At 40.1% G+C, this 144,179-nt stretch overlaps 3 protein-coding genes, 1 long non-coding RNA gene and 1 other non-coding gene across 7 annotated transcripts in view; 2 read left to right on the forward strand and 3 right to left on the reverse strand.

Moving 5' to 3' along the window:
- Positions 1-1,822: 1,822 nt before the first annotated feature.
- LOC115629389 lies at positions 1,823-2,495 on the reverse strand. Its single transcript, XR_003995896.1, has 3 exons — positions 2,467-2,495; positions 2,044-2,123; positions 1,823-1,970 (listed from the first exon to the last, which is right to left on the reverse strand). It is a non-coding gene; the product is annotated as an uncharacterized LOC115629389 (long non-coding RNA).
- Positions 2,496-6,304: 3,809 nt separating this feature from the next.
- On the forward strand, positions 6,305-118,549 carry LOC115629329 (homeobox protein cut). Its single transcript, XM_030525778.1, has 10 exons — positions 6,305-6,535; positions 73,239-74,498; positions 99,260-99,753; positions 99,853-100,043; positions 102,114-102,223; positions 102,356-103,151; positions 114,727-115,195; positions 115,315-115,655; positions 115,698-116,663; positions 116,709-118,549. Exons 1-10 carry the CDS (start codon positions 6,413-6,415, stop codon positions 118,547-118,549), a joined length of 6,591 nt encoding a protein of 2,196 aa, XP_030381638.1. The 5' UTR covers positions 6,305-6,412.
- Trnag-ucc lies at positions 78,640-78,711 on the reverse strand. Its single transcript has one exon. It is a non-coding gene; the product is annotated as a tRNA-Gly (tRNA).
- A 6,003-nt stretch (positions 118,550-124,552) lies between the features above and the next one.
- LOC115629365 lies at positions 124,553-128,027 on the forward strand. 2 transcript variants are annotated; one of them, XM_030525821.1, is made up of 4 exons: positions 124,553-124,692; positions 124,760-125,736; positions 126,657-126,761; positions 126,883-128,027. In XM_030525821.1, the coding sequence occupies exons 2-4, from the start codon at positions 124,792-124,794 to the stop codon at positions 127,708-127,710; spliced, it is 1,878 nt and encodes a 625-aa protein (XP_030381681.1). In that variant the 5' UTR covers positions 124,553-124,692; positions 124,760-124,791; the 3' UTR covers positions 127,711-128,027. The 2 variants fall into 2 exon arrangements, with proteins under 2 accessions (XP_030381681.1, XP_030381682.1); XM_030525822.1 differs by having other exon boundaries at positions 124,600-124,692; positions 124,764-125,736.
- A 6,305-nt stretch (positions 128,028-134,332) lies between these two features.
- LOC115629338 (putative uncharacterized protein DDB_G0277255) overlaps positions 134,333-144,179 on the reverse strand; it is a 26,821-nt gene continuing 16,974 nt past the window's right edge. For both annotated transcript variants that reach the window (XM_030525784.1, XM_030525786.1), the window contains exons 2-7: positions 138,944-140,602; positions 138,051-138,536; positions 137,222-137,399; positions 136,398-137,152; positions 135,329-135,625; positions 134,333-135,260 (exon numbers count right to left, since the gene is read on the reverse strand). In XM_030525784.1, coding sequence (XP_030381644.1) covers positions 134,639-135,260; positions 135,329-135,625; positions 136,398-137,152; positions 137,222-137,399; positions 138,051-138,536; positions 138,944-140,601 — 3,996 coding nt within the window. In that variant the 5' untranslated portion in view covers position 140,602 and the 3' untranslated portion in view covers positions 134,333-134,638. The remainder of the gene's footprint in view (positions 135,261-135,328; positions 135,626-136,397; positions 137,153-137,221; positions 137,400-138,050; positions 138,537-138,943; positions 140,603-144,179) is intronic.

Here is a 144,179-nt window from a genome sequence, read left to right on the forward strand (position 1 = left end):
CCACTCTCTGGCTGTCCTGGCAACCCATTGCGCTCTTCATTGGACTCCATGGCGCCGTTATCCAAGCCATCAGAAACAGCTGCTGCTGATGTGGAGGGCTCCTCGGCACTGTTCTCTGGGCTCTCCGGGCTCTCAGTTTCCGGCGTTAAGAAGCTGCTCCTCCTCCTGAGAATTGCACAGTTCCGACTACAGCAGGGCTGCTGGTCCGCATCGGAGGAGCTAGAAGTCTCCTCTGTAGCCACCAATGGAGCTGCAAGCGGCTGCGGAACAGCACAGTTACGGCTCACTTGAGTGCCGCCAGAGTTGCCATCGTTGCCAGCGGCGGAACGGGACACGTTTATCACAGTCATGGAAGAGGAGGCGGAGGCCACCAGCAGCGGTTCAGCGCCTCCCAGGCGGCGATGGCGCCACTCATGAGTTTGCACAGGATCTACTGTAGAGGATCGGGGTCTAACAATAGCCACGGGGCTACGTGGACGCTCCATGTCCGTAAATAGCGGCATTTCTGTCTCTTCGCGCTTCGATTGCGAGAATTTTGGTTTCCCCCAAAAATTTGAATGCAAAAAAAAGAGCTCGTATTGTAATTATTGAAAATTTTCGCTTAGAAAGGACCCGCAGAAATTTTGTTGCAATTTGGAAAAATCGAATTTTATTTTCTAATATTTTACGAGCTCTTCACTTTTCGACAACCGAAATGAATTGACAAGAAAATAGCTGACAGCGGAGACAAAGCTTAGCTTATTGCCATCGGAAGTGCATTAAGGGGAACAGAAATCCAAATAGTTAACAAATTCAATTGAAAATCGTCCTTTTTTTGCGCTCAATCAAGTTCGAAAACATTTCGAGCCCCTCCGCTCGATTGCAACTGCAACTCAAACTTCTCCAACATGCGGATACGCACAGACGCACACACACATATGTATAACAGCAAGCAGCGAGAGAGGCCAGCGCAAGAGAGCGAACGCTTGCGAGTGGCGGAATGAGTGAGTGAATTGTAAGTAAAACCGGCTTCTCTCTCGCTCTCTTGAGTGCCTGTGCTATTCTTATTTGATTTCAATGCTGCAGCTCATCCGCATACATAGTTCTTGTTGTTGTAGTTGTTATTACAAACACTTGTTCGTTTTGTTTATTGCACTCGCCCCAGCTTAGGACCAACAATTTCCCCATCTTGCAATCCATTGCCAATTGGATGGATGGGCTGCTCAGTTAGTTGTTCTTGTTGGGGGTGGGGGTTGGAGGTGGCACAACTTTGTCAGCACACAGAATTCACATTTTCACTCGTTACGGAAATATTCATGGTCGCGGGTCGTGCGCCAATTTCTTGGTATTTACTTGCGCATTTCTTAAGAGCAGTTCGCACCGAACGGGCGGAGGAGTGCTTTCCCAATTGGTAATATGTGGTGGGGTGTGGCGGGGTCGTGGGGCTAGTGGCACTCAGACTGTCATAGAAAACAGTTTTCTGTTTACATGCAATTCTTGAAAAGTGAGTAGCTAAAGAGAGAGGGAGGGGGAATTGTGATTGTTTCTATTTAATCATTTAAATCAATTCGCAAATCGTGATTTTGTTTAAATTTTAAAAGATTACAAATTTCCAAGAAACTTACCGATCAACGATTTAAGTTGCTGTATTGATTTATATTTTGTGTTGAGTTCAATTTTTCAAAGAATAAAGGAATTTTGATTTGGAAAACTGTAGATGCTTACGAATGTGTGACAAGACTAATAAATGCGTTCCAAGTTCTGCTCTAAAGGAATTTAATAAAGCATCTATTTAAAAATCATGCTTATCGTTTTTTAAATACTTTATTTATTGCAAGTCCTTTTCATGTATCAACGAGACATAAATCAATGCCAATCAATGTCTCAATCAAATAAAAATGTGCACATGAGTGCTGTCTCTCTTTTTTTGTTTGATGAGCCCTTTCGTTGCATCCATTGATTGGCGTCAATTATGTTTGGCGCTCATGTGTCTAAATGAGAAAGAAAGTACGAAAAAATGAAAGAAAGCGTTTGCCTTTTACACACTCACACACACACACTCACACATGCCAAACTGTACAAGAAATGGTTGGTTGAAAAGCAAGAAAAACAAAACAGCAACAAAAACAACAACAACAATAGCGCTGAGGAAAAAATCTAACAGCAATGAAATGAAATGAGTTTCGGCAGCAGCGGCAGCAGCCCGAACGTCGCGTCGCCTCGCCGAGTAGGTGGCTGCACCACCCACTCCCTCCGCCCGCCCTGCATTCACTGCTCTGCGTGCCCAGCCTGCCTAGCCTAGACCAACCAACTCCCACTCCCGCTCCCACTCTCTGTCTTGCCATTCCTCTCCCATGAAGTTTTGGTCCCCCATCTCTCTTTTCCCACAGTTGGTTCTGCCGCGTCGGCTGCTGCGTTGGCGATGGCGATGGCGGCGACGGCGGCGGCTACTGCTGCTGCTGCTGCTGTTGTTGTTGTTGTTTGTACCTCTGCCAGCGACTCCGACGACTCTCCTGCTGCAACGCATTATTACTGCTCTTGGCTTGGCTTAACTTGGCTCTCTCTGTGTGCGGTAGGCGCCCTCCGGTTAGTGGGTAGTGGGTGTCATTCTTGCTGTTACTCGCTGGTGTGTGGGTTAAGGTTGCTGGCCCCTCTCTCCCCCGCGGCTGCTGCAATGCACTTGGCGCTCGCCGCTCACCGCTTGCCGCTTTGAGTTCGCCTTCTCGATACAATTTGAACTTTTCTTTGCACAAAAAGAGTAGAAAGAGAGTAGAAGAGCGAGCTATTTAGATTTGTTTTATGTGTGTGATTTTTTTTTCTTTGCTTATTTTTTATGAAATATTTAATATTCCGTGTACATTTTGGGAGAGAGCAGGAGGAATTGATCTGATTTGGCAATTTACAGAAAAAACTGCCGAGGAAGCTCTAATTGGTAGCCAAATAGATAGTTTTTTTTTTTAACAATTTTTAGAAGGCGCTGTGAGCGTTCCTGAAATAGATGATTTTCCTTCGGTTAAGATGTCAAATTTATTGTGAATGTGTAGACCCCCTGGTTTTACATATCAGAGAGATGGTTGCCTTCACATTGAAAAATAAAAACAAGAATGACAGCCAACCTTTTCCCATCTAGCATTTATTAATTTTCAAAGTGAAAATTCTATCCTCTATGCTATGGAAAGGTTATGAAAATTCGCTCAGCATTGGGGTAAAAGGGTTCCATGAACTTCGAACTTGTTTATATTTAAGCCAAATCAGAACTGAGAGCTGTTCTAAGAATTAACTGTGAAACATAAGACGCTTAAACGTTTTTACACAAAACATTCATTTGAATGAATGTACATAAAACTTGTAGAAAAATCAATCCGGATCAATGGAGTCCCAGAATTTCACTTACCATTCCGATAAAGCCACATTTCTTCAGTGTCTTCGCAAGCGTTGACCTTTGAGAATGCCTGCCTGCCTGGCTGCCTGCCTGGCTGCCTGCCTGCCTGTTTTCCTTTCAGGCCATGTGACCTTTGGCAGCTAGTCAAAGAAGCCCCAACAAAGCCTTGCCTACAATTGCATTGCCTTCCCCAACTCCAAACCCAACCTCCTCCCAAATCCCAAATCCCAAATCCACACTCACACAGAGAAAGAGAGAAGCTCAGATTTAGCGAGACGCCAGCTTGAAACACGACAACTAGCAAACCAGACACAATAATAATTTGAACTACCCACGGCCATTGGACCGGACCGACAAGCCAAAGAGCTGCAACAACAAAGAAGCGAACGAGTGCAAAGCTGGCGCTGCTCTGACCATATGTTTGCCCCCCAACACCAAGGCAAAAACTTAATTCATAAGCAACAAAAACAACAATAGAAAGCAGCAGGAGCGACAGCAGGAACAAACAGCAAGACTCCTCCACTTCCCCTTAACTAAAAGAAAAAAGATGAAAACTACCAAACACTCAGCAGTAGTCGGTAGTCGGTAGTCGGAAGTCAGCACTCACAATCACAATCACTCGCCCAGCCACCCACCTCTATGGCCATTGCCATTCTCACTACTACATACATATGTACTACATATGTGTGTATATGCACTCCACTCAATCTGCGGCTCAATAAACAAAACTATAGGGGGCAGAAAAATGAGCGCATTGCAATCTCCTGACGAGCATTTTCCTATAAGTTTTTCCCAATAAGAAAAAAGGCGCAACTCACACACACATCGAGAGGAGTGAAGACAGACGTTGGCAGCAATGGCATTAGCGGCGCCTCGTTATGCGTGCAAGCGAGACAGACAACAAGGTTTGAATGAATGAATTTCAATACACATGCAACTGACAACAGTTATCAAGCACCAGCAGCAGCAGCAGCAGCGGCACCAACAACAACAACAGTTGAACACGAATAAAAAAAAAACAACACATATAAACAAAAACAAAAAGTAAAGCAAAACCTTTTAGCATGTGGACTAGAGAGGAGAGAGAGCGCCAACAACGACGGCGACGACGCCAATGATTGAGTGACTGTGACTCTCTCTCTCACAACGCAGCGCGTTGTTGGTTCGTTTGTTCGGCCTGCGTCGTCATCGTTGTTGTCGTCGTCGTCGCCGTCGTCGTATTTGTTGGTTGGTACGTTCGGTTTGGTTCGTTTGCTGCTGTCGCAGTCGCCGCTGCCCAAACTGTGTGTTCGAGTGTGCGTCTGTGCGCCTGTATGGGTGCGTTGTTTGTGTGCGAGGGTTGTCCGCGCTTCGTTAAGGTTCGATTTGTTCAGTCATCAACTGAATTCGTGACTGGCAACGTCGCTTGTGCCCTCTGTTACTCAGAGCTCTGCGTGTGTGTTGGGACGTTTTCACAGTCGTCGTCGACGACCAGCGACAACAACGTCAACGACAAACGACAGACCAAAAGAACAAGCATAACAATAATAATAACAACAACAAAAAGAAGAAGCGAAAAAAAAAACAAGTAGCATCTGTGGAAGCGGCACGCAGCATTATAAACAAAATCATAAAAACCAAAACATAAATTAATTATCAACAACAGCAACAGCAACAACAAATGCAAAAGGCTGCGACTAAAAGATTTAACATTAATTTTTTTTTCACCCACCTTGTCGCTTCTTTTGTCGCCAGCAATGATTTCAAGAAATTTTTTGTTTAGCGCAAAGTAATAATAATAACAACAACAACAACAACAGAAGCAGCAGCAGCATCAAGAAAATTAAAAAATCTATTTGAGAGAAACGCGTGTGAGTGTGTGTGTGCGAATGCAAAACAATTGCAACAGCCGACGCGGCATGTAAGAGAAGATCGAATCAAAAAAAAAAAAGTATTAATAAAATTCAATTCAAATCCATAGAGCAGTGCAGATTTTTTTTTATTGTGCGATCCGATGATGGCTGGAACGTGTGTTAAGAAAGCGGCCACAACAACAGCAACACCAACAAAGGCAACAGTAACAACAACGTGAACAACAAACGCTGCAAAAAATTATTAAACAACAAATATACACACACATTCTAGCTATATATGTGTATATATAATCTGTTGGTCATGGCAAATCGGTGCAGCGCTTTGTTTAACAACGCGGCGCACGCGGCAGCTGACAAACCGATTTAGCGGCCACAACAACAACAGCAACATCAACTAAAAGCGCACAACAGAGAATTCTCGGGAGAATTCTGAATAACATAAAAATTTGTACAAACAAGTGTGTGTGCGTGTGTGTGCCTCCGCCTCCGGCTCCTGTCTCTGTGCCTGTGTGTGCGTGTGTGTGTGTGTCTTTGTGTGCCTCTCTGTGTGCGTGTGTGTGCAACAACAACAACAACAACAGCAACAACTTCCAAAACAAATTTGTGCAAAATTTTCTCGGCACAAATGAATTTTTTTAGCACGAAAGCAACACAAAGTTTGTAAAACCAAAAAGATTCAAAAAAAAATCGAAATTCGAAAAAATTCAAGCAAAACAAAGTGCAGTTGACAGTGACTTGAAAGCCACAGAAGAGATCGAGGGCTACAGAGCAAGAGATAGAGAGAGAGAGAAAGAGCGAGTGTGTGTGTGTGGGAAGAAGAAAGCACAACAACAACAACATCAAGCAACAACAGCAACAAGCGTCGCAAATTCTCAATATAAATAATTAATAAATAACTCGGCATAAATGTTGCAAAAATTTGATCACCACGCTTCATATTATTCATCAACAATACCAGCAACAGCAGTAACAACAAATGTATTAACTGCAATTGCAACAACAACAGCAACAACAACGCCAATAATAATAACAGCAACAACAACAACAACAACAAGTGCAGCTTGGGCGGCCAAACAACAACAAGCAGAAGACGAAATACTAGAGCAGTATTAGAAAGAAAAGTAGAAACAACAACAACAACAACAACAAATCACAACATCAACAACAACAACAAACAAAACACACACACAGCCCACGAATGCAGCCAACATTGCCACAAGCCGCTGGGACAGCCGATATGGATCTGACGGCTGTTCAATCAATCAACGATTGGTTTTTCAAAAAGGAGCAAATTTATTTATTGGCACAATTTTGGCAACAGGTAAGCACAAGAAACCGAAACCGAAACCCCAGTGTTACCCGAAAACCTACATAGAACGCCTCTCCCCCACTACCGCCTTCCCAGCCCCATCAACCAGACTAGTGAGTGCAAAAAATAAAAATATAGATCTATTGTGCGTGTTGAGTGAAAAGTGTTACAAAGTACCTAGAAAGTTAAAAAAATTTTAAGAAATGTGGAGAAATTCTTTCTTTGAATACGAATTGAAATTGGAGAATTCAGAAATACTCGTATGTCCAAGCAATGTTTATAACTCAACTTTATTTGGCATTTAAAGAAAGAGTGAGAGTTTAGTTTATTTATCCCAAAAAACACAATCTCTGCAGAGGACAAAAAATTTTAAAAATAGAAATGAAGCTCCCGTTTCGAATGAACCACAACAATGCCTGAGCGATTATAGTGTTTGAGCTTCAATCAAGCAGCAGCATATTGAACAAAACGTATACTAATAGTTTTTGGGAATGTTTTTAATAATAATTGTTGAAATGAATAAAATTCCTAATGGCGGATCTACTTGAAAATTGAAGAAAATTGAAGAATCAATTAGTTTGTAGGCATCTTTCAAGTAGTACAGAAATTCTGCAGGAATGTTATGATTACACATTTTGATTGATGTGCAGAAAATTCATAATTTAATATCAAAAAGTATCCATAACATTAACCTAAACATTGAAACAAAAGCAAAACTAAATTAGAAGTTGACTGAAAATTACAAAAAGCGTACCAGAAATAGGATTTGAAGATAAAAATATGTTTAACTACAAGTATGTGCCATTTATATCAATCAAAATTTCATTCGGAAACAGAGGAAAATAGTTGGGCTATAATATATATATATATATATATATATATATAGATATAGTATATATATATATATATATATATATATAATATAGATTATATATATATATATATATATTATATATATATATATATATATATCTATATATATATATATCTATATATCTAATATATATATATATTTTATATTGGACTATAATCAAAAATATTTATTGTTCTTCTGCAAACAATTATTTCAAAGTTTCCCTTTTTAGAGTCAATGCCAAGCTGTGTGCAAATTATTTGCATGTCTGGCCATAACTTGGCAGGCAAACAAATACAAATCGATAAGCCAGCCAACAGTTGAAAATGTTGTTCACTCACTGATCAGCCAATACAGATATAATAATTTGGTTGCATCTATCAGTCATTAGTTCGGATTCCCTATAGCCTCCAATTTGAATTCGTGACGTTCCACTATTCAACTGAAGTTAATACAAATACATAATAACAACAGCAACAAAAACAAAAACAAACAATTGCAACTGCAATATCTAAAGATTATAAACTATTTCTTTACACTGCATGCTTCGTCTCCCCCGCCCCTTCCCCGTGTGCCGTCATTTCAACAATTGTGTGGCCAACTAATTGAGTTTGCGTGTCTGCGCCAATTGTTTTATTGATTTCTGAAAATTTGTTTACAAAATGTAAAATGCAATATACAACAACAACAACAAGCAACACAAATATGCATAGCTAATAACTGAACAATTTCTTGGCTGAATAAATTGCAAATTGTTTGTATAAATGAGCGCCCAATGTGGGGCCATTAAATTCCCAAGCGACACTCTATTTATTTGTGTTGTAAGACCCATGTGGCATTACGATCCGACCAGATCGAAGCCTCTCTCATATCAAATGGCCACCCAATGTGGGGTTTGTTTGGCAAAAGTTTCCAATATAGTATTGCAATCATTTTCTTGTTTCGTGGAAACAACATTTAATGGCACTCAAGATCAGCAATGACAACAACAACAACAACAGACCAAGACGAAGCAGAAGAAGAAGAAGAGACGCACTCAAGTCAAAATTATTTGTGCAAAACAGCAGTCGTTGTCATCATCACCAGCAACAGCAACGGCAACAGCAACAGAAGCATTGGCAGCCACATCATCGTCAGCGGCTTCGTCTAAGGACCAGACAACAAATTTGGCCGACAGCCAAACTTTAAACAAATAAGGCGGCAATAACAACAGGCTGGTCCCAGACTCTGCCCCCTTCTAGCCGCCGCCTCCGCACGACCCCTCCACTACCCCGACAGACAGCGGAGGAGTGAAAAAACTATCCATAGAAGACAAATATGATTCGTTTCTTGCAACAGAGTGTATGGACGAGTATATATGTCTGCAAGTATTTTTGCCAAGTTAATTAGGTTGCCTAGACATAGGGACACACACACACACACACACATATATATATATGTATGTATGTATATGTATAGATATATGTGTGCTAAGGTGCGGACTTGCCACTCAATGGGATGGATCTGATCTTAGGATCGGGGGCCAGGCGTCGACAGCTGTTTGCCGCACATTTTTGTGCTTCTTGCCATATTTTAATTGACATTTGTTGTTGTTGTTGGTGTTGTTGGTGTTGCTAGTTCTGGGGGTGCACAGCAGCTGGCTTGATTGCGGCTTATCAGTAAAAGGTAGAAACATTTGTGCATCAATGCCGCACTGATTGATTGAACGAGCGAGCGAGCGAACGAATTGTAAGGAAAGATCGTTGGCAGCAAGCAAGAAATTGCTGCGAAAACAACAACATTCTGCACTCTCGCCACTCTATTCTGTATATTTTGTTAAGTAATTTCCTGAAAATCCACACATTCCCACACACACGTCCATTTAGTCTAGCTAAGCGACAAGTTCCTAGAAATTGGCAACTAGCGAGTCAGTCAGTCGATTGATTCGGCTTGTTGTTCTGCCGCCGGCAATATTTGCATGCTTGCATGAAATTCAATACAAATGAAAATATTTGTGCACACAACACACACACAGACATACACATATGTATATATACTTATGTACATTTGTATAGATGTGGCATATCTGTAGAATCGTCAGCTCTCTGCCTGATTTCTGGTCCATGGGTGCGCGCAAAAATGTATTTCTTTTTTGGTTTCTTTTTTTTTTTTTTTGCAATCGCAATTAGTGCAAAATGCAGTCTGCCTTAATCAATAAAAGTTAAATAAGCAAAACGGCCATACGCCCCAAAGACACCCACACACCCGCAACCGCACCTCCCCCTTCCCAGCCAGCCAGCCAGCCAGTCAGCCAGCCACGCCCCTGAGAGCAGCATTGGAATATTCTTGCACTTTTTTTTACGAGTAGTATTTAGCAAAAATTCGTAGAAATTTATTATATACGAGCACCTCTCAATACAAAACTGAATAATACATACGAGTATATATATATATATATATATACATACATATATATAAATCTGTATATATGCTTGGAGTGAGTTCCATGGAGCTTAGGAAGCGGCAGCAGCCTTGCTCGGACGCTTAACGAGCATTTGATTTGTTATTAATGGGCAGTGAGGCGCGTTGGCTGATGAACTGTTGGCTTAAAGACTAAACAGAAATCTTGAGCACACACACACACACACACACGTGTGTATACCTACATACATCAATTGCTGATAAATGGCCAAGTTGAGCTTTCGGCGCGCCCAGCTAATAGTTTCATTCGAACAAAAGCTATTGACTGGCTGACTGACAGAATGACTGACTGACTGACTGACTAACCGATGGACTTCAGCAGCAAGCCAAGCATCTGTGGAACTACTTATTATTAGTTAAGAAGCTGAAAATAAATATCTAGCGACTTGAAAAATAAGTGCAAGAAAACGCTCCCAAGAACTAACTGAATGAACAAAATCTATAGCCAGTTCCAAAGTTTAATTGCAATTAAAAAAACAAAAAAAAAAATGCATTTCAGATTATGCGTTTTTCTTTTAAAAAAGTTAACTGAATTAATTAATAAAAACATTTATGTAGTCTGAGAGTTCCTTACAAATCAAAATAAACGAACTAGAAACATTTAAGTAAAGATATATACGATTATATTTATATAACTGTACTATAGTGGACAAAATTAATTGATAAAGAAATTTAATTCATAATTTAAAGTGTATATATAAAATATATTGTATATGTAACACATTAGATTATTTTAAAACTCTTCTGGTTTAACCAAATGAACCATTGGATGGAGATTGGAGGCGATGTCTGTACAGTTCTTTAGAATTTTGAATGCCAGATGATGATGATATATGTTCCACTTACCTTGAAATTTAAATCAATGTAGTGTCCGATCAAAAAACAGCAAATTTTCTGGAACTGAGAAATTGTCTCGACAAGTGGTTGCACTGCAAATAGAAATAGTTGGAAATGTTTAGCATATAACTTTTCTTTTTGAAATCTCCGACTTGCTCTGAAGAGCGATCAAATAGTTAAGCAGCTCTAGACTAATATTTTGAAGAACTGAGCAAATTTTCCCTCAAAAGCATGCATTTTTATAGAAGAAGCATAAAATAAACATATACAAGTCATAAAGAAATTCTAAAGTTCAGGACTAGTAATATTAATAGATAGAGAGTAATAGTAAAAGAATTCATTAACCTTAAAACCAATTTTTATTGCATAACAATCGAACATTTGCGGGCCATATTTCTAAAGATTCCAGCAGATTAGCAGAAAATTCAACAAAAGCTTGCGCGTGATTCTACAGATATACTATGTTACTATATTGTATATGAGATATGTACATTCTTGCATATACCTCTATATATGGATGTCTGTGTGTATATGTTATCACAAGTGCCGTTAGGCTGATTGGAAAATACTTAAAATTGTCGATGCCGTGTGGCGTGACACTCGATGAGTCACGGCTATTGGGAAAATAGTGCGGGTATTCGCAAGAAATGTGTATCGATTGTTTATAGAAATGTCTGTTTAGCTAATTACTATATACTATAGTATATGTATGTGTAAGCAGAAAATCATTTTAGATTAAGACTCTCAATCAGTTGTCAGTCAAAATTGATTTCGACGACCATATAATGCCATAAATATAGCTATATATGTATGTATGGCTAATGATACAGTTTTTGGCAGCATCAACAACAACAACAAGAAGAATCAAACTAAACATATTAATTTGTTAACCAAAAATAGAAGTTCATTAAATAATTAAATACAGACAAGTGGACAGACAGACAGACAGACAGACAGATATTTGTGCCATACATACAAACAAATAGAGGGCAGACATACAGCTGTTCAAATTTCATGACTTCATTTCGCTTGATTTGAGTTGTTGTTGTTAGAGTTTGGCTTTCAAGTACATATAAAATTGGCACAGAATTAAGACCAGAAGTCCGATGAAAAAAAAACCAAACCAAAAAACTACAGCACAGCAAACGCGAAGAAGGAGAAGAAAAAAAAAAAAGAAAAACTGAACCGATTCGAAAGACATCGAAACGTAAACAAAACTGAAACCAAAATCGTAAGCTGCAAATTGCTTGATTAACAAAAATTACAATAGTATTAAGAATATAGTAGCCAGCAACAACAACAACAACAACAGCACAACAACAACAATGACATAAGTAGCACACTGGCAACCAAAACCCAAATTTCATTTCCGTGTTGTTTATAATAATAATTGTTGCTGGTGTTCTTGCTATGTACACTATATAGAGTATATATATATATATATTGGCCGATTACTCGATGTTGTTTCGCTGACTGAAAAATGGAAAACCCGGTCGCCCTACACTTATATGTGTATATATACATATATAAACTTGACCCATAAACATGGCATAGTATCGTAAGTTTTCAACTCACCATATAGATATATATATATATATATATATATATATATATATATATATATATATATATATATATATATATATATGTATATGTAAAAAAAGCTATATATGTCGCATTTGACTAAGCAAAACAGTCATTGATTTTATTGCTGAGCCATTGAATTAATAAGTAGAGTTCAGAAAGCAAACAAAAACAATATTAATTGCCAAATGCAGGGCCCAAGAATGAAAAACAAATTGAAAGAGAGTCGAGATGTGTTTGATGCATAGGCCCAATTTTTTATAATCTAAGGTTGTGTGTGTGTGTGTATGAGTGTGAGTGTGCGGCGTTAATCAAATTGGAAACCGGTTCAACGTCTGTCTATGCTCTGTTTCTACCACCGAAATCGGTGCCTCCTGCCTCCTGGCTGCTGCCTTCTTGTTTCCTGTTCCTGTCCTGCCTTGCCGCGCTCGTCCCTTGTGATAGTTTCAAAGTTTTATTTCAAATATGGCGCATTTTACACAGCCTGATAACTTCACGTTTTTCCACACACACACACCCATACACACACACACACACACACACACACACATATGTATATCTCTACATAACTGGCCATTTGCATATGTCGAAATGAGCAGCAGCAGAGGCAGCCTTGAAGGGTTGCCCGCTAAGCTGTTAGATACACACAGCTCGACAGATACAGATACAGATGCAGATATACAGCAGATATATCGCTACAGCCATAGATATAGCCCTAGCCATGCTAGTGGGCGAGAGAGGGAGAGGGAGAGTGCGAGGGAAAGATACAATCGTGGCCTGCCGGCGTGTGTCATATATACACCATGAGTACTATGAATATAATTTTTAGCGTTTTAAGTACAATTTACAATTGACTATTTGCGCTGTGAGGCAGCATCCTGCAACCCTCTCGATGAGTCGACTTGAGCCTGCCACTAATTATGCGAACGATTCAGGCCTGACGATAAGGCGCAGCTAATGAGTCATGGATTGTCAGGATGGCGGGGCGGCGGACGGCATGGTGGCCAGTTGGGCTCTCAAGGGTTAAAAATCATCAAAACCGAACGAAATTGAAAACGCACGTAGAACAGCGTCAAAAGTTCACCCACACATGCAGGCAGCAGATGACAAAAAACAGAAACAAGACGCAAAAGCTACTAAAATGTAGCATGTAGACTATATTATGCGCTCGACTTTATTCCATTCCAATTCAGCCCCATTCATATCTTTTACAGCTCTAGAATATTTTTAAAACGTCACTCTTTTATAGTCCTTCTTAAAATCGTCAGATAATTTGCGTCAGATTACAGGTACAAGCTGGCGAAAACTTCAGTCGTCAACAGCATCTCAAGAAACGAACAAAAACATTGCTTTTTCAATTCAAAATTCCAGTGCTGATTATATATTTTATTTCCCAATTCGTCATTTGGCTACAGAGAAGAGTTTTACAGCAAAAATTCACTTCTGCTCCCATGCCAGTTTCTTGTTATCATACTTTGATGGCTTTGGAAACAATTCTGACTACGCTCTGGAATATTTCTTTATATTTTTTCGCTTCAAAAAAACAGCTTGTCTAAGCAGCATAGCGTAGCTCCAGCGCTATTTGTTATATCGATTACACCAACATGGCCTTACACATAATTTGAACTAAACTTAATATGCATATGGCCGAGAGTATTCTGCATGCCAAATTTTCTGGCGCTAGCGCATGTGGTTCCACAGAACTGGCCGTTCATACAGTCAAACTTTGATGAAAGGCCACGTCTTCTGCTGACTGTCACATACTTTGCATACTATATATGGGCAACTGGCATTATACGCCGGCTCTCAATACAAATAAGGGGCATACGAGTGCGGCGCGCGCTAGCTTAAATATTCTTTTTGAATGTTCCAGTCAATCGCTCGATCGTTGCCAGCAGATATGTTAATATAATTAAATTAATTTGTCAGCACGGAAATTAAAACCACACAGCAGCGCAGCAGTGGCAGCAGTGGCAGCAGAAACAAAAACAACAGAATGTATCTATAACATGCGCTCGCAGCATTGGCGACTCGTCCGTCGATGATGCCGATGCCGATGCCATGTCGACGACACAAAAATGAAAATCGAACAATTAAATGCTAGGCGTGGGCGGCTGAAAGGGTAGGGTAGATCGACAGAGATCGGGGGTCCAGCGCGCTGCGCCACTAATAATGTGAAATAAAAAATCATTTGAAAATTATTATTAAAAATTGAGTTCATGAACCGAGTATAACTCTGTCTCTGTATTGTATGTGTGTGTCTGTTGCGATAACGTGCCTTGACTGACTGTTGATCAATTTTTATTATGATTGCTATAGTTGTTGCCTTTACGGTTAGCTGCATATATATTCATACTATGTGTATAGTATACTATATGAATAGTACAAGTATGTGTATGCGTTTGCCATTAATTATTAATAGCTCTACAGTGGTGCTCTGTTGTGTTGTGGTGTGCTGTGCGGTCAGCTACTTAATTGAAGCGTTTTATGCAGCAACTGAACTGAAATGCGTCAACCGACCCATTATAACTCGGCTCCCCATGCAGCTGGCAAGCCAAACTTTGCTTATCATCATAAGCTATAGCTTTGTGCTTATAACTGTACATGTTGAAGCGAAACGAAACGAAATCGCTGCAATGCTAGTGTTTTTTGTTTTTTTTTTTCTTCTGTTTTTTCTATGCCATCAAAATGGTTAATCTTTCGCCATTTCTTGCATGCCATTGCTGCTGCGCCTCTAAATTGCCAGGGGAGATCAAAATAAATAGAAAAATGTGTATTTCATTGTAATAACCATTAATTGTTCATCTATTGCAAGCAAAAGGAAGGTTTTTTTTTTTTTTTTTGGGGGGGGGGAGGGGAAGAGGTAGAAGAAAGCTCCAAAAATATGACGCATTGTCGCTTTGTGCGACAAAAATATACATATACCGCCTTATAGTGTATATCTGATGGCTTTTGTGCGTACAACTTAATAACAACTAATTGTCTTTTTATATGCAGCCAGTCGGCCAGCCAGTCAGTCAGTTAGTCATTCAGCCAGTCAGCCAGTCAGTCAGTCGGTCAGTTCGCTCGTTTCCCCCCCTCTGGAAACCTGTCTTGAAAATCTCTTTAACGGACAACGCTTGATTTCATTGCACGAAACGTCGTCTTCATCGTCGTCGTCGTCGTCGTCGTCGTCGTCTTTCATCTTCAGTTGTCAGTAATTTGTGCAGCTCAATATATCAGTCGATATCTTATGAGTTTTTAATTTCAGGTTAGGTTAGGTCTCTGTCTCTGGCTGTGTATATATGTGTGTGTGTGTTTGTGTGTGTGTGTGTGGATTGCCCATCAATTTGATTTCCTACAGTGAGTTTTCCGCAGCTCTGAAAAGGACAAATCGTTCGACTGTTCTTGGCCACAGAGGATATTGAATAAAATATCATTTTGTGCACGCCCCTGAACAACAACATCAACAACAACAACCACAACAACTACAACAGAAATAAAACTGAAGGCAACAAAAAAGGAGAAGAAGAGCCATCAGACTGAAGTTCATCACTGCTCGGGTGATGATGATGAGTTTTAAGTTGTCTGCGCAGTCTCCTCTGTCTTGGCCTCAGCCTCAGCCGCAGTCTCAGTCTTAGCCGCAGTCGTCATCGTATTGGCAACTTTTGTGATCGATACGCTGCAATGCAAAAGCCTGCCTTGCCATGCCATACCAGTTCAACCCCTAACCCCCTACCTCCCCCCTCCCCCCCATCATGCCAGATGCCATGCAGCCGTGCAGGCTTGTGCAACTTTTGAATAATGACCAACGCCTGAGGAGCGCACATTAAAAAGGAATCATCATTATTGGCAGCTTTCGGTGGGGGGATAAAGGATTATTATATGCAGCCATTAAGGCAACACGTCTGCCATGCCATTGCCATGTCTTCTGCATTTACTTCTGCATATTTGTATACACCTAATTCTGTTTTTACACGGTCTTTTTTACACGACTTTCATTTAACGCGGTCTGAAAATTAAAAATTTTATATTTTTTATTCGACTGTATTTTATTTGGCAGGGTTGAAAATAACAATATAAATAAATAAAAGCTAATAAAAAGGGAAACCTTTAGCGAAAGGAAAAAAATAAGAAAAAGAACCAATCTTATAAGTATATGTGTTTTAACAAAAAAAATATAAATACTTAATTGTTCATTGATTTTAATATATTTTAGAGATAACTACCAATCACCTAAAAATTTTTTTTTCTGGAACCATTCAGCCGTGTGTAAATAGAATAAGGTGTATATATATATGTACTTGTATATCCATATATGTTTTTTCTGGAACTAATCTATATAATAATATAATCTATATATTCTGTATATATATATGTATATCCATATATGTATGTGTTTTAATAAAATATATATAAATACTTATTTTTTCATTGATTTTAATTGGTTTTAGCGGTAACTTACCAATTACATATTATCATTGTCTTTTTTTTTACACGTTTTTTTCTGGAACTAATCTATATAATAATATAATCTATATAATCTAAGTATATGTATATCCATATATGTATATATGTATGTGTTTTAATAAAATAAACCTAAATCCCTATTTTTCACTGATTTTAATATGTTTTAGAGATAAGTTACCAATCGCGAATTTTTACATATTATCAATGTCTTTTTTGCACTGTATTTTCTGGAACTAATCTATATAAAAATAGAATCTATATAATCTATATGTATATCCATATACTTGTATGTGTATATGTGTGTACATTGACTTTTGACTTTTTCTTCCTTTCTTAAGTTTATTTGGTCGTCGGCTATTTTCAGTTTTCAATTTTCAATGCAATCACATTTTTGCAAACCGCCTCCAACAACCTCCCCCCTCCTCCGCCTCCTCCGGCTCCTGTCTATAGCGATGCGTCGCATGTTTTTACAATTTTTTATTGATGTTTTAATTAAGTTGTTGGCTTTAATATACCGGCATCTACTTGAAGGCATCTACTATATGTACAGACTACTACGACTGCGACCCGGCACGCCTACATACAAGTACGACTACCACAACCGATTTGCACTGCACAATATCTTTCAATATCTAGTTCCATCTCTCTCCCTCGCACTCTCTCCCTCTCTCTCTCTCTCTCTCTCTACATACAAGTATGTATGTCTGTTGGTCTTTGCTGATTTTTGTACCAAGTGTGTTGATGATTTTATGTCGATGTCTGTGCGTCTGTTGTTGTTTTTATTATTTTTGGCACGACATGAAAATTAGTTTAGAAAATAATTCGCTTTGACTTTGAGTGCTTGTTACGATTTGCAATAGTTTTTGAGGTTTATTTGGTTGTTGTTGTTATTCCTATTTGTATTTGTATTCGTATTTGTATTCGTATTTGTATTTGTGTTCCGTTTGTTCGTGCGCTTTGTTTGATTTGGTTATTTGTTGCTGTTGTTATTTTTATTATTATTATAAGTTTTTTTTTTTTGTTGATTCTGTTCTACCACTACCACACAATTTAAGCTGAACATTTTTATGTATAATTTAATTTTATTGAAACATTTTATATGCCGCTCATAAATTGGCGCATCTGTGCTATAAAGTACCAGATCTATTTGTACATAAATCCGTGTTGTTTGTTTGTCTGGCTGGCTGGCTGGCTGGCTGGCTGCAGTTAAGCTAAGGCAGCAGCAGTATTCAGTGCCAAAAAAAAAAGAATAGTCAGGAAAGAAGACGAAATTTCATTGATATACTCACTCATACCATGTCATTAGCATATTGCGCCATTTGGGCTCTATGGGGCAAAACATTTGGTTATTTGCATGACTAGCGGTAGCAAACAGTTCAGATCGTTCAGTTTGAAATGCATACTCTAATTACACAAAATTTTGGTGAAATTGCATGTCGCTTACATAATGTTCTTTGGCGATTTTAAGGTTGTTCCCATTTAAATTTAGCTTTTATGCATACCTAACTGCAGTAAACACATTTTCCATTCAAAAGCGTGGAACTGAACAAATTTCAACAATATTCTATATCGCTTTCATAAAGCAGGATTGATTTCTAGAGGTTTTCGCGTAGGCACTTTCTTCAAAAACAACAGCAATGTATTATTTATGTATTAAACAAATATTTTTGTTACGTTCCGAACATTTTGTCGTTTATTGTTTTCATTGTACTTTTATTTTACTTTTATTTTTATTTTTAAGCCAAATCAAGTACAAACTGTACAAAATGTTTTCAGTTTTTCAGAGGTTGTCTCTGATTTCTATATACAGTTAACTGTGTTAATATGCAATACATAAGGGAAACTACAACTCTACCAAATTCCGTCAATATTGCATGTCGTTTATATAATGTTCATTAGCTTGCTGGAGGCTAATGTTTGCCAGAAACTTGTTTTGTCGCTTCTGCTTCTTCTTTGTTTTTTTGTAATTTCTTAAACATGAGATTGTCAGCTTGCCACTGCTGTCCCAATCTCTATTAATTTACTGCGCCATAAGTCGCCTTGCACACGTTCTTGTCTTTGTTCTCATCATTGACCAAAAAGGCAAGCTGCTTTGGTGGTTGCTGGACTACGAGGACGAGAACGAGGACGAGGACGTGGACGAGCACGAGGACTTGGCTGTCGTTCATCAAAAGGGTTCGCATGCCCGATGCTCGATGCCCGGGGCTTTGGCTTGGGGTTGTATTGGTTTTGGTTACGGCTTAGCGTATTGTCTCATTGCCCGGTTCGGTACGGCCAGTTGTTGTGTTTTTTTTTTTTGGTTTTTCATTTTTTTTTTTTTCATTTTTTTGTTAATGTCAATTGTCAGGCGGCGCGTTGCGTTATAATTTATCAGTTGGTATGCAAATGAGTTTGATTTATTCAATGAGCTGAGCATAAATTTTTGTGCCACTTTTTGTACTAATTTTTGATTTTTTTTTTTTTTGGAAATTGAAAAAAAAAATGCATATCGTGCGACCCTTTTATTCCCCCCTCTCGATTATGTAGACAGCTGTGCGACGAGCGGCTCGGGACGTGCTTTTAGATACATACATACATATGTATGTGTATGTATGTATAGATCTCTATGTGTTTGTGTGTGTGTGTGCAGTCGATAGTGCGCGATTTTTTAGTTCCTAGTCATGGCGAATTAGTGCGTCGGTCGTCGCAGTCGCAGTCGCTGCCGCGGCTGCTGCATGCTGCATGCTACAAAGCAAATCATCGCTGCGGCTCATTGCAAGGCAACAGACGTAAAAAAATGAAGAAGAAAACAAAAAATGAAAAAAGCAAAAGAATAAATAAAACTAAAATATATCTGTGGCATATGCAACCAACGACGATGACGACGATGACGACGACGGAGACGATCGACAGTGCGACGCGCGAAATAAGCAGTGGCTGGGGTAGGTGGAGTGGCAAGGGCAGGGGGGTGTGGCAGACACTGTTTTCTAAGAGACGGGCATGTAAAATAAAAACATATTTATGCGCACTGATGTGCGTATCTGTGTGTGCGCCCCACTCAATCATAAAGCATTGGCAGGCGTAAATCAAATCAAGTAGCAACAGCCAACAGCCTCACAGTTGCAGTTGCAGTTGCAGCAACAGACAACAACAACAGCAGCAGCAGCAACAGCAGCAGCAACAGTTGCTGCATGTTGCACGAACATAGGAACGGAACAGGCACAAAAGATGCCACGAACGACAAACGCTGTCTTTTGTGGATGACGGGGGCTGCGGCGCTCAGACAATGATTAAGTAGGCAAAATGTGCCTCACTCGCCCTGCCCCTGCCCCTGCCTCTGCCTCTGCCCCTACCCCTACTCACTAGTACCAGTCCCAGCCCCTACATTTCCGTTGTTGCTGGCTGCATTTTTCCCCCTTTTTTAATGTTTTTAATTATTACCGTACGGCTTGACTAAAATTTATTAAAAACCAACAAAAAAAACCTAGCATATCACTTATGAAGCCTCTTCTGGGCAGGCGCTGCAAACATTTCAGTTCCATTCTATTAGTTAATGCCATATTAAACCAGATCTATCAGTATTAAGTAAAACTGCGTACAACTCTAAGCCTCAGCTTGAAGATTTCAAAAAGTTTTCAGCACATTTTCCTAAAGTTCCCTAAACTGCGAGCTTCTGAGAAAAAGGCAGCTTTTAAACATCCCAATTAGGAGAATGAGAAATTTTGGAAATTTTGTCTCTTCGTCGATATCATTATCTGGGAACTTTATTTATAATTCCTAATACCTCTTACTCGAAAACATTTTTTTCTAAATCATATGTTTTGCAATTATATTTTGGTTTTTGTGAAAATTAGGAATCCATATTGTAGCTATTTCTATATATTTTTTGCTCAAAAATGTTTGTAAAATTTTGATTTTATTTTTTAATATTATATAGAAACAGTTTTAGTTTTAAAATGAGTTCAGTTTATTCTATTTATAGTTCTCAGTTCTCAGAAAAATATTTGTCTAAGGAAAAAACAATTTTTTTTTCCAATCGGTTTTTCGTTTTGCAAATTAGGAATCCATAATATAGCTATTTCTATATATCTGTTAGTCAGAAATGTTTTTAATTTTCAATATTATTTTCATATAAAAACAGTTCTATATTTAAACTGAGTTCAGTTTATTCTCTTTATAGTTCTTAGTACTTCAATGCTTTTTACTCGAAAATATTTGTCAATTGGTTTTTTTTTGTGCAAATTAGGAATCCATATTGTAGCTATTTCTATATATAGGTTAGACAAAAATGTTTTTAATTTGTAATATTATTTTTATAAAGAAACAAATCTAGTTCTAAAATGAGTTAAGCTTATTCTATTTAAAGTTCTTAGTACTTCAATACTTTTTGCTCAAAAATATTTGTCTGAAGGAAAATATTTTTTTTGAAATTGATTTTTTTTGTGCAAATTAGAAGTCAATACTGTAGCCATATATCTGTTAGTCAGAAATGTATTAAATTTTCAATATTATTTTCCATTTAGTGCCTCTGTTGCAGACTTGCTCGACTAGTTCCAACAAATAAAATGGTCTTCACATAATAATTGCAGCTTTCCAAAAATTTACATAAATTATGAAAATCATGTTTAGATGTGTATTGTATCTGTGTAGTCGATAGTCCAAGTATCATACTTGTAGACCTTAACTCGCTTAGTCACTTCTCAACTGAGCTGAGCTGGAAAGTCGTTTTCTCATTTTCAGAAATGTGGTAACAGATTTATATATGATCTATAGCTACTTGAACTATATTATATCTTGATCGATCTCAAGTCCCCCTGCTCCCCCCACCCAACAATACACTCCCTCTCCACCATGGGCTTGGGGACTTTTCAAGTGGAATCGCAACCCACAAAATGTTTGGAGTGTTCGATCGATGCAGACAGAACTACAACAACAACAACAACAACAACAACACTCGATTCTGTCAGTACTGTAGATGAAATCAGACAGTTCAGATATTAAAGCAACGCCTACATGCAGATATACTCGTACATACAAGTATGTATGTATGCTTATTTGTATGTATGTATGTATGTATGTATGTACAAACAAGAGAATTCTCACACAATGCCCATTGCCCTCGAACTCGATTCGAAGCATTTTGCTTTCCACAGATTTTTCTTCATGTTGGGATTCTCTGCTGACGCGGCTTTTTGAAGTATGGACGACAAGTTCTTTGACGTGCCTGCTGCTGTTCTTCTGTTGTTGTTGTTGTTGTTGTTTTCAATGGTATTTTGTACCAAATAATGCTTAAACATATGAATTATTATATAGATCAGCTGCAGAAGACGACAAGATCTGAGTGGCGAGGAAAGACAGTCGTTGCCAGAGAAAGAATGAGGAATATACAAACATAGATACATATGTATAGTATGTATGTATGTATGTTTGTCTGAAGAGCAAGTAGTAGTAGCAGCTACTTGAGAGCTTGTAGTTGTTGTAGTTGTTGTTGTTGTTGTTGCTCTACTAAATACTTTGCTGTTATATTTCAAGCAACAGCAACAACTGCCAGGCGATCAATTTGATCAATCGCGCTTCAATTTTTCTTCTCGGCTGCCCAAAAAAAGATTCTCCCATACGGTTGCTGTTGTTCTTGTTGTTGTTCGTGTTGTTGTTGCTGCTGTTTTTGTCGTTTCTCATTTTTGTTGTCTACTGCTGTTTTTGTCAGCGGAAATCTTTTGTGTGTGTGGTGCTCTGTAGAGGAACTCAAGTGCTGCCTGCCTGTCACTACTGCTTGTTGTTGTTCTTGTTGTTGTTGTTGTTATATTATTAGCTAGTTCAATTCATTGTTGTTGTTGTTGTTGTTTCCTATTTGGTTCGGTTGCGGGTGTGTGCGGGCGTCGGCAGCCAACAAGTGGCAGTGTTCAGCGCCGTTAAGTAGCTCATAGCTCAGATAATGGCACAACAACAGCGACAGCGCGTAATGCCACAAAGCCCCCTAAAATAATTGAGTGTCAATTACACACTCACTCACACACACACACACACACACTCATACACATGTGTGTGTTTATTTGTATGGGTTTTTGGTGTTACTCGATGTCAGCTGTTGAAAATATTAGAAAAAATTATAGGCGTAAATATTATGCATTTTTTGTTCTCATTTCTTTCCCGTGCTTGCCGCCTCGATCTCTGCAGTATTTGTTGTGTGTGTGTGTCTGTGTGTGTGTGTGTGTGTGGGTGAGGGGGGATGTGGAGGGGAAGGAGGCACACAACAAGAACATTTTTAATGTGTTGTGTGCGACAGGCGGTGGCTCTAACGCCTTCATTATTAATTTATGAGCTTCGACAGAAGAATGAAAAAAAAAAAAAAAATAAAAACTAAAAAACCAAGAAGCAATTCCCAGAGAGACAAGAAATCGAATCGAATGGCAAATGGGGGAGGAAGCAACAAATTCCATGCTGATTTGAATTCATGCTAGAAAACTGCAATTTCAACAATTTCTTAAAGTCTACAAAAACTAACTCTACACCTCATTGCATCCTTCGGCAACTTCTGCAAAAGTTGCGAGGCAATAAAAAGAAATTCCAAAACTCCTGTCTGTCTTTAAAAAAGCGAAACTTACATTTCAGTTTGGAAAACTGTATTTGTTCTCGCAATTCTTTGAAAGTTTTGCGAAACCAAAAAGAATTATGCACTTACTGAATTGTTGATATTTCAAAATATTTCGACACAGCGAATTTCTTTTGAAATCTATTCTCCTCATTTATAACGACTTTGTATAACGACTTATGCATTCCCACCTCCTTCCACTCTATTCATCCAATTATCGTTTTTGTACATACAAAAATTGTTCTTTAGTTTTCAGAAACTCTACTTCTATAGAGATCTATATCAATTCTTATAGCAAACTGCAATGATTCCCACTAAGTCTAGGAAGTTTTGAATCTCTACACTGCTTTTTAATTATCGTCTTAGTGCAGCAATAATCGATTCTGAAACTCTACACTTACTCTTTTTAATCGTTGTTTGACGCATAGTTGAATTGAGCAAAAACAAAAAAGGTAGACCTATGAAATGCTGATGATATTAGATATCAAAAATGGACTCTACAAAACTTAACACATACTCTTTTTAATCGTTATATCAAGTTTGTTTTCTCCTTACAATTTGAAGCGAAGACTGTAGAGTTTTAAAATTCTACACAGAACTCTAGACTCTACGAATATCTAATTTAAGAAATCTAAGAAGTTTTGAAACTCTACACTTATTCGAAGTCGTTCTGATCTTTGAGCATTCGGTGCCTTTGCTGAAATGATGCTTCAAATTCTTAGAATCATAATCGTATACTCGTAGTACAAGTAAGTATGTGCTGATACTTTGTATCTGCATAGATGTACATATATATGTACATACATACATATGTATGTACGTATCGAAACGAATTGCACTTGTTGGCTGACTGCAACAACAACAACAACAACAACGAGGAGGAGGAAGAAGCAGATGAACTGGCACTGAAGCATTGTGGAACAGGCTAATAAAAATTTGTGCTGCTGGCAGTGCACGAACGCTTCTCTATATATCGAACGACATAAAAACTGATCGACAACGACAAATATAACTCGCGTTGTGGTCGAGATGGTGATGGTGATGGGTGGATGGGTGGATGGTGGAGGAGAAGAGGAAGACAAAGGCAGACGATATATACATAATGTCCACAACTTGCCTCTGGTGTTGTTGTAAATTTTAATGATCTGTCATTTCGATTTATTTTATTTTCGAAACAAACACATACACACTAAGATACAGAGATACAGAGACAGACGGACAGACAGACAGGCAGACAGACAGACAGACAGCCACAGACACAACCCCAAAGAGGCAGAGACAAAAGAAGCACAGGCAGAAAATGCTGGGATCGAGCGATTCAAGCAATCGAGCGATCGAGCCATCGAGCTGCCACTTCATAGAGCGCACGTCAGCTGCATATTAAATTAAAAGGTATTATATTGTACTAAATATATACAAACACGTACAAACATACATACATACATACATACATACATACATATGTACATGCGTGTCGTCTCGTCTCGTGTCTGGTGGCAGCAGCGGGGAAAGAGTGCTCCAAGGGGGCAGAGGACTGGCAGACAGCCTACAAACATACTCGTAGATACATTCTGTTCATACACACATACATACAGATGTCAGGGCGGCAGCAGCGGCACATGACGAACTCAAAAACGTCGACAGCAACAACAACAACAACGACTGTTCGATAAAAATACCACACATCGATAGAATTTGAATTTCGAATTTTTTTCTGCTTCGGTTCTGTTTCGGAATCGGCTCTTCAGCTCTTCAGCCGCTGCTGCTGCTGCTGTTGCTGCTGGGCCTTTCAATTTTGGCATAGTTTCATAGTCGCTGCTGGCCTATTGTTCTAGTTGTTGTTGTTGTTGCTGCTGCTGCTGCTGCCACTAATGTCATGCGGCTGAGAACTAGAGCGCATTGCATGCCCCCGCGTCGGCCTTTTGTTGTCTATTTTCATTTCATTTATTTATTTTTGCCTTTTCACACACACAGTGCGACACAATCATATGCATATATATATTTTGGCCTTTTAATTTATTTGTTTTTGTTTTTGTTTTTTTTTCTCTCTCTTTGATTTCACAATTTTTCGATCGACCGAAAAATAAATTTCAATTTTTTTTTCTTTTGGTATCGCAGCTAGAGAATGAAATTTATTGAAAATTCGCTGCGATTTCAGTTCATTATGTTTGTTGTTGTTGTTCTTGTCTTTATTTTTATTTCCAACTCAGAAATACAACAAAAGAAGGCAAAGTTGTCATAAAATTTTAGTTGTTTGTGAACAAATTGGTTCAACATATAGTATACATATATATATTTAGTATCATTTGAGTTATAAGATCGCCTGCGTGGAAATTTTGTGTTGCTCTCAAGCCAGAGTTTTTGACGAAGAGTTTTTGACTAGAAAGGGCTAGGAAGGTATAAATGTTTATTTAGAAATTGCCTTGAAATAGGTTCGATATCATAGCGATGAGAAAGGATTGCCATTTAAGGGTCTTTGTTGACAAATTCTTTCAACTGAATGGAAATTAATTCTAAATTTTAAAAACCATCCTCTCGGATTCAGAAATTGTTGCAATTATTCATAATTGTTTACCAATTGTGTTTTATAGAGTTCCTATTAATTACATTTCTAAACACTGCATTTACTGGTCTTTTAAAAACATAAAATGGTAGTTACTTCTTCTTCTCACTAGTTGCCAATGGTAAATTTTTCGGGTCTCTTAGATACAATTCGAGAGTTCTAGTTGCAGCGTTTATAAGTGGCTTAATGCCAAAAGCTCTGAGTTGTTAAAATTTTTTATTTCGAGTCAAATTTGTTCAGCCTTGCTGGCGACTTTTCATTGGTTCTTAAATTACTTTTGGTACCAGCACTCGCAGCTATGAATATAATTATAGGTATGCTATATCCATCGTGCCTATTCCTGCCACTCATTCTAAACTGTTTGCTAGGCTTGTGCCTTTTCATAAACATTGCCAATCACGGTCACATCTTGCGCCTCTAAACGCCCCAAATGGTTTAGTGGGTCGTAAAAGACATTCCGCCATTTATCAGACACTAACACACACATGTAATAAGCCTCAATCATAATTGCCAAACACTGATAATGCTGCTCCTTACCCGTGCGCCCTTCCCCGCACCTGCTCCTTCCCTTTACGCATCGTTTTAATTATGAAATAATGTCGAAAGCGTTTGCGCCCCGATCGGCGCCCCTCCCCCCCACCGGAAAACTTTGCGCACTTTTAATTGCCAACAATTTGGGGCATGTGTGTGTGTGCGTGTGTGTGTGTGGGAGGGGAGGGGAGGGGAGGTTGGGTATGCTTCTGATTTCTATTGAATTTAGTCAGTCGTTGTTGTTGTTGCTGCTGCTGTTTACGAGCATCGGCCTGGGTTGGAAACTATTATGAAGTCATAATTTTTGTCATATCATGCGACCGCACTACAAAATATGCGCTCATAATGCTCTGATCGGTGTGCGTTGATAACACACGCATGCTGGTTTTTACTAGGAAACAAAAACAATAACAACAACAACTACAACAACAACAACAGTAGTTGACTTTAAGTGGCTGCCACTAGAAAGAAAGCGGCAGAGGTCGAAGGAGAGGGCTCAAGTGTTTAATTTGGCAAGCGGCGGTTTGTTTACTCAAACATGCGATAATATCAATTGGATAGGATATCGACTGAACAGCTGCATTCGATTATATAGAAGATGGGATTACTTGTATATAGAAGAGAGAAGTGAACAGAGACGAATTGAAGCCACAACTGCTGCGGCTGCTGCTGCTGCTGCTGCTGGTGGGTGTCTGAAAGTTCTCTGAAAATTCTGCTTGCAGACTCAAGAGCATATTCTGAAGTACCAGGCGCTAGGGTTTCTCATTGCTTCAGACTCTAAGATCAAGGAATATTCAGTATTTTTTTATTTAGTTATATGTACAAGTATGTTTGTGCATTGTAATTAAAAGTGTAATCAACAATTATAGTTCTTTTTCTTGCATTTGTGTGACTGTATGAACGCCTAGTTCTTGGCAAGTTCTAGAACTAGAGCCATCAAGCTTGTTGTGTGGATTCATTTAATAAATATATATTTGTTAATTATAGAAAATAAATTAGACAGAAATGATTGTCTAATTCGACGTACAAAATGTGATCTTATATGTAAATAGCTACTCTGGCATTGCCAAGGACTCTTTGAAATACTGTCGATATCAGAGCAGCCACAACTATTTTTAGAATTGTAAGTAGATATGCCACATACTCGAGATCTAAGCACGTTTATACATTGCAAAAATATCTGTTTTCTCTCTCTCTCTCTCGCTCTCTCTCTCTCTCTCTCTAACTAACTGCTCTGCGTGTGTCTGTTTTGTCGTTTGTCGTTTGGCTTTGTCTTTGTGTGTCATTAACCCTTTGGCGACAAGTTCAAAGACAGCAGCCAAAAGCAAGCCAGCAAGCAAGAAACAATGGAAACGTGTAAAAGACGACAGACATAGACAAAAAACACACACATACACACACAGAGATCCATCCGTATGTGTATGTACATGGATATTTACAAGGCAAGTGCCTGGCATATAGGCACATTATCATGACATTTTGCATTGGATGTTGTTGCTGTTTGGCGCAAACAGCCAAAACTATGCCAAAAACTTTCAAGGACATGTACACGCACAAAAACAACAACACAAGCAGCAGCCACAACAGCAGCCACGGCAACAGCAGCAACAACAACAACAAACAGGCCAGCACGCACACACAAATACACACATATGTACATACATACAATTGCGGCTTTTTTGAGACACTTGAAATGCGCAAAACACACCACGCACACACACACACACACACACACACACATAGACACATAGCCACGCACTGTTTGTCTAAGTTGTTGTGATTTTTGTTTCACTTGCGCCGCAGCAGCAACAACAACAACAACAAGAAATGCCTGTTTGCCAGCCGCAAAACGTGCGTAATTAAAAGTGAGTGTCTGTGTGTTGGTGTAATTGTGTGTGTTTGTCAGCTGTTGTTTAAGTCTTTAAAACTATGCGCAAGGCAACGCCCCCAAAATGTATGCTACGAAAATTTTAGGCCGCCATTTAAACTGTTGCTCCTCGTCTTTTTGGCAAGACAAACAGGCTGGCAAATTAAAGCGACGCCCTTCATCTACAACAACAGCAACATCTAAGCTTTGCAGTTGCTGCGCTTCCTCTTGTTGTGGTTGTTGTTGTCATACACACATACACACGCACACACACACCGACACAGTCGCATTTCTATTTGCAATCATAGTTAGTTTTGCCGACGCTATTTTGAAGCTCAAGGACGCTAACACACACACACACACACACGCACACACACAATGACAATGACAACAATAAGAACAAGCAGGGACTCGTTTTTCTACTACGATGTACATATTGCACTCAAAAAATAGAAAAGCACTATTAACCGTTATGCTATCAATTGCAAAAAAAATATAAGTACTTGCATTGAAAATAAATAGCATTGAAAATCTTTCTGCATTCTAAAAAGCCTTTTTTGTTAGCCCAGCTAGTCTTCAGTAAGCTTAACAAATGCCTCAGCTTACAGTTAGTTCAAGAAAATATATACCATATAGTACTTGTACATACATACATACAAGTATGTGAAAGTCCTGCTTGATTCAAATAGATCTTCTTTTTGTTTCAAGTCACAAAACCCGCTGTTCACAGTTGATGTCAGAAAACTAAATTGATTCGAATACATTATCTATTTAATAAAATTATTGTTTCAAAATTCCAAAAAGTTTAGTTTTTCCATTTCAACTTTAATATTTTCATTGATACGAATACATTATTCATTAAATAAAACTGTTGCTGTTTAGGCAAAGTTTAAATTTTTCGAAATGCATAGTTTTTAAACTTAAATTAAATTAATTATTTAATTCAACTCTTAATTAATGCAATTTAATATTGGAAGTTAATAGTTCTTTAATGGAGTTAGAAGTTAGAAAGTTTCTGATATAATTTTTGAAGCCCCTGTCGATCAACAATTGATTTATTTTTTTGAAATTCTAAAATGCATTCGATTTATAGCTTATTTGAACAATCACCTGAAGGTGCAGTTCTTAAAATTTCTTTGTCAGTTTTTGATTTTATTTGTAGCCAACAAATATTAATAGAAGTTAATACCAGGCACTATAATGCTTTTATTTACATTTACCAGGACAATAGAAAGGAAAAGCCAAATGTTGAATGTCATATTTTTGTATTCATAGCACTATTTGTTGATTTACAAAATAAATAAATATTCAAATAATTTCTTAGAGCTATATTTTTCGAAATAATTTCTGCTTTCAACATATTTGGCTTATGGCTTTAAATAATTATTGGAATTTTGTATAAAACCTTTGAGAAATCCTGAAGTGAAGGCTAATTTGGAGAGCGCGTTCTCTATATGCATATTTTCTTTGAGTGTAAGTTTAAGACAGCCGGCAATGTTTAAAATGTACCGCAAACAGCACAAACACACTCACACACACTAAGCTCTCTCTTCTCATTTATGTGTGTGTGTGCTTTTTACTGCCGCCAAATGCCTTTTTTGGCTGCTGCTGCTGTTGTTGTTGTTGTTGCTGCTGTAGTTGGCAGTCGGCAGTTTTTGCTACTAATTTTCCTAGTTGGCACAGACACCCGCACTTCCACACACACACACACACACACACACACACACACACACACACACACACACACAGTTATACAGGCGCGCCATTGCCCCCTTTTGGTGCTTAATTTACTTTTGGCTGTGCGCCTTTGCCTGTGCTACACAAACTTTTGCTTTGCTCCTTCTTTAAATTTAATTTCTTTGGTAGTTTCTTATTTTTTGTACACTCACTGTATGTGTGTGTGTGCGTGTGTATGAGTGTTGTTTTTGTTTTCATTTTATGTATATTCGTCGCATCGTCGTCGTAGTCGCTCGCTCGCTGGCTGGCTGGCTGCTTAGAATTTTCGTTATTGTTTGTTGTCTGAGGTTAGTTTTCACTGTCGACGCTGGCGTCGCTGCCACTGTCGCTGCCGACGTCGCCTCTTGGCACAATTTTGTGCGCCTTTTTACTGTTGTTGGCTTTAATTAGAACATTTCACTCTTGCCTGTCTCTTAGACGTCGCTCACTCTCTCTCTCTCTCTGTCTCTAGCTCTGTATGGTCGTGTGTGTTGGTGTGTGTGTGTGTGTGGCAACAGTTGGGCGGCAACTTAAAGTTAAAGCTGTCTACTACTCTTAACCCACCAACGCCCCAGGTTGCGTCAAACTCAAGGCCTCCTTTAATCGCATTGACATTTAAAGTCTGCGTGTTCTGGCAAACAGCAAATAAGAAGAAGCAGCAGGAGAGGACGAAAAACAGGAACAAAAGGACAACAACAACAAGAAAAAACACAGAAAACATGCCGCCTGCCACTCACGGCGCGCCACACGACGGGTTATCAAAAGGCGAGTGTGTCCGCATATTAACCCTTCTTTCCATGAGGGTTAACTTCTGTCTATGTATTTGCGGGTGTATGTGTGTTTGCATGTGTGTGTGCGTGCTCGGCCAGTTGTGCCTTTAGTTATCCCTTTAGTCACAGCTCGCAAAATGCCGTCACACACGCGTCAGACGCGCGTCCAACAACATAGCTCGGCATGCCAAAAATTTCCCACAAAATATGCAAACATGGCAACAACAACAACAACAACAACAAATCATATTAATACAAGTACTTAGCATAAAAAAAAAGTGTGCAAACAGCGGAGAGTAGCTTTAAGGATTTCCCTTTAAACTGTCTACAAAGAATGCCTTTTGCGCTACTCCTTGTGCCATTTAACTAATCAACCAAATTTCTCTTCTTCTCTCTTTACAGGTACGTGAAAAATGAAAGCTTTCTCTCGTTTATCATCTAAGTAAGTAGAGGAATTTAATGGATATTTAAATATATATTTCATATTTGCGAGCTTACTTCATCTAGAGCTTAAGGGGATTTTAAGTATTTGTAGCAAGTCGATTATTTTTGTGACTACTGTTTATTTCTACTGAGATCAAATGGATGTTTTAAGTTAGAGAATTATTGCTAAAAAAAAAAAAAAACACATATTAGATGTATGTATATAAATATATCTTGTATGTCTGTGAGCTTTTATTTATTTATTTAGTACATCATTATTTTTCAATAATAAAGATATATATCTGGGATATTATGGCGAAATTTTAATGACTTATAGAACAGTAATGTTGAGATTTTTTAAAGCCCTCAACAAATAGTTCCAACTAACTAGAAGGCAGCATATTTAATATCCTGAAAACTGTTTTTGTGTTAATACAACATAACGGTGTTTCAAAATGTTTACATTCGTCAATAGCGAGATATTTCTGGGATATTGTGGCAGAAGTTTAATACTTAACGTACAGTAATATTGAGATTTTTTAAAGCTCTCAACAAATCGTTTCAACCAGGAGTAGGCAGCATATTTTATATCCTTTACACATTTAAAATGCAAGCTTTTTAAAGGCAAACATATGTTTTGAAAGTGTAGCTAAGTCTTAAAACCCATTTCAGGATTTACTTGTATGTTTAAACAATCTTTAACCAATTTTATAAATTTATTTAATGTTTTTGAATGTACTTTGAACCTAAATTTGATTTACTCATACAAATGCGATCTCGTACTCGTTTACTTGCACATTCATTTACTTACTACTCTACTTACAAGTAGTTGCCTCATTTTATGAGTTTACTTCACTTACTTGATATTATATGCCTGTAAGTAATCGATACTTGATACAATATTTTCTTTTGCTTAGCTATTCCTTTTGTTGCTTACTTAATTGCTTATTTCTTTTCCTACTCAACTACTCGCTACTCACTGAGTCCCTGTCTCTGCTAGTTTTCTCACTTGCTGGCTGCAAAGTTCCTCGATTCCTCAACACTTCAATGTCAATGGGACAGATCTGAAACAGCATTACGAGTGATATACGAGTGTGTTCGCACACCTTTCCTACACATGTGTAGGACTCCTGGGGCCAAAAATAGACTCCCACACTTCGGTGGCTCGGCCTGAGGAGTAGCTGCTGCCTGATGATCATGTCACAAACAAAGCGCGGCCTAAGTGCCTACCTATGTGTGTACTATAGATGTGTGTATATGTATTTAGACTGTCAGTTTGCTGCCTCTAATTAGGCTGTGCACGCACCCCTCTACAGCAGATACAACAACAGCAACAACAACAAAAAAGGAAGTCGTCAAATATATCTGCTGATGCCGCGGCTGTTGTCTCTCCATATAGAGGAGAGGAGAGGAGGCATAAGTCCACATTTTGATTTATATGCACGCCCGCGCCTTTTTATGCGACCCAGCAGCAACAGCACCAACAACAACAACAACAAACAGCAGCATTTGCTTCGATTTTTTACAGTTCATTCTCAGATTCAGATTCAATTTCTTCTGCTTCTTCTTCTTCTTCGTCTTCATAAAGATGATCTTCCTCTGCGTGGCTTCACACGAGACTGAAACTGAAAGGTCTCTTCATATGCAAATAAAATGCGAAAGAACTGAACTGAACTGAACAGAACTGAATTGAAATGAAATGAAGGGCTGAAAATCAAATTAAAAGCGAGTAAACGCATCATTTGCGCTTAAACTTTGCAACGTTCTCTCATTGTCAGCTGGCGTATCCATAAGATACCATTTTTTTTTTTTTTTGCTTTCGTTTTTGTTTTTGTTTAACCGCGCGCCCTTATTATTGCGGTGCTCGCTTCGCTTCTCGTCTCTGTGTGCCTGTGGCGCTCATAGTTGCACTCACAACAGTAGCGCATTCGATTTTAATTTGAATTTCCGTTCAACATAAAAATGTACACACACACACACACTCATACACACTCGTATTGAACGCATCCCGCGAGTCTGTAGGCCTCCGTTTAGTGCCCGCTACTGCTGTGCCTAATAAATCTATAAAGTGGCAAACGCAAGTACACGCATTATTACTTTGATTTTTTATGATGAAGACAGGAAGCGAAGCGGCATTTGTGCTACCCACACGCACACACACACACACACACGCATAGCCTCTCTGCACTGCAGCAGCACAACAATAAAAAGCATCTGTATCTTTTGGCTGAGCTCGCCGCTATGGTTTGCTTGCTTTTGCTTTTGCTTTACTTGATTTGTATTATTTAGTTGGATTTGGTTTGTTTCTGTTTCTATTTTTTTTTTTTTTGTTTTTTTTTTCGTCGCGTTGATTGCTTTGATTTGGTTTGGTTTGGGCTTTCAATTTATTTTAGACTTCCGTTTGTTCTACATTGACATGCCAAAGTCGCGCTCAAATCTCTGAAGTCGTTGAGAGCTGGGCCGTCATCATCATATCTACGAGCGCACTATACTATATGTATGTATGTATGTATGTTTGTATGTATGTTTATAGTCGTGGTGTGTAGCTCTTCATACAAATCGAATTCAATTAAGTTGCCTTCCGCCAGCACGTCCGCTAAGCCAAACAGTCCGACAGACAGACAGACAGACAGACTACGACTACGACTATACTATATATGTATGAGAGCTAACTACACAACTGATTTACCAGTTAAACGCAACACTTTTTCTGCTTTGTCTCTGCTTCGTTTTGGCTAGGCAATTGATCATACTAATGATTATTATCTGACCGACGACCGTATGAACGAGCGAACAAACGTCTCCGACAATTTATGTATGTGTGTGTGTGTGTGTGTGTGTTTCTTGCCTCTGCTCTCGAGTCGTTTTGGTTTTAGTTTCGGTTTCGGTTTTGGTTTCGGTTTTGATCTTAGACTCGAGCTTGAGTCATCATACTCGTGCTAGGTATGATGCGAGTACGAGAGTAGAAAGACGGTCTTGATTTAAGTCAACTATAGTAAGTGTATTGCCTAGCTTGGAGCTTACAATTGTAAAATTGTGAGCCACCGGATGTTTAGCTGCGATTGTCTGCGTGCACCACAGATAGATAGATAGATAGATATGGCATGTTATTCCTAATGTATTTATTTACTTCGCCGACTGCTAATGAAGAGCATGGCGATCAAAACACATTCTCCACCAGATAATAAACAGGTTTCTAACTTAAATGCCGCCAGCCTGCTGCTGTATTGCAAGTCTTCGCCCAATATATACTCCAGACCTTTTAGTGCCAAGTTCTTGATTTCATTTCGCTACTAAAATGCTCACTAAATGGCAAATTTTTATGTTATGTTGCGATAAAGATATAGGTCGAAAGCATATTACAAGCTGTATCAACATTTATAATTGATATCTTGAGGGGAAAAGTTCTTGAGCGCTATATAGGTACTCCAAGTTCTAACCATATCGTAGTCTTAACATAAATAAATAGTGCCAAGTTCTTGATTTCATTTCGCTAATAAATGCTCAGTAAATGGCAAATTTTAATGTTATGTTGCAATATAGATCGAGAGAGCTATGTGCATGCAGTACAAGCCGTATCAACATTTATGATATCTTGAGCGCTATAAAAATACTCCAAGTTCTACCCATATCGTAGTCTTAACATAAATAGTGCTAAGTTCTAAAAATCTAGAGAGCTGCGTGTTTTACAAGCTGTATCATCATTTATAGAGGTTATGTTGAGAGATGTACATATGAATGATGAAATAATTCATCACTTCATTCTGCTCACACATAAAAATGTATGTATCACAGTTTTTAGCTGATTGAATTGCCAGTTTTTAGGTTATGTGTCAAAATAAGTCCCAGAAAATGGGTGTACCAAGCTGCAATCGTTTCGCTGTGCTAGAAGCTGAGTTACTTGAGTTAGTTGCAACAATGTTGCCGTACAATAAGAAATCAAACAATTACTTAGATTTCTGTTGTTTTATAATAATTGTTGCATATTTGATATACTATATGTTTTCGCATCCGATCTAAGAGTGTGAGCTGCCTGACTGGTCGTCGCTCCAGCACTCGATTTACTTGAGGTTATGCGGAACGAGTTAAACCAAGCAAATAACTTAAAAGAGCTTAAGCATCAATTTGGATAGCTTCCTATATCGCGTTTGAGAGCATAAAAAGTTCATTATATTAGCGTGGTGGCCGCAATCTAATGCGCATGAGAAATGCTTGCTTGAGCCAGAGAAGTACGGGTGTAGAACAAGATTTCATACCGAGGAGCCAGAGAGCATGAAAATGAAGCAAAACGAATTTATAGCTAGCTATATAGTAATACGTACACAGAGCGTACATATGTATGTATGTATTACTTAATGTTGGTACATATAGTATTATCATCGTATGTATTGGTCCACTCTCTATATACACACATATATATATATACATATATATATATATATATATATGTGTGTGTGTGTGTGTGTGTGTGCATATAAAAATGGCAAAAATTCAGCTCGCGAACGCGCTCTTACAGTCGAAAAGAAATAAATTTGTTCTTATGTGCCGCAATTTTGTTTTTGCTTCGGCTTCAGTTGCCTTTTGCTTCCTTTTATTATATTTTGTCTTCTGCTGTCGCTGCCGCTGTTGCTGATTCTGCTTCTTCTTCTTCTTTTTCATCGTTTCGCTTGATTTTTATTTCTGCTAACGCGCGCAATCAAGAACAGGAGTCCCCACACACACATACACAGCTATATACACATATACAGCCCCCTAACCATCGCCTACAATCTCTAACAAGCAGCGACCGCCTCCTCTATAGTACATCTACGTCTACAGCACAATTTTTCCTGTCTTTTCTTTCGCTTCTTCATTTCGCATTTTCCTTTTGCTTTTTACACATATCGGGAAATATCCTTGAATTGAAATATACGACGGCTACGGCTGCGGCTGCGGCTCCTCCTCAATGCAACCAACGAACCCCCACAGGACCCTCCCTACAGACCCAACAGAAATCTATACACATTCGACGAACGTCAGAAAGAAACAGCATCCAGTCATAAAATAAAAAAATATCTATACATATATACACACACACATACATACATATATACAACAAAAACAACAACAACAAAAAAAAAAAAGAATAACAAACCCCAAAGTGAAGATGAAATAAAATAAAGCAGCAGAGGCAGCAGCGACGGCAGCAGCAGCGGCTGAGCGCGTTAGGCGGCATGTGTGGGGTTGGGTGTAGGGGGGCGTTGGGCGGTTGGAGGGGGACCAGAAGAAAAAAGTCAGATAAAAATAGGGAGCGCATAAAAATTGGCAGCAGTTTGGGTTTGGGTTGCCAGGCTGCCAGGCAGTCAGGCAGCCAGGAGGCCGCACATCGGGTAGACAGCGCCGCAGACAAGTAAACTTTTAGCATCGAATCGTTGTCCCTCGTCGCTCTTCGCGCCCAGCGTTTAGCGCTCTTTTACACATAGACACACACACACACACACAAACTTACACACACAAAGACAGACAGATAGACAGACAGACGAGCCGACGAACAGACAGACAGTGCGAGGAGCTCTGACTGCTGCTTCTGCTTCTGCTCCTGCTGCTGACGTCGTCGTCGTCTCGGCTAAAACGACAAATGTGAAAGGACATTGTCGTCGTAGTAGTAGTCGTCGTCGTCGTAATAACGAGCAAGGCTGCAGGACGACGACGACGACGTTGGCTATGCTGTTACAATCATTCCCATGGCCCCCCTTTTTCAATGTGTGTCTGTCTCTGTGTGTGTGTGTGTGTGTGTGTGTGTGTGTGTGTGTGTGTTAGGTTTGGCGCTGTTGTCCGACGCTGCGAGTGCGTCGACACTACACCGCATCATGGCCCTGACTCCTACCCATGTCCTGTGCCCGCCTCCCCGCCTTTCCCTACACTTGCCCCATCGCTTGTCGGCGACGACGCCTTGTATTGGCAGCTTTTCCACCCTACGCCACCTAAAAGGACTGTAGGGATACTACTATATATTTTCAGAAACCAAAATAGCGCAGCAACAGCAATTCCAATTACAGATCACTCCTCCAGCTCTTTATTACAAAACCAAAACAGATTTATAAACAGATCTCAAGTAGTGATATCGAATTTTGTCAGCGGGAAGACTTTTCTATATAGCCCCGAAATAGTTTTATCTTCTTAGAACTAATAAGCTGTAGTATTAAAAGCTGAAATAGTGCTATAGCCTTTTTTTAGTTAACAATTCGGTTTGGTTCTACAAATATAAAAAATAAAGCTCCCAACTACTCTAGAACTTGCGTTACTTGAGGTAAGATTGGCTTAAGATTGTCTTTAGTAAAAAAAAAAAACTCTATAGTTTCTAAGTTTTCATCTCAAATTAAAGCTAGATTTTGGAATTTTTTTTTTGGTATTGGAGAATAGTTTTTCTTTTTTTTTTCAATACTGCTTTCACTATTTGTTGCTAATCGTTATCTACGGCGTAAATGGCTCCCTATAAATACAAGTATGTTTGGATATATTTACATATATCGACTATATATGTATATATAGTTATACAAATTCCATACACTCACAAGCACATGTTTTGGAACCCAAGCTCCCATAGCAAGACGATTTTTTTGATTATTTTTGCTCTTTGATTTGCTGCTGGGAACCAATTTGGTTATTTTTTTGCTTTTTGTTTTTGCGCAACACCCAAAACTTACACACACACACACACACAAGCTTGAAACTTCTCGTATTCAGTTGTTAGTTACATGCATGTGGGCGCACATACGCCCAACTACAACAACAACAGCAACAACAACGACAACATAAGCATTTATATAGCAGCCAACGACGACGACGGCTACGACTAGGACGAGCTAACTTGGTTCCTTCTTTTTTTGCTGTTGTTGCTTTTGGCTTTGGCTTTGGCGCGCCCCAATGTCCTTGTCTATGTGTGTGAGTGTATGTGAGTGCGAGTGTGTGTGCATGCGTGTGCATGTATGTGTGTATAGGAGTTTATATGCTGCTGCTGTGCTGCCACTGCCACTGCCATTTCGTACGTTTCGTTTCGATTCGTTTGCTCCAAGTATTTATCGACCAATGATATTGGAAATATGTCAGAGATGCGCAAAAGGCGCCTCAGCAGCGTTGCGCTCGCCTCGTTCGGTTCATGCAGTATATATGTGTGTGTGTGCGTTTGTGTGTGCTGGGGGTCCTGTGAGGCCGGGGGGTGGTGCTTGATAGGGTGGTAGGGTTGCTTCACTGGAGCGTACAAATTGAGGGCCGGGCCGTGTGGTCGGTCGGTCGGTGCGCATCGATTCGTTTTTGAGTGTCGGGGCAAAGGCAAAGTTGGAGTTTCTTTTTTTTCCCCATATGTACGAGTATGTGTGTGTGTGTGTGTGTATGAGTAACGGCCAAGCATCCCTCGCACAAACACAAACGACGATGTCGTCTCATACGCCCCTTTGCACACACACACACACACACATGAATGGCTTTTGGCGCGCTGCTGCTGCCGACGTTCGCTGCTTGTGTGCTTCAGCTGCTTGTGTGCTGCTTTTTTTGCTGTGCCATTTTGATTGGAAAATCGTACGCAATTGGAAATTTTTGCTATTGGCTGTGCGTTCGATACACTGGCACGCACACACACACACATACACACAGACGCTGTAGGCGACTTTTTGGGGTTGGCGCTCGTGCTGGCTCGCTCGCGTATTATGGAAAATCAATCAGCGCGTATTGAAAAAAAAAACCAACAGCAACAACAACAACGACAACGACAATAATAATAACAACAGCAACAACTTCGCATATTAAGCTCTCGCTCGCTCTCACACTCTGTCAGCGTTGGCATGCTCTCCCCATACTCTCTCACCGGCGCCTCGTTGCAAATGGCTTGCAATTTACAGGCAGGCCAGACAGCAGCCATAAAGCACGCGCAAGTGAGAGAGCGCAGCAGCATTAACAACAACAACCAGAAGACGTACTAAAACAAAAAAAAAAATTGTAGAAGAAAAAAGGCACTCCAAATAAAGCTCAATACAAACGGGCCATTGAGTGAAATGAAGCAAACGAGCAAGAGCGAGAGTAGTCAAATGTCGGAGCGGGTGAGTGTGGGTGCAAGCGAGCGAGCAGGCGGTGCGCTCTCAATGCGTGCCATGTGAGTGGAAGCCTGTGTGTATGTGCGAGAGAGTGAGAGCGGGCAAACAGGCTGCTGCTGCTGCAGCTGATAAGATACGGGAATGTATGTATGTGTGTGTGTGTTCAATGTATGTTCGATACCCACAGAGCAAATGAATGAAAGAGGCGCACAGCCGGCCTTTTTAGGTTGTTGCGGGGGGCGGAGCGACGTGGCAGGGTGGCGGCTTGTGTGCAGCAGCAACAGCAGTAGTAGCAGCAGAAGCAGCAGCGACTGAAGCAGCGTCAGCAGCAGGTTCGACAACTCTGGCCTGCAACAGACAGAGTCGTCCGTTCAGCGAGGGTCGTCGTCGACGTCGTGCCTCTCTGCACGTGTGTGCCCATTTGTATATATATGAGTGTGTGTGTGTGTATGTGTGCGGACATCGGCTGCGTCGCGTCGCTGTCGACATCATGAACATCATATATAGATAGATTTTTAACAAACCTGATTGGATGTTATTGACTGTCGCACACACACACACGCACACACATGCACACGGCTCAGTGCTGGCTGATTCGTTCGCCTGCCTGACTGGTTTACACATACATACACACATATATACATGCACACACGCACGTACGTACACACATTGGCAGCTTGGCTGTTTGGATTATTGACAAGCAGAGCGGCAGGAGAAAAGGCGGGCGGTGCAAATGGACACCACACACACATTAATACTTATGTTATATTGCTTGATGGCCGTGGAGTAAGCGCGTGCGTTCTGATTTTGAATATTGGAAATCTAGGCATAGAGGTATTAACCAAAGCGTTTAGGTAAGAAATATTATCCACGGTATTAGACCATGTCTTGTGACATTTTGTTTCTTATCACAAATTGTGAGTCCTTCTTTGAATTTTATTCGAAATATATTAATACGATATACAATATTAAATCATATTAAACTAAAGTTTGACTTCTTAAGAGTAGGGGAATTAGTTTTAGCCGTGCTTATCATACCTTATAGGTCTATTTTTTTAACCAGCCGACTTACTTAAGCTTAATATGATGAATGCTGTTTAAGATATAGTTCGAATGTTAATTATAAAGTACACAAAAAATATCCTTCCTAGTTAGAGGCTGGCGAACATGCACAACTAAGAACCATTTAAGCACTTCTATATTCATAATAAATAAAGTAAGAAGGAATAAATACAAAAAAAAATTGACTTACTGCGTCACATTACAAATGTTTAATCAAATTAAATGTGTTAATATGTTGCATTCTTATTAAAGAAATATAAACATTTCATTCTTGCTGACTAATTTTCAATTTGTTACATTCAAAACTATATAACACCCTTGATAAAAGTTTCGTTATTTGAAAGTTCTACTGTGTTGATTCATATGTTTCTATCCCAAAGCAAAGATAGTATTTGAAACTATATTTGTAAAGAAGTAGGATGAATCAACTCATAGACAAGTCGAGTTATGTGAGGCTAGCCGGCCAAAAAATGCACTTCAAGTGAATAATTAAACAAATTGCTGTTAAATAGCTGCCAAAACATTTAGACACATATCAAATGGACCAGCTAGAGCCATATTCAAGGCAAGTTTCAAAACTTTCATTCCTGAACAAGTCGAGTTGCGTAAGACGAGCGCTTTAAGCCAATAAAAAGCGACGGCCTCATGCTCGCAGCAGGATATGCGAACGCACACACGCCATTTCCTGCTTGCACACACACACACACACACGTACACGTATATATGTATATGTATAGGGCTATACATATGTACATATATACTTATAAGCTACGCTGCGCGCATTTACAATTGAAAACCAATCGCAAGTCGTTGTTGTGATTGCCGCTGCTTCGATTTTCGCTCACACGAACCTTTCGATTGCCTGCTGCGCCACTTTTATGTACAACACCAACACACACCAACAGACACACACACGCACACACACCCAGAAAGGCGTTGCCAATAATATTGAAAACAATCCATATATAACACACACACACACACACACACTCTTATTTATATACATGTGCCTGGGTGTGTGTATTTTTTTTACTTTTATTTCCAACAATTCCAGCTCCCTGCGTTCTGATTTCCACTGCACATACCCACGTGTACATATGTATATGTATGTATATATTTATGTGTGTGTGTGTGTGTGTGTATTTATGTGCCATGCCTGCTCATTCGTGCGGCATTCGTTCGCACATCGTTTCGTCCAATCGAATTCAATTGACGCTCAATTTTTATGTGCCTGCACGCCTTACCTCGCCACCCTCTCCAACCAGCCCCTTCCACCCCCACCACCCCTCCACCCACTCACCCGCCGCGCCCTCGTGCACAGTTTTTGGTAAGGCCCGGTGCTATGTGCAGAAAAAGCAGAAAAATGTTAATTGAATTGTATTACATAGCGGCAGAGACGCCAGCTTCGACATCGTCGTTATATGGCTGCGCACCGAAATCCACTTGAGCGCCAAAAGAAATACTATACTATACATATATACGTACATACTCGTATATATTATTTTTTTTTTTTCTTCTTCTTATAATTTCGACGCCAACCCCCAAAGCTGCTGCCAATATGTGATAGAGCCAAGGCAAAGAAAAAGGAGGAGGAAAAAAATTGCATACACACACACACATACATACATACATACATACATATAATAAAGAAGACCACCCAACCAGCCCATAAATACGACGAGGACGACGACGCCGACGACGACGATGACGACGACGAGTCGGCGACACCCAATCACCAAAACCACCCAATAATCATCGACGCCTGCAGACGGCAGACGGCAGACGCCCGAGCGATGGCTATATAAATTCTTGCTATACCCCCCTCCCCACACAGAGAACCTCATCCCCAATTTCGAAGCCAAAACCACCCGAATGTGCGCCCATAACCGAAACCAAAACCAAACCAATCCAATTTTATTTTTTGCCTTTTTGCTCGCATTTTTATTTCTTTTGCCCCAGCGCGCTGCTCAACGTTGTCGTCCTTTTCTGCGTATGTGTGTGTGTATGTGTATGTGTGTGTGTGTGCTGGCATATGCCATGCCCTTTTTGCCATGCCGAACGACAGCAGCCGAGCACCATGTATTGAATTTTTATAAAAATGAGTGGAAAAATCAGGCCACCCAACAGCAAGCCACCCAAAAAAAAAACCAAAAAAATCCCTCCGAAAAGAAAGGAAAGAAAGCAAGAAGAAAGCGCACAAAAAGCAACGTAAAAATTGTCGATGCCACTTTCACTCACTCGGCTCAATGGTGATGCAGCCTGGCATGGCCCGGTCTGAGCGATTGTGTTCATGAATGTAAGTCTGAGTCTGAGTGTGAGTGCGAGTGCGAGAGCGACAACAAGGGAGCTGGAGAGCGGAGAGCAAGGCAGCAAGCCAGCGAGCTAGCGAGCGTGCCAAGCTTTGAGTTCTGAGCAAATCGTCAAGCTGTCAATGCAAGCTCCACTCCTTAGTGGACTCCTAAGTAGCTCGAGTCGACACTAAACAGACTTTCAAGACCAACACGATAACCATGGATATACAGATATATGGGTTTATCAAATCCAGCCCGACTGAAATGTTAACTCAATCTCTAATTATATTTATATTGAATTCAAATAATCAGCACAACATTTTTCAACGCTCGAAGCTTTGATATGACAGACAGATCAGCAATTATTTTTTGTAATTATAATGAGTCAGAATATTTATAAATTGTAATTGGATTAGATTCCTTTTTTTTTCAAAATTGTCATTCAAAACAATATTTGAATATTGCATTTTATTTTGTTGTAAATCTTTAATATTTATTTAAGATCATTACAATTATAATGAGTCAGAATATTTTTATATAATTAGTTTAGATTCCTATTTTCAAAATTGTTATTCAAAACAATATTTGAATATTGCATTTTATTTTTTTGTTGTTAATCTTTAGTCTTTATTGGACAATTATTAAATTATATGTTAACTTTTAGCTTATTTTTAATCATTTCTGCCTCAACAAACACGACTTATGCCCATCTCTTCTGCTCCACAAATATGATATTAGAGCTGATGGCGATGGCAATAAAACAGCTGATTCGTAGTGTTCAAGCTTAGGTTGGGCTCTGTCTAAGTTGCTTAGGAATGGGATGGCCCTTTAAGCTCTACTTGTGGACAAGAACAACAATAACAACAACAACAACAAAACGTTGGCACACTTCATTAGCCGAACAAAAAAGCGGCCACAAAGTATTTGCTGCTTGGCTTAATGTCATTTCATTTCTTAATGTTACCGTTAACTTCTTTTTATTGTAGTTGTTGTTGTTGTTGCTCAATTACGCCCAACTTCAAAGCCACAGCACAGAACTGAGCATAAAAGCGCTGGCACTAGCTAGCACTAGCGAGAGAAAAAAAAACCGTGAGAGAGCGAGTGAGTGAGTGCAAATATTTCGGGTGGTTGCTGCAGACACGCACACACACACACACACCCCCATGCATGTGTGTGTATATATATATATCGAGAGGTTGGCTTTGAAAAAAAAAAAAAGTAATACATACCAACATCGATTTCGATTGGGAAGCCATCAACAGCAGCAACAACAACAACGACAGCTTGGAGCTTCGTGCCGCTCCTCGTCATCGTCATCGTTGGCGCTCTCACAGCACATTCGGCTCCAGCAATAGCAGCAGCAGCAGCAGCAGCAACGACAAAGAGACTCCCCCCACCCGCACCCCCCTTCGACACTTGCCCACCTTCAGTTCAAACGACTCACTAAACGACAGAATTTGCCGCCCTTAGCTTCGGTTTTTTCGGTTCGGGCGTTTTGGGCATTGAATTGTAGATTGTGTATGTGTGTGTGTGTGAGGAGGGGGGGCTTGTGGTGTAGGGGGTGCTGGTGGGTTGGTGGGTAGTCGCCACAGCTCCTGCCTGGGTAAGGTTGACAAGTTTTGCGCCAAAGGCGCCCAACCAGCGACGACGGCAGCGTCAATATATTATATACATGTGTAGGGAGCAAAGGAAAAAAAACACAAGAACAAAAAAATCGAGAAAAGCAAAAAGAAATGTAATCAAGTGCACACACACATACACAGAGACACACACACACAGACAGACATACACATACACAGGGGCACACTGAGAGCGTAAAAAGCAACTACGTGGCGCATAAAAGTTGTTTTTGTATTGCTGAGTGCGCTTCATGGAGCGCCCCTAGAGCTGAGCTGAATGATGATGATAGGGGCGGTGCGGCGGGCAGGGGTTTGGGGTATTTGCTTGGTTCAACAGACGCTTGAAAAGCAAAGGGCTGGCCTAGGGGGTGGTATAGGGGCTGGCTGGCAGGTTAGGGATGCAAAAGAATCGCTCGACTGTATAAAAATAGTAGCATGCTTTTAGGTGCTAAGCAGCGCACTCGACACGATGACAACAACAACAACAGCAGCAGCAGCAGCAGCAACAACAAGGATGTGTCGGTCTTTATACGTGCGTGTGTGCGTGTGTGTGTGTGTGTGTGTGTTGGTGTGTGTGCGTGTTATTTATGTCATTATTGAATATGCGTTCGAGGCAACCAACCCAAATCCAGCGCTCTGTGCGCCCCCAGAAGCTGTAGCTAAAGCTAAAGCTGAATCTGTAGCTTGCCTGGTTAGACATGTGTATCTGTATCTTATGGATATATACATATATATACACACACACACACACACATATGCAGCTTATGTACAGCCAAAGAAATAAAGAAAGAAGAAAAAAGAAGAAGCGTAGCAAAAGTTGCAGTAAGTCTTCAAATACACACACACACACAGACAAACACTTATAGATATACATACATATATAAAGAGCGATGAGCTCACACACACACTCACCCAGACATGTGGGCTTTAACACCTCCCTACCGTCCCGCTCCACACCAATACATATCCTATGCCATGCGTTTTTATGCTTATTCGATTTTATTTGAGTGCTCACACACACACACACACACACACACACGCACACGTAGACACATACACGTATGTAGCGAGGCAGGATTTGCTGCCTGCTGCCTGCTTCTTCTTATTCTTCTTGCTTTCACTCTGTTTCCGTTTTTCGACTCCGATTTCTTTTCAGTTGGCAGATTTTTCTTTTGCTTTTCATTTCGCTTTGCTCGTATTTATATATAATTTTCTTCTTTTCCTTCTTTTTTCCCATTTTGTTGCCGCTTGTTTTCTTTTTTTTTCGTTTTTTTTTTTTTTTTTGCTTGCTTCTTCTGCTCTGTGCTGTTCGGTTCGGTTTGGTTTTTGCCACTTGTGCTCCGCCCCATTTTATTGTAGGGATTTTGCTTTATACATATGTATGTGTATCATCAATGTATATATGTGTATTGTATATAGGTACGTGCGCTTCGATATATATTGTATAGTATATAGATAGATAGATAGATAGATACATGTATATTATTACTTTTTTTAACATTTCATTCGTTTTATTTTGCGTTTTGGTATTGGTTGCAAGGCACTGGCCACCCAGCCGGATGGGGAGTTGGAGGGAGGTTGGCTGGCAAATGATGTGGCCACAGAGTCGATGTTAACTGTACGACATGAACTGTCTATACATGCATGAACAGCTATCTATCTAGTATGTGTCTGTTGATGTGTTTGTGCGGACCGGACTGTCGGAATTGCAAGTGCATGATAGAACCTGCATTGAAGCCATTAGTCATTGACTGATAATACATATATGTATGTACTCGTATGCTCGTTATACAAACTTTGACAGCTCTCCAATAATGTTCTGTACGTACTGCACTCGTTATTCTGCAACTCTCCAAAGCTAAGTTTCCAATTGCACTCGGTTCTTCTTGTTTAATTTATTAGTCTGTCTTTATACGAAAGTATGAAGTTTATCCATTTTCTTTTCTATATATATATAATATATATATATCTATATATAATATAATATATTGCATTTTGGTTGATGGCTACAGTGCTAGCTCTACATTAAATATTTTGGATCGACAATAAAGTCTCCAAAATCTCGAAAACTCTAGTCTATTCATCTTATTTATATTTAATATCTACACTCTGAGCTTGTGTAACATGCATTCCAACTCAACACTCCAAACATTATTTCACTTCACTAGCCAATACAAGATTTTCCATCACAACAACTGAACACAACTCTCCACTTAGCTCTACACTTGTCAATCTCTTTAATCTTTATAACAAGTTGCATGCTTATATTCCATTTGCTCGAAAATTCTTTTAAATAAATCACAACTCTACACATTCAACTCTCCACTTTAAACAGTTATGTACTATTTTGATTTTATGCCTCTTAAAACATTTATTTCCCCATTCTGCATTGCCAGCTCATCACTTGCAATTCTCCACACCCAACTCTCCACTCTGTTATCCTAAATTTAATTTGATTATATCTCATCTCTGCTCTGGCAGTGTCCCTTTAAGAATTTTGCATTGCCAACATGTTTTTTGCAAGTCTCCACTCGCAAATCTCCACTTCCTGTTAATCGCTAAAATAGGCGTCGTGCAGCACGGCACGCTAATCAGACATTTTTTGTGTAGAATACATTTGTGTGTGCCTTCCGCTTTATTCTATAATATAAATATCATGCCATAAGCCACAAATCTCCACACAAATCATACACAAATTACGCATTACTGTCATTAGCGATAGCCACTAAGTAGCTCAAGGCTTTCACACCCGCCCCAGAGTCGGAAAGCAGCTTAACTAGATAGGTTAACTGTATTTGTAGCTGTATCTGTATCTGTATCTGACGCCATTGCCTAACCGTATCTAGAAGATACCTCATATTATCTATATAAATATATATACATATGTACATATGTGTGCATATATCTAGCCGATTTCTTACAAATCATTATATGATCACACACACACACCAACACCAAATGGGGGGAGAAAATAAAAATTAAAATGCCCTCGTCTCATAAATCTTTCAACATGTTTAGCCAACAACTAAACAATTTATGACAATTCCATATGGAGCCTGTGCCTGTGTCTGTCTCTGGGCAGATGTGTGAGTGCGTATGACGACTAAATAGTTATAATTATATAGCAACTGATAACTCAAGTAGCGCTGCGTGTGTGTGTGTGTGTATGACTTCTACTTCTTGAATTTGGCGCTTATCTAGACCGTTTATTTATACACCTATTTGTTTGCTTACTAAGCGCTCTGCATGTGTGTGTAGCTACAGTACTTAGATAAGATGAAATAAAATCTTATCGCACACTCTTGAATGCACATATATATACATATATAAGTGTGTATGTGTGTGTGTGTGTGTGCTTAATGGGGCCTGCAACTTCGACCAATAGACAGTAATCAGTTGCTTTCGACTGTTTGGTTGGTCGCCCATTTGCTCGTGTGTCGTGCTCTGCCCGGGCTGTGTTGATTACGTCTCTATATAAATATGGCAGCTATATGTCGCGATATCTTAAGCACACAATTCGGCTGTATCCGCGTGGCCCAAAGTATCTGTAGTATCTATCTGTATATCTGTAGCAATATTTACGCCACACTGATTGCCACACACAATCCACTGAAGTCATCTGAGTCCGTCCGTCGAGTCAGTCGAGTGAGTGAGTCGGTGAGCGACTGAGTGGACTGGCTTCGAAATTTATGGTGTTTATAACACCTGCTTTGTCGCATACGTACACCCAACACAGCCCCACCTCCTCCTCCTCCTCCTCCTACTACTCCCTATCCCCACACGCATCACTTCTGAGCTATCGTAGCTGCCGCTGCTGCCGTTTTTGTCGAGCAAATAAAATTGATAAAAAAAATTTAACAAAAACAAAAACGAAGAAGAAAATAATAAGCACAAGCATTTAATTTTATAATTATGATGATGATGATGTATTTGTTTAAAATTGTTCTACTATGTACACGCTGTATTTTAATAATTTCTCAGTAAATCTCCCTCTCACACACACACGCACATACGTGTAAAGCTTGCAGTAGCTGCTGCCTTTAATTTCTGTTTCTGTATTTTATTTTTTTTTTCTTTTTTTGGGTTATGAGCTATGGGGATTTTGATTTGATTTCATTTCGTCGTTTATCACTAATGCTGCTGCTGTTGCTGCTGCTGCCTCCCTGCCAGCCCTCCAGTGACGTACATATACGTATATTTATTTGTATACATATATATATATATGTATATACATATAGTCTTTGTGGCTTTGCACAAGTTTTCGCGCTCACAATTTTTGTGCACTGATTATCTGCATCAGTTGTTAATTGCTATTTGACGCGTTATATCGGTTACCGACGTGCCCGTTCCCATTCCCATTCCCGTTTAGTCGCGCGCACTCACGATAAAAACCGGGAATGAAGTAAGTAGTATTATATGTACATACTACTACTATATATCAGATAGAATTCAATTCGACATAAAGTACATAATCGCATGCGAATGCTTCAAATCAGCAACTTGTGACTTCTAGTTTACACAGAAATGAACATTTCTTAAATATTTTTCGATTGATTTTCAAAGCTGAAATAAGTTCCATAAAGCCGAGAATTGAGAATTTAAGAAACATATGTATGGTTGAAGAGTATTATTGAAGAAGAATACGGTCAACAAATTTCTCTAAACTTTAGCTCTAAGAAGAACTAGAGCTCTATAAGATATTTTCAAAACTGTATTAACTTAACTGAAGTAAGTTCCATGAAGCCGCTCTAACGAATTTGATAAACACATGTAAGTTTGAAGAGCATTATTGAACATTCTTTTTCAACATATTTGTCTAAACTAGCTCTCTTTAAGAAGCATGCCTTTATTAAAATGTTTAATACAAAGGTTTTGTGTGATTAATAATTAGTTATACAATAGCTGGGAACTATGTGTACTATCTATAGCAGCGATGGGCACGTAGTGGCTCTTTGGGCTCCCAGGGCTCTTTCCGTTATGTTTTGGTAACTGGCGACAGCCAGACGCACAAGCAAAGTACCGATCTCGAGCAAACTTACAATAACAAAATACACGCAGTGTTGTCGCCAGCCAGACGCACAAGTAGATCGATGCAATAACAAAATACACACAGTGTGTGTACTGATGGTCGATTTGCAATACCCGCTGACGGTCACTTATGCACTGACATTCAAAGTGTATTGACAAATTATAAATTATAGTGTTTCAGTATCCATTATTAACATCTTCAATGCTTCAATTAGAAGCAAGTTTTGCCAGCACTTATGTGTGCGAAGCTGCATTTTCAAACATTAAATATATTTAAAAATGTTTATAGGAATAAATTAAGTGACATCAATTTATCAGATTTATTACGAATTGGTTTAAGTGAAGAGGAAATAGACTTAGAAAAATTAATAAATGAATGTTCATAAATGTGAACAAAATTTTTTTCGGTGTACTTTTTTTTCCTAATTTTTTGCTCGCATTTTATGATGTTCTCATAACCCAAACGGTAGTTTTTGTTGTAGATGTTGTTGTAGGACTCCCAAACTAAAATTTCGTGCCCACCGCTGATCTATAGGCATTAAATGGGAATGGCAAGTGAAATAGTAATCTAAACAAAGCTGAATTCGATCGATATATTATTAACGAACAATAGTATACGTAACAGAATATATTTTAAGAACTGGTAAACCAATTAAAATTGCTATAAACATTATATTAAATGGAATGGCAAATAGCACTACTATCAGGATATTATATGTTTTCATTTCCAAAATAAATTCTACTCTGAAATTTAGACAGTTCTCCAATCAGAAGTTAATTTATTTGAAGAACTATAGTTATATTGGAAATATCTTGCCCTCAAATCAATATAAAGATGATACTTTTAGTAGGGAAGGATTAATTAGTGTCAAAAATCACATTATAGCGATCAGTTGTTTAAAAAAGCGAGCTCAAAATTATAGCAATATTTGCACTTATTATTGATGCCAAGTTAGTTTTAAAACCAAACACACTTACAAACACTCATTAATTATTATTATTTCTCCCTTCTCTTGCAGGTAATTTGAACACTTTGATCCAGCCATGTATATGCATATGTACAAGTATATATACTAGGTGTGTATATACATATATTTTGTCTAGAGACTAGACTCAGCGCGTAAGTTACAGACTTAAAGTTTTATTCGATTATTCGCGTTTTGCTCCATATTTAAGGCCTCACTAATGATGCGTCGAGCCACACATACTTGTACTTGTACTCTATACTATATATGGGCAACTATAGCATATAGATAGCTGCATGCTATGTGCGATGTTGTTGATGATTTTGTTGTTGTTGCTGTTGCTGTGCCTGGCATGCCCGCCTCATTCATTCATTTGCGTTTCATTCATGTGCGATGTCGACGGCGTCGTGCCTGTCGTTGTCCTCTCATCAATGCAGAAAAAAAAGGCACGCAAACAAAAAAAAAAAAAAACAAAAATAATAATGTCAAAACTTGTCTCGTCTGCCTGCCATTAGGAACAGCAACAACAACAACAACAACAGCAGCAGCAGCAGCCCTTTACAGACAACAACCAAAAACGCCCACGACAAAGTAGGCGCGCGCTGCCTGCCGTCATCTCCACAGCATCATCATCATCATCATCATGGTTGTTACGATTATGATTATCATTCAGCATCGGCTTCATTATCAGCATATGCTCATACTTATTGTTGCGACCGCCTATTTAAGTTTTTTGTTGTTGTTGCATTTTTTAAAGCTTGCACATTTTCAAGGCTGCTGCAACTTTTTCTCAATGAATTAAAAGCTGGCAAGTCTCTGCATCTGAATCGGAATCTGCTTCTTCGTCTGCGTCTGCGTCTGCTTCTTCCTTTTCTTACCTGGCGACAATTGTCGCGCGTCTCGCGTCGCCTTAAATGTAATTTATGTGGCAAGCCACAATAGAGCGACGGCAGGGCGAGCACGGGGGGCACGAAGATGATGCAGAAGTAGATGAAGAAGAAGAGGAAGACCGGCTGCAGCTATAGAGCCTGGCTTGATTACAGCTACTGTGCTGTCTACAGAGAGACAGACCCCGGACTCAAAGCTTCATTCACAATTTGCTTTTACTCTCCGGCCATTTAACGCCCGCGACAATTGTCGCTCTCCCCACTCCTCCAGCTCCCCCAGCTCCTCCAGCTCATCCTCCAGTTGGCCAACTCAGTCTGCGGCTGCGTCTCCGCCTGTTGACTGTTGCTGCTGACTGCCTCTTTCATTATATGCAAATTTCAATTATTTGCACAAATCAGTCGCTTAAGATCTGCGACGACAACTGCACGATGATGTCCAAGGAGCTGGATATAGAGATGGAGGTGGTGATGGTGATGGAGAAGGAGAAGGAGGCGATGTCGTTGTCGTCGACGAAGTTTATTATTATTATTACTATATACGATCATGATCATGATCATGCACACATGAACATCATCGACTTCATTATGCCCCGGGCCCAAACATACATAAATGTCTGTCTGTCTGTCTGTCTGCCGAACCGAACTTGAAGCCCTTAACCCAACCAACGTTCAATTCAATTTTGTTGCTCTGCTCCTCGCCTTTTGTCGCATTGTTGTTGTTGTCGTTGTTGCTATTGTTGTTGTATTTATCAGGCAAACAGGAAGAGCCATAATATAATTTATTGTATTAATGCGAACGCGCGCCCCGCATATTATTGTCGATCTCGATCCGAAATGTCGAACTCAGTCGACCAACCGACCGCAATCTCAATCACCAGCATCACTTGCTCTGCTCAGCTCTGCTCTGCTCATTGCTTGAACGCTTTACATTTCAATTCCATTTCACTTCATTTCATTGATACGCCAAATACGAGAAATAAAACCACAGCCGGAGAAACCAACCAACCAACAAAAAAAAAAAAAACAATAAAAACCCCAAACTAAAAATTGCCAAGCGCTCTCGAACTTGTATTTGTATATCCACATACGAGTATGTATGTATGTGTTTTATTTTTATTATTATTAATTTAACATAAACATGGATTTCCTGTCGTCGGCCGATATGCAAAGCACAGAATCAAAAGCAAATCAAAGTTACATCGAACCCATTATGCCCTTCCCCATACTGTAGAATATAGTGTACGAAGCTCTTGAACACAAAAGACATCAATTTGCACATTTTTTCAACCAAAAAAATAGGAAATTTACTAAAACAGCCATTTAAACAATTTGTGAAGAATTGTTCATTTTTACTTTTTCTTCTATCAAACATTGCGATCTATATCCAATAAACATAAATCTTTACAAAATGGATATCTTATTAATGATGAGGCTACGTGTAATGCGTATTAAACTTGACCTGCATTTGGACAAGACAAGTCTATATACCAAGTTTTGTATCTCTAACTATTATTGTTGAACAGCTATCGAGGTTCATACAGACAAACAAATGCGTAAGCGAAGGAAGAAAGCAACGAAACTGGCAAGTCTGAAGCGATTTATCAGGATATTCTTTGTGTTCATATTTAAAAATCGCAAATCGCGAGAATTAGAAATGTGAAATAGTGTGAATTGTTGTCTTTAAACACTTTTCGATTTTCATTTTTTCCTTTTTGCAAACACAAGTAAATGTGTGTCCGCTGAGAAAACTTATATAACTCTGCTAGGCAGTGTATGGCAGCAGAAATAATTTTCGATGTGAGTGACTGACTGGGTTGTGGCTTTGACTGATTCGTTGTCTTTATTGTTGTTGCTGTTGTTGCTGTTGGCGTTGTTTCTCGTTTCGACATAATTCTTTTGATCGAATTTCATGAAGCGGCCTTTGTATGTGAGTACAAGTATATGTGTTTGGGAGGAAATTAAATTAAGCGCTCGTTTTTCGATCGCAGTCTTCCAATGCGTGGGAGCATCGATTTGAAGGTCGCATGCATGCCATTAAGGTCTCAAAAAAGAAGAAGAAGAAGAAGAAGAAATGCCCAAAGCACGAGCAGACAAGTTTCATAAAAATCCAAAAAAATTAAAAGAAAGAGTGCCGGAAGCAGCAGCAACAGAACAAAACTGAAGCTCTCAGACAACAGTAGTTGGCAAAGTGTTCATCAGATGCAGTGGCAGTGGCAGTGGCTGGACAAGGGGCAGGGGAAGAGTGGGGGGGAGGGGCGAAAAAACCGCAAATGTCCTAACAATCGTCACTCATTCACTGACAGCCAGATGCGCTGCATGTTACAATAACAATAGATGGTCTAACCCCCAACAAAAGTCAACAACAACATGGGGTTCAAAAGCGCCTGTTGTGGGGGAACGAAGCAGTTTGGCTCGAGACTGCAACTGACGACAGTTCCAGTCAGTCTGTTGGAGGGCGAGACACGTTACGAAATGGGTGCGACAGCCAGTAGGGAACGGAGGAGCGAGATAAGTCCGTTCTATAGGCCTGTGCTTCATAAATCTTTACACTTAGAATGTTTTATTAGCTAAAGTTATATATCGTTAACTAAGGATAGCCGAAGCATCTCAGCAGTTAGCAGCAATGGGCTGGCATTAGATCATCCCACTTTTAAGCTACAGATAGATATATATTTTTTTTAAATTAGCCTAGCATATATTTTGCTTAAAATAAACAAAAATTCTCAACAGTTTGCAATAGTTTTCCGCTTCTACAGACAGCAGTAATTCTCTTAAGCATTAGACTAGTTAAGAGTTCAGTCGAACACTGTATTTTAGTTGAAAAATAACCCAAGTAACTCAGCAACTAAAAGCAATAGAACGGGTCCTTCAACAGCATTACATCACCTAAGCATATAGCTAGTGATGTATAAAAATAAAATATCTACAAGTTATAGTTTGGTTTGGATATATGTAACTAAGCAAAGAGGAATAACTTGTAACATGGCTGGGGATAAGTGGGTAGTGGCGAGTGCAACATGTGGTTTGTAGCTTTTGTGGCTTGCTGTACTTTCGCTTTTTCCACACCTACACACACACGCACACACACCCACCACATTGTAGAACCTTTCCCACTCTGACCACATTTCGAGCATATTTCCCTTGGACTCTCAAGTTAATGTCTGGTTGGGCGCAGCAAATGTTGTGACAAATCAAATGCAGCTGCGACAACCTCAACGTGCAGAATGTACGAGTATGAGGACGGGACCGAACTGGACCTGACCGGACTAGCCATTGGCCATGACTATACCCATTTGGCATGGGGGGTGCGAATGGAAGTGCCATGAGTAGCAGAGTTAACCAACAAAAACAACAACAACAACCGTCGCCATCTCGTCATCGCGTCGTCGTCGTTGTGTGACATTGAAAATCAAGTGCAGTCAAAGCCGCATGGCTAAAACAGAGACAACAACAACAACAACAAAAACAAGAAGGAGCACGAAGCAGAAGGAGGAGGAGAGTAGGGAGGGAGAGAGAGAGAGAGAGCGCCCAGTCTATAGTTTGAAGCCTAGAGCAACATTTTTGGGTGCGAGCGCGTAAATGCGTTGCAAATTTTTCTGCGCGACCTGCACATGTTGTTGACATTGGGGCAGTAGGCAAGAGGCGAGTGGAGAGTGGATGGAGGATCAGGGGCAGGGGCAGGGAGCCCAGACAGCGAATGACCAGCCAGCCAGGCAGGCAGGCTGGCTGGCACTGCAATTGACACAATTTCAACAGACAAGGCCGCCGAATGTGAAGGCGCAGGACGACAACCGTGGGAGGGTGTGTGGGATGTGAGTATTCGGGAATAATAGCGAGCGAAGTATGATGGACGTGGGGGCAGGCAAAGATGGAACGGGGCAGGGGGGAGGGAAGAAAGGGGTTAGGTGTTTTTGGGAATGGCCACGCCATGTGCGTGCACAATGATGTGCGTGTGTGTGTGTGTTGACCGCATACACATGCAATTGATTTGTACTTTGGGGTCAGCCGCGAACAGCAACAACGACGACAACAACATCAACAACAAGAACAACAGCAATAACAACGATGCCAGCAAACAAAATGCCAAACATGCCAACACAAATGCCATCCAAGGCTTGAAATTGTGCAAGCGAGCAGCCGCTAGCTGATGATTCTGACGATGATGAAGATAATCGTGATGATGCTGATGATGATGATGATGGCTAGTAGCGCGGGTACGCAACAGGGGGCTGCTGGGTTCAGGGTGCTGGGCGTGGTGCGTGGGAGGCAGAGCATAGCTATATACGAGTATAGTATATACATATATATAGCATGTATGTGTGTGTGTATGAGTAGCAGCAACAGGCAGTCCAGTCCACACACACACACACACACACACGCACGGCAGTGAAACCGCAACATTTACAGTTAAAGCGCCGCACACAGACACATGCCAGCACACCACCCCTTCCCACCCACCCAACAAAATGCCGCAACGTATGAATGAACCTGAACGCGAAAACAACAGCAAAAAAAAACAAACCAGACTCGCAAATTGTTGTTATTTTTGTTGGTCTCTCTTTTTTTTAAACGCATTCTTACAGTATTTGTGCGCTAAAGTGAATAATTAAGGTGTTTAATGAAAGTCTTCAGACTGCACAAAACACTTTACAACGATTTGTGATCGAGAGAGTTAATCGAATTCGATTCTTAAACTATTAATGATATTTTCTGATGATTCCCTCCTACCCTACCATTATCAACTAACTCTTCTCTTTCTATTTGTTTTCCAAAAAAACGCGTACCTTACATTCTAGTAATATACATATAATATTATATTCTATTCTTTTGGACCCAGATCTGTTGCACAATTATTAACACTACTACTAGTTTAAATGGAAACATTAGCACGAAATAGTATTTACAGTTAGCTGCGCTTTTCTGAGCCAATATTTGACTTCAATGTCTTCCAGTTGTTCTCAAAATAATATATAAAAGTTGTGCCATTTTTTAAAATTAGTTACAGAAAGTGAGGAGAAAATTCGCTTGAAACATATCGAGCTATAAAATGTGAGCGTTTTTTTCGTTACTCTAATATTTAAATATAAATATTTTAGTTTTGAAACAAGTGATTGGGGTATAGCGTTTTTAATCTTAATTAATTAATTAATTATCTGTCTCATTAGCTGCCAGTGCTTTTCGTCTGATTACTGAATTTTGTATTTATTTTCTTGTAGCATAAAAGCTGTTCGTTGGCGTGGCGTTATATTTTTGTGGCTGTATCTTTCTGCTCTGTTTTAGTATTTCATCGGATTGCCAGCACAAAAAGCCGCGTTGTATGCAACAAAAAAAAACAAGCACAGCATCACCAACAGCAACAGCCATAACTGTGAGCTTGTATTATGACAAATGTTTGGCTTAGCCTAGACGACAATGTGTGGGTGTGTGTGTGTGTCTATGCTATATTTTTGTGTAAATATGCAGAGCGCTTTAAGGCGCTTAAGGCGGCTTAATATACAGCCATATGTAGGCCATGCTGCTACTGCTGATGATGATGTTGTTACTGCTGCTATTCCTGCTCTTGTTGCAAATCAAATAAGGTCAACTACATGAGCTTAAAGCCAACTTAAAGTTAACTGTGCAACAACAACAACAACAAGAAGAACAACAGCAAGAATTGTTATTGTTGTCGGCCTGCCTGCCCACACGTGCCTGACAAAGAAATTATGCGATGTCGTCGCATTGATGACAAATGTCAGCAACAACAACAACAGCCAGCCACAAAAATGAGGAACTCATGAGGCGAGGAGGCCACAAGATTGCGTCCAAAGACAAAAGCTGATTTTTGTCTCTACTATTTTTTTCGTCGTTTCCAACAGACAGCGCACAAGACTTGTAAAACGGCAGACAAAGTGAAGCTGCGCTGCTTCTTCATCATCATCGTCATCATCATCATCTACTTCTTGTTCTTCCTCTTCTTCTTGTCAATTAGTGAAAATCGAATTAATATTGTAATACTTTAATGAAATAATGCATGCATATGCAGACAAACAGACTGACAGACAGACAGACAGAGCGACAGTGAAAGAGACGAAAGGAACAGACAGGCTAGCAGGCAGGCAGCGAGGCAGAGACGTTGAAATGAGGATTGGGGAACGGTGAATGGGGAACGGGGAACGGGGAATGGACTAACGTACAGAGTTTGGCAGCGGCATAGGGCGACAGTTATTTATGCAGAACGAGAAACAGTGCGCTAGAGAGAGGCAGAGAGAAAGGCGCATCAAAGGCGGAGAGGGGTGCGAGATGAATCTGTGACTGTGACTGTGCCTGTGCCTGCGCCTTTGGCTACATTTTTGCGTGTGTGTCGCATAATAAGCGCAAAAAGCCAAAACTAAAGTTGATAAAAATAAATGAATACACACACTCACACGCACACAAATAGTCAAGCCTTTTGTATGCTGCATTGTCAATTGTTCAAGGCGGCACTTGCTGGTTCTGGTCTGGTCGGCGGCGACGGGCTTGAGGGAAGGTGGCAACACGCGAGAACGTTGCCAAGGTGTGGAATGTATGACAAGAATTGATATAAAATATGCTAATTGGTGCATAGAACGAGAGGTGACTGACTGTCAGAATAAATAGACGCTGAAGACAAAGAGATGATGGAGGAAACTGCAGACAATTCGAACGAGTCTGGAATTAATAGCAAATATGATTTAACATATTCCTTTCAAACAAACACATGTTTATTAGAAAACATTAACTATGTCCAATGAAAAGGTTGTGATGGAAAAAGGCAAGCAATAAAGCAGGCAATGCATTTATAGTTTATAATCAATGGGAATTTCGATTTATAATATGCCTAACAAATTGATTTTTTATTTAACATTTTACATATTCTCCATAATTAACATTTTCGTTGCATAAATGTTTCTCATATATAGTATTATTAGCTTTAGTAGTAGAACATTTAATTGACAATTCACACATTTAGTTTTATTCACATTTATGCCAAAAACAAAATGATCCTTCGAGGGCTCCAGAAAATTAAGCCAAACCTCGCTCTCTAAACTGCTTGCCAGCTGTACTGATAACATTCTAAACTGCATTGTTAACAGAGCGCTGTTAAGCCAAACTCTGTTAACTTCATTTACAAAGCCAGCAAATGTGATTTTCTCTCAACACTACTACTAAGTAGTATGTACTTCTTAGTTGTTCCCATTGTTTTGTCATTAACACAAACATACTACTCGTACAAAATGCTTGTCTGCCAGTTGCGGCCATTTACGTAAATTATTGGCAAAAATGCAGAACGGCAAACAATTGAAAATGCAATGAAGTGTTGGCCAACAGCTTCGAGTGCCAGACACAGAGGGAGAGCGAGTGAGCGAGCAAGCGAGAGAGAGAGAGAGAGAGAGAAGGAGCAATCTGCATGCCCCACGAGGCGCACCAAAGCCAACAGAAGCAATAGTGACGATGTCGACGATGTTGGCGAGGTTCGCGACGGCAGCGATGGGTGCAACACTGCCAATTAATCAAGAAATTCTTAAATAATTATTTGCCTATTTTTATGGCGGGCAAAAAAATGAAAAAAAAAAGGAAAAGAAATGGAAAGGGAGGGCAGGCGACTGGTACGCGCAAATTCTGACTGACTGGCACGACGATATGGCGATGGCGACATCGTCGTCTGTTGGAGTGTAAATTTTTGTTGCCATAAGCCAAATCATACAAACATACATACATATATAATTTATATATATATATATATATATATGTGCATAGACTTTTCGATTTTCATTTTGTGATTTGCAGTTTGTCTATCTATGCGTCTGTCTCTCTATCTATGAGCGTGTGTGTGTCTGTGTGTGTGTTCATTGTTGTTGCAAAAATAAGTTGCAAACCGCAGCCAGCCATTCAGCTCAGCCCCTGCTGCCCAAACCGCCCAACGAAATTTCTATGAAGCATTGCAGTTAGATGAGCCATTTAGTGACAGTCAAGTCGTTCACCATCATAGTCTGTGAAGTGGGCTGTGTGGGGAGGATGGTGGATGGTGGTGCGGAGAGGGAGGGGGGGCGAGGTGTTTGGCTGACGGAGCATGCGATTTATATATCGAGTGTCTGCCCAGTTCGATGCAATGTGGCACGGTCGACGATGTCGTTGCCGTCGCCGCCGTCGTCGTCTCTGTCGCTTGCCGCCTAATAATAATAAATATTTTTACAGAAATTAATTAACAACAACAACAACATCATCATCAGCAGCAGCAATGACAACAAAGTGTAAACTAAAATGAAGTAGCAGAATATCAGAAATTGTAATTATTATTATAGTGCGTGTGTGTGTGTGTGTGTGTGTGGGGGTTTTAATGGCTTTCGACTACTGTTTAGCTTATAAATATGTTTTTGTGTTCGCACAATGGAAATATTGCGTATGCGACATGTGGGCCGACTACAGACCGATTTATTGGAATGTGGAGCGGCGTCACTTTATTAGGAAATGCGCTCATATTATCAATAACAATTGCAAGCCATTGTATACAATTATTAGGAAATGTATAATATAACACCCAATAATGACTAAACAAATTTCGAAATACCAAGCCGACATTCCGGAAATTGATAGCTGGCTGGAGAGTTATGCAAAAGCACTTCATTTGCTTTGGTAAAAAGCAATATAATCCATTTCATATTTTGATATCGATATTAAAATATTTTGAGGGTTAGCTCGTTAAAGTTTTCATCAAAAACAACAAGTCGATATTGTGTTGGTTGAACATTTCCATATGTTAATATTTTGATAATAATTTTAAGAATATATTTGAAGCTGTATTCAAATGTTGAATATTTTTTATATATATTTATTATATTTTAAGTTCAATATTAATCAACTGGGATTGCTATTGGGTTAATGGATTAATTCAATTGAAATTGAAATGCCACTTTCATTTTTATTCGGAATAACAAGTCTAAGCCACTTGCTCAGCAGATTGGCAAGCCATCACTATTAGTCGTGCTTCAAGTCAATCACACACACACACCCCCTCTTCCCCCCCTTCCGCCTTCTTCCACATACACACACACATGCTTGCATATAGATGTATAGAGCGTAGGCCTTACTGTTATTTGGCCGTTAAATCAGTTGTACTGTTAGCTATATATCAAATCAAGTGCGACGTTTGCCAGCGCTTGCCAATTACTCAAATTCAAATTAAGTGGCGGCACCCACACAACCACATACTGTCACATACACACTCATATCTAAGCCACTAGCACCACCCCCGAAATGAAAGGCAGCCAGGCAGTCAGCCATCCTGCCATCCAGCCAGCCCATACACAACTTGTCTCGTTTTGTAAATAACAAATCAGGCATTTATAAATGATGTGAGCATAAAATTTGCGCTATTACACATCCAAGAAGAGGAAGAATACGAAGAAGAGGAAGAAGCAGCAGCAGCAGCAGCAGCAGTACAACCCCAGGCAACCCAACCCCCTCAAAAACCCAAAACCAGCCTAAGCAAAGCCCTCGATAGTCGAACAACCAAACTTGAGGCAACACTTGAAACAAAAGCGAGGCACAACTCTTTGCTTGCCTATTGTGATTGTTGTTGTTGTTGCTACAATTTGGCAACAAAACTGTCTTTCATTTGAGGCAAGAAGCAACCTCCACCCCACCTCCACCCCCCATCGAAGTCGCACACTCAAAACGTCTTGTCTTGTCGTGTCTTGCCATCTGAGGGCTCAGCATCATCGCGTCGCCTTCATACGTTCGCCTCGTCTCTAATAAGACATGATTGTAATTAATTAAATTAATTCGTTTCGGTTTTAATACACGAAATGTTTTTCGATTTCGACTCTCTATACCCGATTCTCTATACCCAGGAAAAACCTTCCCCCACAAATACTAGGGCACAAAAGGATTGCCAAATGAAAGCGAAAGATTTCTGATTTACGTTCTCAAATATTTGTTTGTCACACACTCGCGCTGCCAACAAGAACACCCACACCCACATACTTCATTCCACCCGCCAATGGGCCCCGCCTCCCCCGATTTCCCCCATTCCATCCCAATATATGGTGAAGGTGAAGCGTTGTCTCTCTGCCAGCCACACCAAACTATAAAATGTTGTCGATTTTGATTAGGCAAACTTGACAAGCAACTTTGTGCGTTGCTTTCATTAAAAATGCCAGAGTTGAGTTTCGCCTTTGGCTTCGCCAGGGTTGTTGCTTGCTTTCAAGTTGATGTCCCACCTCATCCCGTCCTGTCCTGTCCCATCAGGAGCAGCGGCACACAGCACACAGATTGCGTTTGCGTTGCCTAGGTTGCTTTTTTGGGTTGCTTTGTGGCTGTGGCTGTGACTCAGTCCCAACCTCAGTCTCTATCTCTGGCTCTGGCTCTGCCTCTGTCTCTGTCTCGACTCTCGCATAATGAATTGACATTGATTGGAAATTTTGATTGAAATTGTAAAATGTTCAACGTTGGCAACGTCTACCACTTAGCTCCTCTTGCCGTTATTCTTGTTGTTGTTGCTGTTGTACTATCTGGGCATCGTTACAAGCAAAATAATAAATTGCTTAATTTTCGGCTTAATTAAAGATTTGACTGTTGGTGTGGCAAGGCACCGAATTAGAGAAGTGCTGGCGCTAGCGCTGGGGGATGGATGTTGGATCCTAAGCGGTTGGGGGTTTTGGGATTGTACTGTTCTTTATTGATTTGTGGGCGTAAGTGTGTCCTGTAAACGGGTTGCCTAAAAATTAATACATAATTAATATTAATGCAAAAACTAATTAAAAATGGTAGAGAAACATAAAAATTAACCAAAACCAACTTGCCAAAGGGTTGAACAAAGGACCCATAATGGATCATACGCCAGGCCTCTACACGTACATATACAAGTATGTATGTAGCTATGTATATGTATATTTAATTAGGCCTAATTAGGCTTCAGCTTAGCACACATCATTTTTCAAACACACAAAAAACAAAAAACATACATACATTTGTACGAGCATATAGAAGACGCCCTAGGTTATGCAATGAAATATTTGCATTGTGCCTTTCGGTCAGCACTGTTGTAAGCTTTTGTGTTGGACATGGGCGGCCCACAGTAAATATTTTGACAGCCCTTCAACTGGGCTTTTGAACAAGAAAACGGCAACGAGACATTAGCTGGGAGTGCCTGCGTGCTCAACGATTTAGTTAGTTCGATATACATATATCTAGCAACAAATAGATTTTGGTTAGAGCTGCCAAATTTTTGAAGCTATTGACCAAAAAAAAAAAAAAGACAAACTTAATCTGTAGAATGAACAGCAGATTTTATACAGCAGAGCTTGATAGCTGAAGTGGCCATAGTCTACAAAGCACAGGCGTTCAGACATGCAGATACGTACGGCTTAGCACTATATACGAGTATATGTTTATCAATTTAGCTTTTTCCGGAAATTATTTGCACCCATCTAGAAACATAACGAAAGAAAACATAAACTTGATGAGCACTATGATAAGAAGAGCCTATTTACCAAGACTGATAACAATATTTGCAATAGTTGTTTAAATACGGGCGTTCAGACGTGCGAACAAATTGTACTATGTATACTGTTAGACAGAGTTTTTTGTGTAATTAGGATGGCCAACTGTCTGTATGCTTAGTGCCAATCAGAAATAGCTGCACATACTTTTTGTGCTCAACTGTACGTTATTTCATAGCGTTGCCTTTGTGTTGTGTGCCCTCAGTCTAAATACAAATCATTAATTTCGGTTAGATTTTAAAATGTCAAATTTATGTAACTCACACACACTCACACATGCAACCCTTGCTTTTAACTTATCCTCACCCTCACCGGCCCCAAACCTCCCCCCAACCCACGCCCCTTCCGGCAAAGCAGCCACCCACCTTTTTGCAGCTGCCCGCTAGAGTTTGATAACACATGGAGCTTGAATTTTTTGTATGCCTTATTTTGAGGCCCGCATAAAAATGTCAAAAATTAAACACACACACATGCACACAAAGCGTAGAAAACAAAGTGAAAGCCACAAACACACACACACACACAATCGCGTGAGCGAGAGAAAAGGGACATCTAATCATTATTTGTATGGCCTGACCAGGCATCCCCTGCCCACTGCCTCTACAAACAGCCCATATGAGTTATATTTATTTGGATTTGTCTGCGACGAGTTGCCTTGACTTGTACATGTATGTAGAATCAAGCTGGCCGAACCCAAAACCACCCACATGTGCTATTTGGTCAGTGTAATGCTTAATTATTTACTTAAAAAAGAAAAAAAAAAACATACACACATACTCGCTCGTACACAGAAATGAAAAACCAAAAAATGTTGCCGAAAAAGGCCTACCAACAAAAAAGTGACCAAAAGGCGTGCGCTGCAAGGCCAGTGAGGGGGTGGGGGAGCAAGAGGAGTGGGGAGGGGGGGGGGGGGTGCAGGAGCTTGTGATGGTTATGGTGGTGCTTATAACAATGGCGCACAATGCGGCTGCACAAAAAAGGGTCACACACCACCCCCTACTCCTTAAAATAAAATGAACGAGTGTGTGTGTGTGCACATTAATTTTTGATGTACGATTGGTCAGATGGTGAGGCATTATACTACATATAAATATATATATATATATATGTACACTGACAAAAGGTATGCATACGTTATGTAATAATAAGGATAAGCCAAAAAATTATTATTACTTTTGGGCGAACGAGCAACAGCATGACAAATCCATAGAACGAACTGGAGGTGGAGGTGGGGTGGAGGTGGGTGGACGAGGATAAGCCTCAAAAGAACCAACAAAAAGGGTCAGTATTGATAATGACTGAGGGCAGCTGGACAGCAGTGCGGCGTTGGACTAACAGCAATGCCAGAGTGAGCTGAAAATTGAATTGAATCAAGTGGACAGCAATTTAGAAAACCAAGCACCAAACGTATATTTTAAGTGAAAGCTAGTTCTGTTTTTACACGGTCTTTTTTCACACAATTTTTTACACAGTTTGAAAATTAAAAATTGCATATTTATTTTTTTAGAGATAAGAAACCAATCAGCTATTTCTGCATATGATCAATGTTTGTTTCTGAGACCAATCTGACGTGTAAACACAGTTAGGTGTACACTATTGGCCAAGTAGATATCAAATAAAACGCATATTGATCAGAAGACAAAGAGGAATATTTCTTGTTTACTTATGTTTGCCTTCAAAAACTACATACTTAGTCGTTAACAAATTTGATTTAAACATAAATATTGGCGCCATCTTCATTCAAGTTTTGTGTTTTCTAATTCCCATATTGTTTGGCATCAAAACGTTCATAGATGCAGACAAAAGAAAATACCTCAGCTAGATAGTAAAATTATTTAAAGCTACACACTATTGCTGTGCAATTGATTATGCATACAAGTATAATGCGATCCCTAGCACCTGCAGTGAAATTATTTATCTAGAATCTGACAAACCTATAAGCTCATATACTATATATGTATATGTGAGCTATTCAAACATATCGTTACACTGCATTGTTCGGCCAATGCTTTTTTACGATTTTGTCAGCTTCGGCAAACCTTTAGTCCCATTTCATTGCCTGCCCCCTTCCCCTGCTGCCTCACACCACACAAAATTTGTTGTCAGTCAGCAATTAGGCAAAGTCTAATGCTATGCACAGCTGTGTCTATATGTCTGTCTGTGTGTGTGCGTGTGTGTGTTTGTGTGTAACTGTATCTTTGAGTTATAAAACGCCACACATTTTTCTTTGACACTTCGGCAGTCTCGCCAGCGCCCCAAGCGCACTGACTACCCCCAACCCCCCTATTCGTGCCCACACCACTGTGCTACCCTTTAAGCGAGCAGCTCACAATTACCCATCCACACATGCACACAAACATGCAGAGGCATGCATAGATATGTATATGCAAATACTTGCTTACCAACAACTGGCTGCTTGTCATATGACGCATTAAAAATCGAAGCATATAGTCAGGCAGAAAACAACAACAAGAGCAGTGGCAAAAGCCCCCCACTGCTCTCACGCTGGTTGGTTGTCTCTTGTTCGTTGGCTTCTTCTTTGGCGCGCGCATTAATCCTTTTTTCAGCATCTTTTCACACACACACAAACACTGGGACACACACACATGGCGCACGCGTGTATATAATCCTTTTTTACAGCCTCCTCCTCCACCCACAACCCCTGCTCTCTCGCTTACTCACTCATCAGACAGGCAGGCTGGCAGGCAGGCAGCAGCAGCAGCTTCGCATATCAAAGCTAATTTATATTTTGTATAGCATACATTTGGGCGTGCACGCAGTTCTCAACTCAACTTCGTACTTTTCAGCCATTCTCCTTCCACCTTCCACCTTCCACCATCTTCTGCCATCTTCCATCCGCATTTTGATTCTGCTTTAGCGTCGTCATCACCATCGTCGCTTCGAGTTACGTTACGATCTTTTTTCTGTCGCTGCTTGAGGGTAATAATAAATACAACTCTTTGTTTTTTCAATGCCTGCTGAAGCTGCCTGCCTGCCTGCTTGCCTGCTGATTTTTGATAAGTAAATAGAAATTTATAAATTTACATGCATATGTGTGGGTGTTTGTGTGTCTGCGTAAGTGTGTGTGTGTGTGTGAATGTTTTGGGGGTGTCGTGTGTGGCAGGCAATAAAAAAGAAACAGAATTTTAAATTAGAAAATATTAGTTAGCATACAGAGAGAAGAGGCAAAAGGCAGACAAACATACAGACAGACAGACAGACAGGCTGCCAGTCAGTCAGCCACGCAGTCATGTACAGTTATGTATTTACATATGCACAACATACTCACACACACACACACATTTCTAGCCAACTCTTTCGCACACACACACAAGCACGTTCGCTACTCGTAGCTTTTCTTTGGCTTGACGACGTCGTCGTTTGTTGCTTGTTTTGTATTTTTCATTTTTTTTTTTTTAATTTTTATATGTATGTACATATGTATGTATGTACATATTTTCATTTCACGTGCGTCTTTGCTACAGACATGCCCACCCAGCTCCTTCCAAACAAACACACCATGCCCCCCAGCCACAAGCAGCAGCAGCAAGAGCAGAAGCAGAAGCAGAAACAGCATCAATACATCATTTGCGTCTTTAGCACGTCTGTGTGTGTGCGTGTGTGAGTGTGTGTGTGTTGATTTTATGCCACTCTCTTTTCACTCATTTTGCTTTTTGTTGCAGTTTTTTTAGGGTCTGTTTCTTTTTTCTGTGGGTATTTTTGTTTAATATTTAAATAAATAATTAGCAAAAAGGGATATGCGTGTGTGTGTGGGTGTGTGGGTGTGGGTGTGTGTATATATTTTAGTAAGCTGTGTGTTTGCTTACAGTCTCCTCCCCCCTCCGTCCGCCCTTCCACATAATTTATGTGTGCGTTGCTAATGATGTTTGAAATTGTAAAGCAAATGCAAAGGCATGCCTGAAAAAAGCAAAACAAACAACAACAAATGGAAAACCAAAATCATTGCAGCAATGGAACCTAAGTATGAAGCATGTGTGAACAGTTTGAAGAGCAAAATACTTGGCTCTCCTAGTAAGTGCACAAATATGCAGTAAAAACATTCAAAATATTTATGAATAGAAGAGCAATAAAATAAAAATTTGTGAGAAGTAAGAAATGGACAGAAAAATGAAAACATTTAATACATTTCTAATAGAAACTTTTCTATGAAAACTATTTTTTAGGCTCGTATTTAAATGGTTTATAAATTAAATATTTATAGAAGAAGAACTTACAATATGGATTTCTTTAGAAATTTATTTATTGAACGTAAATTGCTGAGCTCATTTCAGCTTTCCAACGCCTTTTATATATTTTTATAGTAGATCTAATTGGCAGCTACTGCTCTGATTTCTATTGATATTTCTCAATTGAATATTTGATCGCATGAATTATAATTCAGATGCTATCATAGCTATGTGTTTGAGCTCAATGCTACACATTATGTGTGTTGGCCTTCACACACACATACATACTCGTACACATGAGATCTGTTAGCATACGACTTGACTTTATAGACAAGTTCCACACATAGTATATACTTGTACTTCTAATTCAATGGCAACATACTTACCTCTAGATTTTGTGCTTCATATGTGGAGCTGCCATTCAACGCCACTTTTCCCCACTTTCTGCTTCTTTTCCGTCTTCTTATTCGCTTGATTCTCATGCTGCTGCGCCTAATGTCAGGCTACAGTTTCTTGAATGCCGCTACTAGAGCCATAAAGCAATTGATATAAACACACAAGCATACAAACACACAGATACGTGACTAAGTCCCCCAGCCTACGCCTAGCAGCAGCATTCGCACAACTTTTAACTTTTCACTTTTTTCCTGCTGCTGCTACCGCTGTCTAATGTCTGTGTAATTGTGAAAATGTTTGGTTCTTTCTTAAGGCACGGCACACACACACACACACACACACACACACACTCCCATGCATACATAGACGATTTTGCATGGGCTTTATGTCATGTCATGTAGGCGTTTAAGTGGCACAGGCAGCTGATGTGAGGCACAACTCTTCTCCCGCTCTGCCCCCCCTTGGGAGGGCTCTTTTTTCTCGCATTCGACAATGTTCCATTGACTTGAGTAAATGTCAACCCAAGGCAACACTGACAGCCGCCCCTAAATCAAAAGAACTCGGCCGCTGACTGTTTAAGCTTCTCAACCACCGCCCCCGCCCCTGCCCCAGCCCCAGCCCCTACCCTATCCCCAGTCTGCTGGCCACAATGTTAAGAACAATCGCAATCGCAACAGCAGTCGTCGCATTGATTTGCTTTGATTTATTGTGCGGTCACACAATGCAGCAACGTTCTGCGCTTGAGGGGCTGTGGACGGACCGCCTACAACAACAACAACAACAGCAGCAGCAGCAACAACAACCAGGCAGGCAGGCAGGCAGCTAGCACTCGAGCATAGCTTGAAGCACAATTCATAACGTTGCTTTTCGTACTAATTACAAAAAGTGCTGCCCACTCTACATTCTACTACTCTTACCTCGCTCCTCCCTGCTCCCTGCTTCCTGCTCCCTGCACCCGCCGTCCTTCATCATCATACGACCTTTCTTGCTACTCTGCCGCATACTGACAGCTGCCGCTGCCATGCGACAAAACGTCAACGTCGAGCGTTCGACTCACTTCAGAAACAGCTTGAGACAATGCCACATGCAAAAATTCTTATTCATATTTCCCTATACATGAGCATAAATACTATACATGCCCCTCATATATGCATATGCATATACATATACACACATATATTGTATATATGCACACACATGAACAAATATCGGGGGTTGGCAGGCGCGCGCGCGCTTTTTTTTTGCCTCGTTTTTTTTTCCTCTTTTTTTTTGACATGTGCCGCCGCGGCACGAGCTGCGCGCAAAGTTGGCAGCACTTTAGTCTTTGTGCCTTTGTGTGGGTGTGTACGGGCGGAGGGGGCAGTTGAAGTATTCAAATTTGCATTCGAGAAGTAACGACTTAGGATTATGAAAGACTGCTGGTCAGCATATATGTATGCTCGTCTGTGTAATTTGATTGCCCGAAACTCAATTAAGAAGCACTTCAGTCAAACGGACAATACTTATAATTGGGAATAGCCAGAGCAATACCAAAATATATGAAGTAAAATTAAATTGACTCTAGAAGACTATAGACTTGAGTAGAAAATGTTACAAAAATATCCTAGAATATCCTTAGCAAAAGAAGCAAGAGTAGGAAGGAGAGGTTTTCTTTTTATCAACATTGCCAAGGAACAAAGTGTTGCTAAAAGACAGAAATAATTCACTAATTTAGATTCTTTAATAAATACAAGAGAACCAAAAGTTAGTTTTTAGATGCTTCCAGAGAAGTGTTAAGCAATTTCCCAAGGCAATGCTCTTGTTGCTTCGCTAGAAAAGCTCCATCAAGTCTAACTAATAATAAGCGCATAGCTTTAAAAATATTACTTGCAAAAAAAAACACACCTGCAGAGAATAAAGCAAATGAATAGGTTTAGGACTAAGCAGTCAGTTCCAAAAATAACATATACTTGTAGTACTCGTGTATGTCTGGCATTAATGATATGCAATATAGTGTGTAGAAATGTATAAAAAGTCCACTCCAAGCTCTGCAAAAGTTATCTTTCAAAGGCAGTGATGAAAAACTCGAATTACATTCTAAATGCATCAAAAAACGAAAAAGAAAAAAGAAGAGTTTGTAAATAGTCCCTCAGATATTATTTGAAGCTTTCCAAAAAGCAAATCCCAGGCACTTACGGTTAAACAGACAAATATATATATATATGTGCGTGTGAATGTGTATGTGTGTGTGTGTGTGTGTGTGCATGGCTAAGGGATCAACATCGTTTGGCTAATAGAAATGTTAACAGCTCAGCACATTGGCCCCGCTGTTAACATTTCACTTAACATATTTGGCGCGCGGTTTTCATTTTTCGTTACGTTTCGGCTTACTCTTGTTGTTGTTGTTTCTTTTGGTATTTTGTTGCTGTGCGCCTTTGAAGTGGCGTTACACACAGAAATATTAAATGAAATGGCGCGGCGCATCGCCAAAAAAAAACCAAAAATAAAATAAAAAAAATTGCCAAATGAAAAACCCAAAAATGCTAACATTAAAAGGGTGCTCAATACTAAAGCCTTTTGCTATAAGCTGACCACACACGCACACACACAAACACACTCAGTCACACACACACACACACATACACACACACACATGCAGTAGAACGGGCATTGGCTAGCCATTGAAGTGGCATTGAAGTCGTCGACGGACTTATGTGTGGAGTACAAATAAAATAAAAAGCAACAAAAAAAGAAGCCAAAAATACCCAAAGCCACCCGCATTTTAGTTAATTAACTCATTTGGTTGCCGGCAACTGCTGTGTTAAGTACAACAAGAGCTTGAACTGGGCCACAAAAGGTTGCATGACTGCACAATTAATTGATTTGCTCAGAAATGCTGCAGAAAGCACCCACCCTCCCCCGTTGAAGAAAAAGACAAAAAAAATAAATAAATACAAAACACAAAGCTTCCGGTATAGGACATTGTTGCCAAACTTCAGCGAACTACGCGCTGTCCAACAGACAACTAGTTGGCGCGAGAGACAAGTGTTGAGCTTCTCACGAGGATTGCATTTCAACAAGTTTCGGGTAGAAAGAAAGCAAGGAAAGTGCGATGAGTTGATGATAAGGTAGTCAAGGCGGAGGCGTTTAGTGGTTGCTTCTAATGCCATAAGAGGAACAATGTTCTTGACAATGCTCTCTAATCCAACATTTGTGCTAATTTGTTGTTCAGGTAAATGAAGCAGATTTGCAATCAACGATTGTCCATACTCTCAAATTTGCAGCTAATATGCGCAGATATATTTGCGGAATGTTCACACAAAATTTGATAACTCTAGCTCTGACGCCTTAGTAGAATGAGCGGATCAGACATGCAAACAATTTATTTAATTTATTGAAAATCTATTTTCTTTTGAGCTTCTATCTCATGCTTGACAATTGCTTTGCCATAGTTTCTGGCTACTTACGAAATATGTTAATCATTTCAAATGGCCAAACAATCGATTTTCAAAAACAAAAATAAAGTAACTCTCGACAGCAAAAACAACAAGAAAAAGCTAACGAGAAGCGTCGTCCTCGACGTTTGCCGTATTATGAAAACAATTTTCAAGCTTAAGCAGCTCATGCCGCAAAAACAACAACAACAACAGCCACAGACATTGCGGCGAACAGTCAGCATGAGAATCAGACAGCACACGGACCTAGAGGCTGGCAGTTGTCTGGCAATTTAAGTCCCTGTGCCGATGACGATGACGACGACGACGACGGCTACGACGATGAATAACGATGAAGAGGACAAAACTGCAGCTTCCTTTCTGACGTGTGTATGCTGGCGGTTTGAAGGGAGGGGGCCAAAGAGGCAGGCAGGCTTGTCTGTTGTTTGTACTTAAGAGCTTTTAAATATCATAAATATATATCTATGCGCCATTATTGAGTTTTATGTGGTTGGGGTTGCCAGCGATATTGGCGGGAGTGGGCTGGTCGATGGGGTTTCGGTTTGTCTCGCTGGTTCAGGATGTTTGACAAATACGACTGAAGGGCCATTCAGCTGCAGGCGGAACAAAAAACAAAAAGACAACAAATGATAAGGCAAGTGCGGAAAGGATAAAAAAAAGAAACAGCAACTTTTGTATAAGAATATAGAATTCAACAAATTGAAATACATGCTTGTATGCAATAAAAATTTAGATACAAACTATGAAGATAATAAGCATGTTCTGTCTAATAATTGGGCATTCAAATAGTTGCTATATGAAGACATATTTGAAGAAAAAATAATAGTTATAAAAAAATTTAGGCATTCAAACATTTGCTGTATGAAGACATTTTTAAAGAAAAAATAATAATTATAAAAAAATTTAGGCATTCAAATAGTTCTAATATGGAGTATTAGTATGCCCCAACCATTGACAATTTAATCGCCTTAACTAGCAACCTAAAACCTTCTAGTCCGTCTCTAGTCCCTTTGCAATAAATGTTGCTGCAATTGCCACTTACTCAGACCCACTTGGCTGCTTGTAACGACTTCCTGCTTAACTTTTGGGTCGTTGTAGTTGCTGTTGCCGACGTCTCATCGATATGAAGAAAAACTTTGCAAAATGAAACAAATAGTTGAAATGCAAAAACAAAAATAGAAACACAAACACAAACAGAGAGCAGTGCCTAAGAACTAAAAACCTTGTTGCCGCCTATAGACTATCGACTCACTAATTTCCAAAGTTCTTTATTGCCTGCAACGCCCCATGCAAGAGTCCTTAGACCTCTCCCCCCTCCCTCCCTCTCTCTCTCTCTCTCTCTCTCTCTCTCTCTCTCTCTCTCTCTCTCTCTCTCTCCCGCACTCGGCCGCACCAGCAATTTCTTGTGTCCTGCAACACTCTTGCCTTTTGCCGCCCATTGCTTCCGGTATTTATACAAATAAAATTTCACAAAACCAAAAGCCCAAAAAGCTGGCCAACAAGTAAAAATCAACGATGAAATCGAAGCCAAAAAGCCGTAAAAGTCATTGCCGTCGCAATTTTCTAGCAGCAACAGCAGCAGTCGAAGCCGACGAAAAGCCATGCCTAGCCCGGCCGGCCCGGCACGGCCCGTCCACAGTCCCCCTCTCTCTCTCTCTCTCTCCATCTCTCCATCTCTCTCTCCCTCTCTCTTACAGTCCAACAGTCCCATAGTCGAGCAAATGCCTCGAACCGAGAGCCCAGACTAATTTGCCAAAAAAGTTTGCACCGCATATTTTTGTAACCTTTTTTTCTCAGTCGTTGCCGTTTGCAATTGTTTCTGTTGCTCGTGCTGTTGTTGCTTTTGTTGTTTTAATTTCTCATTTGGCATTTGATTTTATTTTATGCACAACAAATATTATGGGCCTTCGTCGTGGTCTTGACTGCGCCCAATCCCAATCCCCAATCCCAATCCCAAACCCAACCCACAACCATAACGAAGCCCAAGCTCGAGCCCAAGCCGAAGCCATCGCCTGTCTGGCTTTCCGGCTTTCTGGCTCTGCTTTCAGGGCTTTTGCCTGTCTAAGGTCAACGCTAATAGCACTAAAATTTCAAGTTGGCTTATCGATACCAACGATAAACTATAAATTTGTCGGCTGGCTGTTTAGTTTTTGTCGGTTCTACGGTTGCTAATGCAACTAAAGTAGAGTTGGAGGGGGGACCAACTTTTTCTAAGCCTTTTTTCCAAGTCTATATGAGTGTGTATGTGTGTGTATGTGTGTGTTGGCCAAAGTTTTGCAACGTATTAATTTGGCTAAATTTAACCCGTAATGACTTTAAAAGTAAAATTAATGAGGGTCGATAGTGGCAGGCTAGGTTTGAGGAGCTCGGCAGGGGGCAGTTTGAAAGTTGCTGCCAGCATATGCGGCTGACAGGCCAGTGTGGCTGAGGGTGGGCGCACATTTTCCGGATACGGCAGCACACACCTAGAAGCAATGTGCACTCGTATATTAGAGTATGTGCTGCTTAGAAAAGAAAACATTTCTTAAATCTCATCTATGTAGTATTTGTTAAATAGTTTATAATTTAATTGAGTTGAGAGTGGGGGGTCACCACAAGTTGTTCAACATCTTCTCACCCCCCCTGTCTTTCCGTTGTTTGTTTTTCTTGCAGCGCGCAACACTAGCCGAGAAGGAAGTGAACACACTGAAAGAGCAACTCAACACAAATACGCCCAGCAGTAATAACAGCGACGATAATAACAGCAACACAGCAGCAGGACCAGCAGGACCTGGTGGTGCAGCAGCTAGTGACGAAGAAGCAGCAGCAGCAGCAGCAGCGGCTGTAGCTGCAATTGGAGCAGAGGCTGCTGCCGTTGCCGGCAATCCCAACGATACGGACAGCGAACGCAAGCTGCTCAATAGCGTTGCAGCGGCGATTACGCTGCATCAAAACGGCGGCAATCTGCTGGCCACCAACACACCATCACCATCGCCGCCATTGCTCAGCGCTGAGCAGCAGCAGCAATTGCACAGCAGCCTGCAGCAGAACGGCGTTAACGGGTGCCTCAATCCAAAGCTCTTCTTCAATCACGCTCAGCAAATGATGATGGAAGCGGCGGCTGCTGCTGCTGCTGCAGCGGCTGCAGCTGCGGCGGCTGCGCAACAACAACAACAGCAACAGCAATCGCCAATGCATTCGCCCACAGGTGCTGCTCCAGTTGGGGCAGCAACACCTGCCCCAGCAACAACAACAGCCACTGGCAACACACAACAGCAACAGCAGCAAATCGGTCGTGATGTTGCTGAGCATCAAACAGCGAGTGGCAACAACAACAGCAGCTGCAACAATGTTGCCGGCGCTGATGACGATGAAGACGATGATGATGAGGATGTATCGATGCATTCGAATATGGCGCATGCCGATGGCGATGAGGACGATGACGACGAGCTCGAGGAGCAGGCTGTGGAGCAGGAGGATATTGAAGCAGCTGCCACTGTTGCTGCCGTTGCCGCTACTGTTACTGCTGCTGGTCCAGATGCCAGAACTGACAACAGCAATGAGCATATTGCGGATGATGTGGCAACTCTGGAACATCAGCAACAACAACAACAACAACAGCACAATGAGTTGGATGAAGCTAGTTTAAATGTTAGCAATAATCACAATACCGATAGCAATAATATCTGTAGTCGAAAGAACAGCAACAACAACAACAACAGTCTGCCACAACATGTTGCACTGCGTGATAATAATGATAATGAGCAGCATGTGGCCAGCGCTGAGGACGACGATTGCACCAACAATAACACTAACAACAACAACAACAACAATGAGAAGCGCAAGAAGCGTAACGCCAGTAATAACAACAACAACAATAATAATAATAACAACAATCAACATGCTGTTTTATTAGCTGCCAAAGATAAAGAGGTAAGTGATGCAATCAATATTTTCAAGTAAGCCCAATATTTTAGCTTTTAAAACAAAAACCATTCAGTAGCTCTGAAAGTAAAGTAGAGAAAGGGGTCACCAAATATTTAGCTGTTAAGCTTTACCTCCATGAACCAATGGTGTCTGCCAAGCCTCGTTCTCTGTGTAACATACATTCTCAGTAAGCTACATAGTAGCTTACCCATTTACCCTTTGGGAGATATAATTACACACTTCCAGAATCTTAAGCCTGTAATTCGAAATAAATCGAATTACTTTAATAAGCTAAGCAGCTGCAATTTGGCATTACTATTTCCTTGATCAATCAACAACTATTCTGAAAATTATATAATTTAGACCCAATTCAAGCTCCACTTTAAGCTTGTTCTTTAATTCAATAGACTGCGCCCAGGCATCATCGTTCACGCTCTCTATGCAAACCCCATGGCACACAATTACCCGGCGCAATGAAATGTAAAACCGTTAAGATTAGACAAACGTTTCTGGGCCACCAAAAAAAAAGTATAATATAAAAAAAAAAATCTGAGAAAAAAGGGCAAAAGGAGTGAAAGCCTAGCCAACAAAAATGCCAACCGCAGACGATGCCGACGCACGTCCGACTGACTGACCGACCGAAGGACCGACCAGTAGGACGGTCGTACGCACAATTGAGAAAACACTTACACAAATAAACAAAACACCCCTCAAACCCCCTCCACCCACCCTTGCGCACTTTTCTTGTAATTTTCTAGCCAAACACAGCAAAGCAAAGAGAGAAACAACACAAGACAGAAAAAATTCATGACACTACTATAAAGACAGCTACAATCGACTATGGCATGCTCTATATGCATACATATATTTGCTCAATAGACTAATTTTTCCTATGACAGCTGTATCATACTGCCTCAGTTGACAAATATCTAACACACATTAGTCTGTAGCAGGCTAAAAGCACATTTGAGGTCGCTAGCCCCAATAGCTTTCTAGAACCAAACGTTCATACAGTCGAACAGTCGACAGGCAGCAGGCAGTGCATGGCTTATCCAAACAGTCCACAAATTTATACACAACTGAGTATCCTTCGGGTATCCTAGGGTATAACAATGTAGCCAAGGAATGTACAATGCGGCGGCGGCAACGACCACCGGACTGTTGCGCAAACAAATGAGCGTCGTTCGCATCCCACGCAAGCCAAAAAAAAAGGACTTTTGACTTTTTCTTTACACGCAGACAAGGGAACGATGTCGACGACGACATTGGCGAAGAAAGAAGGAAAAAATGCAAGGGATTTGCTTGTTCTATGCAAATAGCAGTGGAAAATGGGAAAGAAAAAAAAAAAAAATTGAAACACACAGGACGGCAGAAATGCAAAAAGTTAAAACGAAACTTTTTCCAACACTTTGACTGAAGGTCGAGTGAGGGTCGCGGCTGGGGGTCTTCTACAACTGATTGGGTCTGGGGGTGTAAAGTGATATCATTAAAATATTGACAAGACAATTTTTACGCCTACAATTTGTTGACTGCTTTGTTTACATTGTTGGTGTTGGTTGGCCTGCTGCTGCTGTTGTTGTTGTTATTCTTATTGCTGTTAAGGGTAGGCTGGGCATGGTCCTTGATTGCCGGCAATTGTTTGAATGCGTATTATGAGCGAAGAAAGAAAAAACAAGTAGGCATTTGATTATGATACTACATAGCAGTAGTGCATGGGACATGAACTTCAATTGCATTTGAAACCCACACTACTAGAAGTTTGTCAAACTTTTGTGACATTTTCAAAATTGTGAAAGAATTATGCGTCGGCCGGGAATTGAACCCGGGTCAACTGCTTGGAAGGCAGCAATACTAGCCACTATGTAGGTCTCCCTCCCTGGTATTTGCTGCATGGCCTGCTTCGATTAGACTATTGTTCCGAACAAGCCCTAACTTTGCATTCGTTATATTATCGTTCATTATCTCCCTCTACTCAATCTCTTATCTTTTCACTTGCAATTTCTTGCTTTTCTCCATTTCCATTTCTTTCTCTTCCCTATATTTTGCCATTATCGTTGTCTTCTCGCTTGTCTCTTATTCTTTGTACGTTCCACATCCTTTCTTCAATTTCGATCACGCTTTTGCTTTTCTTTCTCATTTCACATTTTTTTCTGTTAATTCTCCTTCTTTCTTTCTCTTTCTCTTTGTTAATTCTCTATCTATTCTATACTCGATACTTATTATACAAATATCTCTCCCGTTCTCTTAGTATCGTGCTGAATGTTCTTATTCTTCCACTTACGGGGGTAAAGCCTTTGCTGTCTTCCTTCATCTTTTTTGTCGTAAACCAAGCGTTTTCCACTTCGCTTCTTTTACATCTCAATCTTTCTTCACCTCTCTCTCTATCTCTCTCCTCATGTCTTACTCCTTCTCCGCCTCTCTTTTCATCTCTCACTCTTTCTCCATCTCTCTGTCTCTCATCATTATTGTCATCCCTGCAATCTTCCTCTTCATCTATTTATTTATCCTAAGATTTCTTCCCTTCCCTTATCTATTAACCAACTGGCATATCCCTCTTTTTCTCTCTCCCTTTCACCTTTCTCTCATATTATTTCTACGTGTATCAAGCTGCTTTATAGAACATGAAGCTACCTATTCTATTGCTTAAAACGTTTCTTTGTTGCACCTTCAAAATGCATCGCTCCGTAGATGCAACGCACCTCATTCCCAGTCCCTGACTCGTACCCCCAGTACCGAGCAGTTCCTCCGTTGCCTTGCCACGCGTTATCATCTACAAGTATCCAAGGCATTTTCTAATTTCTCTAATGCAAACAACTCGCTCGCCTGGCTGTTGCTCTTGCCGTTGTTTACATTGAATGATTGCTTATCGCCAGCCGGCTGCACCCGGCACCCAAACGCCGTGCAACCCTTCCAATTGCAATCTTTGGCGTGGGCGGGTGTTGTGGATGTGTGGTTTTGTTGTTTTATGGCACCGTTAAGAAAGCGTCGCAAAAGTAGCAGGCAACCTGCTCCATGCCCTCCAGTCCCCTGCAGTCGCTCCATCGCATTTTAACATCAATCATTATCATTTGCCATTAAGTGCAGCAACATCTTCTTCTGTTGCAGCATCTTCATCTTTTAAGCGCCATTAGCAACCCCTAGGTGTTGTTGCACGTGCGAAAAGCCCCAACCTTGGCCAACGTTGTGTTTTCTTTAATGTTTTTATCACTTTAAATGGGAGTGGATGTGGGAGTGGGAGTGGAGAGACCCCACTCCCACCCCCCTGTGCAAGATTCCATTTCCAAACCACATTTGTTCGCTTGTCTTCTGCCACTTATTTGCCTCTTGCTTTTAGCTGACCCGCCCCCCCAGTCGCTGCCTTTTATTTTGCGCGCGCATTTCTTATTTGAAATCCATTAAAAGCTATTTTTGCAATAAATGCAATGCGGCAGAGGTAGAGGCAGCGGCAACACGAGCTGCGGTAAATGATCATTATTATTATGCCTCTAGCCCGTCAAAGCATCTTTCAATGTTTAATAGCTTCGTCGTCGGTTGTCGTGCGTTCGAGTTTTGGATTGTGGGTTGACTGGATGGGTGGCTGGCTAGAGGAAAGGGAGCGGTTATACCAATTTTTTGTTGTTGTTTTTGTTGTTTTTTTTTTTTTCAATATGCCAAATGCGCGCACTCAGCCTGATGGGCTTTTCGGCTCTATTCGACTCTGCTCATTAGTTTGATTACTGTTAGCGCACTGTTAAATAACAGCCTCTCCGCCTAACAGTCTGTTGTTTGTCTCCCTCGGTCTATAGGTCGTCGTCTGCCTGCCTCCTGACAGCCAGTCAGCCAGCCAGCCTGTCTGCCGACCAGCTGTTGATAAATGCCAGCAGCAAATGCACTCGACTGACAACTAAATCACTTATGCCTGCAAAGTTGTTGTTGCCGCCAACGCCGGCGGCGCCACAGATTTATCTGTTACACATGTTCATAAATATGCGACAATATTTTCAGAGACATTCTCGCTCGCATTTGAAACAAATATGAATATGAATGCCCGAACTTGGAAGCACGAACTTCCAATGCACTAAACAATAAAACTAAACTACCTCTATCTTTTCAAAAAAATATATAAACACAGTTTCCAATCAATGTTTTAGGAAAAAAATGTAATTGCTGCGTCGGCCGGGAATCGAACCCGGATCAACTGCTTGGAAGGCAACTATGCTAACCACTACACCACCGACGCCTCTCGAACTTCAGCAACTTTGCCCCCAACTAGTGTTGCTAAACGACAAACACAAAGCTCCATTTCTTAGTTGAAAGCTAAGCTGATATATGTACTACAAGTATATGATTTTGAAAATAGATTTCGGCAGGCAGCATCAAAATACTAAAGCAGAGCTTTAAACGCTCGCTTGAACACTTCCAAAGCAAACAAATTATCACCAAATAATCTTCATTAGAAGCTAAAGTCAGGAGAAAAGTCAAAGCTTTGGTTAAAGCTGAAGCATGGAGCATCACTTAAATGTTAAGCAAGCCGATCTTATCTGTCCAAATTAAGAATATAGACTTCCCATTGTAAGATGAAATTAGGCAAGAAGTCAATGCAAAGATCGGCTTCGAAAATGCCAAAGATGATGCAAAGCGTGTATTGTAATTAGAAAAGTTGCATCTCGAATTCATAATTCGGCGTACTCCCTGTTTGCGAAGCGTATTGAAAATGATCGACAGCAAAAAAAAAAAAAAAAAAAACCAGTAATAATAATAATAATAATGTTAAATGGAATTGCAACAGTTGTTTGTTGTTAGTGGCAACGTCGTCGTCGTCTTTTCTGTCCAATTTTGTGTTAGCAAGCAGCTCCTTTGGCTCCTCCAACTGCATCATCATCATCATCTGCAGCAGCAGCAGAATCATGATGATGATCATCAACAGTAGCTGCTCTCCGCTATATGTTTATTTATCTTGGATGTGGCCGGCGGCGCGTGTTTATTTTTTCGCAGAAGTGCCTTTTCAATTTTATAGACAAGCTGGCAAAGTGCATGACATGGAGAGAGACTGGAAACAACAACAACAACAAATACAAGCTTTTAAAAATAGATTTACACACACACACACACACATGTATATATTTCTATACATACTATACAAATATTTACATACCAACAACATATATAGTGTGGGGGCAACTATGGGTTAATGCATGAGCAACTGTTGACAATTTTCAGCACGCAAATTAATAACAAATTAGCATTAAATGCTAATAGTCAAGTGAAAGTCCGCTTCCGTTCAATACAGTTTATTCTCCTTTCTCATTTTTTTTTTAATTGTAGTTTTTAGTTTTTATTTTGACAGAAGCAACACGTCGCCGGTGTTGGCGTAGCTATTTATTTTTTATGGCTTAACCAAACAAAAACAAAAAAAAGTGGCTAACAACAAAAAGCGAAAAAAAAGTTATGCAAACAAATAACGAACTAATTGGTATACTCTGACAAAGAGTACGATAGTTTTATGCTCTACTTTATACGCCTCTGCCTATTTGAGATAAAATGAGTCTCTAAGGCGCATGTTTGCATGTCTGTCCCTTAGCTTGACAGAGCTGGGGATATAGAACGCCATTTTTCACAGCTTATCCCGTCGACTGCTTCTTAATATTATATCGAATTATGTAGTAAGCCAGTCAGATCGAACTATACTATAAAAAAACAGTCATGTGACCAAACTGTGCTTGCTATAAATACTTACTCATAACTTGTACACTAAAGAAAATGTGTTGATGAGAAGAGAACAGAAAAACAACACTTTTATCTAACCACAAATGGGAACTTTAACTAAATCAGCTGACTACTTGTATAAGCTATAGTTTTATTTGTGAAATATTACCGCAAATATTTCGCAAGTGTGTATACTTTTCGGTTTGCCAGAGATAGTGTTTTCTTTTCTTTTTTTAAATTCCTTTGTTTGAATGCCAAAATGTGGAAAAAAAAATTGAATGAACAGCCATAGAACCGCAATTTTGTTTTTCTATATAGTACATGCTACATATACTATGTGTATATATATGAGTATGTGTGTGTGCGTGTGTGTGTCGGTTTCTGTGGCTTTTGTTCTGCGGCAGCATATTTTTTATCGCCTAGTTTGTTTATCGAATTTTAGCATATTTATTTTATTATTATAACTTTTTTCGAACAATAACAAAAATACACAGAAATATAAATACATTTTGTGTTTTTTTTTTGTTCAGCTGACAAGCTGAAATCAATTTTGTTTTATGTTTTTTCTCTGCTACTGCGGTTAGTGGCTAGTTGGTTGTTGGTTGTTTCATTGCTTGATAAGAAAGTACAAAACCGAAAACCTCCAAAGTCAACAGCAACAGCAACATTTTGAAACTGAGTAATGCGGGCGATAATTGTTTAAAGCTGAACGTTTCTATTGGCCTTGGGTTTAGAAAAGTGCGAAAATGCAGAGCAAGTTTTCGAGCTAATCCAACGATATATTTGATTTTGGGCTTCTAGTTTGGCTGAGAAGACATTCATTTAGGCATCCAACAGAAATAAATCAACATATTTTAAACAATAGATTGCTTGTCCTATAGTATGTATTTATAATTTCTTGACAACAATTTTAAATAGATATGAAAACAAATTTCAACAAAATGCTCTCATAAATTAAATCGTGTTGATCTTCAAAGCAGACCACATTAAATATGTGGCATATATTTTACACAAAAAAAAAGAAAAAAAGACCGTGTGACTGCGCCTTTCACTTACATTTCTTTTCAATACTAATATAATCGGTTCTGTGCCAGCTTATACAAATTGGAAAGATACGAAAATCAAGAAGTTTATGCCTTAAATGTTGGTGTTTCGGGGGTCAATTTAAATACTATATATTTGACATTTTTCCATAATAATAATAAAATAATAATGACATACATAGATTTCTAATACAAAAGCACTTAGCTATTAAAATATTACATATAAAAGGATGATTATGTAACACAACAATTATAAACTTTCGATAGCAATAATATTGTAAGATATGTGTTATATTCCCATTCATCCACAAATCCATTTCCTCATACAATCATTGACAGCCTTCGCTCTCAAATACAAATACAAATACAAATTCAACTTCAACCTCAACCTCAACGTCACCCTCGCCCTCATTGACAAGCACTCATACGAGTAGATGCCTTCAATGCACATTGACCAGCATAAATGCCCATTTGTGTACATACTCGTACATATAGTAGTAGATAATCATAATTTCCATGCACAAATTCGATTTGTGCTTATCATCGCGTGACTGCACGATGAGCATTTCGCTGCTGTCGCTTCACAAATTTTCAATGATGAGCTATCAAAAATATATTGCTCATTTTGACTGATGGCTTTTCATAGCCAACAGCCAACTAATTAGAAATTAAGCGCGAGCTGTTGCTCACAGACATATGCACACACACATACATATAATAATATATAAATACATACAAATATAGATATGTACTATAAGTATGTGTGTTGCACACTTAAAACTGTTCAATTGTTGCCCCTTACTTTATATGTTTGTCCAGTTGGTGACGCGCGCACCGAATAAAAAGTTATAGAAATATGACATCCATGCCGCCACAAATGTAGAATGCTCTTTACTCTCTATATGAGCACCAACAGGATCTGTCTCAGCCTCTCAATAGAATATACTACATACATACCTATTGCTAGCTACATTGTAAATTCAAATTGAAATACGCAAATGTCCAGAAAGTGTTGTCAACAAGTTTCAAGTCTCCAACTAAAAAAGCTTTCGAGTCAAAGCAGCTCAGACATGCAAACATTTCGACTGCTCATGTATGTAGTTGAACTCAGTTGCAATTGGCAACCCTAATATGGTTATGATGCAATGTTTGTGTTTAACATTTTTCTATATTTTAGAGTATAAATACGTCACGCTTGTTGCCACTCATAATGCTTGCTAACTTAATCAAACGAACTATTGTGAAGTGTGTAATACTTATTAGTTCCCATTGTCATTTTGGTAACACTTGGCTTAATAAGTGCCTATGCGAAACAATGGAATTTATTTTTCGAAATTCAATTGGAAAATACATTGACTGTCTAACGTATGTTGGACTTATAATATCTTGGAATGAGAAGAAATGGCACATGCAGAAATTAAAAGAAAGGGAAGCAGACGCAACAACAGCAAAAGAAAAGAAAAAGCCACAGAACAGCTGTATATACAAACATTATCGACTAACACGCATACCTAAATACTTATGTATATGGGCTATATAATCGGTTGGGCAATCGGTGCTCTGTCGCTGTTGCTTCTTGCCGTTGATGACGCAGACAGCGGCAATGTTGATAGCGCAACACCAACAACAGAAACAAGTGATCAACAAAAAACTGGAAACGACTTTGGCAATCAATAAACGAATATTCCTCAGGCGACAAATAGCGGTCGAAATATTTGATTACGCCGCTCAATTTTTGTTGCTTTCCATCTATTAGATTTGTGTTCCAAATTAATACACAATTCTTATAATTTATGTGCTACAATGTATTGTTGTTGCTGCTTGATTTGCGGATTATTTGAGATAGAAACAATATTAAATAGACTCAATTATATTGGCGATTATAATTTTAGTATGATTTTTTTCAATCGAAGCAAAAGTTCTAAACAGCGACACGTAGTATTTAGAATTGGTTTCAAACTGCAAACTCAGCATCAACGGCAACAAAAATGTTGCAGCCAACAGAGGTATGTTGCGTGGGGATAGCAGCAACATCAAAAATGTTGCAAACTAATAGCTATCAGGCATTTATCAGTTAAGCAATTAGGCAAAAATAATAATGGATTAATTAGTTACCAACTATTGGCAGCAAATGCCAATTATGTATTTTAAAACCTCAATAATAAAAACAAATAATTTGCTTTGTGTATATGTAATTAATAATTTTGTATAATTAAAAACTTTGCAGTTCCTTAACAAATAGCCGCAATAGAAATAAGGTTCCATTTCAGCTTGGAGTTCAAACAGAACCATTTAAGCCCATTAAAAAAATTGTAATCGATTTCTTTGATATGAGTCATGAGCATTGTCCTTTGTCTTGTGTCCAAAATTCAATAAAACATTCTAGAAAACTCGATTAAAGTGCGTCTGAAGTTTTGCAAATTCTCTTGGTGTTGATTACTAAAGAGATACATGTTGATAAGCTCAACTGCCATGGTGGCCAGCAACATTGTTGCCAATTGTGCAGCACAATGTTGCCCACAATGTTGCTCTCTTTCGCTCGCTAACTCTCTCGCTTTGCGCTTTCGCCAATCAACGTGCGATCTGACATGCAATATGCAATCGATATCGATTGGTTGCTGCGGCCACAAAGGCTTGATTGACTGATAAGTTGTTGTTGTTGTTGTTGGACTGCGTTTGTTGTTGTTGTTGTGGTTGTTGCTTTTCGTTTTCATTAGATTTAATTCAAACATTAGTGCGATTATTATTTGCTGTGCCATGCGCTGGCTGCTGCTGCTTGTTCACAAACAAACACAATCGCAATTATTCAATTCAAATCAATCAACCGCAAATCGTACACACACAAATATTGCGGGACTGATGGACTGATAGACTGATAGACGGACATCTGAACCTACACTAGACATTGAGCTTAGTTAGGCTGGCTGACTGCCTAGCTGGCTGGCTGAATGCAATGATTTAAGTTGCTGCCATTGCTGTCGTTATCAACGTACCGACTGCTACTACTTATTTGTATTTGTATTTGCTGTTGCCGTTGCTGATTAAACTGAACAAAAAAAAAAAACACAGTCATTGTCATGCACACACACACACGCAGACACAGCACAGACACGGGCACACACTCGTAAGTCAGTCGAGCGCTCGAGGCCTGCGCGTTCGACCAATTGCGGATAAATTCAATTTATTTATCGCATATGGATTTTGATCAGCTCGCTCGCGCAAGTGAACGTTCAGCGTGTGTGGGTGGAAGGGGGTGGATGATGGGGCGGGGCGGGTTGGGGGGCTGTTGTGCTGGGGGGAGTCGCACAATTGACCGAACGACCGATCGCCTGCACTGCTCGACTATATAAATGGCTATATACTTGTAGTTGTCATATGCCTGTGGAAGCGAGTTGGCGATAGTTGCTTGCTTCGTGGGCATTATCATCGCTCTTCTTGCTATTGTTGTTGTTGTTGTTGTTGTTGTCTTGTACATTGACTGATTGTTGATTGCTGTCTGTTTATATATACATACATATGTATGTACACTTACCCGCATATATACATACATATATGTATGTGTAGCCGTATTTTTGCGCTTACTGTTTGCTATTGCTGTTGTTGTTGTTTTTGTTGTTGTTGTTGTATGGCAAATGGCGATTTTGATTTTTTTAAATTGATTATTTCCTTATTTTCGTGTACTACATAGTTATTGCTGTTGTTTTTGTTCTTATTGTTGCCGCTATAGTGCTTTATAGCTTTATAGTAGCTGTGCTGGTTCAGTTCGGTTTTCTCGTTGTGTGATTTACATTCAATTTATAGTCATTGCCATTGTTGTTGTTGTTGCTGTTGTTGCTGTTGTTGTGCATTTGGCTTATGCGACCAGAAGCTGCAACAACAACAAGAACACTATAACCATGACACATAAAGTATGTCGCAGCATAATAGTATTGGTGTCTCTAATATTCCAATTCTAAAGGACAACTATTGGACATAAGTACTGGCCCCTTTTTCAATAGATAATTGAAAGCAATAGTGCCGTACATATGTATAGTCTTTAAACATTTCAAATATTTGTATAATATCAGCTATGGGGGAAATGGGGCTATCTTTAATGATAACTTCTTCCAACTATACCATCAATCCCTCAAATGCTTCAGATAACTCGAATCTTATTTAATGTAGAAGCATTTCTCATCATCTCTTTTCATCTTTGATTTATTTATTTTCTTTTTTTTTTTTTTGCTTACAGGTAAGCGACCAACACCATAGCAACAACAACAACTTGCAAATCGTAAGTAAAACCCAACTATATTCAACATCCAGCACTTTGCGAGCAGATGACCGACAACAATTCTGAACAATCTGTCTTAATTAACTGCTTAAAAATGCATTTTCCACTGAGCAGCCATGAGTGTGTAAAACGAAGCCAAAGGCAAATAAACAAAAATTATGAAATAGCTTAAAATTGATGAGCATCTAGAATTAGCAGATTTATTAAACAGTCAGCCAGTTCTGCAATTAGACGAATGCGTGTGAATAATTCGCACAAATCCGTGCCAGCTGATTTATGTTCTACAAATATGTTTCTTGGCCACTGTACGAGGAGTGTTCATTACATTAGCTAGCTAACGAAATTTTTAGTTTATTCACAAAATTGTCTCAAGAAGAAAAAAAAGAAGTTAGGATGTTTGTTGAAGCTGCCTCTGATGCAGAATAATAGGATTCAGAAATCCTACTTGGAGAACGTTTTGAAACTGCTTGTTCAGACTGCAATTCCAATTTAGAAAAAACAAAGTTATCTCTTCAAAGATGCAACTTCTTATTGGATTTTGCTGATATGTGTATTTCAAAATATCTCTGCATTACCGAATAATAGAAGCTTTATAAATTTAATGTAGAATCTAGCTTTTTTGTCAATATTTTGTTCCCTTTAGAGCATACGAACGAACCTAAAGCCACGAATACTTTACAAACTAGCCTCGTTTGTGTGTTATGAGTGCATGTGTGTGTATATATATGTGTGTGTGTGTGTGTGTGTTTGATTGCCATTTTGGGTGGGTGGGCGCCGTCTGGGTGCCATGAGAAATCGTGGCACGTTGGCCAAAACTTGTACTCATCAATTTTGGTCAAATAAAAAATAGAAAACTAACTAACAGCTGTGTCCCCCTGCTATGTAAGCGTTTATACGCTCGCACATACTAAGTATATATGTATATATCCATTAGTGAGTGTGCATGTGCGACTTAAAATTGTCAATTTCGATTTTTAGTTTAGCTTGTCGTGCAATTTGTCAAGGTGTCCAAGTTGGTGTTTGTATCTGTGTCTGTGTCTGTGTCTGTGTCTGTGAACGTCTGAAGGCATTTTGGCCAGCAATTTGGCTGACTCTTCAATTCAAGTCAATTATAAGCATGAACGGAAATTTAACATTTCAATTAGCACATGCTAGATGAATTGGGCGGCCGGCCTTCTCAAGCACTCTCCCCTCGGCCCCATCTCAATAAATCAAAATGAGATTTTACATAAATTGTGTAACATGAAGAAATTGGCAAAACATTGCCTTGCCACTGCCTTGACTTGACTTGGCTATGCCACAAGTTGCACGCTCCCACGGCCAATGTTGCAAATCATCAAACAAATAACTATTTTTCCAGCATTATTCAATTAATTAAATATGCATTTTAATTTATTGCTCAGCTCATTTGCCTAAGCAGCAAAAAAAAAAGGCAACAAAAAAAGTGAAGAGAAGAGAAGAAACGAGAAAAAAGCTTCACACAAGAGGCCAGCAAAAAGTTTGTGCAACAAAAGCGAATGTTGTTGTTATTGTTGCTGTTATTGCTTGCAGTTATTATTGCCATATTGCACATTTGTTTGATTAGCGTTTTTGCTTCTTTTGTTTGTGGCCTTCACAGCTCTGGCTTCGACTACGTGTGACAGTCCAAAATGATTAAAACTAATGATAATGATAAAGCGACAAAGTCGGAAAGTGTGAATGCGCATAGATAGTTACTACGATTGTTATTATTATTATTATAGTAGTATGTATGTATTGTGCTTGCAGTTTACGAGCAGCAGTTAAATCTCTATCTACAGCTTTATCGCCATCGTGCACAGCTTTAGATTGAAGCCATCAAGCCGGAAATAGACAAAAAGAAAGTTGAACCGCAATTAATTTAGACAATTGATTTCTAATTGAAATTTCGTCACTACCCCTCGCAATGAAATTTGATGAAATGTTGCTGCTACTGCTGCTGCTGTGCCCATTAAAAACATTATTATTGACGCCCTGCTCTGCATTTAAGCACCCAGGCATCAGCTGGATATTGACAGCTGGACATTTGGGGGAGCGTTTTAGAGCAGCCCATCAAGGACAGGCTAAATGACTAGCTGACTGACTGGCTGGCTGGCTGGCTGGCTGGCTGGCTAGCCATTAAAAAAGGCTAAACGTAAAAATCTTTCATTTCGGCCAACAATTGCAGAGCCCAGAGCCGAGACGCCAGCACCACCAACACTCCTCCACTGCACAGTGCTTGGTCTGCCTTTAATTAGTTTGCTACGCTGTCACTTCAATTTTGACGCAAACCCCACAGAGCTGGCCTAGAGAGGCTGGGGTGTACGCAAAAAACGCGACATCTTCATCATCATCGTCGTCTTCAACGCAAATTACGCGTCGTCGTCAAAATAATTGCCGTGGGTCGGTCAAAAACGAGCAGAGAGCACTCCAAACCCAGACAATGGTGGGCAATTGGCAAAACGGCTGCCAAAATGTACACAGATCTTTGCAAAAGCATAAGGTGTTCGATTTATAGCTATAGATTTCTATAGAAATCTCTAAAAACCAGGCAGTAGAAGCCTCTTTAAAAAAAAATATCAATAATAATGTTGTTTTTTTTTTTTGCTCAATATTTATTTATGCTTTTATGTTTTTAGCTTTCTATAAACAAAGTAATGCCTAATTTTGGAAATGCAAATAACATTGAATTCTCTGATAGATCTGCACGACTCTAAATTGTCATTTGATATATTTTTTATTAATTTTTTATTCGTTGTTTAATGCTTAAGTTAATGGCTTACTTTTGTTATTTTTTGTATTATTTTTATTAATTTTTTTATTCGTTGTTTTTTGCTTAAATGTATGACTTACTTTTGTAATGTTTACAATTTTTCGAAAACTCAAAGCTTGGCCCACTGTGCGGCCTTAACTCTCTGCCCCATCAGTCGGGCAATTAAAATAAGCTGCGCTCTTTTTTTCACCCCAGCTGCTCTTTTTCTAGCCACTGCTCCCGTTGTTGTTGTTGTTGTTGTTGGCGTCTAGCCCGCTTACTTTTTAGCTTCCTTCTAACCACGATGACAATTTTTTATGCATATCATTCGCATTCCCTTCCTCACACCTCTCCATGCACTCAGCAATTGGCATTTAGTATGCGCTAATAGAAATGAAATTGTCATCAAGTTGAGCTTCAGACCATCATCATCATCATCATCATCATCATCGTCATGAACAACAACAACAACATCATAATTATGTTCATCATCGTAGTTATCGTCGCGTTGGCCGCAGTCTCGCAGCCAAAGTTAATCGATGAAGAGACGCCTGCAGCAAATCCAATTAGAACTTGGCGCTTCGAATCAAATTACAGCAACAACTCAACTAAGCGAACATCTGTCCAAAGCTCCCTCCCCCCTACATCCAGCTATACACCTTCCTATACTATAAATCTGCCTGCCTCGGAGTCTACCGGAACATCACAATCTTGAATTACTTATTTGCCTGCCTACCTTGTCGGCATTTCGACTTTGTTGTTTAGAGCTGGCGGTCTCTCTTTAAAATCGAAATCAATAATAAATTGGCATATCATTTGACTGTTGCTGTCTGTAGAATTGAAAGAATGTCAATATATTTTATGTTGCTGCTCCGCAAATGCAACGCGTGTCGCAATATACAGTCGCATATTTGTTTATCAATTTCGCATTAAACGTTGGCTTGCCTGTGTTTGCCTTGCGTGTCTGTCTGTCTGTTTGTTTGTTTGTTTGTCCGTCCGTCCGTTTGTCTGTTCTCATACACACACACACACACACACACTCACAGAGAGGCCTTGCAGCTGACAAACTGGCTGACTGACTGACTGACTGACTCTGATTTATTTGCGTGACCACAGCACGGCACACCCAACAAGCAACTTGGTGTCCCCAAACCGCCTCGGCTTACGTTAACAACAGCAGGCGGACAGGCAGGCCTCAGACATTTCCTCGTAAGTGCATGCAAATTTTCTACTTTTTATCATCCCCCCACCCCTCGCTCTATCGCTCTATAACTCTGCCTGAACAAGCAATGTCAACGTCATCATTATAGTCAACAGTTTTTTTTTTGGCATGGGCAGCACACATTACGCATACGCCACGTGTTAAAGTTGACTTTAAGTAGCTTTATATGTCCAAGTCTTCCCCCCCCCCCGCTCCAATACCCCCAAAGCTTAAGTCGTGATAGGGATAGGGAAGGGGGAGGGGGTGGATAGGGAAAAAAAGTGTATTTCATGCAAACAAAAATACAATTTCATATTTGTGCAGAGCATTGTTTTTTCTTTTCTTTGCACAACTTGGTTTTTTCTATTTTGTATTCGACAATATATCGTACACTGACTCACCCACACACCCACACGCCGAGCGCTGATTATGCCCTTTGTGGCAAAAAAAAAAAAAAAAAAAAAAAGGACATTCAACATAACAGCAAGAGGAAGGAAGTTGAAACCATTAGAAAATGCCAACGAGTGGTCCAAAGTGGTGGGCGGGCGCGAGGAACCCGTCTAGAGGTCGCTTGGTCTCTCTGCTATATCTATGCATATTACTCGTCCGTCTCGCTATAAATATGTCCATGTGTGTGTGTGTGTGTGTTTGTGTGCAAGTCCTTAACGTTATTTGACGTTTGTACCCAGGGAGAAAGAGAGAGAGAGAGTGTGTGTAGGGAGGCGAGCAAAGGAGAGAGATACGTGTATTAAGGTGTTGTGCGCTTTTTGTTTTTTTGGGCAACACAGCCCGCCGCACACACACACACACACACACACACACACACAGACACAGAGAACCACAGCCGGCATATTCATATTTTGCCATATCTATCAGAGCGATGTTAGAGGCTTCCGGACTGAGCTGAGTTGGGCTTGATGGAGGGGGCTTGGCTTGGCTTGGCTTGGCTTTGCTTACGACTGTTTGCTAGAGATGTTGATTGGCATTTCATTTGGAATCTGGAGACTGAGACTGGGTAGCCTGGAAGCTTGGCAGATTGGCAGATTGGGCAGCTGTGGGCAATAAGACTGACTGGGTGTAGGAGAGAGCGCAGGTATATTGATGCGGGCCTTTGCCAAACAATGAGCAAAAACAAAACAAAATGCACAACAGCAGAAAAAGCTGAACAACACCAACAGCAACAACAACAACAATAAAACAAAAAAGGCGGTCTCATAAATTATTGTCTAGACTATGATTTTAACGTTTTTTGATTATGAAAGCATGGTCGCGCATCCTGCCCCCACACTATACGAGTATGTGCGACTTTTTGGGCCACATTTTTGTATATATGTGCGCAATATATAAAATAAAAATCGCTGGCATAACCTTTTTCATATATATGTTGTACTGTTTTTTTGTGTTGATTTTTTTTTTTTGTGTTTGTATTCATTTGATGAGTGTGTGGCACGCTGGGCTGGGCTGGACTGGACTGGGCTGGGCTGGGTTCGGCTGCGTGTAGATATCATATCAATAAGCAAAAGGATTAGACATGTGACTGCCAGGGCAAGCAAGCACACACAACGAAGCGCCCAACCCTCGCATTATCATTTTGGATCGGCCTCGACGTCGTCGACGTCGACGTCAGCATCAGCATCAGTCCTTACTGCTTTTGAGTGCTTATCGCGTCCGGAGGTGGCCAAATTTTTTTGCCCATACATCTCTACTCGTATATATACATATGTACATATATTTAAATGTTGTGTGTGTTTGTGCCAAAAATATGAATAAAAGTCAAGCTTCTGGGGGGACAGCGGTTTGAGTGGCCAGACAATTATTAAGCAAAAGTTTAACGAATTAGAAACAAAACATGCGAACGACGGCGAATGTGGCCGAGTGGACATTTGGGCACGATATAAAGGGCTGCCAATGGAATGGAATAGAATAGGATGAGCAGGACTGGACAGGACTGGACTGGAGTTAAGCTAAGTCAGCGATTTTGATGAGAATATTAAAGTGGTTGCTCAAAATTCTAAGAATAACTGATGATCAAGAAACAGCTATAATTAATTTGAAAAATTTTAAAATAGAAAGTTTTTTTTTAAATTCTTGTCGCTCACAATCAGCGAGTCAGAGAAATTAATGATGTTCTTAATTTTCTCTAACTATTTTATTTTCCTTTTCTTATTCTTTGCTCAATCGAATTTTCACAAAACCCAATACATTTCATCAGCTTCAATCGCAAAGAAGAAGCTGAGAATTATTCAAAAAATTAAAATAAATAAATAATAAAGAACGAAAAGCAAAGAAAACACACAATTATCTGCTTAAAAGGCATAGTTTAGGTAAATGTTTCGATTGCCAGGAGCCAAGTAGCAGTCGAAGTCGAAGTCGAAGTAAAAGACAAGCAATCAAGCAACAAACGCGGCAACCGAACCGAACTCATTCGCATTGGCATTCACATTTAAAGTAGCAGCGCACCACCCACCACAACCACCCACCGCAACCACCCACCACAACCACCCACCAACACCCACCGAGCACGCACAAAATTGTAAAATTGTAAAATTGTACTCGTAGACAATAAAATCGAAACATAAATCGAAAATTGTAAAATTCTAATAAGAAAATGCGGCGCGAAAGGGTTGACTCCAGTGCTTTGGCACTGGGAATTGTAAAGCTGTCAAATTTTAATTACAAAACTTTATAATCCAAAAAATACAACAACAACAACAAGAAGACGCACAAAAATATATATGTACTTGTATAAATACAGAGAATTCTCGCTCTCGATTCATTGCTGCCAGCCACTCGCACTTCGCTGCCACGAGTAGTACAACAAATCAATTCAATAACTCCTCAACCCGTTGTGTGTGCGTAAATGAATGACTGTTTGACTGACTGACTGGATGGCTGACTGGCTGGCTGAATGGCTGCTTCCATAACTGTTTGACTGTCTCACTGATGAAATGCGCATTGGTGGCCCTTCCCCTCCCCTCCCCTCCCCTCCCCCATCGACTTCGACTTCCACTTCAACGTCAACTTGAACATTTTTGATTTATGCCTTTGATTTGTTGTAAATTGCCAAGTCGGTTTTGGTGGTTGGGTGAAAGCGAACCAACCACCCAACCCCCTTCCTCACAATCCTCTCCGGCTGCTAAAAATTTACAAATATTGAAAAATTCAGGCAAATTACCTGCGTCCGCCCTTAAAGCCATCAAATGGTTGCCATTGAATCTATAGAAATGGCTTCGAACAAGCCGATTGCTTTGAAAGGAATATCAGTACTCATACAGGAGAAATAAAATAACAATATAGCCTAAAAGGGTCTAAAAAGGACAATGAATACTTTTCAAGAAATGAATGCACCTCCAAGTAGAGGAACAATTACTATATCCAGCATATCCTATTACTGTGCCTTATATGTGTTCGCTTATCTGCAATTAAGCTTAAGGCTGAATTTTAAATTAAAATAGACTTAATGCAACTTATGAGTGCATTCACAATTTAAAGTTTGTGCATTCATTTTCATTTTCAAGCGCCAAGAATGCATCGCTTTTCAATTCAGACTCAATTGCTTGCTTCCACAAAAAAAAAGCTTGCTATTTGCTTTCGTCCTTTGTTGCATGCAAATCGTCAACTTGGGCATTGCCCATAGACAAAATGCCTTTGGCATAATGCAACACCAGTAACAACAACAACAACAACAACATCAACAGCAACAACGAAAATGGCGTCAAAGCTCTGGGGTGCACTTTGACAAGCGAGCTGATGCTCTGTCCCATCTACACAGTCGGCCTTCCTATTGCTCTCAGCTTTAGCTGCTGCTTTAAGCTTGAAACAATCAAAAATCAATGGCAAGCCAAAGGCAACAGTAACAACAACATCAGCAAAAAAAAAAACAGAACGTTGACAACACATTGAGACGTTGTCTCTGCCGTTTGCTTTTACACTCATTTGTCTTTTGGCTTTTTACAAAAAAAATTAACAGCAACACACACACACAGAGAGAGACACAGACACAGGCACACTTCAATTGCAATCTTCAAGCCCCCAACTCGAATATAACGAACTAACGCTGGCAGACCAAAAAAGTAACCCCTTTTATTTGGCCAACATCATGTCGCTGCGAGTCTTTAATGTGCTCGCCTGCCTGCCAGCCTGCCAGTCAGCCTTTCTGTCTTTCTGCCCGCTCCGTCTCAGCAAAGCCATCTCTACACACACATACATAGACATATATATATGTATATATTCATATACATGTGCATATACGTATGTAAATATATATATATATATATATATATTTTAAAATTTTTCTGCCCGAATGAGTTTTAATTCCTTTGACGGTTGCTTTGGCATTGCCAGCTGACGGCCTAAAAGGCTGCTACAAAAAACTGCGCCCACGCACACAAACACACATTATGAATGTGTGTAAGTGTGTGTGTGTGTGTGTGTATGCGTGCGTGTCTTTGATTGCTTATTGTTAATTTGTATTTGTGTATTGGTCTTGTGTGCCCGTGAGCCCTTCTGAGGAGATGCCGCTGATTAAACCCTTTTTTTGCATAGCTATATGAATGTAACAATCAAACACACACACACACAAGCACAAGGATACACGCACACATGCGCGCTGCCTTTATTCCTTTTGGCGTTTTATGACCAAACCCGCACCCTCCCCGGTAGCTCCCGCTCTTACACCTGCCACTTGTGCTCAACATCGTTATCCTCGTTCTCTTCCTTTTTAGCAACGTCTTTTGCCTTCGAGTGTTTATTATTGTTGTTGTCTTTTGTTATTGTTGTTGCTGTTGTTGTTGTCAACAGCATGTGCGTGTGTATTGACTGCTTTGTCAATTGTTTGGGCCGCTGCCAACGCTAGCATCAGACGCTGCTTGGCAATTTTGTTAATTACAAATCGTTTGCTTTTAGCTCTATGCTAATGTCTCTGTCTCTGTGCCTGTGCCTGTGTCTGGGCCTGGGCCTGGGCCTGTGCTTTCGGCTCAAGACAGTCGCTATATGTATACTCGTATGTATGTTTGATACCTTCATGTGTGTAAGTAAATATGTGCATGTGTGCGTGTGTCTATTTCATTTTGCATAACTTACGCAACTTCTTACCCAACACTGGAGGCAGGCATTCAACCAAACCGACAAATCTAAAAAACCAAACATCAAACTACTAGCATATGAATCGGGGTTGTTGTTTTATGTTCACATACATGCGATATTAAGATATGTCCGCATAGTATACATTTATTGTAAATGGCATTTATCGATATGTGGAAATACGTTTTGTGTATGAAGAGCCTTGAGAATAGTGTCCGGACATTAGAGTGCTGCATGAATTGACAGTTTATGGTTGAAGCAGGTTGTTCACTCACACATGATAATTCAGTTCATTGGTTTATATTTAGAATATAAACTTTTAATTAGCAATTTATGCAATTTCATTCATTTTTCTTTACATTGTATGTGTGCTTGAATGTTTATTGTTTGATCATTTGTTGATCACATTCGAGTCAAAGTTAAGTCATAATTTGATTTGTATTTTTTAAACATTTTAAACATTTTTTATGAATTCATTGAGTATATTACCTATATGGAGACTCACTTTTAACCGACTTATAAAAATGGAGGAGGTTCTTAAATCGACTGTATTAATGTTTTTTTTTTTTATTTAATTAGTTTCGAATCACTTATATTTCACAAACACGCCATTTATTCATTGATTCATTTCTCCATTTCGTAGTATGCATATGGGCTATAAATGAATAAATGAAAGAATATCTCATCAACTAAAACATCATTTATTTAAAATATCAGTTCCATCAACACCCGACAATAATCACTTAAAGCACTCAAGGACTAACTTACTATGAAATCTTGGCCATCATCTTCCAAGATATCTCATTTGTAGCAAGCTTTTATAACTACTAGGCAGGTGTTTTATAAATTCTAAATGGATTCTAAATTCAGAATGCTTGCAAAGCTCATGGGTTCTCATCCACTGCCACTGTTTTCCCACTGCTTGTCAAACTTCTAAAATACGTATACATATGTATGTGTGTGTATTTGTATGTCCGGTCCAGTCCGGTCCCCAGCTCTCGCGCGCTTGCCAACTTTGGCTACATTGGTCCATTGTGCGCCATTAAAAAATCGTGCAACAACACAAAAATGTAAATTTTCATAATTTCACAGTCAATACAAACTCTCTCTCTCTTTCCCTCTGCTCCTGCTCCTCTTACTTCTCGTCACCATCACCCTACTTCCTTGTGTGTTAAAAATGTTTAAACACTCTTCTCTCGGCACTGCCACAACTCATAGTTTGTTTGATTGTTGTAGTTCCTTTACACGTACGTATTATACAGACCCTGGCCACAGCTTCACAGCACGTCCTGCCACCCCTCCCCGTCCGCCCGCACTACTCTTCCCCATGCCATTCAGCACTCCTTCAGCTCTTCAGTCATCCATCCAGAGCCCTTGGCAAAGTTTTTGGCGCAAGGGTTGAAAATGATTTTGGTGCGCTGTCGAAAATCCAAAAGTTGATTTATCGTTTTAATATTTCTTCGCATGGCGAACACAACCAACAAATAAAATGGCACACAAAAATCTAAATGACAGTTTTTGAAGTGTAGTCGAGAGTTTAGTGCGGAAAGTCTGGGCATTGCTGAGCACACACCCACACACCCACACACACACTCATTACACACAGACCTACCCAACACTATATAAATATGCACAAAAATCAAGTCATCTATAATATTTGCCTAACAAGTTAACAGCGACAGGCGTTGCTAACAATAAGAGACTTCAGTTGTGGCTGCAACCGAAACTCTTGTGTATATATTTGTCTAAAAAAGTGTGCGACAGATGCCACAATGTTGCCAAATTTCACATTCGCTTTAATTAAGCTAGTGTTGGAGTCAAAAATTAAAGAATTACAGTAACTTCAGTAATCTGTTTTAATAAATCCATTCGAATACTTGCAACAGAAGCTTACTTTCAAAACCAAATTTCTACGCAAGCTCAAGAAGAACTAGAAAAATATTTTTGTTGAACAAATAAATACTTTAATCATCAATGGGTACAGTTGCGTCAACAGTTTTAGGTTAGGATCCACAGAATTGCAGCTGGAACTAACCGATAACAGTTTTGTTTTAATAAAAAAGAATTATTTGAGTTACAACTAAAAAGCAGTTCCTTCACGCAATATAGTTTCTATTTCCCAGCAGTCAGTTCAAGATTTATCAAATATTGGTACAGTTGCTTCAGTAGCTATTTGAATCGCTAACGATATGCCATTTTCTGATGAGTAAACAATAAATTGGCGCAGCAATCTATAAAATCAAATAATAGTTCCCAAATAGTTTGTAAATAGTTTCATTTGTTTCGTTGGACTCTGTTCTATTCTCCACTCATTTAACTGCGTATGTACAGTTATCTACTGGCACAGCAATGGCAGCATTATACCGGTATTCGGCTCAGCTCAAGTGTCATGCCACATGTGTCTTGGCTTGCCAAAGAGACAACAAATTGCCACCCTTAGCTGCTTAACAAACCCTGACACAAACACACTCGCCTCCCTCCCTCTCTCCCTCCTATTCGCCATGCTAATTGCGTTTATTTAACAAAACAAATTTTTTACTTCTATGTTTTTTGTTGTTGTGTATTTTGTTTTGTTTTCTTCGTCTTCGGGCTTCTGGTCTTCTCGTCTTCTGCTGCAAAAATAAATAAATATATATATGTATGTGTGTATGTGTACAAAAAAAAGGGTGACTCAATTGAGTTTGCCAGCATTTAGCAATTAGACAGCATGTGGCAGGAGAAGATAAGGTGTCTATGTGTGTGCATGTGTACGTATGTGTGTGTGTGTTGGCAACAAATTTTTATGCAATTAATTTGAGTCGTCATCCAACGACGACGCTTCGTCTTGTCATGTCTCAGGCTCAAGGCTCAAGTTTTTCTTCAACTGACAGGGTTGTTGCTGCAGACAACCACGCCTCCTCCTGCTGCCGCCACCAAACCCCTGCTCCACGATATATGCTCGTATGCTAATGAAAAATCGAACACGCACAGCTCCCAACCCTTTCGCCCCACTTCCCCGCCCTGCCTTGGACGTATGCCCGCCTTTTGATTGATAATAGAATTAACTGCTTGCTTGCCTGCCGCCTTTCTAGCTGCTTAACATTTTTTGGCATGACAATAAAGCAGGGGAACCCCACCTCCACACATACACACAAGCGCACACATGTTGTTTATGCGTTTTTAATGTCAATTAAGTATTATTGCATTGGTAACATGTGTAGCAGACCTCATATTTCATGGCCAATAAAAATCATAATCCAAATATGGGCGCACTACCTTGACTCGACTCGACTCGACTCAACTTGACTTCAGTTATAGTTTCTGGTTTTATTGATAAAATATGCGAGGTTTCCCTATGTATGTATATACATATATATTTTTAGCATATACATTGTCGTCGATTAATTTTCCAATCGACTTGCTCACATGTCCCGAACATGCTGGGTCGCATACAAATAACAAAATGACACGCAAAATTGTAGTTAGAATTATGTTGATTAGTTGATGCCATAGTTGATTTGCATGGCAAGACAGCGAGGGTCGCAAAAACACATAAATTTATACTCTACTATGCCCGCATATATCGGCATGATTTCGATTTTTCCTTTATTATTATTTTCTTTGGTTTTTTTTGGTTTTGTTTTGTTATCAAGTTTTTGCCTTTTTGGCAACTTTTGTGTGTTGTTGTGCACACATTCTTCCATTTACGTCAATTAAAAACCGCGCCATAAAATTTATTTTAATCACATAATAACAAATACACACACACACACACACACACACACACAAGCACACACCTGTCAGACAGAGGTTGTTGTCATTAAAAAATTTTGTTGCATACTGCGCGGCGCTGCCAAAAACTTTGCCTTGTCAACTTTTGTGTGAGTCGGTGTGTGTGTGTGTGTGTGTGAGTGTGCGGGGCGTGCGCGCACACACATGCACACATGAGAGAGCCTGACATGGCGTTGTCGACGCACTTAAGAAAAATTCCCTTGTCAAATTTGCCAATTATCATATTTTCATCAAACAAACAAAGTTCGGAAAACTCGAACCCAGCGTTCTTTGCCGCTCTACCTACCTATCTACCTACCTACCTGACGACGACGACGACGACGACGCGTCTCTGTCTGTGGCTGTCTCTGTGTCTCATGCTAGCGGCGGGGGCGAGGGTGGTTGCGACTATGGCTGTGGCAGTGGCTGTGGCACTGCGTACCAACAATGTATGCCACATCAGTCGCTGGCAATCAGAGCCGCCGTTGTGGCAAAGCCAGCGTCGTTGTTAATTTTATTAAAAATTATTTTATAACTCTCGAACTTTCACACACACACATACACATACATCAGAGCAGACAGACACATGTTAGCATTGTTGTTGTTTAATTATTGATGTGCACAATTACAAAAATGGCAGCAGCAACAACAACGCGAATGCAACTGAAAAGTTTTTTGGCAAAGTAGTGCCCAACCGACTAACTGACGAACTGACGAACTGCCTGACTGAAGCACTAATATGCATAAAGCTTGGCATAAAACCGCAACAAACACAACAACAACAAAACAAACACTGCACTGTCTTATTGGAAAATTCATTTGCAGCTGGCCCTACCTATAAGCTACAGAGAATTCTTATTTAAATCATAAGCATCGCCATTAGTTGCTCTTTAAATGAGCAGCACATATCCGTACTATACTTGTATTAGATCTTTTGTTTAATCGCCCTAATCACATCGAACTCCATCTTCTATTTTGTTGCAGATTAAAGCACTTTTGGATGAGTTGCAACGCCTGCGCGCACTCGAACAAACCCATCTGGTACAAATCCAACGCCTTGAGGAGCATCTGGAGGTGAAACGTCAGCATATAATGCGCTTGGAGGCGCGTCTGGATAAGCAGCAAATCAATGAGGCATTGGCCGAGGCCACAGCGCTAGCAGCTGCCGTTGCTGCCACAAATAATAATAACAACAACAACAATAACAATAGCAGCAACAACAATGTTGATGGAGCACCAGACAACCAGGTTAACAACGATTTGGCCGTAGTATCCAAATCATCTGAGCTACCAACCGAAGACAACGATGCCCACATGATCGATGAGGATGAGGACGAGGAGGACGACAATGCCCTCAATGAGCTGCACAGTGAGCAGCAACGGGAACAGGTGCCGCAAACCGAGGACGACGCCGATATGTTGAGTGTGGCACATGGAACGGACAGCAACAGCGAGATGAAAATCAAAAAGGAGCACCAGTAAGTCAAAGAGTTCTTATAGCACTTAACAATTGTAATACTTAGAAATGATTTCAACAACCATTTGTGTGCTTTGCTTCTGCTTTTTCATTTCAACAGCAGTCCCCTGGATCTGAATGTGCTCAGTCCACAGTCGGCGATTGCCGCTGCAGCAGCAGCTGCCGCCGCAGCCGCCTGCGCCAACGATCCCAACAAATTCCAAGCGCTATTGCTCGAACGCACCAAGGCCCTGGCCGCTGAGGCGCTCAAGAATGGCGCCGCCAACGAGACCGGAGTCGTTGCCAGCGAAGGTGAGTAGAAAAGGCACAGACTGTACTTTCGCAAGCAACCCTGCGATTGAGTTATCGATTTGACTTTGAACTTTGGACTGCCTATCGGACTATCAATCTAAATTTTGACTCGAATCTAAGCCGACTTCAAGGCTGTACTTTAACTACAACTTTGACAGCTTTTTATTGAACTTTTGGATGCACCATTGCCTGATTATGTACGTTTAACTGCACCTATAGCTCTAGCTTTGGCATATCCGTTGACTGTACATTTTTCAATTTGGAACAGTTATATATCTGTTTGTCTTTAATCACAATTCTTGTTTGACTTTGGAATATCTCGATGACTGTACTGCACTGTACTGTACTGTACTGTAATGCTGGCGCCGGCACTGTGTGTGTAGACTATTGTTATTCTTGCTCGATTTGATTGTTTATCAATCGGGCGCAGACTTGGTTGGAGACACTTTTATCGTTTATTTAACAGCCATACAATATATTATTGGCAGCTTAATGCGAACGAACGGCGCCAATTTTTATGACTCTGTCAACAGACAACAACGGCAAGAAATGTAAATAGCGCCAAGACGTAGAGACTACACACATATCGTTGTACATTTAATCAGACCTGACTGAATTGTAGGTGGACGTACAGAGCGACATTATTACACCTATATATTTGCATTTAAAGTCAAGATTTTGTTGTTCTTGTCCGTTGTTGTTGTTGTTGTTGTATTGCGTTACACTTTGAGTTGCTGCATGTTTATCGATAAATACAAAAAAAAAAAAAAACAGAAACAGAAACAGAAGAAAAGAAAAGAGCAATCAAGCACCAACAGACGACACAACAAGCCTCGCGATCGTGTGCTCCTATCTCTCTTTCTCTCTCTCTCTCTATCCCACTCTTCCACTCAACCTCTTTCTCGCTCTCTCCACATATATATATATATCAATATATATATATATATATATATTTATGTATTTCTTTTGCTACGTTACTTGCGCTCTCTATTTATCTATGGCGCCCACAATACACTTAATATACTTACATACTTTGTTGTTTTGTTGTTGTACGAATTGGCAAAGAGCAAGAAACCAGAAAAAACAAACATGTGCTAATATTATATTGCATTGAGCTATCGAAAACAAAAACAAAAAACAAAACCAAACAAATCTATCGAAAAACGAAACAAAATTTTGATTCATTTTTGGCGTTTTGTTCCATGGATGTTGTTGATCAAATCAATAATAATAATAATAATAAAAATCAAAAACAATTTATGATATGAACCATAGCTATAGCAAGAACAACAACAAAAAAAGCACAATTTTTTGTTGTTTCCGCAGAGCTGCCGCATCAAGAAGCTGCCGCAGATGCAGTAAAGCCACAAGATGATGAAGATGATGATGAAGATGAAGAAGCAGAAGCTGCTACAAGCGAAACAGAAACAGAAACGCGTGAGAAAGAAACAGTTGTAGGGAACAGAAACAGCAACACTCCAGTGCTGCCGAAAATCGAAATCGAAGATCTCGCCGATGATGTAGAAGAGGGTGTAGGGGCAGTCGATGTGGCGTCCGAGGTGAAGCCGCAAGCGGCATCGTCGTTGTTGTCGTCACCACAACCACCGCCACCACCGCCGCCGCCACCACCGCCACAACCACCATTGCAGGCTACCAGAACGCCATCGCCGTACGATGCGCTAACACTGGAAGAGCAGCTGGTCAATAGCTATTGGCGGCGTGGCTTTGAAACGTCCAGCAAAACGCCAACATTGTATCAAAATGCCAATGCGCCACAACAACAACAACAACAACAACAACAGTTAGCTGTACAACAGGGGCAGCTGCTGCCACCGCCGCCGCCTCCACCACCCGCTGCAGCAGCGCACTTTGCAACGCAACAGCAACAACAACACTACCACCACCACCACCACCATCACCAACAACAGCAGCAGCAGCATGGACCCTCGTCCACAGCACTGCTTAGTCAATTGGTTAACTCAACATTCTCACATTCCAACAATTCCAACAATTCTTCCATTTCTTCTTCTACTTCTTGTTCCAATTCCAAAAATCCATTGCGCTGCCTAGACGGTCTCTCCTCGCATCATCAGCATCCACAGCAGCAACAGCAGCAGCCACATCATCATCACCAACAGCAGTCGCACCACCTTGCCTCGTCGCTGCACCACAGCAGCAGCAACAGCAGCAGCAGCGGCGTCGGCGGCCCCGCCACCAACAATGCTCCATCCAGCAACAACAATAATAACAACAACAATAGCATTAATATCAAAAACGAAGAGCAACACAAGCTGGCCCTCAACCATCACCAGCAACACCAGCAGCACCATCATCACGCCCTGGCGGCTGCCGCTGCTGCCCACCATGCGGCGACCCACCATCTGCACGACTCCAACTCCTCCAGCGCCAATAGTACACCGAATGCGCCCAGCAGTGGTGCCGCTGCCGCTCAGCTAGCCGCCAGCATTGCGTCAACGCTGAATGGCAACAAATCGTTGCTGCAAGCAGCTGCTGCCGCCAATGCTGCGGCCGCTGCTGTCGCCGTTGCCGAAGACAACAACAATAGCTTGACACCCAATGCGAATGCGGCGGCTGCCGCGGCAGCAATGGCTGCGCATGCCCAACACGCTCATGCCTTAGGCGCCCCCGGATTCTTGCCCAGCCTGCCGTTTCAGTTTGCCGCCGCAGCGGCTGCCGGCCAAGAGGCGCGCGGCCATTATCGTTTCGCTGATGCGGAACTGCAATTGCCGCCCGGCGCTTCGATGGCCGGCCGCTTGGGTGAGTCACTGATACCCAAGGGTGATCCCATGGAGGCCAAATTGCAGGAGATGCTGCGCTACAACATGGACAAATATGCGAACCAGGCTTTGGACACATTGCACATCTCGCGCCGTGTCCGGGAATTGCTATCCGTGCACAATATCGGACAGCGATTGTTTGCCAAATACATTTTGGGACTATCACAGGGCACGGTATCCGAGCTGCTTAGCAAGCCCAAGCCCTGGGATAAGCTCACCGAGAAGGGACGTGACAGCTATCGCAAAATGCACGCCTGGGCCTGTGATGATAATGCGGTGATGCTCCTCAAATCGCTCATACCCAAGAAAGGTAAGTCCCGCTATACCTAACTACCTATGTACCTACATACATACATATGTATATGCATATCGCTTTTCTTTTTTCTATTAACTTTTTTTTTTGCTTAACTGTTAGCAATAGTGTTGGGTTGGGAGGGGGGTGGAGGGACTGTCGACACGGCTGACAAGCTTATCAGCTTGTACGCAGCCAAGGTCTGGCTCACCTGTAATAGTCTCGGGTATTGAAAAGAACGCTCTTCAACTGCATTGCCGAGCAGAGAAAAGTTTTGACAGGTTCATAACATGCATCGTGTAGCCACACTTCATTCAATGGCAGACGCCGCAAAGCTGCTTGCTATGACACATTTTGTGTGCAGTGCTGCAAAACTTTTTAATAAAAGTCAAAAAAGGGGACTTACATAAGTCAAAAAAAAAATAAGAAAAAGAAAAAATTGTAAAGCCACAATGTTTAAATATGAGATTTAAAAAATGCACTAATGAAGAAAGTACTAGTGTTAAAAGAGTGTTGTAAAATTGCCGCTTCAGATATTAGAATCAGAAACCGAGCCAGAAACAGAAGAGACACATTTAAATGGGGGTGGCGATAGAAATGGGGGCACGAGCTCGACGAACAATGCAAAGTTGTGCAGAACTTCAAAAGCAAAATACTCAGAAATTCAATCAGACAGACAGACAGACAGACGGACGGACGGACAGACACACAGCCAGGCAGTCAGACAGAAAGACAGACAGTGAGCGAGTGAGGCAGTCATTTAGTGAGTTGGTCATTTTGTCAGACAAGTCGTTCGCTCTTTTCGGCCTATGGCGTTTTTCATTTCTTTTGGCTTGCGGCCAAAACATTAAATTGTAAAATTTTAATTATTTTTGATTTTTGCGTATAATCAACGTGCCAACAACAACTCTACAAAAACAACAGCAACAGCAATAGCAAGAACAACAACGACTGCGACAGCGACTGCGACTGCGACAGATACAACAACAACGACGATGAGAAGCGGCCGTTGCATTTCGAGCGGCCATTTGCCTGTCGCCATAAATTTCGGCAAATTCGCACATTAGGCGTGAAAATGCACGGGAATTTTATGCAGACCATATACTAGCATACTAGCACAAAGCCAAGGGGGTGCGGACGGGGGGCAGGACGAGTATGGGTGCAACAATTAGACAAATGCGGCAGGCCAGCAGCGACAGTCGCCGGCGACAGCCGCCTCAGACAATCGATAAAAAATTGTGCGACCGAAAAACTGAAACTGAACTTCATAAAAAAATCATGCGAGATCGTTGTAAGGCGATAAGAATGTTTTTTCTTGTTTTCTACACTGTTACCAAAAGGGGGACAGCTCTTTATGTATAATTTGCATTTAATCAGCACACATGTTGTTAGCCATAATTGCTGTTGTTGCTAACGACCTCAGAAGTCAATTGTAAAACATAGATGGATGCACTAATCGAGTCTAGGCGATTACATGTTATTGTGATTTGCATTGTAAGTTGAAGTCTTTTAAAATATTATATCCTGCGTCTTCTACATTTCTTTTCTTTTCCACAAGAATTTCAACATTTTTTTTGTTGATCACAAGAAACTTTAAAAGCTTCGGTGTAGCGAGTGTTTTAATGCTCTGTTTGTTTATTGATTTTTATTAGTCATTAATTTTATGCGCGATACAAAGGAACAGCAACAACAACAAAAACAACAGCAAGGGCTATAACTAACATGCTACAGTGTTAAATACCAATGTATGACTTTTAAAATGGAATACAATTTTCAAATTTTAATTTCAAACATTAAAAGCAAAAGTGGAAAGAAAATAAGAGCGATATTCAAAAAAGTCAACATATAAGCAGAAAAACAATTATTTAATGAAACATTATTAATATTTGTAGCGAAAGAAAACGAAAAACATAATTTAGCCAAATAAAAGTAATTAAAACTAATTTTAGAAAACATTGGGAACATTATTTGAAATAGTTAGAGTCTAGTAGACTACTAGATAATATCTAGGAGCATTGCAGATTTGCAACAGCATCGTTTCGACCGCCTGCTAGCAGATAGATTACATGTGTACTCTTTCGAAATTTTTTTACAACTGTAATACAAGTATATACGAGAGTTTTTTTTTAAAAAAGTAAATTAATTTGTCACTAGCAATGAAGACTGTAAGCAAGTATGCCAGTAAATAAAGCAACGAATATGTCAATGTGGGAAAGTATTTTTAAAGTGCGCCCGCCCGCTGCCTTTGTTAACAATGTGCAGCACGCTTTTAGGCGCAGACACGCAAAACCAACACACACGCATGGACACAATCACACACACACACACACACATTCCTGAAGCTAAAGCAAGCGATACGATGAACAACTTCGAAGTTAATCAAAGTTTTTGCGTTTTGCTTTGTTTGCCTTGCACATGTGTGTGCGTGTGTGTGTGTGTCTGAGTGTGTGTGTGTCTGCGTGTGTGTGTGTGTGTGTGTGTGTGTGTATCTAAGTGCATGCAAATGTTGACAATTAATTTATGACGATTACTCATGGCAGGCTAAACTTAATGTTTATAGAGCGCCCCAAGCCCACTTGACTAGCGGATTTTTATTTTTCTACACACAATACCGATTGAGCAGCAGTTCAGCGATATATGTTTGTATGTATACATGTGCTCGTATGCATGGGTGTGTGTGTAGTTGTAGGGCTCTTAATTATATGCAAATATTGATAAATGCTTGCGTACCTTAAACTACATATATTACTGTTTTTTCCATTCAAAATCATGTCAAAAAAAGGTCCAAAAAATATTTCGCATTTGAATCCGTAAAGGGATGCCTGTTGCCAAATTTCAATGATTTCATAATTTTAATCACATGAAATGTATGGAAAGGAATAAAACACCAAGTTTATATTCTCCACAGTCCACTTCATCTTCAGATGCAGTTTTCTCAGTTTTCTAATACTCAGATCTGTTCTACTATAGTTCTCGCAAACACCATAAACAGAATCAAAATTGATTCCTAGTTCCAAAAAAAAAAAAAAAAAAAACACTCTTATGAATTACGATTTGTTCGACATCGAAATAGGGAACAGACTTTTGCAGCAAACCCCCTCTCTGATATCACAATTTATTCCACACTATGGTATATCACCAATAGAACTGTGCCATAGCTAAGATTCTATATAAAATTATTTCGAAAATTTGAAGAGTATCCCATAGTCAATAGCCAGTGCCAGTGGCATTTTCGCCATTTATCTTTGTCTGCCGCATGCCTAGAATACTTGAGGCAAAGGGTCAGCTAAAATGTGTAGCAAGGAGTGCACGGAGAGCAACAACAGCAACAGCAATAGCAACAACAACAACAAAAACTGCGTCAACTTTTCACACAGTTTGAAGTCAATTGAACACAAGAAGGTGGAAAGAGGCTTAGGAGAGCAGTAAATGAGTGGGAGAGAGGCCAAAAGTCAAGCGAGCAAAAGCAAAATTGTTATGCAACAGCAACAGCAGCAGAAGCAACAACAAATAATTTGTTGTTGTTGTTGTTGTTGGGCCATCTACTTTGAAGTCATTGTGAAAAAAAGTTAAGCCAGGAGGAGCGGCTTCATGGCAGGCGCCGGCCGGTGAGGAAAGCAGTGAGTGGAGGTGGAAGTGGAACTGGAACTGGGAGTGGGAATGGGAATGGAACGCAACCGACTGAGCCGCTTCACAGCGCGTCAATGATTTTTGAATTGTAATTGTTTAAAGCGCGCTATGAGGTGGTGGTGGGGGGAAAAGGAGAGAACGGTGAATGGTTGGGGTGGGGGGCGGCTTGACGCGACTGCCGTGACAATTGGTCTGTGAAAGGCTTGAAAGCAGCAACAGCAACAGCAACAACAACAACAGCGGCCGCAGCAGCAGCAGCACAAAATGTGAAGTTGAATTAAATGTAAACAACAACAACAGAATGCAACTGCTGACGTCAACGAGGCATGCAAAAAACGTTGAACGTTGCAGCTTTTGAAGTCAGCTTTGTGGCAATGACGACGACGCCAACGACTGGATTGTTGAATTGTGGGTTAGAGTGTTGCCCATCGGCTTGGGGTTGGTGTTCGGGTTGGTGTTGGTGTTGGGATTGGGATTGGGGTTGGTAGCAGCAAAAACTTTTTAGTTATTTGATTTTATTTATTTTCGTTGTTGTTGTTTTTGCTGTTTTTATTCAGTTGGTGTTCTTAAACATTTAACAACAAATGTTGCATATTAAGTGGCATCGCCTCGTCAGCATCATGAGTGAGAACAACAACAACAAATTTGCCATTTAATGAAGAGTTCCATTAAATACTCTAAGCTAAATACTATAGTTGACAACTTTTCGGCAGGCTCAACCACTGATCTATTTATTTTTGAAGGAGCTTAGAGCATTGCCCAGCTAATTATTAACTAATATCGCTCTCTTCACACGATATAGTGTTATTTTTTAGGCTTTGAATGCCAAACATGGTATAGATCCACTTTCTCTCAATTAAAGATTTATAAACATTTAGAATTCGAAAGCGCGCACACAATTTCATGCACTATTTGGACTTTTTTACAGACATTCTAAGACTTTTTTCGAAAATTGCAAACTTTTTCAATTGTTGCTTTTGGCATATTAGAAAGTTATAAGCGTTTTTTCCCTAAGTGGTGGCTAGACTCCAAGCTCAACTTAAGTGTTGTAAAACGTCTGTGCCGTTGCCAGTGCTTTAAACTGGCCAACAACAATGTAAACTTGTGCCGTCGCACGCTGCGTATACGCAACAGCAAATATTTTTGGGCTTGGCCGCATTACAAAACAACAACAGCAACAATAATGGGAGGGGTGGCAAGCGGCCGGGCAGGCAGGCAGACAGGCAGGCAGGCAATCGGGCCAAACGGTCGCACGTTATAGCAGCTAATAATACATACTAGCATATTAACACATAATTCTAGCAGACGTCGTCCATTTGTTTTAGCCGGCAAAATAGTGTGCAAGCTTAAGTGTGCGTGTGCGTGTATGTGTGTGAGTGTGTGTGTGTGTGTAAAAATAGCAAAGCACACAAAAGACAAAAGACACAAAAGCATTCCAAGAGTCCTCCCCTCCCCACCCATCTGTCCATCCGCTCTCTGTCTCTGCCACTTGAATTTCTTTTCTTCTGCCGTCTGCCTCGCGTCGTGTCTCATCGCATCGCATCCCATCGCTCCCCTCCACAGCAAAAATTTGTCACAAGCCATAAAGCGAAATGTGTGTGTGCGGCAACAACACTCACGCACGCCTGCACGCCAGCACGCACACTCACGCACGCCGATGACTAAGTTAAGTGAAGCGACCGAGCGTATCAATTTTTTGCCGCTTTATATGATTTTTGGCCCCATATTTATTGTATTTTATTTGATTATATCGTGTATTTATGCGACTCGCACAGCCATTAAAATTTTTCATTGAGAGGCCAGCATATACTACATACATCTATTTATCTATCTTTATATGTTATATGTATGTGTGTGTGTGTATATATATATATGCGAGTAGAAAAGTGCCACCGCGTGGGTTTGCAAAACAATGCGCATAAATTAGCATAAAGCCGCAACCACATCAACATTTTTTATAAATTTCTTTATGATGAGCAAATTAAATAAGCGGTGACCAAAATCTGCGGCATTGTGAGTGCGTGTATGTGTATGCGTGTATGTGTGTGTGTGTGTGTGTGTGTGTGTGGGGGGGGGGGGGTCGGTAAAAGGAAGAAAAGGCGAAATTGGGCATAAGCGGGTGAAAGGTACTGATAAGCATAGTCAAGAGATTGTAGAAGCTCTGTTGAATGGCTTTTCTACCCAAACTAGCCAACTGGTTAATTAATTCTTCAGTCTTTAATCATTTCATCTGACTATCAAGTATTCAAGTAGAAAGTATTGAATGAAGTATGCCTTCCAGACATTAAGCTGAAAGTTTGTTTCTTTGTTCTAATAAGTTTTTCTGTTATTAATTAGAAATAATGCTGCCTTTGTTTGATTTCTTCTTATTAATTGTGATTTTTTCTGTATTGGTGTTCCACATACTCGTATATCTACCAGCCCTTACATCATTATTCACATCTATAGTGGTACGAGTAGTAGTACTAGATATCCCAATTAACATATTGATTTTATTAAAACTTTTATGGCATTTACGTTGGCATGTTCAGCAACTGTTGACGTCTGCTTTTAACACTCCTCTACCAACCTACCTCTTACCCTACCTCCCTATCTCCCTCATGCCCCCCCCCCCCCCCCCCCCGCGGCCATACCTTTCTCCATATGCTTGCTGGCAACAAATTGATGACCCCCTTCCGGCGCAAGTTGTCGCATTAGCCCCGCGTCTAGTCCCCATCCCCACCCCCACCTCTGGCAGTCTAGCAGTTGCCACCAACATGGTAGGGCACACAAAAAACTTTGTCTTCGACATTTGCCGCAAAATGTTGCACATGTCGCGGTGTCGTGTACCACTGCCACTGCCAGTGCCACTATTACTTGCTCGCTACTCTTCTCCTTTTTTCACTCTCTTTCATTTTTATTTTTTTTTTTGTTTTTTGCGTGCTTTTATTTTGCATATAAGCCAGCTAATTACTTTGTAATGAACTTCGACAACAGCCACGAACAACGAAAACAAATTAAAATGCAAGACAAACTTCCGTAGCAGCTGCAAATTCAAGCAAAAACGAAACGAAACCAAAAATAAAAAATAAAAAATGCAATGTAAAGGAGTAGCTGGCAAGCAATTTCTTTGGCCATATTTTGTATTTTAATTGCAAGACAAGCTTCAACTCCAACAACCCATTCCCAATACCAATCCCAATCATGTGTCTGCGAATATGCATTTTGCATTTTTGGCTCAATTTTGCATTTGAATTTTCAATATTTTTGCATTTTGCCAATTGCCTTTTGATGTCTGCCACTGCCTCTTCATTTGCCATGCTACGTTTGCACTCAGTTCAGTTAGAAGTAAGGCCCGCCCTGAAATAAACTCTCTTAGGTGATGATGATTGTGATGATGTGGACGATGAGGAGACTCCTTTAGTAGCTCGTCTGCCTTTCTGCCTTACGGCCCACCTGACTAACTGCCTAACTGCCAGCCATCCTATCGTTTTTAATTGACACTTGTGCTAATACAAAGCAGTCCCAACTCTCTGCAACACTCTGCTCTGCTGCTCCCCTCTGCCCATCTCTCTCCGTCCCCCAACAATCAAACAAACACAACTGACAGCTCGTTCTTCACTGACTGGCATTTTAATTAGAAAATTTTTCTTGCAATTAATGCAAATTGCGTGCGTGTGCCAATTTCAATGGGTTCCGTTCAATGCGTTACCGTTACCGTTACCATGCAGCAATCACACCACCTACCCCCCCCCCCCACCATACACCCTTCATTCTCACCCATAAAAACCCACTTCAGTCCCACACTCCGGTCGAACCCTTTTGCATATCGACTGGCGCGACATGTTGAAGTATTATTTCATATTTGTGTGTGGCTGGCAAATATTTATTGTATTAGAGCAGAAAAAATAAAAGCCAGCAAACAACAACAACAACAAATATCTATATATACATATATATCAGTTATGTGTGAAGGACAGCAAAGACTGAGGCCCTCCGACTGGCCACTACTAAGCCATACCATCTCAGTTGGTCCACCAGAAGAACAAAAAAAAGGGTTTTGCTCGTCTGCTGATTTGTTATAAAAGGCAAAAAATATTCATCAAGCAAATGTGTCAAGAGTTTGGGCTCATACCTACCTACCTACCTACCTACCTACCTATATACAATATACAAATATACATATGTCTATTTGTATAGAAATGATAGCTCATATCTATATTTTTATAATGCCAGCTTCGGCGCATGTTGTACGCAAATCCTTTTGAATGACAATTTGGTCAACATGTTCCTCTCTAATAAATTACAAACAAAACACAAAAAATGGCAAGTCAACAAAAAAACAAAAAAACAAAAAAAATGGAAACCGGACGACGACAAACGAACAAAGCCAGACAAAAAAGTGGCTAACGGTAACGACAAATATAAAATATACACAAATATATTCGCATATGTACGAATATCTATATCTATATGGCATAGTAAAAAGTCGTATGTGGCGGGCATTGCCATGAACTCGAAATTGGTCTCTTCAGGTTATTCGAAGCTGGGGCTCTGCGTTATTTAAAAGTCTGTCTCTCCCTCCATCTGGCCGCTGTCTGCCCGATTTTGAGTCCCCAACCTGATCTGTTTTTTCCAAATTAAATGCCCACCACCTTTAAGTGCGCTCAGTGATTGAATTGTTTGAAATGTGAGATTCTCATACATCTAGATATTAGTTTGATTAAAGCGTTACTTTTTAAAACTAATTTTTCTCATTATTGATACAAACATAGACATACTCTATACATGTTTAAATTGTTCATTGATGAGAGCTATTGGAGAAGTTGGCCATCTTATTTGTGAGCTTTGAGAGCCAAGTTAATGCCAAGTCTTTCATAAAGCTGATTAATTTGTTGATGCATTTAATTGGTTTTGAACGAAGAGATATAGCTTCGTCTGCTGCCTAATTTCTATTGTATTCTATATCATAATTCTCATATGCATTACAAATAATGAAACGATAGAAAGAGTTCCACATTTATTGCTTTAAAGTACAAGTACATCGAAAAAACTTGATTTCCATTATGATATGTTTCTTGCAAAGTTGAAGCGAAATTTCAAGCATTTCTACGCTATTTGTTTCCCTTTCCTTTTTAGTGTGCCCGTTTCATATTTATTTACAGTGCCTTGCTGGAACGTCTGAGAATTGAAATCAAATCCAAGCAGCAAACATTTTGAATTTAAATTTTCTGTTTTAAAAGTTCTAAAAGTTACTAATATTTTCAGCATTTAATATTTACAATATTCTTTATGAAAGTTTAAATATAAAAAGGACTTTAAGCGTTTGAAACGTACATTCAAAAATTGAAGAGACTTTATTCAAAGTACCCCAAAATGTAGAAAGTATGTGTCTTTGTATTAAATCTTAACTAAAAATGCTTAAAGCTTGTGCAAGAGTTTCATTTCAAGTTCTCTATAGCCGTGCATGTGTGTGTGTTTGTGTGTGTGTGTGAGACTAAAGACCGCTTAAGCTGTCTGAGTCTGGCACGGTACTACTCACCAATCCAATGCCGCCCATTCTGTCCTGTCCTGTTCAGTGGAGTCCTATTCTATTACTGACCTGGTCTGCTTGGCGTCCAGGTGTCATCAATGTCATCTTCGACTTTATAACACAAAAACACTTTGTAATCCCCAAATGAAGCGACGATGGGCAGCGGCAGCGGCAACGTCAAATGAAAAAATATTGAAAAAATCATTCGGTTAGCAGAAATGGAAATCCGGAGGGAAAAAAATGAATGCTAGAAAGAAATAAAAGTGCGCCGCTCAGGATGTTGTTACATGTGGAGCCACAGACTGCCGGCCACCGGCCACCGACCACCGACCATGCAGCGATCTATTGTAGTTAGCCTTTTATCGCTTTTGTCTATCTCTTGGTTTATTGTATTTCAATGGCGCACTTTTCAATTCGCCAATTCTCTCGCTTGAATGGTTGGTTGTTGGACCCACAATGGCTCTGCACCGGGAGTGGTTTATTGGTGGGCTTGTTAGTTGCTTGGCTCGAAGAGCTGGTGTCCAAACATTAGTCATTCATGTGTTGATTTCCGTTTCCGCCAGCAATCGTCATCGTCATTCCTGATGCGATTGTCGTCTTTTTGGTTAGCATATAGGATATAGCCGCATCCTGCCCGCACCCACAGCACAGCACAGCAGAGGAGAGCACAGAAAAAAAGTGTTTGCTCCTTTGGGCATCGATTATGCTTGGCAATTGTAAAGCGATTTTCAGTTATTTCGTGCCCTTGCCACCGCTGCTGCCGCACGTGCTGATTGATGTTTGCTGGCAGCCACAAACATGCCGCAGGACATGGCACAGGAAATTCTATAGCCAGTCGCTGTCGCCACCACATTGTACAAAGAACCACTTGTGTGATTATTTTGCAATTTAGCAGTTGATTTTATTTTTTATTTTGTTTTTTGACGACGACCCATGGTTGGATGGATAGATGACGAAAAACAACAACCAAAACAACAACAACAACAACCAGAAGTACAACAACAACAACAACAACAGCAACAAAAATACGAAAACAAGAAAATTCAATTGAATTTTTGCAAAACAATTTTTTCATGTGCTTTTTCAATTGCAATTGAATTCATTTATTCATTTCGTTTATTCAACCAACCAACCATCCAACTAACCAACCAGCCAACAACAGCAACAACAACACAGCCCTACATTGTGGACGGTTTTCGAGCTATAGCCTCCCCGACCCTGTGCCATATCCACAGTCCTGCTATTTGGTGGATACGGCCAGCAGCAGCATCTTCGTAGTCGACGGCGCGTGCCAAATTAGCGCGACGCTTGCATCGAACTATTTAAGGCTCAGTTGTGGTTGACCATTGCATGGCCTAGAGATGGGCGCGTGATTATGTCTAGTGAGGACCACATGGAGTTGCAGAGCCCTTTCATCAGGGAATTCTATATTTGATCAGAATTTCCCCCATTTCTTTGATGTTAGTTGTTTCTTTAAGAAGATACATATACAAGATTTTCATAAAGTTCGTGACTCACGCACGAGTCCTACTAACTGTTTCAGAAACGGACGCAAAGCACGTTTAGCTTAGTTTTTAACTAGAGTTTCTACGACTTCATCACGGGAAATCTTTCTTAAAAACCACATTGTCTATCCTTGTAGAAATCTTTTTGAAAACCCATCCTGCCACACCTTTTTTGGGTCTGCATTCAAATATGTCTCTGCACGATGAAATCACGACATGGAATAAACTGCACGACTCAGATAAACAATTCGAAATTAAATACATACTATAGGGTAATAGGCGAATAAGTATTGCTGACCATCTCTAATGGAAATTTCTATGCAGGCGTTTTTTGGACGAGCTTTTTTGACTGCTGAAGCGCCCATTGATGTGGTTGTTGTTGTTGTTGTTGTTGTTTTGGATTGCATAGAACGCGACATGAGCGCCTCATGGACGCGCTTTGTTGGTGCGCGGCGGCGTGCGCTTTGTTTTTGTGCTTTGTTGTTTGATTGAAAATCAAATGGTGTTATAATTGAGCTCAAGCAAGAGTTGAGTCGGTGGCGTGGGAGGGGAGTGGTATTCTGTGAAGGTTTATGGGGGAAGGGGGGAAATGTAGCTGCAACGCGTTTGACCGAAAAAAAAAAAAACTTTATGATGTTTTGAAGCTTTGCGTTTTATGGCCACAAATTTGTGCATCAGTTCGCTGGCTTTTTGAACGTTTTATGGCTTAATTGGCTGGACATTCAGACAGTCAGGCAGGCCGGTCTGCTGGCCCATAGCATGGACGGGATATCAATAGGCCCTCAATAAAGGCGAGCCAGAAGGCAATGTACGCAGAAATTATAAAGTTTACAACGTTTAATGGAAGTCGGCGCTTTATAGCCCAACCCAACCCAACCGAAATGTGCTGAGCTGAACCAAACCGAACCGAACTAATCGCTCCTTTTATTCCGCTCTCCCATTACAGATTCTGGACTGCCACAGTATGCGGGACGCGGAAGCGTTGGCAGCGGCCCTGGTGGTGATGATTCCATGTCCGAGGACCGCATTGCGCACATTCTAAGCGAAGCCTCATCGCTGATGAAGAGTAACGCGCAGGCGCAACAGGAGCATCAAAGACGCGCCAGCGCCCACGGTGGCGATGACACGCACAGCAACGAGGACAGCAAATCGCCACCGCAGACCTGCACCTCACCCTTCTTCAAGGTGGACCATCAGCTGAAGCAGCAGCATGTCGATCATGCGCAGCGCGAACAGCAACGCGAGCAGCAACGCGAAGCAGCCGTTGCAGCCGCCCAGCAACAGCAACGCGAGCAGCGCGAAGTGGCGGCCGCGCAGCGTGAGCAGCGACTTAGACAAGAGGACTTTGCCCAGGACAAGATGACGCGTCTATATCAAGAGATCATGGCGCGCACACCACGAGAAGCCTTCCCCGGGTAAGTACCACACAACATACATTTTAAATGAAAAGCAGAAGTACTTTACCTAATCCTACCCTTTCTTTCTCTCTCTCTCTCTCTCTCTCTCTCTGTTTGTCTTTCTCTTAACCCTGCAGCTTTTTGCTGTCACCTTTCTTTGGTGGCGCCGCCGGCATGCCCAGTGCGCCGAATACATTCCCCACGGCAATGGCCGCCGATGAGAATATGCGACACGCCTTCGAGCGTGAGATCGCCAAGCTGCAGCAGCAACAACAACAGCAGGCAGCCGCCGCCAGCTTTCCAAACTTCTCCAGCCTGATGGCACTGCAGCAGCAGGTGCTGAATGGCGCTCAGGACTTGTCGTTGGGCGGTGGTGCCGGCACCGGCAAGGATATGCTCAAGGACATCAAGTTGAATGGACAGCGCGGATCACTGGAGCACTCGCAAAGCTCCAAGGATGGTGAACGCGACGATGAGCGTCATGCCGCTGGAGGTGTCGCAAACGCAGCTAACGCCGCAGCCTTCGGCTTAATGGCCCGCAAATCGGAAAGCGTGACGAGTGGAAATGGCGGTGGCGGAGGTGGTGGCAGCACACCCGCACCACCAGCACCACCCAGCAGCAACGCATCGGCTCAGCACACAAGCAACTCAGCGGCTCCCAGTCCGCTCAGCAATTCCATTTTACCCCCGGCTCTCAGTCAAGGCGATGAGTTCGCCGCCACTGCCAGTCCATTGCAACGCATGGCCAGCATCACAAACTCGCTTATCACACAGCCACCAGTCACGCCGCACCATTCGACGCCACAGCGACCCACCAAAGCGGTGCTGCCACCGATTACCCAACAGCAATTCGACATGTTCAACAACCTGAACACTGAAGACATTGTGCGACGCGTCAAGGAGGCGCTCTCCCAATACTCCATATCGCAGCGACTCTTTGGCGAGTCCGTGCTAGGTCTATCGCAGGGCTCTGTTTCTGATCTGCTGGCGCGCCCCAAGCCCTGGCACATGCTGACCCAAAAGGGTCGCGAGCCCTTCATACGCATGAAGATGTTCCTGGAGGATGAGAATGCGGTGCACAAACTGGTCGCGAGTCAATACAAGATCGCACCCGAGAAACTGATGCGCACCGGCAGCTATAGCGGCAGTCCACAGATACCCCAGGGACTGGCCAACAAGATGCAAGCCACCCTGCCCATGCAGAAGATGATGAACGAACTGAAGCTCCAGGAGCCGGCACAGGCTCAGCACATCATGCAACAAATGCATGCTGCGGCTGCAATGTCGGCGGCTATGCAGCAACAGCAGGCAGCCGCCGCTGTAGCACAGCAGCAGAGTCAACAGCATCAGCATGCAGCGGCTGCGGCTCAAGCAGCTGCAGCAGCGGCAGCAGCGGCCGGTCTTCATCACCAGAACATGCTGCTCACCTCACCGGGCCTACCGCCACAACATGCCATCAGCTTGCCAGCCGCAACTGGCAACAATGGTGGAGGCGGCTGCGTGCCTGGAGTCGGCAATTCATCGAATGCAGCACCCGGTGGTGCTGGCGGCTCAGCGCCCGGTAGTGGTGCTGTGGGCGTCCCCGGTGTCTCTGAGAAGAAGCCAATGTTGATGCCAGTGCACGGCGCTCATGCGCCCAATGCCATGCGTAGCCTTCATCAGCACATGTCGCCCACCGTCTACGAGATGGCCGCACTCACGCAAGATCTTGACACTCACGACATAACCACCAAGATCAAGGAGGCACTTCTGGCCAACAATATCGGCCAGAAGATCTTCGGCGAGGCTGTATTGGGACTATCGCAGGGCTCCGTGTCGGAGTTGCTCAGCAAACCAAAGCCGTGGCACATGCTCTCCATCAAGGGTCGAGAACCCTTTATTCGCATGCAGCTTTGGCTAAGCGATGCCAATAATGTTGAGCGGCTGCAGGTGCTGAAGAACGAGCGTCGTGAGGCAAGTAAGAGACGTCGCTCCACGGGCCCCAATCAGCAAGACAACAGCTCAGATACATCGAGCAATGATACCAACGACTTCTATACGAGCAGCCCGGGGCCGGGCAGCGTCGGCAGTTCTGTGGGTGGGGCACCACCAAATAAGAAGCAGCGTGTACTCTTCTCGGAGGAACAAAAGGAAGCTCTCCGCCTCGCCTTCGCCCTAGATCCCTACCCCAACGTGGGCACCATTGAGTTTCTGGCCAACGAGCTGGGCCTAGCGACACGCACCATCACGAACTGGTTCCACAATCACCGTATGCGTCTGAAGCAACAAGTGCCGCATGGCCAACCTGGTGCTGATAATCCCATACCCAGTCGAGAGAACACAAACGCCACCCCCTTCGATCCCGTCCAGTTTCGCATTCTGCTGCAACAGCGCCTCGTCGAGCTGCATAAGGAGCGCATGGGCTTGAGTGGTGCGCCCATACCCTACCCACCGTACTTTGCTGCCGCAGCCCTTCTCGGGCGCAGTCTGGCCGGCATACCAGGCGCTGCCGCCGCCGCAGGTGCAGCAGCCGCTGCAGCTGCCGCCGCTGGTGCAGCTGGTGAGAACGAACTGCAAGCCCTAAACCAGGCCTTCAAGGAGCAAATGAGCGGCCTGGACCTCTCCATGTCGACACTAAAGCGGGAGCGCACCGATGAATACCAAGACGATCTAGAGCTAGATGCCAGCGCCCACAACATGAGCGACAACGAATCCCTCGAGGGTCCCGATGCGGATGCCGACAAGCTAAGCGCCGCCACCGCTGCCGACTACGAGAAGGTTATGCAGAAGTCTCTCGCCTCAGCGGCAGCTGCCTACATGAGTAATGCGGTGCGCAGCTCCCGTCGCAAGCCCGCAGCCCCCCAATGGGTTAACCCCGCTGCTGCAGCACCCGTCGGTGCAGCTGCTGCTGCAGCCGTTGCTGCGGCGGCTGCTGCGGCCGCCGCTGCTGCCGCCGCCGACAGCGAGCGCATCATCAACGGTGTATGTGTGATGCAACCCTCAGACTACAGTCGCGACGAAGCAGCCGCTGTGGAGGCCTCCAAAGCAGAGAACACCCCTAGCGAGCACGGCGATCACGAGCACGAGCATGCGCATATGGAGATCGATCAGCGCTTTATGGAGCCGGAGGTGCACATCAAGCAGGAGGAGGACGACGATGAGGAGACTCTGAACGATGAGTGCCGCAGCGATGCGACGCACGATGACAAAAAAATCAAGGTGATCAATGAGGAGAAGCTGCGTTTGGTGCGCGTCCAGCGACTGAGCAGTAATGGGGCCTCGGCCCCGGTTGCCGGCAGCGGCGCTGAAGCTGAGGACGGATGTGCGCCGGCGCAGGCAGCGGGCGCGACGCCAGCACCAGCTTCGGCAGCAACTGCAGCGTGGAACTATTAGGGAGTGGTCGGGGGTCACCGCCCCAAGTGCAATGAAGAACGTTTATTCTTGTGATTAAGTTTCGATAGGCCCGAACCCACTCAACATTTTTGTCGTAGTTTGTAGCGTAAAGAATAAAAACCAAAAGAAAAACAAACAAAAAAAAAACAATTTAAAAACTAAATATAAACTCTAAAGAATTATTATATAGTGGCAAGAAAAGAAGAAAAGTGAAAACTTGAAATGGTAGTGAGTTTAGTTTTAACTCTTTTTTTTTTTTTGGTCTAAGTACGTGTTAAGCGTAATGTTTTTTTTTTAATAGTTGTAGCTAAAAGTTTAGAGATGCTATGTAGTTGATGAAGATTCAGATAAAGACGCAGCAAAGTAAGAACGAAGAATAGAGAAAGCGAGCGCGCACAGCGCATAAGTATTAAATGGTTGGCTTCTCCTGCCAACAGCACCGCCCCCGCCACGCCCCCAAGGAAAGAAAGTGAATCATTTGAAGGAAACAGAACCGCTTAGGTTTGAAGCACACTTTTTGTGTGTGTGTGTTTTTTTTTTCAATAAATATATATACACATATATACTATATATATATATATATAAATATATATATTATAATTATTATTTTGTACTACTTGAAGACTGTAAGCGAAGGCGGTAGATGATTTTTTTTTTCTCATTGTTATGTTAAGTGTACATACATATATATACAAAAATATATTAAATACATATAAAGTACATGCAAATCGAAGCCGTTATGTAAATATGTAAAGGCCAGGCGAAAAGAAAACCAGAAAACAGTTTTTAAAAATAAATACATAATAGAAGGCGAAAAGGAAGAGGAAGATGAAGACGAAGAACAGCATTACGTTATAGTTTGAAGAAATCATTTTGCACACAACCAGACAAGCGAACAAACGCCGAAGTTTTTAACTATCTTTTGATCTCAAGAAAACGAAACTAAAACTAACAACAATTTATGAAAACAACAAACAAACAACCACAAAACACAACAACAACAATATTAACAAAATGCAAGCCCAAAGTAAAAGATAGTTAAAAGAAATGCCAAAAGCGAAACCTTAAACTTAAAGAAAAAGAGTGACAGAGAGAGTGGGAGAGGAGGGGGGGGAGGAAATAAATACCACAATATATGCGAGAAGCAGCAAAAATGTTTTTGTTTTGAAACAAAAGCTTAAAACAATAAATCGTGTAAATTCTGAATTTACATAAAAATTGTAAGCTAATTAATTATAGCACTATGTAAACATTATCAACAAAATAGCAAAATAAATGCAAAATGCACTAAATTATTATTTATAACATAATAATAATATATACATATAAATATATATATATATATATATACATAAAGCTATAATTAACATACAAATTTAAGAAGCATAATGCTGTCTCTATCAACACACACATGCTGATAGTAATTTAAATTTGCATTAAAAACATTTAAAAACAAAACAAAGGTAAAACGTAAACGAGAGTTGAGAGAGAATAGCGTAAATTTTTTTTTTGTGAACTTAAATATGTAATGATAATAATAATAATAACAATAATTTAAACAACAACAACAACAACAAACCGCATATCGTACTAAAGAAATTACACAAAACACTTAAGAACTTTAATGAAATATATATTGTATTTAACATGTAAGTGAGCCAATTTTTTTGCCTAGCCCCTAAGTTTAATTCTAATTCTAAACATTAACATGAAGAACCTCTGTTTTCCTACAGCAAACAAGCAAATAATAATAACAACCACAACAACAACAAGAAAAGTGAGCAAAAACATTTTGAAATACTTACAAACGTACATACACAGCACACACTCACACTTTTTTCGTAGGCTAATGTTTAAGCGAAAGGATAAACATTTCTCAAAATGGCATTAAACCAAAACATACAAAATTTATAACATTTTTGCATAGGCCCAACAATTTGCCGCGTTATTATTATATATATAAATATGAATAAAAAATTTACAAATGAAAAACACAAAAACACGAAAAAAAAAAACAAAAAACATATACCAAACACATTTCAATACCTAAAAAATACAATTTGCGTCTTCAAATGAAATAAAAAATTTAATAAAAGAAAAAAAAAAAAACAAATGAAAGAAAACAACAAATTATTACAAATATTTAAAAAATATAATTAAAATATGCAAACAATTTTTGCCGCAGTCAGCAAATTTGTTAAACTATTTATTTTAAGTTTTTTTTTCAATTATTCTTTATATCTATATACATAATTAATTTATAAAGTTGACGTGTTAAATAAATACTTTGCATTTTCATACGCTTTAGCTAAAAGAGAAACAATTACATATACATAATGAAAATATGCATATATATTTATATATATATATACGAGTATATATATATAAAAATATATATATACAATATATACAAGAAAATATAAGATTTAAAACAAGAACATATGTATGTTTAAAATGTAACGTTGATCATCATAATGATCATAATCATGATGATGGTAATGATGATGAGAGAAAACCCATGCAAGAAATGGCCGCAACATTTAGTTTTAATTATTTTTTAAATCGATCTTTTTTTTTGCTATTGTAATAATTATGAGAAATTTTTTATTATTACCTATTATTATTATTATAATTATTATTATTGTAATTATCGTAAAAACATACCAATAATACATGAACATAAATGAAACTTTATCAAATAAATATGTTTTCTTAAACAAATCCACAAATCCCTTTTATTTTTCACACCCCCTATAGGCTCCACATTATGATTTCTCTCTTGAGCATGGCATTAATGTAAGGAAATCAAATCAAAACAATTCAAAACAGATGCCGCAGAGGAACAACAGTACTCGCAATTTTTTATCTCCCAGCAGCTCATGCACACACACACACATACACACACACAAATACGCCGATACACAATGTTCGATTAACGATTTGTTTTCGATCGATGCGATCACTATTTTCTGGTTTCTGTTCGATTGTTAGGATGTCGACGACTGCTTAACGAAAAACGACGCATTCAAAATGATCGTATCAGGTATACGATCATGATTTATTCATGCCACGATCATGATTCAGTTATAGCTAATAAAGATAATGCGTAAATCGCATATAATCGCTGAAGAGTGATCAATACAAGCATATGAGATCAGCAATGAAGATCGACGTAACTTTGATCCAACAATTTCAAAACATAGCCCACGAAACGATATCGAAATCGAAGCTAACTACACATCGGTTGAGCAGCGTTTCCAGCCCATTTGTCGAGGAGATGAACAGCATTAAGCCCTTTGATTTCTAATATCCATTTGCATTTAGTGAGAAGCATATAGTATGGTACATACATAGATATACTTGTATGGAGAAAGGAGAGCATTTTTATTATAATATACTCGATAAGCATACACATACATACATACATACATAAACAATATGCGGTGCTAGCCAAGTAATTCACACATTTTAGTCATGTAGGCATTAAATTTTTTGCTTAGAATTTAAGCCATAAAGCATGTCAAAGCCTTCTCTTACACAGAGATAAAGAGAAGAGGGGCGGAACCCCCATATACTTAGTACATAGAGAGGTAGTAGAAAGCAAAATGAATACGTAATTATTTTTAAAGAGCATATAAAATGTTCAGTGTGCAAGTTAAAATCAAAATTTAAGCTGTAAATAAACTTATTTGTATTTAGCAACATTTATTGAACAAAACAAAAAAATATAACTATAAATAAAGTTAAAAAAAAAAAATATATATATATATAAATATATATATTACAAAATTTAATAAGAAATTATCCTTCCAATTCTACACAAAAAGAAAGCAAAACACAATAAATACACTCGACTCTTTTGATACTAACAGAAAATGAAAATGAAAACAAAAGATATTATAAATTATACATTTCATGAACAATCTTCTTTTTTTTTTGTCTACTCGACTTTGTAGCAGTTGTGGCCACGAATATATATATATAAATATATATGACAAATTATACATATAAACATATAGAAATATATCTAAACGAATATGAAAGAATTTAAGCCCATGGTGATATACAGTCTTATACATGCAGGCACAAAGGCACACCCAACAAACACACACAAACAAACACACACACACACAGCCCCCAGTTGTATGCAGCATTTTTTAGACTTTGCCAAAAAATTAAAAGGAAAACAAACAAACAAACAAATAAATAAACAACAACTTTTTTTGATTAGTTTTAAATGTTAAGCCAGCTGTACATAAAATAGACAAATATTATTGAATTAACAACAACAACAACAACAACATTTAAAAACAGACCATATCAACATTATGTTAAATAATATATAGGCATGATTTGAATATAATGCAAAAAGAAAAAAAGAAACGGAAACAAAAATTTATCTATATATATATACATATTTATATATATATATAAATATATGCATTAACCATACACACATAGCGTACACACACATACAGACATACATACATACGTACATAGAGCTCAACTGTTGAACCAAATTTTGAGTTTTGAAGACAACAACACAAAGCATCAGCAGCGACTGCCGCAAGTCAACACCGTTTTCAGTTTTAAAATCCGCCCAAATCAAAACGCAAGACATTTAACAAATTATTAATAAACAATACAAAATAATAATAATAACAACAACAACAAGAACAAAACATCATGCCAAGTAATTAGTAGTGGAATTAAGAAGCAAAACTACAGCTGTGCCCATTCGACATGAAGTCAAGCAAAAATATCAAAAGTACACATGCTATATATGTATATACATACAAGTATATATATATATATATATATATATATATATATATATATATATATATGTATATATATATAGCGATCTAAGCCCAAGCACTTCCATAACTTGGACTTTGGCAAACAATTCTTAAGCAGAACGCATTTTTTCTCCTCACATTTCAAAATAAAAATTTAGAGATCTTTGCACCAGGCATGAGCATAAAAATGTTTAACAACATACGAGTTAAAAAATAAAAAGAATCCTCTTTTTTATAAATTAATGCAAATTGTATTTCATGTTTGATTTTTCGTTCTTTTTTGTGTCTCCGCATTGCGTTCATTTTTGTAAATTACAAGATTTTCAATTCCACAAGCAAATGCAACAATGAATTCGAGAAATTGGCGTTATGCGAATGCAAAAGAAATAAAAAATAGAAACAAAACAAGAAACATAATACTTATATACATAAATAAAAGTAAAATGCAAGAAAATTATATATATAAATAAATTAAATAATAATAAATAGTTTATATAGCATGTAAAACTGAACAGAGAAATCAAATTCAATAAAGACGAATATACTGTATTCCAACATAAAACTAAAACTGCATTTTCCCTCGCCTTTCCTTTACAGCTGCAAGTTGTTTGAATTTCAGGGCTTTCTCAACTAGCATCCAAAACAACCGCACAATAGAGATGCCCCACCGGGTCTGAGATTCCAATATATATATATATATATTTTCTTTTTAAAATTAGTATTTCCAAGCTTCTTCTCTCTGTTATGTTTTTCTTTTTTTATCGGTAGATCTATGGACGCCTCTGGCCACACATGGCTGTGAGGCGGGGCATAGCTAGCCGAAGGGCAAATACTTGTAATATTCCCCCACCGGGTCGGAGGCGTTAATTAGATATTATTGTAATTTGATTAGATTTCTCCTTCTTAGGCTAGATAAGCTTATAAGATGCTTTTTATAATTTTTATGTACTATTTCCTATGTCGACAGTCAATGTTTGTTGACACAAATAAATAAATATGCCTATTCCAAAAGCACTCAAAAAAAAATCAAAAATCAATTTTTTTTTTAATATTTCGATTAACATTGAAACGTTTATGGACTCGAAACAGAGCAGATGATGGCTCTGAACTAGCAGGCCTTCTATTTGCAATTAAATCCCGAGACTTGATTGTGTTATTTGTAGCAAGCGTTGAAAAGAAACACTTCAAAATTAGTTTGGGAACGTTTTGATAATCGAATAATCATTATTATTTAGTTTATCTTTTTTAAAACACACAAATTTTTTGTGAGCAACTTTGTGGTGCAAGAGCACAGCGCACGTTGGCCCCATCGCAGAAACCAATCCATAAAACATCAGTCCAGTGGTAAGTAGCTGCGAGATCTCCACACCATTCAAAGGTGGTCCACAACTGAATGCGGACCTTCGATCAGGTAGAAACGAGAGCAGTACTCAAGTCGGAAGAATGAGCGATCGTGGCAACAGCCCGACCAGCGGTGATAATGAGTCCCACTGGCTGGACCATGTGGATACGGGTCTAATTGAAGCGCACTTTACCGAGCACTATGGCGCTGAAGACGTGCACGATGAGCTTCGTCGGATCATGCAGCGCTACAATGAGGCATCAGCGACCCAGACAGTCGCGCCTCATTCCACCAACGAGCAGCGTCATGCCGCTGGCGAGGCAGATCTCACCGATCTCCTGGATGCTGGCACGGATCTGACGCTCAGCGCCACCCCCGGCAGCACACAGATTGGTGCTGGCCCCGACAGGAACGAGCTCGAAATTGCTGGCAGCATCATCAGCTCCACATCCAGTGGCTTTGCCCTCGGCAATCAGAGCAGCTATAGCTCCCTGGCCATGGCTGATCTGTCGCCCCCACCACCTCCGACTAGGCGCAGCTCTCTGCGCGGCCCCTCCATTGGCTCGATGCGGCAGGCTGTGGCCGCCGCTCGCGATCAATCCATGACCATTAGCCTCTCGTCCCGCGTGGCCAACTCCCGTTACGGACCCTTGGGTCGTCTCAACAAGGCTCGGCTGATTGGGGAGCTAATCGAGGTGGTGGAGACCTTGCAGGTGGAGCAATTGTTTTGCGATTATCTCAACAAACGCCTCATTGAGTTCCGGCGTCAGAACCATCGCGATCTTGAGCCGCTCATCTATGGCGATGCCGAAGAGGCCGCCGTTTGTGGTCTGACTCTGGTGCGTTATCGATTTGCCGAGGCCATCGCCTACTTGGATCGATATGTTCGCGAGGATATGGAACTGTACCAGATAGCTGAGGACTGTCTCAAGAAGTTCAAGGCCCAACGCACTGCAGTCTATACTCGCGCCGGGGAATCCCAGCGCAAGTTTTTCGATGTTATCGACAAACTGCTGATGGGCGAGACGGTGAGCGACATGAAATCGGTGAGTGCCATTATCATATAGTAATTCAACTGAAGCATCACACATAAGTACAAGTATATTATAATTTCCGCTCTAAAGAAGGCTTCGTCTGTTATGATTTCTAGCTCTTATACTCCTGATATCGTTAAGCATAAATGGCCAAGAAGACAAAGACTTAGGAAAGAATAAACTCTAATGTGTATTTAATTATTTATTTAGACTGTCAAGTACATCGAAAGCTTGTAGAACCTACAAGAGAATCGAACACAATTACAATAATATTAAATTTTGTATCGCCATCCGACCAGTCCGATTCACAGCCATATATTAAGGGGTCAGCGTCATTAATGGAAGTAAAAAGCAAAGCAAAACTATAAACAACCTATTAAGAAAAAGTAGAAAGAAGAAGAAAACTTAATGCTAATTAAAAGCTAGTTAGATTACTGAAGAAAACAGGCAAATCTTCTTCGTTGGGAGTAGATTATAAAGCCAGTCCAGCCAGCTGAAATTTAAAAAAAAAAACTGACCTTTTTAGAATAAAAAGAGAGATTTCTGTGGACAGTAGCTGATAATGGTTCATTATAATCTGAACAGTGAAGAGGAAAAGAGAAATAGAAAGAGGGAGTTGTCCAGCTAGACAAGATTAAAGGGCTTTACTTCCTAGTCAGACTGCAGGGAATTGAAAAATTGAGACAACTTAGAAGTGCAGAGGAGTCCAAAATAAAAGTACAGGCAGCTAATAATGGGACTTTCATAATACTCAACACATCAGATGTCACCACGTCAGATGTCACCACGTCAGATCCCTAATTTGGAGATTCCGGTGTCGCTTGACAGGCCATTCATTGAGTAGACAGGACAATGGATGTTTTACAATTCTTCAAGTCACCAATAATTTCTATACTTGAGGTGTTTATTCATCGTAACGTTATTTTTTGCAGAAAATACGCGCCGAAGTCTTTGAATTCTGCGGTCTTCGTCGTCATGTTCGCAAAATTCGCAAGGAGCTCTTAGTATCCCCATTCAACGATGCCAACTACTACAAGGTGAGTGGAATTCTGATAACTAACTGTATATAGTTTTTTCAATGGAGATATATTTTAAGTATTTAAGGTAACTACATTCTCTCTCTCTCTCTCCATCTCTCTATCTCCTCCACTCTTTCAGACAATTGGAAACATCAAGTATCTGATTGCACGACTGTGTCTGTTTCTGCCGATTCATGTGCCCTCCCACATACGCTGGATTATGTTCCGGAACGATACTGTGCGGGAAACGGCAGATCATATTACCAGCGAGCTGGCTGCCGTACAGGTGGAGTTGTCGCGTCAAAGGAGCCGCATTATGTTGCAACAGCGCCGGGAGCGCGAACGTGTCTACGGCCGTATAGTCGAGATTCGTATTGTGAAGGCTCCAGCGGAGCCAGTGGAACGTCAATCGTCGACGATAAAAAAGGATGCCGCTTACATGTACGAGTCAGACTCGGACTCGGATGAGTCTATGGGTGGCAGTGATATTGATGTTTGCACCATGCAGGACACCGAGGAGGATCATCTGGTGCGACGCCAAAGCTTCATACAGACAATCCGTTGCATGAGCAGCCTCTATACGAAGAATGCGATTGATGCTGGCTCTGCCGATTCACAGCCAACCCCAGCCGATGCAGCCCCCATCCTATCTCCCGCCTCAGCCTCTCTTTACTCGGCCATTCCCGGCCTCGCGGCCTCCCAAGGCTTGCTCAGTCAAAGCACGCCCAGTCCTGCGGGTGATGGCAATGGCTATGAGGGTGGCGACTCCGGCGCCACATCCAATGTAACGGGGCAGGCGCAGCAGCTGAACGCCGGTGGCGACGGCGGACCCTTCAATATTAGCAACAATGGCACGGAGAATGCGCGTTACGTGCTCGTGCCACTGAATGTTGGCAATGAGCCAATGGCCGATAGTCCCAATCGTGTGGTCAGCTTCACCGAGGATGTCCTCGTCATGCACTATTAGCTGCCGTCGTCTAAGGATCAATCAAGGCTCCCTTTTTGCCGCTCTGTCTTGCTCTCTCTCTCTCACACAACTAAAAGACTGTCTGTGCGCGTGTGCTGGAGCTTGGCTTTTGGGGTTTCATAAAAACTATATATAATAAACAAACAAACAAAAAAGCCAACTAAATACATAAATGTAAAAAAATCAGATATATATAGTACTAATATATGTATATACTTGTACATATATGCTGCAGGAGTTGTCTGGGAACAATCCAAAAACAAGCCTTCCAAGCAAGTGCCACTGAAATATTTGTATAATAAATGCTTTAAAAAATATCCATGCGGTTTTTTCTCATAGATAAAAGGACCATTTTTTCCATTGTCCGCCTGTCAAGGAGCAATAGAAACAACTGAAAGGAAAACTCGCCACCAACTACCAGCGGAGACGCAAAAGCCACTATTTATTTGTAGTGGGGACGCGAACCATCGACATTTACGTAAGCAAGCAGTTGTTTGTTAACACTGGCTTTGTGCACTGCTTGGCTGTGCTGCTTAGCAACACCGGTTTGTATCACTGCTATTTGAAACTGCTTGTTGATCGCTCGAGCACGCTCTAAAATGCAATATCTTTTCAATTTATTTATACTTTTGCCTTTTTTATAAACAGAATAACTTGGAAACTTCTGAAAATTGACGATTGCAAAAAATGTGTCCAATGCTGAAAATATTTGCCTGCTTGCTTAAGAAGGAGAATGAATGCACTCATTTGATTTGAGAAACAATTATTGATTCATTTGCTTTGTGATTTTTATTTGCACTTTAACATGTTTTCTGTTTCTGTTATGTTCTGATTTGTTTTCTTTTGTTTTGTTTGGTTTTGTTTGGTTTTGTGTCACTTATTAGGCTAAAATGTACTCTTCTATATATGTATGTATGTATGTATGTAGGTATGTATGTATGCATGTATGGCAAATGCTTTGCATGCTCGTTTGTTTGTTTGTTTATTTATATGGCTATATTATTTAGCTATGTATGTAAGTATGTATGTATCTGTGGCCATTTCTTAACAAATTTTCAGTTTAACAAATATTTTTTTCAAGTTCGTATGTAGCTCGTGTTTTAAAACAATTGTCAAAGCTTGTAGCATCTATGGGAGATGTTGATTTCTCTCTCTCTCTCTCTCTCTCCCTCTCCCTCTCTCTTTTTGTTCCATTACATTATTCATATATGTATATCGGTATATATTTGTGTGTGTGTCCGTTTGCTCAAAGCCAATCGAAGCAGTGCAAAATCTTAAGACTTTGGACTTTCAGCAACTGCTTGTCTTTTCCTTTTCCGTTTGCTTTTTTATATACATTTTACTTATATTATTATTATTAGCATTTCTTCTTCGTTTCGAAAGTGAAGCATTTAACGAAATTTGGAAAGTTGTTGCATTTGTTTTGCTTTTGCTTTTGTTCTTGTCTTTGTTGTGGTTTCTTTTTGTTTAGTTTACTCCTCACAAAAGTAGAAAAATATTAAGTTAAAAAAATATTGCTCTAAAAAATACAGGGCAACTCTTTATCATCAGTATCATCAATATCATATATATATTTATATATATATATATATATATGTATGTATATATATATTTAAATTTATTCATTACACTTCCATCTCGTTTTATATAATTAATATGTATGTATGTATTTGTTGTTTGTTGGTACAGGTTTAGACATAAAGACAGGCGCTAGTTGAAACCTTGGAGGGCAAACAGATTCAGATTCAGATTCTTTTTTTCGTTTTTTGTTATATGTATGTATGTATGTATATGTATTTATATGACGAAATGGAGCAAAGGAAAAGCATTTTTTGGTTTGTGTTTTGATTACCAGAGTTTTGAGAAATGCAGTTTGTTTCATTATTTGTTGTTGCTTGGAATTATGTGGCACCCTATACACATCATTGCTTAACTTTTTCATATCCTGAGTATCGATTTATATAGCCTCAGGTGGTTTCTTGATCCCGACCCCCCATATGAGCTTAAATCGAATCGTGTTTGTTTTTGTTTTCTTCTTGTTGTAACATTATGTAGATTTTTTATATAAAGCTGCTAAATATTAGAAAGAAACTAAAAAGGCAAGCTTAGCAGCAAGCTTTAGAGCAGCAGAACGGAACAGCACCTTGGACATCTTTTCTCTGAATATAATAATAATAACAATAATATCTCTAATTGGTCATTTTTTTAGATGATCCCATACACTTTAAAGTGTCGACAGCATTCTTCAAAACTAATTAGGCAAATGGCTAGACTTGTGATATTCAAGAGAGCTGCGCTTTCACTATTTCTGAAGCAAATATTTGCAGATACCAGCAATGGAATCTGAAAATGTTGTAAATATAGTTTTTAAGGAGTTCTTCGTCTTCGATAAGCTTCTTTTTTTAATCTTTATTCTTTATTTAAGAAAGTTAATGAGAGCTCATAAGGCCTGCGCTATCGTTCGAGTCCAAAAATGTTATTAGTTGCTAGTAAGTTTGTAGGACAATAGATACGTTTTCTATTTTCAAAAAAGCTCAGTTAAAGTTAACGTACAGATCTCTTATTATGTTTGATGTTTGATTTCCCTACAAAAACTATTGAATATCCCAACCATCCAACCCATAGATTGCCTTTTAAACGCATTTACTTTTTAGGCCATGTTGAATAACAACAAAAACTTCTCTAATAAAGCACCTTTGCCTGCAAAGCTTTTCTCGTTTCACTAAAAAATTTGTATACTTATATGAAATACCTCTAATATTATTATCAAAGTGATGTGCAGTTTCGAGATGACTTGGGAGAACCTATATCCTGAGAAATCCTTGCATTTCATACAGACACTATGCCCTTTTCCCTTCCTTAAAGAAAATATATTGGTACTATGTGGGATTTATTCACCGATCGTTCCTATATCTCATAATCGACCGATATTGTTGAAAGTATAATTGTATAATTTTTTATATTTTGATATGTTTGCCGGCACAAGGTAATGTTTTGCGAATTTGTTGTTCCTTTTAGATCTTAGCTACAATTTTAATTAATTTCCAATATGTTGGAATTTGATTTCAAATGTAGGCTTGAAATCAACTGGGATGCTGGAAAGAGATCTTCAAGTGCCATTAAAAACTGTCAACATAAGGAAATACAGTCCAAATGTTAGGAGCTAGCAAGTTTTCTTTTACAGCGCGGCTGTGGGAAATTTTCACTCCAAATCGAGGAAAAGGGGGCAGCAACGTTTGTATGAAAAATCTGCCCATTTCATTCAAATAACTTGAAACCCTAGGCTGCATTTTTCTTGGAGTCTGATCTATTGGGGTATTATTCTCTACACATAATATATTCATATTTGCTTCAGAGTTAGTGAAAATGAAACTGAAGCTTAACTGTGAAGTTCTCCATAAATTGTTGATTAAAGTTAACTCAAAAGTAAAGAAATAGGTCCTCCCATTCCATTAACCACAAACTTCTCTCTCTCTCTATCTCTCCTGTTCTACAGCCAATTGCTATCCCCAACCCGAGACTACAAAACATTTAGAGGCACTTGTGTAGTGTTTCTTTAAATTCCTAACGAGACGTTAATGACGACGAGAATAACATCAAAAAAGGAAAGACGCAAGACAAAAGAAAAGCAAAAAAGCAGATATGCAAGAAAATGAAATCACATGTGTGTGTATTTGGTACGCAAAAATTATAATCATATATATATTTAATAATAGTAATAATAATAATAATAATAGCAAAAAAAAGTTATATATTTATATATAAACATTAACATTCATACAAAACGTCATTATAAATGACTGTTTACAGGTCGTAGAGGTAGGCAGGCAGGCGATGGTAATGGGCGGGTTGAGTTTTGGGGAGGGGGACTTTCAAAGTGCGCGGGAGGGGTGGGGGCAGTGTTGTGGATGGGGAGGGGGAGGGGGTGTATCCTGCACATACAACTCTCTCTCTCTCTCTTCAGGTTTCCACTTTCCAATCACGTGTGTGTTTGTGTTTGTTTTTTGTTTTTTTTGTTTGTTGGTTTCTTTGTATATAAACAATAAAGCTTAAGTTATAATATAACAATATTTGTTTTACTTGCTTTAGCTATGCAAACATATTCCTATACACATGTATAAATGTATGTATGTATGTTTGTATATGTGTGTATGTATAGCTTTTCTAGTTTTTCTATTTAAACTTAGCAACGACAACTCGGGCGGCGATTGTCAGCGTAAATTGTTTCTTTTGTGTTGTGATGGGGTGGAATTGATTTATTTCATTTCATTTAATTTATAAATGTGTATGTGTATTGGTGTGAGTGTGTGTGTGTGTGTGTGTGTGTATTTGTGTGTGTATGTGTTTGTTTCCTATTTTGTTTGTTGTTGTTGCAGTTATTGCTTGCCTTAGGCTTATGCTTGTTTTATTAATATTAATTTTTAGTTTGTTGCTTACTCGCTCTTTATCTCTCTCTCTCTCTCTCTCTCCCTCTCCTTCTCTTTCTCTCTCGTTCTCCCTTTCCGTATTCTTTATGTTTATCTTTGTCCCGCTGTCTATGTTTTAAAGGCGTTCTCATAAAGCTACTAAAACTTTGTTGCTTCTCTATACACAAGTAATATTATGATTATTATTTTTTATAAAATAGGTCATTAAACAATAGAAAAATAAGAACGTTTAACATTAAGTTTAACAATTAGCAATTGGCAATTGGCAAGCACATTAAGTGCTGCCTTTGCTTCTCTTTTCTTGCTTGCTCTGCTCTGTGTAATTAAATATTTTTGCTGCGTTTTTAACATTTAAGCTTTTTGTGTTTCTCTTTTGTTTTGTTTTATTTTGTTTTGTTGTTTCGCTAATCATTTGTTTAAATTTAATTTTAATGCTTTTTCTTTTGCTAAAAAGGTACTTGAAGTGTATACACTTAGGGCATTAGTTAGTTAATTAGTTAGTTTATTTAAATATACATCATCATCATCATCAGCATGATCATCATCATTGAATTTGCAGCATAAGTTTCAACAGTTTTTTGCTTTCCTTCCACGTATGTACATATATGTACGAGTAATGTATATATGTATAAGTATATATAGATATAGATAGATATATAGTTATATAGATTAGATTTAACTAAGGTTTGCTGCATTTAACAATAGCATGTTCACTAAACTTAAATTGCAATTACGCATCCATCAAACTATTTGTTGCATTCTCTCTTAACAAATTATTTAGTTAATTTACAAACAAAACTGAAACAACAACTGCGAAACAAGGCGCGAACAGCAGTTTTGGCGTCTCTTAACAATTCCTCCTCTTCTGCTTCTGCTACTGCTTCGGTTTTATGTTTTATGTATTATGCGTTTAACATTAAACTAAATAAATTGATTTCATTTCTTTTATTACAACATTTAATTGATTTGTATTTGTGCCTTACAACTATTTAGTTTCTTTGATTTAACAATTATACTTGAGTGTTGGATTTCTGTTGTGGTTTGTGTGTGGTTTGGATTCATTATAATTATTATTTTCGTTTTTCTTTTCTTTTGTTTCTTGCGCCACACATTTAATTCACTTTTCCATTTCCATCTACTCTTGTGTTGTTTGGTTGTTAGCGCTTAAAGTTTAACAATTCTGCTGTATAGTGTGTGTGAGTGTGAGTGTGTGTATGTGTGCATAAAATTAACAAAATGTTTTGCCATTAGTTTAAAACAATGTTTAACAGCTTTTCGCTATGACTGCTTACAGTTTTAGTTTAGGTTTCTCTAAGGACTCAATAATAAGGCGCTAAATTTGTTTTAATTTCTTTCCTTCCTTCCTTCCTTCATTCTTCCTTTCTTTGCTTGGCTCTCTTAAATACATAAATATATGTATATACTTCTATATATATAGTCTAGATAGATCATGATCGTAATTAGTTGCAATTGTTGTCCTCTTTACTATATAAATATATGTATGTATGTATGTATATGCTTGTGTACTAATATAAAAAAGTTTAGCTCATAGCAAAAAATGTGTTTCTTGTTTCCTCTTCTCTATAGATACAAAAATTTCTTTGTGTTTTTCAAAAGTTCTTAGCTCGTTTTTTGTGTTGTTGTTGCTGTTTTTTGTTGTTGTTGTTGCTGTTAGTGTTAGTGTTTATGATATAAATGTATTTATATAAATTGTTTGATGTTTCTGTTTGTTGTTGTCTGTAGATCATAGGAATAATCAAGTATAAAATATGAATTATGAAATATAACTAAAATATGGTGCGCGGCATTAAACAATTCTAAGCACCGTTACTCGTTGCCGGAAAAAAACAAAAAAAAAATAAGAAAACGTTAAAATGATTTATGGTTTTTGGATAGTTTCATTCCTTTTTATAATAACAGCACAATTTAAAATAAGGAGCACTAACAAACAAGACTATATTTTACTAAAAAACTAAAAATATAATGGCCAACAATTTAATTAACAGGCAACAACAATAAAAAAGTTGCCACTAATTCAAGTCAAGCGTCAGTTACAACTAAATATTTAAAACTAAAAAAAAAACTAGAACTAATGGTAATTAAAAACAAATAAAAAATAAAAATAATTGTAATAATAAAATTGTTTTAAATTTGCAATTATCAATTAGTCTAAAAACTTGTTTAACAAACACAGAAGAAAATATATAGTTTAGGATAATTATGTATTTTTTGTTATGTTTAGAGTCAATAGAAAAAAAATAATCGTGTGGCATTAGTTTAACATTGCGATTAGAAAGAGACAACAACAACATGTGGGTTGTCGGTTTGTCTGTCTGTCTGTTTGTCCATCTGTTTATCTGTCTAGATATATATATATATATATATATATATATATATATATATATATATGTATGTGTGTGTGTCTGTGCGTGCACGAAAGAGACAGTCCAGTCGTGGGGGCGGAGAACCGCCTACTGCCTGCCAGCAGCCTTCCGCCATATTCACCGCATCCAGGGGGACTTGCGTTTAATCTTGGTGCGTAGTCCTCGCAAGGGCTTCACCCTCTTGTTGTTGGCGGCCACAGCGGCTGCATTCAAATTTAATTGATGCAACTGATGCTGCTGTTGCTGCTGTTGTTGCTGCTGCTGTTGCTGAGGCAGCAATGCCTGATGCGAGTTGCCCAACACAGAGGCGGGCAAGGCATAGTAATTGCCGGTGGTTGCATTAACATTGCCCACAATATGGCCACCTGTGGTGCCGCTGTAATGCTCCTCAAAAATGGATCGTTGCTGATGCTGCTGCTGCTGTTGTTGTTGTTGCTGTGCCAGCGCCGATGCAGCCGCCACATTAGCAGCCGCACTGCTCAGCAGCGCCATTTTGCTGCCGCTGCCGCTCGTATAGATGCTGACATTGTTCCCATTGACGCTTTCGGTGGTGCAGAGCAACTCCTCGACGCTGTTGCTGGAGGCGCGCTTATGTGGCGAACCATGGCTGCTGCCAGAGCTGCCGTTGCTGTGATAGTGTGTGGTTGCTGTCGAACCGCAGCGGGAGAGCGAGAGTAAAGCATCGACGCCATCGCGCTGACGCTGCTGATCGGCCAACTCCTCAGGCGTTATGTTATGACTGCAACACAAGATAAGACAATTCGTTTGAGCTCGAACTAAAAATATATACATATATACTACACATACTTCTCCTCGCTGCTATCGTAGGCCGCATCCGAAGAGGCACAATTGCTGTCTGCACTGTTGTTGTTGTTGCTGTGATTCCCAATTAACAATCCATTGCCATTTGCTCCACTGCTGTTGCCCAAGCTATGGTGGGGATGATGGTGGTGGTTCTGCTGTTGTTGTTGCTGCTGCTGCAATGGACCTGCATTCTCATTGCCATTGGTTAAGGGTGTGGAGGCACCACTGTCTGCATTACTGTTGCCGCCCGCCGAATAGGTGTGATCCTCGCTGGGCGAGGAGGTGATCACAGGTGCGCTGCTGCAATTTTAAAATCGTTATATTATTATTAATAATGACTACAAAACTGTACAAATTCTTCCGAGCAATTTCAAAACCTAAACATAATATGCAAATGGGCGGTAGTGTCTGATATTTAGATATTTAGTATCTCTATGTCTTATAATTTCTGAGATCTACACGTTCAGACGGACAAACAAAATTGTCTGCTAAGTCCATCAGCAGAATACTTGTGTTTAAAACTCATAAATGTATCTACATATATACAAGTAAATATAGCATGATTTGCAAGAAGTTATCAAAATGAAGGATGATATATATATTCCCAAAGAAGTTTGAGAAGCAGACGTGGCACTCAATATATTTTAGTTTGGGACAAGTATTTAAGGTAATCTGATAGAGACAGTGATCTGCAGATGTTTCCATAGATTCCGAAAATAAGATCATATTCAAAAGTTACTGATAAGTAGAAGAGTTGTGCCTTTTATTATTTAACTCACAACTGTACTCAAGTTAAAATAATTATAGTTTTTAGCTTTAACTCCAAAAGTAGAAAAGCTTTTATATATATTGGGTAATAAAGTATCTTTGTTCGAGCTGAATAGTATTTCAAAACCTAATCTACTTCTCAATTCTGTGATATTTAAGAGTGCATGGAAATTAAAACTGAGGACCAATACAAAAACTAAAAAACTACTAGAAGCCAAGCGGAAATGGAATAAGTCAATATAAGTTCTATACTTTCCACAGGCACAGTTTTTAAAGGCAGTTGGAAAAGGGATGCACCACTCACCCATTCTGAAATGATTCCGAGAAGGCCTTTGGTCCGTGTTTTAGGCAGAGCATAGCAGCCGCTGCATGCACATCGTCCATACTGTCGGCGCCGCAATCGCGGGCCAAGCGCTCAAAGCTGAATGCGCCACCGGGAGCGACGGCGCTTCCATTGCTGCCACCTCCGTTCAGGATGGCATAGTTGTACTTGCTGTTGTTGTTGTTATTATTACTGTTAATATTATTATTATTGTTGTTGTTGATATTATGATAGCTAGTCGCACTGAAATCGGAGGGCAACTCATCATCGTGCGCATCATTGAGTGAAAGGGGCTGATGAGCAGACTCCTCATTGTTGCCAAAATGGCCAAACGCTTTGGACAGATTAGGAAACAGTGTTGGATCAAAACGTTGTTGGGCGCCATTCGTATTTGAATTGGCAGGAACGGTTGCAGCGCCGCCAGCTGCCACATTATTATTATGGTTACTGTTGTTGTTGTTGTTGCTTTGTGACGACGTCATCGTGGGCGGCAGTCCATTGCTTTTGTTGGGCGTGCCAGAGACAGCAACAAAGGCACCACCGTTGCCGCTGGCACTGCCACTGCCAGTGCCAATGTTGCCATCCATAGTGTCGTAGCCAGAGTTGCCACCGGGACTCTTAAGTGAGCTTATCTTGTCCACAGCCGAGTTAGGAAAGAAGGGGGAGCGATTGAGCGCCTGTATGAGATTTTGACGCTGCTGTGGCTCCACCCGCCACAACGAACCTTTCCCCATATTCTGAAAATATGGAATTATAGTTCGTTCATTCAGTTGATCAGTTTTTCATTATCTAGCGCATTAACTTACAGGTGCCTTCTCCACCTTAACGAAACTCTTATTGAGCGAGAGATTGTGACGCACGCTGTTCTTCCAGCCGGTGGGAGCGGTCTTGAAGTAAGGAAAATGCTGCACAATCCAGGCATAGATCTCCTTGACGGGCAACGCCTTCTCATTAGAGCCCTCAATGGCCATGAATATCAAGGAACTTTAGTAAAAGAAAAGACATATATCATTATATAAATATGTTATGTTAGTTGTCCCTATGTATTATTTTTATCCCTGAATGAATATACGAGTAAATTTATAGCTCTGAAGAATCTGAGGATATCTGAATCCACTCTCTTTTTAAATTCGATCTTATTATGTTCATTTTCCACATTTTGTAAAAATGAAGATAGAAGAAAGAATATTTGTCAGATCTTCGAATACTTCTATGATAACAATTATACGACTGCCATAAGATGTATTCGAATTTTCGCAAAAAACGATAGTTTCAAAACTTATTTTTACCCCACTAGCGGGTCGAATTTTCCCTCACTTGAATGATTTCTCATTAATCATATATTTATTATCTTGAATGAATGGAATACTTGGCATTTGACTGATCATTATTTGTTGTCTCTTGTTTTGTCTTTGAAGAAGAATTGATGCAACCCGAAATCCTAGTCTATCAATTTTATTGTGCTATTTTAAAATATCTGAGAAATTCAGTTAAAAACACTGTGTCGTCAAAATGTAATTCCGAAATCTGTTACCATAGTACCATAAAAATTATTTTTTTTTAACGTTTTCAATAGTTTCCCCAAATATTTACGTCAGTTCTTAAAGTAGTTCTTTTAACTACTAATGCATTTACCTAAAGCTATATGGCGGCTTGTTGTTGGTATGCACGAGCGGATCGTATGGCACATTGTTAGGATGCTTCTGCTTTTGTGGCGTATTGTTGCCATTGGCGGTGCCATAGACGGCCGGGGCAGAGCCGGCACCGATTGTCGCCGAGCTGGATGACTTGCCCGCCAGCTGCTGTTGCTGCTGCTGGGATTGGGATATTGTCACATGTTGGGGTGTACTGGTGAGCATGCGTGCTCCAAGATTGTTGGGGTTCAGCTCGAAGTCCTTGAGTGAATCGTCGTTATCGTAGCTGGAATAGGAGGTCGGGCTACGCATATAGCCCATTGACTGTAGTGCTGAGGCATTTGAGGGCGGGGGCGGTGTTATTGACAGCTGGAGATTTTGTGTTGAAGCATAGAAGGGACCATTCGGCGACATTGTGGCACTCATTGGTGGCACATCTGTCGAGGAGGAGGACGTCACTATAATGGCCTTAGTATTCGTACTGTTGCTGCAAAATTATAAAAAAGAAAACCAAACATATTTATTACAAAATTGTTTTTGGAGTGGTTGTGAAAAAGCCGAAAAAATCCCGATTCAATCTTTAAAGATTATTATGATTAGCCACGTATAGTGACAAACGAAATTTGGCTCAATTGTTCCACCTGAATAGGAACATAACATAAGTATAATTTTCTATATATAAGTTCGATCTTTGTATCATCACTATTTAGATTAAGAGCATTAAATGCAATCAAAGTAATTTTGAGAAATTTGATCAAATTCGGGAAGAATTTGGAGAAATTGTTTCAGATTTTTCGTTATTCCGTGTGGTTTTTTCGAATCACTGGCAAGATCTGAACATATAAATAGACAGATAGACAGGGAGGGGAGACTAAATCGGCTTCAGGCACTTACATGACATGCGGCGAACTGGTGCTGTTGCTCATGTGGCTCACAAAGCTGTAGCCGGCGGGCAGCGTAGCTATGGTCGGACAGGAGGAGGCGATTGGGGGCGTGGCCTCTACACTGCTGCTGCTACTGTTGTTGCCCGATGTTGTCGATGCGTTACCCGTATAATTGACAGCGTCGAATGCAGCAGTAAAGTTATTGGACTTGGGCACGGGACTATTGCCACCGTTGACCGCAGCGGTTGAGGATCCGGAGGCGGAGCACGAGCTCAGTGAGGAGTTGTTGGACGAGGCCGGTGAGCTAACCACCGTTACTGTGGAGGCCACATGATTGCTGTGATCCACATGAACGTTCATCTTCTCACGCAAGTATTTTTTGTGCGGATGATGTGTGGTGGTGTTGCCACCACTGCCACCACCACCACCGCCGCCACTGCTATTGCCACCACTTGAGCTGCTGGCGAGCGTGGTCTTATAGATGGCAGCACCACCTGTGGTGCCACCACTACTCACATAGAGTTGCTGTTGTTGCTGCTGCGACTGTTGTGGTTGTTGATGTTGTGGTTTGACGACCGTATTGGATGTTGTGGATGTGGCGACTACCACAAGTGGTGCTGTGGTGGCGCCATTGCTTACAGGCACATAGTTGTGACTTAGTGTGGGCAAGGGACGGGATGTGGTTGCGGATATGTAACCACCTGGGGTGGCTGCTGTCGCCACAACCGCCGCCGTAGCTGCCTTGGTCGCTTTGTACTCCACCACCGTTGTTGTGCCGCTGGGTCCCTTATGCACCGTTGTGGTGCTGTACACTGCCGTCGGTGGTTGCTGCACCACCGTCGCTTGTGACTGCGTCTTTTGCTCATCCACGTAATGTGTTTTTAAGTCGGTGGTTGCATTTTCACCACCACTAGCAACACTAACACCACCACCAGAACCACCACTAGGCACCTCCTCAATTATGTCACTAACGATGCATATATTATTGGTTCCATTAGCTGTTCCAGGCGTCCCTGACGCTGTTGCCGTTTTTAGGCTGGTGGTTAGAGCCACTGTGGCGCCACGCTTTACATTCGAGGCGGCACCACTGCTCGTCACAATGCCTTTGATCAAATTGGAATCGCTTAACCAGGAAAGCGAACGCAACTCTCCATCGTCATCCTGACCACGTGCACCACCCCCACCACCGGCAGCTGTGGCTGCGCTCAAAACATCGCCGCCACATAATTCCAACGGTTCGGTGGCTAACAGTACAATATTGCCGCCACTGTTTGCTCCGCCAGCGTTGCCAGACTGACTGATGCTCGTTGCGGTGGTTCCACCACCGCTTCCTTCGTACGTGGTGTAGTTGCCATTGTGTTGCAGGAGAACGTATTTAGAGTTTGCAGACATGCTGTTGCTGTTGTTGTGGTTGTTATTGTTGTTGTTGTTGTTGTTTCCGTGACTATTGCTGCTGTTATTTACAGTTGTTGTATTATTTATTTGATGATGCTGGTGTTGTGGTGCGAGTGCTCTTGCTGGCGTCCCGCTCCGATAGCCATGAGCTGAGACGGCTACTGCCGCCACCACCGCCGTTGCTGTTGTTGCTGCTGCCGCAGCGGTTTGAAGACCGCGCAGCTGATTTATATCGTGTTGGGTCAGAATCTGCGTGGGATTATCCGTGGACATACTAAAACGAGAGAATGGAAGAGAGAGAAATATTAGAAAATAAGTTAACAAGTAAAGCTCTTCATTGATCGTACAAACATTCAAAACACTCGTTTATCTCAAGAAGCTATCGGACTATCAGACCCTATTGATCCGAAACTCATAGCCTGTCTTTGATCTTAAAAATACATAATTCTTTCAAATTTTTAAATGGGCTTTTGATTTAATTATGATGGAGTTTTTTTAGTGCTTCTCCTTGCTCCCAGATCCTCAATGACAATTTAAAAAATAAATTGTTTTTATTAAATATAAGTTCTGATTCAATACTGATTGCGTGACTTGAACGTTAATTAAGGTAATTGCCAGACACTCATCCTCTCCACTTGTAGACAACATACAGCAGATGGCTGGTTTAGAATTATTATCTAAGCAAATACAGCTTAAGTGTAGACCGTAATTTAAGAAGTGTGCGAAACAAAAGCTGTCAAGCCATATCTTGATGACTTCATATAAGTTACAAACAAAACACCCCGGATGTGTGAAAAGGATTCAGTTATAATAGAGAAAGAGCCAAACAATTTTTCACAGCATACTTTTTTGAGCTGCCTGCTTTCATTTGTAAACTATGTATGGCGATTATGTTCGTCCTATATGGTTTGTTTATAATTCATAGCTGACTGTCCAGCACCTTTCGGTTGTTCAGCATTTAAATTTTTTTTTCCTTCAAATTAGCATGTGCTTTTATGGCTTTATGTCCACCAAATGCCCGACCGCAGTCCAAAAAGAGTACCCAAGAGCGTTTTTAAAAGCTCCCAAAATGTCGACGGCTCGTCGCTCACCTGCTGCTGCTGCTGACCAGCGCACGTCAGTGGCGACTGTTCCGGCGTCATGCTATATAAGCGTGTATATACTACATACATATGTAAATGTTTGTGTGTATACATACATATACATATATGTATGTATGTACATATAGATGGATTGGATTATCTTATCAACATTTTGTATACACATACTTGGGTTGGCGTGGCCTTAAGAGTCATAGTTTTTCTGCCAAAGCGCTAAAACAAAGTTGCGGTTTTATGTTCATATAGCAACATACAATTTAATTGGTTTAAGGGGGTTTAAAAATACAATAATGTTAGCGAAAAGTAAACAAAATATTAAAATCGCTGCATATTTTTAAAGTACTTATTATTTAAAGACATTTTCAGCCAATTGTTTACGTACACAAACATTACTAGCCGGCATGTTAGAAAAATGTGCACATTAAAAAAATGAAGCCCCATTATAAAATACCGGGTTAAATGGAAATCAATTTGAGCAGTAATTGAGCAATTGAGACGACAACGCATGACAAATGAATGCAGACTCTTATGAGCTTTGTTTTTTGTGCAATGAGTGTTGCATTTATGTCGAGCTTCGTTAGCTAAACAACAGTTATGTATGTGTTTGGCCTTTTGGCAACAACCGCAGCAATAACAGGAGACGAAGTCGTCAGCCAACTTAGGTGTATTATTTATTGATTTTCATTTGCAACAGTAGAAACAACAACAGCAATAACAACAAAACAACAGCCACAATACAAATGGCAATAAAATTGTAGAAAATTACTTTGACAAGCCATTATTACAATTGTTGTTGCTGCCGTACAAGCGCGCGCCACAACAAAACGACACCAACACTAACACCAATATCAACAAAAACAACAATAATAATAACAAAGCACGCGTCAAACGAGTCACAACAAACGACAAAAACAAAAAGTAATAATAATGAAACAAAACCCGACGACGCGAAGCTTTCAAAATAAAGGAAAATACGAAAAGAAATACATACATACATGTACACTCATTTTGTTTTTGCTCATCGAATGCATACAGATACAAACATATGTAAATATAAATTCGTTACTCTAATATGCTACAGTGGGGTACGAAATTAAGTGTGCACTTGCTAAATAAATACTACACATGTATGTATGTATGTACATATGTATATACATACATAAGTATTTTGCTTGTTGTTCTTTTGACTTGGCACGCTTCTCTGCCTGCCAAACATATGTAAACGTTACTGTTGATTTTGTTGTTGTTGTTGTTGTTGTTGCTGCTGCTGCTGCTGTTGTTACTGTTACTTTTGTTGCCCGATTTGGTCATAAACAAAAAAGCTTGCGACGCAGTATTATTTTTTGAAAGTTTGCGCGTCGCGTCGTCTTGGAAACTTTTTTGTTATTTCTCTGTTTCTTTTTGTTGTAATTCTTCTTTTGCGCGCTTAGTAAACAACATAGGCATTCAAGCCCACACACACACACACATAGTTAACAGAATTTGCAAACAAGAGAAAGAAGCGCGCGCTCTCTGCTCTCATTCAACGCAGCGACTTGCCTTTGTGTGTGTGTGTGTGTATGTGTGTGAGCTTTAAATGAGCGTGGTTCGTCGTTTGTTGTTGTTGTTATTTTGGCGTCTTATGACGCAGAAATGTGGTTTTGATTTGCCTTTAAATTGGCTACAAGCTGTCAAAGGTAGGCAGAATAAATTTATACGTGCAAACAAATATACATATATGTACATATGTATATGTATGTATGTATTTACATAGATTCATTTGTACACACAAGTGTGACTTGAGTTGATCTTCAAGCCCAGCCATGCGCAAATTCCTACATATGTATGTACATATCTTTATGTATACATACATATGCATACATGTACATACATACTTTTACGTACGTATGTATGCCTATGTGCTTATGCATGTTTTACTTTGTATTTCAAATATAGAACCTATATGGACATACATATGTATGTATGCATGATTTATGTTTATATACATGTATGTACCTATATATGTAAATATTTAAGGTTCAAGCGCCCAACTGCCTATTTACATTCATGTATAGAGAAACACTGTTATTTACTCACTGTTATTTTTTATAGTGCTGTTAAGTGGTCTTTTTTTACATATTTTACATTGTTGCTTGGCGCTCTCTGCCTTAGCAAATAATAGCAATAATAATAATAAAAACAAAAACAAAATGCCGATGCATGACAAACTTCTCTGCCGCCGCTATCATTGTAACTCCTCTCTCACACAAACATTCAACCATGTCATGCACTCTCGTTCTCTCTTTGAATTTTTGCATTGCGCTTAAGCTTTTATTTTTAAAAGAGAGCGATGAGCAAAAACCACATGAACGGCGCAGTTTCAAGCAGCAGTACTAACAACAATAACAACCGACTTAGTAAAGAACAGGCAAAGAAGAAGGAGAGTAAGTTGCGCTTTGTTGTCATCATCGAGTAACTGACTGTTTATTTTCTTATTTCTGTGTGTGTGTGTTTTTTTTTTTCAATTTTCTGTGCCAAAGCTTTTACTACTTATTGGTTATTGTTTGTGTTGTTGCTGGTGCGGCTGCAGTTTCTTTTTACTATTATTCATATTATATTTGCGAGTGCTAAAATTAGCAAAAAGGCACCCGACACTGCCCTCTCTCTTTTAAACCAGCAAACAAAAAACAAAGCCAGAGACCGAACAACTGCGACGCCAACTGTGACTGCGACCATGTCAGTTGTCAGTTTCCTTGATGGCTAGCTAAACGG

This window comes from Scaptodrosophila lebanonensis, unplaced genomic scaffold, assembly GCF_003285725.1.
Source record: "Scaptodrosophila lebanonensis strain 11010-0011.00,11010-0021.00 unplaced genomic scaffold, SlebRS2 tig00000142-arrow-arrow-pilon, whole genome shotgun sequence".
In the NCBI taxonomy this organism is placed as follows: Eukaryota; Metazoa; Arthropoda; class Insecta; order Diptera; family Drosophilidae; genus Scaptodrosophila; species Scaptodrosophila lebanonensis.

Coding starts and splice junctions, on each gene's coding strand:
- LOC115629329 (XM_030525778.1), top strand. CDS start 6,413: ATGCAGCCAACATTGCCACAAGCCGCTGGGACAGCCGATATGGATCTG. Junction 102,224..102,355: donor CGCTGCACCACAGCAGCAGC/AACAGCAGCAGC, acceptor AACCATCACCAG/CAACACCAGCAGCACCATCA. Junction 115,196..115,314: donor CCACGAGAAGCCTTCCCCGG/GTAAGTACCACA, acceptor TTAACCCTGCAG/CTTTTTGCTGTCACCTTTCT.
- LOC115629365 (XM_030525821.1), top strand. CDS start 124,792: ATGAGCGATCGTGGCAACAGCCCGACCAGCGGTGATAATGAGTCCCAC. Junction 125,737..126,656: donor CGGTGAGCGACATGAAATCG/GTGAGTGCCATT, acceptor TATTTTTTGCAG/AAAATACGCGCCGAAGTCTT. Junction 126,762..126,882: donor ACGATGCCAACTACTACAAG/GTGAGTGGAATT, acceptor CCACTCTTTCAG/ACAATTGGAAACATCAAGTA.